A 142,752-nucleotide genomic window follows, 5' to 3' on the forward strand; every position below is an offset into this window, starting at 1 on the left:
CGTTACTTATTTCACCGGCCAGAGCTAACTAGATATGACACGTGTAGCTAGAGCAAACTTGATCAGAGATTTTCGACAGAGTTGATGCGAGTAATTTACGGAAGTGATAAAACGGACAAGTATAGTAAATGGTGATAGATACTCATCGTTGACTGGTTCTATTAAAACAAAGAGAGGAAAGTATTTATATATTTTTTGAAAGCCCTTTTTCAAAAAAAAAAAAAGTATTTATATATTTGTATTTGATACCAAAACATACGACAATATTCGGTAGATAAAGCAGTTTACCAACTAAACTAGGTGATGATCCGCGCCCTGCGCGGAGCGAATAAACAAAAGCGATTTTTATTTTTTAATTTATTGATATTAAAAAATTTAAAGTTATAGGCACAAATATTAGATTTAATGATATATATCAAACGAAATTCTGCATGTATATATAATGTAAGCTTAATTGCTTTTTTTTTTTAGAAAAGTTTGTGTAATTGGTTATGTGTAAATTAAATATATTGTATATAAAGGTGTATAATAATATGCAATAACTTATATTAATTTATTATATATTTAAGACAACACAAAACATAGAAAATAGAATTACTGCTTTCATAATAAAATTATAATTATAAAATTAAAAGAAATATATGTAATAGAAAAATAAAATACGAAAGAAACAAATTATAAGGAAACAAATAAAAAACTGATAAAACCAAAATGCCGTGAAAAAGGTCTTTAGAACTCCTGGTTTGCAATCCTATAGAGAGAAATAAATAATAATTAATTTACCAAACTAAACATACCTACTTACCAAATTCACTAAACGAATTGATATACCTCTTTCTGAAAGCATCGATTTCTAGAACGTCATTGAGTTCAAAAATAATTTTGGAAAACCAATCAATGTTAATCATGTTGATGTTTGCTTGAGAGAATGTTTAGATAAATAGGGAGTAGAAAATAAGGATGTGGTGAGTTTATGAATTGTGGATAACATATATTTATATTAAGAAGTCAAACCAGTGTAGGTTTAATGAAACAAAATCGATTCGCCGTAATTAATACTGATATTACCTATTTAATTTTGCATAACTTGCGCTCCAATTATAAACTAAACTTACCTTAATTTTGTAGACACTATAATCAAACTTCTATATATATGACAAAATTGAGAAAAAGTTTGCAAGGCGCACAATTATTAATTAATTCAAATAATTTTAATTCATATTCTAACTTCCTTATATACAACAGTCAATTATCTGAAAACAATTGTAACCATAATTGACTCCTTATTATATTAAAAAATTTATCAAATTGAATGTGTAACAGATTATTGACTCATTATTAACGTTACCAAAATAATTAAATGGTACCAAAATCGTAAATTAAAAATATATCAAAGTTATTAGAAGTTTCGTTTTTAACAATCGTGTGCCCGGTTTTCCTTTCAAATCACGTTTCTTTAATATCACCAAGATTTGAATTTGTATTTTAATATTGATTACAATAAGTTTAAATTTTATAGGCTCCAGAATTTCTATATATGTCCTTTAACGGATTTATATGGGTTTTCTATGGTGATGACATTATATTTAGACATTGAATTTGTATACACTATAGTTATACATTATACTTAGATTGCGTTTATATATATAATGTCTAACTATATATAAAATGATGTATGATAAATAATATTTGTAAAAAACAAAACAATATTTTTGTGAAGATACTACATAGGACCAGGCCTGTCTAGAACAAATATTTTTGATCTAGGGTTTAGTGTATAAATCGTTACAGTCCTCTTCATGTGTATAGCCACTCACAAAATCGTAATCTCATATATAATTACCTTTGTAAATATAGGAAAATAATAATGACAGCATTAAAACGTAGACGTGTTATTTTTTTTGTTAGTCAATAATGAAGAAGCTTATATTATATTAGTCAAATTATAATTTAATGATTAATGGTAATTTTTGTAATTACTCTAGTTAACAAAGGATTTTTAAATATAGGATGTGAGAGAGCTTGTGGTGCTGCCACGTAGGAAATTACAATATTGAAAATAACACATGAACTAAAGGTTAGTTCTCTATAATGCTCCTCAAATAATATAAAAGGGATATGAAAACGTGTGTTTGGTATGTCGATATATACGGGTACGACGTATTTAATTACTTTCCTTTTTTAATATAAACAAACCGGCCCGAACCGGAAATCTAGTGTCGATTACAAAGTTTGAGTGTGACAAAATTTCTTGTTTGTTTACTACTAGTTTCCCTTCCTTACACATACCTAGCCCGCATGGTCCGCTAACAAGCTGGTAAGGACATCTCCGGAATCGTTTCCCATTCTCACCCTGAATAGAGATAGCTCGAAAAGATGAAATTAATACGGAATTAGCTAGCTTGCAGGACCTTTAAGAGATTTCTCGATCTTAGTTCCCTTCCAATTAGAGTAGCTAGTCCCTGATGACTTCATCTAGCCTATAACCTATCCGTTCTATGAAGCTTCAATTAATTTCCTAATCATTTGAAATGATGGTTTATTTGTTATGTACAACATCTTTTACAATTCTTAAAAGGAACACCTTTAAAGTATAAGGATAGATGGGTTATGTAATTTAAACGTTTTGTCGGTGGTGCTGGTCTTGCATTTCTAATCCTTGAGCTGAAATCTCATTCATCTTCAGTTATCATATTATGCATTATAATGCATGATGCCATTATATTATGTAATACCTCTTTTTCCAATAACGTGAGGATCCTGAAACATAGCAAATTTGGATTGTAAAACTCAGAGAGCTCGTTCAACATCTTTCCGACATGATTCTTGTCTTGATGTAAGCAATTTTGGACCTTGGGAATCACATATTCTCTGGACAATTGTTGACTATTTAGGATATATACAATTAGCTAAATAATAATTTATGCAATACTCTTGTCCTTGAATTGTGTAATTAGCTGCAGGAGCGGTACCTTGAAAAATGAAAATACATTAAAAAAATTAAAACATTAATATCATTGTTGATGCGTGGCATTCATAAATAAACATATCATATTATGTAACCGCTTCGAGAATGATAGTGGGTGAACCGCTATGACCTGAAAATTCCCCTACACACGCAGGTAGACAATTTTTCACTTTCACTGCATACAATCAATATTTTCTAACATTCCAAGAATCATTTCTGGCCAATATTGAGAAATTTGGAAACGTCCTATGTTGTTGCTAACCTGACATACCACTCTGAAAACACATATATTATTGAACGACAAAACCATTTTATGCATTCAATTGCTGTAGACTCCCCAATTTGGATGTATTCATCTGTCGCATCATCAGACATGCCATATGCCAAGATCCGAACATATAGCAGTTGTTACCTTTTATAAAGTTGATTATTCAAGTCTACCAGATGCATCATCATTGGTCGAAGAGTTGGGTGATCCAAATGCAAAATATGCATACAAGTGGTGCATCCATACAAGACGTTGTAAGTATAAATCAATTAATGTGTGTTATTTAGTTATTTTATTATTTATATATTAATATCAATATTTTTGTTCCAAAAATATAATAGATGGTGTAAGTAAAAAACAATATTGGTGCAAGATCTAAAATTAAAAAGGTTTAAAATTTGATCATGTGTGGATATTGAAATTTTTTACAACGTTTTCAGACAATGTGAATATCGGTATTTTGGATACTGAGAGCGGCATCGACGATTTTCCAACATCACAATCTCCTGGATTTTCTTTATTTTATATCAATTTATGCAGTGATGATGGTAGTTTAAATTCATCACAACATCCTATTGGATAAAAGAAAGCAAAACTCAAAAGAAAACTTGCTGAAGGTAATAACTCATCTACGGATAATTTGGTTTAATCAAATGAACAAGTCAAATAGGAAAAAAACTATGAGATAGTTAAGTTACACATGCAAAATCAAGCTAAAATATTATGTCTAAAATAAATAAAGAAAAAAAATCTTGTTGGCAAATTTAAACTTCATTGATGATGGTATCACTTGCCAGTTTATCCGATCTTATTAAGCAAGAATCATAAAAAAAAAACTCAACAACAACAATCTGAGACTGATCCAATTGTATGGATATTATTTTGGTGATCACGGAAATTCGAGATCAAATTTACCTGAATATTGGTATTGTAATATATATTAATCTGTGTCATATTTCCAGCTTATTATGTAATTTTTATTTTGATGCAAAATATTATGATTGTATTGTGAGTTTTAATTTGTGTAAAATTTCCTAAATATAATATTATTGTTGTGTGAAATAATATGTTTATATAAATAGGACAAAGGTAAAAAAAGGTAAATAGTATTTTAAGGGAAGTGAATAGTATCTCCTCAGATTTGAGGGTGTACAATTTACCCAATTAAAATTTGAAGAGGTAAGAAGAGAATGTCCAAAAATTGCTTTTTCATAAGATTTTCAAAAAATCAATACTATTAAAAGGGAATGATTTTTAAAAAATCTACCTATGAAAGGTTGTTGGACCCTTTTATTAGTATTTTGTAGACCAACTAAATAATCTCCCTAAATATCTCCTAATAATTATCATATGTATAATTCTGAATTCAAATATCATTAATATCCTTTTTTGTGCAACCATCATAAACATCCTTAGAATATCATAATATACATCTACGACAGCTACATAAATATTCGTTGATAGTATTACTTTTATTTTTCTACGTAATAGTTGCCATATGTCAACAACAAGATGTTACCATATATAATACATTAGTATTTCATGAGAATTATAGTGTCTTCATTCTAATTTTAATCGACAGCTAAATACATCACCAAAACCGAAATTATATCAAGACATAATCATAAAACTTTATGTACATATATCTATACTAATAAAAAATGAATCATTCTTAAAATCTACTATAAAAAGATTGTTGAACCAATGTATAACTATTTTATTATATTGATCCTACCACTAATTATTCTAACCATACATATTTTTGAATACTTCAAATGGCTCCTATTATTACTCCTTAGTTCATGTGATACACTTCTTTTCTAAAATATTTTAACACCTCTACAATTATGGTTGTTATGAAATATTGTTATAGAGTGACAGATCTTGGAAACTTTTTAATTGGGAGCACAACTAAAAACTTATAAATTTGATGGGGCATTATCATAGAATTTGAGCTCATTACTTCAAAAAAACTCAAGATTTGAGCTAAATACTTAAATAAAAAAAATAGACCTACATCCGGCTCTGTTGTTATACACCATATTTTATGCTTAATATAAACCTACAGAATTTACACATTATTACCAAAAATATAATATTACCAAAAATATAATTTAACAATTTTGAAAGTTTACCGAAACCCAAAACTATAACCAAAAATCACATTAGAAACTTAAAAAAAATATTTGTAATACTGAAAACATATATGAAATACCAAAATATACATAATATACATAAAATATTTTAGGTACTTTGGGTACCCGAACTTGAATAGAGATCCACAGGTCCAAAAATAATACCTAATAGATTTTTGCTCCATTCAGAACCTAAACCTGTATTTTTGTATTAGTTTTAGTTCAGTTTTTGGGTCTGGGTATATATAAGATACAAGAGTGTACATACAAAAATCTTAAATAAACTAATTCATAATTTATGTAATTTTTTTTAAAAAATTCCTTACTCGATATTACGACTTAAAATAGTAATAACAACAATAATAACAATAATAATAATAATTATACGATTTTATAACATAATAATATGCAAAATTCCAAAATATCGGATTTATATCAAAAAAATTTTATAACCTAAATAAACCCGCGCTTCAAAAGCGCAGGTCAGAATCTAGTTAAATATTAAAATAATAACATTTGGAGAGAGAGTATCATGTAAAGTTCTCTGCACAAGATTTCTAAAACTGTTTTAAAACTTGTGTTGCCATATGTTATGATATAAATGGCTTCTCATTTACAAATAAAATAAATTTTAATGAGACAATTCTATTATTTTATTAATATTATTATTTAATGGTTTATATGCTGAGATTTAGAACTTCAACTTTTTTTTTTGGTAAAAATGTTAATATATTAGTACCAAGGTTTTTCGTTTTTGACAGAATTACAGCAGCGACAAAAAACGGAGAAAGAAAATAAGAACCTAAACACGGCCACAATCTTAACTATAACGAGGCAGACATAACAACCACAATTGAAACTCCGAAGCTCAACCAAGTCCGCACCAACAGCTTGCCGCAAAAGGATGAGCCAAGTTCAACCGAGAGTCGAGATCCCGGTAATTTTGGCCTCTCCGGTGATCCGCTCTTAAACGTAATGGGCCAACCGAGAATAGCTCGCGGAGGGCTTCAAAGCACCTGCCTGCAAGAATATAAAACCACATCGATTAAATCAAGAAAGTGCAAGTTCAAGCACTGTCTCGAATTTGGATCGTGAAGATCTTGGGGATGTTACTGCATTTCAGATGAATGCTGGCGAAGATCTCGACTAGGATGATCTCACTTAAAGATTCTCCTCTTTGTACAGATTAAGACTCCTACAGTTTTCTTATGTTCAAGCCAGAGTACTTAAAGAAAGTTATCATTTTGGTCAGATCCTTGGTTATGTGAATGATTTGATTATAAAGGCTCTGAATTCAGTTTTGTGCTTTTTTCTATACTAAAACCCACTTGAGCACTCTTTCAAGCCTTTGTTTTAATTTGTTAAATCTTCTGGTCATACATGTTTAACATATGCTGGTAATTTCTTCTGGTCATACAGTGTAATTAGTAGAATTAGGCATTGGGAATTTGATGGAGGATGACCCAACCTCCTTGGTGTTAGCCTCGGATTCTTCTTTAACGTCTCCTATGGTAATTGATATTCTGCGGTTGTCTTCTCACATACTCGATTTGATATCTCTCGTGTTTGCTCTGATACCAAATATATAATCTCGATCTCAAGAACACAAAATAATAACTCAAACTCAAACTCTTTATTGCTTTAGAAAACTCACTCAAAAACTAAAGCTCTCAACTCTCACAACTTATAAGTTTTGCTACAGCCTAGCATCTCCTTATATAACCACATATCTTTTCTAAACTCATTAGGTAAACACATATTGAAAATTTCTTAATCTATAACTCAATAGTATTAGGTTGCTTGCTTCTCAAGCTACTTCAAGCTTATCTCAACATGCTTCAATTATTTCATGATAATCTGATCTAGCGACGACCTCTTGTACTTGTAAGTCCAGAACAGTTCTCATTGCCCATCTGTTACCCTCAGTTCAGCTATCATTCGATTAGGTGATTGAGTGATATCATCTCTTGCATGGTGCGTAACTTGCCATCATGATTTCGTGTTATCCACGCTCTATGTAAGTGAGCATTTCTCCAGTTCGCATTGATATTCCACTTTACGACTCCACTGAGTGGAGGAGTCCATTTATCATGGTTTCCAAATCCACAGCCAGCCTATTGTTGGGCAGTCATAGTAAACCATTGCCCAACTTCATCCTTCATGTTTTTTTTATCACTCTTTCCACCAACTCCTGGGTTGAAGCATAGAGAATATAGTCCCAAGTAACCATGGAATGGAACCAAGCGTATCACCTTGTGTGGCTTATTTCGGTCTTCCAACAGGTTGAACACAAAAGTGCAGTTCAATTCAAACGATTAATGCATAACTGTACTGCAAAGGGTAATACCTGCAGTCAGATGACCATTTGAAATTCTTTTCATTTTTGTCTGTAGGATTCATGCTTTTCTGAAAATGATCAGAACATAACTGCTATCAGGTTGCTCGCAGCCTATAATGAAAGCTACATCGATCAAATCAAGAAAGTGCAAGTTCAAGGGCTGTCTCGAATTTGGTGAAGATCTCGACTAGGATGATCTCACTTAAAGATTCTCCTCTTTGTAAAGATTAAGACTCCTACACTTTGCTTATGTTCAAGCCAGAGTACTTAAAGACTGCTATCATTTTGGTCCGATCCTTGGTTATGTGAATGATTTGATATGAAGGCTCTGAATTAAGTTTTGTGCTTGTTTCTATACTAAAACCCACTTGAGAACTCTTTCAAGCCTTTTTTAATTTGTTAAAGTCTTCTGGTCATACATGTTTAATATATGCTGGTAATTTCTTCATTTGCGGTAATGTTAGCGAAACCATCGTAAATCTGCGTATCAATATCATCTTCGTAACTAGTTTTGTTGTTCACTGCTATAGTTTCACTCTTATTTCTTTTATGAACACCAAATAACCATTTGGATTTTCCAGACACAGTAAAACCTCTATAAATTAATACTCGATAAATTAATAATTTCTATAAATTAATAAATTTTGTCGGTCCTAACTTGGGCCGGTTCAAAATTGACATAAATCGATAAAATAATAAGATAATTTTTTTTTAGAAAATTATATGTAAATATATGGTCCCATTAAAATTATGAATTAATAATTTATATGTATACATAATAAATTATATTGTTTGTTTTATATTCACAATGAAATTATTTTTATATTTTCTTAACAGTTAATATGTTTTTGATGAGATTTAGTGTTATTATATCGAAAACTAGTTGATTATCCGCACCTTGTGCGGACTAATAATATATATATACTTAACAACATTTGTTTCATAGTTGTATTTATGGGATGTAGATGTTGGAAAAATCTTATAGTAATAATCTAATTAGGAAATTTCGATTTGAAGTTAAAACTTTATATATATATAAACATTATTCAACTTTGATATTCATGTTGGTAATCAATGTATATAAACTATATATATATATAATTAATGTATTTGTTGACTGAAAAGAAAAGAATTATAAACAATCACAACATAATATTGGTCATTAAAATTGGTAGATATTATTGGTGGATATTATTAATATCAATTGTCAATATTTATTTATTAATTAAATGTTCTAAATATCTTGATGAGTTTATATATTAAAATATATATATTTAACCAACAGTATATATATCAGTTGAATAAGTTAATATTTATTCATTATCTTAAATATCATTATATTTATTAATTAAAATTGTAAATAATTATATTAATTAAATTAATGATTTATACTAAAATCAGGATTATATTAACTAAATTAATGATTTTTCCTAAAATCATGGAGAAGATGACAAGTAAGCAAATTTACTTCTCAAATAATAATAATAATAATAATATAGGTGGATATTTATTTATTAATTAAATGATCTTAATATCTTGATATGTATATATATTAAAATATATATTTTAAATAATAGTATATATATATATATCAGTTGAATAATTTAATGTTTATTGAATATCTTAAATATCATTATATTTATAAAATAAAATTTTAAATAATTATATTAATTAAATTAGTGATTTATCCTAAAATATATTTATTTATTTATTCAATGTTCTAAATATCTTGATAAGTATAGATATTTAAATATATATATATATATATATTTAAATAACAGTATATATATATATATATCAGTTGAATAAATTAATGTTTATTGATTATCATAAATATCATTATATTAACTAAATTAAAATTAAAATAATTATATTAAATAAATTAATGATTTATCTTAAAATTATGGAGAAGATGACAACTACGCAAATTCACTTTTTAAATAATAATATATATATGTTGTCAAAAAAACAATATATATATATATATATCACATTTAAGTTCTATGCAATATATATTATATACACCAAATAATATAGTAAAATTAATATAAATTTCATATTTCAAAAAAGAATAATTAATTCTATATACTAAAATCAAATATTTTCTTATCTTAGAATAAATATATCTTAAAATAAGAATTTTAATTAAGAAATTTTTTGAAAATTAATATTTCTATAAATTAATAAAATTTCAAAGTCCAAACATTATTAATTTATAGAGGTTCTACTAGTTTTTTTTTCAAATTTTGTTTTTCCAGATATCTATTTACCACGAACAACTTTGTACGTGAGACATGAATGAAAAGGAAGGAAATTTAGACATAAATCATAATTCCATTGAAGACAAACATGTATAGTACTTTTGTTGATTAGTTTTTTTTCTTGGTTTAAATTATAGTTTGATTTACTTAATTTAATTTGTTGGTCAGAATGATTTTGGTTTAATTCAATTGAAACTATTGTTCTACTAAAAAAAATCATAATTTAATGGTTAAATTAATCAGGTTTTCAATAACCAGTGTGGTTACCTGTGGCCAAAGAATTAACAAATATGTAGCCAATGTAATTTTTTTTGTCAAATTGCATTAAATATGTGGTCAATGGATAAATAAATTTATCAAAATATAAAATCAGTCAAATTAAGTAAATCTGCGATCAAAAGATAATAGATGTATCAAATTCATATTAAATCTTTTAAAACCTAAATAAATCTGTCAAAAATAGGTAAATCAATGGCCGAAGAAAAAAACTTAATCTATCAAATTTTATAAAAATCTGTTAAAATTAAGTAAATTTGTCGACAAATAAACTAAGTTTAATTAAATTTGTAAAAAACATCATAAATCTGTGACCAAACGTGACAAATTTGTAGAAATCTAATTAGTTTATAGCATTTAAGATAAATCTGTCACAAAAAAATAAAAATAAGTTTGTAATTACATAAAACGTGAACAAAATAAGTCAACTAGTAATGTAATTTTCGTAGTTATTAGTTTTATATCAAATGAGCTAGGGGTAAAACATGTACGAAACTAAATTAGTAATTATAATAAAATTAGAGTCTTTCTAGTAATCAACTAATGAATTAGGGTTGAACTAAAATTTCCCCTTAATTTATTAAAAATATAATTCTAAATATTTAAACTATCTTTCTTACGTTGTATTCCGCCTAAAAATGTTTTTGCTGTCAACTCTCTTAGCGATTCCAGTGATCACTTTCGGCAATATGGACCATTTCATTTGATGAAAAAAAGATATGAAGAAGAAAAAAAAGGAAGAAGATTGTTGAACCAAAAAAGTTGAATCAATGTGATTCAATGTCACTCAATGTCAAAAACAATATCAGTTTAGATAAAATCATAAGGTTTTCTCAGATTTAAAACATAGAATGCATATAAAAAAAAGAAGATAAAAAACGTATATGACGTTAGAGTATAAATTCTAATGTGTTTAGAACGTAGCATACATGTAAGGAGTAGTTATTTTATCAACGATATATGATAGAGTAAGAGATAGAACATAAATTAATGTTATCTATATTTTTCAACAATGAAGTAAAAAGCGTACAATATATGTTGTACTTTATAATAATAAATACGTTTGGTTAGAACTGAGGTACCCATATTCTATATTTAGATATACCATAGAGAATACTTTAAAATATGAATAGTAACCTTTATAAAAGGTTGAAGCAATTAGAACATTTATTTAATCCTTGTAAATAGTTATAATATGCAATCTAGCAAATCTAGATCAACATATCCAAATTCTTTTTGGAAATAAATTTTTGTATTCCAAAACTTGTAAAATAATATAAGGATCATATTGATTTTCCATAATTTTTTATTTATATTTAGTTTTAATATTTTTTTGGTATTATTAGGATAATTATTTTAAAACTACTATTTAATACAAAATTATAAAGAGACAAAAACATTCTCATTATGGCTTATTTTGTGGATTTCTCTTTTATAAAAAGGTTAAAAAGCAGACTAACAACTTGTTCTTCACTAAAAAAAAACTTAAATTCTCAATTCAGTGTTTCCTAATTTGTGAATATATATTGCCTAAGTGATTTATTGACTATATTACTTCCATTTACAAAAGCAAAACACAAAAACATATCCAAAGCTTCCTTTTACCATGAAATCATCTATATAAACATCATTACTACTGAAGAAATAATTTATCATTCCAAGAAAAATATTAAAAATGTCAGAGCCCAAAAATAAGAAGATCAAACACATTGACGAGCTGCCTGAAGATCTCACTGTAGAGCTGCCTGAACATCTGGTGGAGTACATCATATCAACATATTTGCCCATCCAATATGTTCTACAAAACCATGTTGTGTCCAAAACATTCAGGGAAGCAGCAATTCGATCCCGAGACCTTGATTTCGGCAGGATATACTCCAGGAGACGTAGTCAATCAGAGGTTGTACATATAATTGAAGAGATTTTTAATCAACACAAAGGATCAGAAATCAACCGATTTGTTCTGATTCTCAATCATATTGGCGTAGAGGATAAGGTACTCTCGTGGGTAAAAACATGCCTAAGTAAAAACATTCAAGAGCTGACGTTAAACTTCTCCAAATCCAAGAAAGTCATGGATCTCTCTGTTGATTTCTCGGCCATCGAGACACTAACTGTCTTGAATCTAAGGTGGTGTAAATTCGAAATACCGAATAATACCCCAAAGGGTTTAAGACTCTTGAGGACACTTGCGCTCATGAAGTCCAACGTAACACCAGAGATGATAGATGCAATATTCAGCAACTGCATTCACCTCGAGACGCTTGAACTAACCAGATGCATAACGCATGGGGTATTGAGCATCAATGCTCACAATCATAAGAAGTTCAAGGAACTGGTCCTGTATTGTATGCCTAATCGCTTGCAAATCATTTTAGATGCACCTACTCTTGAATGCTACAAGTATGAAGGATTTGTTAGGATTCTTGACTTTTCAAAAGTGGACGCACTTAAGGAGGCGAAACTCCATTATATCCAGAATTACAATTGGCGTTATTACGATTCGTCTAACATGGTGCTTGCTAACATGGTGGCCTATACAGGAGTTCATGTCCTCTCAACGACAAATATCTTTCTTGAGGTAAACTTTTTCGAATTTACTTTTCTTATATTTATAAAAGTGTTTCCTGTTTTTATTGCAATGTCTGAGGAAAATTTATATAAGGTATCATTTTTCCACAAAATGAAATATAGGATAACTTTACAGATAGAGACACTCTTGAGTGAATTTTTAGAGTTCCTTCTGCAGTTTTGCACAAATTCTTTAGGTGATCAACTGATCATGATAGAGGATGTTCATCTTAGATAGACTATGCAACATTCACATGCGTTTGTTTCCTGTGTTTATATAACTCACTTTGTTTTGTTTATAACTTTGGCAGTCTTGGTTTACGTACATGAATTTTTATGTTTCCTTTGACATGTATATATAGGCATTCAAGGAAAGATACATAGAGGGAGAAATGAGAAGCCCCATTTTCAAATTTTTGAACTTGAAAGAATTCAGTATTCTTTTTAAAGCTCCAAACTTGTGTACTCTTTATCACATTTCTGAATTCCTCAAAAGATCCCCTAAGGTCGAAAAGGTTTTGATCGATGTACGTATCTCTCTATCTATCTCAAAATCAATAATTCTCTAACTCTAATTAAGTTCATTAAAATTCTCGTTTGGTAAGTGCAGATTAAGGAGTTCACATTTGAACCTGGTATGCTTTGGATAATTCATCAAATGTCATATATGGAGAGCAGCAACTGCGAGTTTAACTCTATCAAGGAAGTCACGATTGATGGCTACAAAAACCATTGGCATGAGCTTGATATAGTGGAGTTCTTTTGCAGGCACGCAAAATCGCTAAAGAAGTTGAAGTTGATCATTCCAAAAAACGTTAAGAAAAGAGCTCGCGGACTCGATTATGCTAGGCTGGATTACCTAAAAAGCAGATTTACAGGTGTTATAGTGGAAGTTTAAATTCAGGATATGACCAAGCATGGCAAACTATAATAGCTCTTCTGATGTGTTTTTTCTAAAAAAAAATTTAATGTTATTTTCTGAGATTTGAACTCTTTTGTTTTTAGTTTTGGTAATGTTTAAGCTATAAACTATGTCATGATCCGCGTAACCTCGCAGATTTCTTTTCTAGCGAATGGAATAAAACATATAAAAATATAAATAATATGATGTGTGGTGTTATATAATTTTGTTCTATAATATTTATTTATCTAAATTAATTAACATTATTTTAATTTATACAAAACTAATAGTGAATCAGTTATTTTATAAATCTGTCGAAATATTAGGAAAGTAAAACTAATGAATTTGTTAGTTTATAAACAGACAAAATGGATATATTAAATTGAAAAACATACAAAACAATAATTAAGTTCAAATGAATGTTTATGTTTAAATAGTATAAGATTTATTGGAATCATTGATATCAAAGTGGTTTTGGTCTAATTTGCTCATAAACTACTCATACAAAAAAGTTTAGAGTCATATAAAATTGGAAAAACAATAATAGATGCTAAATTTTATTACAATCAATAATTATTTCTTATTGTGAAATTACTATAAATTACTGTTAGTAATTTGTTTAGCATCCATTAAGTAAGAAATCAACGTTGGTCAGTATTACTTCATTCATGCTTCAGTTGGTAAAAATTAGAAGAAGAACAAATAAGAGGGAACACAATGCTCCTTAAAAATTTACACCATTGGGAGAAAAATAATTTGAACATCCAAACTTGTTTTTCTTCTTGTTCACGAGAAAAGCAGTGATATAAACAATGAGAAAAAGTGATGAAATCAAAGAGAATAGACTTGGAACTGCGAAGATAACAACATCCTTTTGACTTCGGAAAACCCAGATAAAGAAGAAGCTTTCTGATCAAGAGAGAACCTCTGATTGCATACTGACATTTCTTCACGTCTCCGTTGAGCGACTCGTAGTCTACTAGTTTGAGATACATTTTCAGAATTGACTTTTCACACAAATAGCAAACACGCTTAGCTCGATTATGGAGTGAAGGCGGAGATGATTAAAGTGGTGACGATGGCGATGGTGATGAGCGGCGCCAGAGATGATGACGAACGAGATAATCGCCGAGACGACGCCGGAGATAATGATGACCGAGATGATCGACGCCGGGGATGACGCAATCTGTCATCGTCGATTTCGTGATTTCAATTTTATTTCAATTTTTAGAAAAATGTAAGTAGAGAAAGAAAGGGATAAAACGGTAAATGCCATATTAAATGAAACATTTTTGTGATTTTGAGCCTTCATGTCTAGAATGAGAAGAAAAAGTGGATATAAGGCTATCTAAGGCCATTTCTTGTTTTTTTTTAATGTAAATCTTAATTATAGATATATTTGAAAAGTTGTTTGTTGTTTAAAATTATGCCATTATATTACTTTTTACAATACTTTTAGGTTGTATAATTTTGTGAAGTAGTTTTTTGAACTATTTTATTAACTAGTTTAACCAATTAACGTTGATATTAACCTACCAACTATGATTTGATGCCACATTAAATATAATTTTATCTAAAGTGTTAAGAAGACTAAACGCCATTAACAAATATTTTAAAATAAGCTTCAGATTTAATGGCAAACTAGAGTTGGAACCGCGCGCCCGCGTGAATGTTTAGTTTTACCATTTACAAATAGTCTTAGGCATTCGCTTCTCGGTTCGGTTCAAGATCGTTTCTTTTGTTTTTTTTGGCTTTAGAAATTTAAGATCCATTAGGGTATTTAAAAAGTTTGGTTTAGTTCCTGTTCAGTTTAACTTTCGGTTAATTTGGGTTGAAAAAAAAAATCAGCTTTTCGGATTAAATATCAGATTTTTGGGGTTTTCAGATACTAATTTGGATAATTCAAATAATTTTAAATACTTTTGATAAATAAATATTATAGTAATTCGATTTTTTGGGTATTTTGACAATCAAATAATCATAAAACAATAATATTTTATAAACATATAAATTATAATATAGAAATTTGGATATCCACTTGTTTCTCGGTTTGGTTTGGTTTTGATCCAGTTCCTGTTTTTAGCTCTAGAGATATAGAATCCAAAAATAATAATTAACAGGATTTAAATCTGAACCAAACCTTTTTTTCGGTTTGGCTCGGTTCTGTTCTTCGATTATGGGTAAAAGTACCCAAGCCTAATTACAAAGATCAATAGTTTATATACTATATGTTTGTTTATATATTTTTATATATGATTGTACATTATAAAAATAGAATCTATAAATACTGAATAAACAAATAATAGAAAATAGAATGGCCGTTCGATGTCAAAAAAAAAAATAATAATAATAGAAATAATTATCACTTTATATATATAGTGATATAAATAATCACTTTTATATATATATTTACTCTTGAGCTACATTCACTTTATATATATATATATAAAGTGTTGTTTTTATTTGTAAATATATAAAAATAGGAATACATATAGTGAATGAACCAATTAAAACAGAAATTATGTTTATTAATTATTTAATATACATTCCTTTTATTGTTAAATAATTAATAAACATAATATTATTTTTTATATAAGCCAAACGTGATTTGCAAATTTTAAAAAGAGAATATACAGATTGTGTTAGTAAGATTAATATCCTTTTAGTTATGATGATTGCCTTAAAATAGGATTTCTTTTTCTGTAAACTAAAATAGCAAAAGTTTTTAGATTTTAATGGTAAAACCCCTCAACTATGTTTATTTAATGTAGAAACCCATAAACTAAATATTTACCGGTAGCTAGGGTTTAATTCATTAAGTAAAATTAGTTTGAGAGTTTTACGTTAAATACTTAGAGGGTTTTACCCAAAACAAACTTAGTTAAGGGGTTTTAACATTAAAAATCCAATTTTAAATATATTTTGCATTTTATACAAACCTATTTAATGTAGAATCTTATATTTACGTCTCTTCTCTTGGTATTGTTTTTGTATGAGAAGAAAAGTGCTTTTGAAGGTCAAGCTTTCACTCAATAATGTTTCGTACATGTTTTAAAGAAACCTGGAAAAATACACAATTGTAACAAAAACATGAACCATACGTAATTGATTTTGTGGTATACGTGAAAATTTTCTTAGATGAGAAACAGTTCCTCGATAATTACACTCTTGATTAATCATGATATATATTGGATCAAATTTATGTGGTAGGTCTTACACAACTGATGTATAATATAGCCTATTGAATTTTGTATAAATTGGATTTGATTCTGCACTAACATAAACTGATGTATTTTTGGAATTGAATCTATATTAAAGACCAATGGCATAGGATTGTAATTTTTTTGGAAAAATCAGGGTTATTTCTTTCTTATACTCTTATTTTAATAGATTAGATTATGTTGTTTTTTTTTTTGAACAAAATCTAGTCTATACTATTAAAAGGGAAACATTCTTAAAAAATCTATTTATGCAAGGTTATTTGGACCTATTAGTTAGACTACCTATTAGTTAGACTAACACCACATAATTCAGCATATTTTTAAGCCAAAGTAATATTTCATACATCAACTCATAATTTCTTTAATGTACAAAAAGAGATATTGTAACTAACAACGATATTTTACGTAAAGATTTTATTATTTTTTTTAATACAGAAAATAACTTAAGGAAATAGTCATAACAAACGGATCAATATTAATGTACTTATTTTTGGACCCTACATATAGATTATCGAACATATGATGCATACCTTTGTATTACAAACTTAACAATATTCATTCCACTTTTTAAGTGATGTGTTATTCATGTATATCTTGACTCTTTTAATGAAATGTTATCACAAATTTAATATCTGAAATTGAAAACTATATCAATACTAAAAATAATTGGTTTTATAGTAATGTAAATTCATAGTTGTAACTATGATATAAATATATGCGAGGAAAATTCATTTTTAATTTAAAATTGATAGCTTGTGTGTTAATGACAATATTTTGAAAACCGAACGGGGCACTGATTCAACATTGCACTTGGATCAATGGTCGGACAGATTTAACCGCTAAATTTTAATTTAATTTTAAATTAAGTAACTATATATGTAAGTATAACTATAAGTTAATTTTGATATAAGTTTATATCAATGTTATATTTTAAAACTGATATTGAAAAATAAAATGAAAAATTCAAAAACTAAAACTAATTTATTTATATATGTAGTAGAAAACAATATTAAATTTTGATGAAATCTTATTAAAATTTACAATTTTTTTTTAACTTGAATTTGCCAAAACTGGGTTTTAATATTGAACTAGGTCCGATTTAACTCAAATTCGGTTTTTAGCACAACTCAGAACCAATTAGAAGAGCGAGTCAGAATCCGACTGGTTCGATCGTACGGTCCGATCAGATTTTCAAAACATTGGTTAATACAGTTCAAGAATTAAAATATATATTTTTAATAATGAATATCTTTACTACTAAAAACATACATATCATCTTTAAATCTATTTCAAACAAATCTCACACTATAAAAAATAATGAATAATAAAAACATTAAAAATCAATAGTTATAATGTGAAACAAAAACAAATATACTAGATTTAAAATTTATTAAAGATTATAAACCTCAAACCCGCGCTTTTTAAGCGCGGATCAAAATCTAGTCTATACTATTAAAAGGGAAGCATTCTTAAAAAATCTACTTATGCAAGGTTATTTGGACCTATTAGTTAGACTACCTATTAGTTAGACTAACACCACATAATTCAGTCTATTTTTAAGCCAAAATAATATTCCATACATCAACTCATAATTTCTTTAATGTACAAAAAGAGATATTGTAACTAACAACGATATTTTACGTAAAGATTTTATTATTATTATTTTAATACAGAAAATAACTTAAGGAAATAGTCATAACAAACGGATCAATATTAATGTACTTATTTTTGGACCCTACATATAGATTATCGAACATATGATGCATACCTTTGTATTACAAACTTAACAATATTCATTCCACTTTTTAAGTGATGTGTTATTCATGTATATCTTGACTCTTTTAATGAAATGTTATCACAAATTTAATATCTGAAATTGAAAACTATATCAATACTAAAAATAATTGGTTTAATAATAATGTAAATTGATAGTTGTAACTATGATATAAATATATGCGAGGAAAATTCATTTTTAACTTAAAATTGATAGCTTGTGTGTTAATGACAATATTTTGAAAACCGAACGGGGCACTGATTCAACATTGCAGTTGGATCAATGGTCGGACAGGTTTAACCGCTAAATTTTAATTTAATTTTAAATTAAGTAACTATATATGTAAGTATAACTATAAATTAATTTTGATATAAGTTTATATCAATGTTATATTTTAAAACCGATATGAAAAATAAAATGAAAAATTCAAAAACTAAAACTAATTTATTTATATATGTAGTAGAAAACAATATTAAATTTTGATGAAATCTTAGTAAAATTTACAATTTTTTTTAACTTGAATTTGCCAAAACTGGGTTTTAATATTGAACTAGGTCCGATTTAACTCAAATTCGGTTTTTAGCACAACTCAGAACCAATTAGAAGAGCGAGTCAGAATCCGACTGGTTCGATCGTACGGTCCGATCAGATTTTTAAAACATTGGTTAATACAGTTCAAGAATTAAAATATATATTTTTAATAATGAATTTCTTTACTACTAAAAACATACATATCATCTTTAAATCTATTTCAAACAAATCTCACACTATAAAAAATAATGAATAATAAAAACATTAAAAATCAATAGTTATAATGTGAAACAAAAAAAATTATACTAGATTTAAAATTTATTAAAGATTAAAAACCTCAAACCCGCGCTTTTTAAGCGCGGATCAAAATCTAGTATTCTATTAAAAGGGAAGCAGTCTTGAAAAATCTACTTAAAAATGTTGTTTGGACCCTTTCATTAACTAACAATATTTTTGGTCTTACCATAATAATTGACTAATAATATATTACCTTATATTTCTCTAACAATAATTTAGTCACTGCTATATATCTTTGTTTTTTTTTTGAACTGAGCTATATATCTTTGTTATACTTATTAAAATCAAATATCATACAATAAGCATAACACCAACTTATTTGATTTTAATAAGTCCAACAAAGATTTATGGAAAATAGAAGTTGGAGCCCTGATACTTTTTGATAAAACCAAATATCTTACCATACGTATAACACCAACTTATTTTGATTTTAATATGTCCATTCACCAACCAATAAGTTTAAAACCAAACATATTGTTAATTTTGGAGTAAACAAACCGATTTACTATACGTACTGATATATATATATATTTAATATTGTATTCTAATGTTTGTGGAATATTTATACAAACAAGTTAAAAAGTAATGATATAATATTTATATAAACAAGTGAAAAAAATGATCTAATATACATTAAAATACGAGTCGTTTAAATCCATAACTTAAATACCCGTAAAATTCTTAAAATTTTCAGGTATGTAACTGATTCGATTAGGTTTGGGTATCTAAAACCCAAAGTACCAGTAAGCCTGAAAAATACCTGAGACTCCAAATAAATACCCAAATAAATATGCGAAAAGCCCGTATTTTAACCTAAATCATGAATCGAAAAACTAAAAATACTTAAAATTTAATTTGAATACCCAAAATATATTTTAAAATTGGAATTTTACCCAAAACCTGAAACAATAACCAAAAACCCAAACTTAAAATTTAAAAGAATATCCAAATTTAAAACATATACGAAATACCCATACATACCTAATATACTAAAAAGATCCGATTAATTTGGGTACCTGATCAGGTCTCGGGTATGATCCGGACCAGATTAAAACCTGTGGGTCTTAAAAAATAACCAATAGATACTTTGTCCTGGACTCGAACCGAACCTATATTTTCAAGTCGGTCTTGGTTTGTGTTTTTGGATCCAGATAAAATAGACAGACCAAAAGAGTTAAATAAAAATGTACACACAAAATCTTAAATAAACTTATTTATGAATTATATAATTTTACAAAAATTATCTGCCTCAATATAATAATATTTTGTAACATAATAATGTACAACAATCTACAAATATTAATTCATATCATATTGTTATACTTTTAAAAAAAAACCGCGCTTTCTAAGCGCGGGTCAAAATCTAGAAAGCGCGGGTCAAAAACTAGTTATGTGGTTAAAGACCCCTTTAACCATTCTTTTTAATGAACGTTCATGTTTCTTTATTGTTCTCATAAAAGCAAAAACAGGGGTTTCTCATCCTTCATCGTTGTCGGTTTCTTCTGAGGGTGTAGAGAGTTGAGGCTCGATTTCGTCATTCCTCGGACGATCCCCCATTTAACCGGCGGCGTGGGAAGCCTCAGTTCCACCGTTGAGGAGCATAGATTCTGCCTCCGACAAGCTAAGGGTTACTGATGCTCTTGGAAAGGCTGCTCGTTAAATTTCCTGTTGACGTCTTTTATAATCAAGAAATTTGATTTCATCTTTTCCATTATGTATATGATTTGAATCTGAGGTCTTTGATGTGTTTTGAGCGTGACGTCTCAAACTTCTCCTTTTTGTTTGTTTGCTTGATCTCTAATAATTTTGTTCTTCAGTGCTTCGGAAGATGTCAAACCTGATGGTACCATCCAACTATACGCCTATGCATGTGAAATTCTTGAAGAAGATGGGATAGAGCAAATAGCCTTTGATCTCGAGAAGTAAGTTCTTGCTTACCTTCCCAAGTTCAAGTTCAAGTTCCATTGCACATGGATATGTTATTAATAATTTGTGAAAGAATAAGCTTTTCTATGCTTCAGATACCTACAGCAACAAGAAACATGAACAGTTTAGTATAATTTGAAAATGTGATACCAGTTCCTGTATCTGATCTTTTCATTTTTGTCGGTAGGATTGATGCTTTTCTGAAAATGATCAGAACGGAACTGCTAGCAGGTTGTTCACAGTCTATAATGAAACCTACATCGATCAAATCAAGAAAGTGCAAGTTCAGATGAATGCTGGTGAAGATCTCGACTAGGATGATCTCACTTAAAGATTCTCCTCTTTGTAAAGTTAAGACTCCTACACTTGGCTTATGTTCAAGCCAGAGTACTTAAAGAAAGTTATCATTTTGGTCCGATCCTGGTTACGTGAATGATTTGATTATAAAGGCTCTGAATAAAGTTTTGTGCTTGTTTCTATACTAAAACCCACTTGAGCACTCTTTCAAGCCTTTGTTTTAATTTGTTTTAATATGTTTAACATATTCTGGTAATTTCTTCATTTGTGGTAATGTTAGCGAAACCTTCGTATATCTGCGTATCAATATCATTTTCGTAACTAGTTTTGTCGTTCACTGCTATAGTTTCACTCTTCTTTCCTTTATGAACACCAAATAACCATTTGGAGTTTCCAGATATCAATTTACTACAAACAACTTTTACGTGAGACATGAATGAAAAGGAACGAAATTTATGACATAAATCGTAATTCCATTAAAGAAAAACATGTCTGGTAACTTTTGTAGATTAGGTTTATTTTTCTTGGTTTAAATTATAGTTTTGGTTATAGTTTGATTTACTTTAAAAAAAAAGTTTGATTTACTTAATTTAATTTGTTGGTTAGAAAGATTTTGGTTTAATTCAATTGAAACTATCAGTATACAAAAAAAAAATCAGAATTTAATGGTTAAATCAAGTTTTCAATAACTTGTGGCCAAAAAATTAACAAATCTGTTGCCAATGTAATTTTTTTTGTCAAATTGCATTAAATATGTGGTCAAGGAATAAATAAATTTATCAAATTAACATTAAAGCAGTCAAAATTAAGTATATCTGCGATAAAAATATAATAAATATATCAAACCCATATTAAATTCTTCAATATTACGTAAATATGTGATCAAAAGATAATAAATCTGTTAAAACCTAAATAAATCTATTAAAAATATGTAAACCAGTGGCCAAAGAAAAAAAAAATTAATCTACCGAATCTTATAAAAATCTGTTAAAGTTAATTAAATTTGTCGGCAAATAAACTAAATTTATTTAAATTTTTTTTAAAAACATAAATATGTTGACCAAACGTGAAAAATTCGTAGAAATATAATTAGTTTATAGAAATTAAGATAAATCTGCCACAAAAAAAAGTTAAAAATAAGTTTGTAATTACATTAAAACGTGAACAAAATAAGTCTACTAATAATGAGGTTTTCGTATTTATTAGTTTTATATCAAAGGAGGTAGGGGCAAAACAGGACTAAATAAAATTAGTAATTATAATAAAATTAGAGTATTTCTAGTAATCAACTAATGAATTAGGGTTAAACGAAAAATTTCCCATTAATTTATTAATAAAATAATTATAAATATTTAAACTTTCTTTTTTTACGTTGAACATCTTGTACTCCGCCTAAAAATGCTTTTGCTGTCAACTCTCTTGGCGATTCTGGTGATCACTTTCGGCAATAAAAACCTTTCATTTGATGAAAAACAGATGCGAAGAAGAAAAAAGAAAAAAGATCGTTGAATCAAAAAAGTTGAATCAATATGATTCAATGTAACTCAATGTCAAAAACAAGATAAGTTTAGATAAAATCATAAGGTTTTCTCAGATTTAAAACATAGAATACATATTTAAAAGAAAAAGATAAAACACATATATAACCGTAGAGTATAAATTCTAATGTGTTTAGAACATAGCATACATGTAAGGAGTAGTTGTTTTATCTACGATATATGATAGAGTAAGCGATAGAACATAAATGAACATTGTCTATATTTTTTAACAATGAAGTAAAAAGTCTACAATATATGTTGTACTTTATAATAGTAAAGAGGTTTGGTTAGAACTGAGATACACATATTCTATATTTAGATATATCATAGAGAATACTTTAAAATATGAATTATAATATTTAAAAAATGTAGAAGCTAGATCAATTAGAACATTTATTTAGTCTTTGTAAAAAGTTATAATATGCAATCTAGCAAATCTAGATCAACATATCCAAAAAAATTTTGGAATTAAATTTTTGTATTTTAAAACTTGTAAAATATTTTAATGATCATATTGATTTTCCATATTTTTATTTATATTTAGTTTTAATAATTTTTGGTATTATGAAGATAATTATTTTAAAACTGTCTAGTTAATACAAAAGTGTAAAGAGACAAAAACATTCTCATTATGGCCTATTTTGTGGATTTCTCATTTATAAAAAGGTTAAAAAGCAGATTAAAACTTGTTCTTCACTAAAAAAACTTAAATTCTCAATAATGGTAACTTTATATTTTATACAAAAAGACAAACAGAAAAGAGACTACAATTCAGTGTGTCCTAATTTGTGAATATATATTGCCTAAGTGATTCATTGACTATATTACTTCCATTTACAAATGCAAAACACAAAAACATATCCAAAGCTTCCTTTTACCATGAAATCATCTATATAAAGATCATTACTACTGAAGAAATAATTTATCATTCCAAGAAAAATATTAAAAATGTCAGAGCCCAAAAATAAGAAGATCAAACGCATTGACGAGCTGCCTGAAGATCTCACTGTAGAGCTGCCTGAACATCTGGTGGAGTACATCATATCAACGTATTTCCCCATCCAATATGTTCTACAAAACCGTGTTGTGTCCAAAACATTCAGGGAAGCAGCGATTCGATCCCGAGACCTTGATTTCGGCAGGATATACTCCAGGAGACGTAGTCAATCAGAGGTTGTACATATAATTGAAGAGATTTTTAATCAACACAAAGGATCAGAAATCAACCGATTTGTTCTGATTCTCAATCATATTGGCGTAGAGGATAAGGTACTCTCGTGGGTAAAAACATGCCTAAGTAAAAACATTCAAGAGCTGACGTTAAACTTCTCCAAATCCAAGAAAGTCATGGATCTCTCTGTTGATTTCTCGGCCATCGAGACACTAACTGTCTTGAATCTAAGATGGTGTAAATTCGAAATACCGAATAATACCCCAAAGGGTTTAAGACTCTTGAGGACACTTGGGCTCATGAAGTCCAACGTAACACCAGAGATGATAGATGCAATATTCAGCAACTGCATTCACCTCGAGACGCTTGAACTAACCAGATGCATAACGCATGGGGTATTGAGCATCAATGCTCACAATCATAAGAAGTTCAAGGAACTGGTCCTGTATTGTATGCCTAATCGCTTGCAAATCATTTTAGATGCACCTACTCTTGAATGCTACAAGTATGAAGGATTTGTTAGGATTCTTGACTTTTCAAAAGTGGACGCACTTAAGGAGGCGAAACTCCATTATATCCAGAATTACAATTGGCGTTATTACGATTCGTCTAACATGGTGCTTGCTAACATGGTGGCCTATACAGGAGTTCATGTCCTCTCAACGACAAATATCTTTCTTGAGGTAAACTTTTTCGAATTTACTTTTCTTCTATTTATAAAAGTGTTTCCTGTTTTTATTGCAATGTCTGAGGAAAATTTATATAAGATATCATTTTTCCACAAAATGAAATATAGGATAACTTTACAGATAGAGACACTCTTGAGTGAATTTTTAGAGTTCCTTCTGCAGTTTTGCACAAATTCTTTAGGTGATCAACTGATCATGATAGAGGATGTTCATCTTAGATAGACTATGCAACATTCACATGCGTTTGTTTCCTGTGTTTATATAACTCACTTCGTTTTGTTTATAACTTTGGCAGTCTTGGTTTACGTACATGAATTTTTATGTTTCCTTTGACATGTATATATAGGTATTCAAGGAAAGATACATAGAGGGAGAAATGAGAAGCCCCATTTTCAAATTTTTGAACTTGAAAGAATTCAGTATTCTTTTAAAAGCTCCAAACTTGTGTACTCTTTATCACATTTCTGAATTCCTCAAAAGATCCCCTAAGGTCGAAAAGGTTTTGATCGATGTACGTATCTCTCTATCTATCTCAAAATCAATAATTCTCTAACTCTAATTAAGTTCATTAAAATTCTCGTTTGGTAAGTGCAGATTAAGGAGTTCACATTTGAACCTGGTATGCTTTGGATAATTCATCAAATGTCATATATGGAGAGCAGCAACTGCGAGTTTAACTCTATCAAGGAAGTCACGATTGATGGCTACAAAAACCATTGGCATGAGCTTGATATAGTGGAGTTCTTTTGCGGGCACGCAAAATCGCTAAAGAAGTTGAAGTTGTTCATGCCAAAAAACATTAAGAAAAGAGCTCGCGGACTCGATTATGCTAGGTTGGATTACATAAGAAGCAGATTTCCAGGTGTTAAAGTGGAAGTTTAAATTCAGGATATGACCAAGCATGGCAAACTATAATAGCTCTTTTGATGTGTTTTCAGAAAAAAATATTTAATGCTATTCTCTGAGATTTGAACTCTTTTGTTTTTAGTTTTGGTAATGTTTAAGCTATAAACTATGTCATGATCCGCGTAACCTCGCAGATTTCTTTTCTAGCTAATGGAATAAAACATATAAATAAATAAATAATATGATGTGTGGTGTTATATAATTTTGTTCTATAATATTTATTTTATTAAATTAATTAACATTATTATAATTTATGCAAATTAATAGTGAATCAGGTATTTATAAATCTGTCGAAATATTAGGAAAGTAAAACTAATGAATTTGTTAGGTTATAAACATACAAAATGAGATGTATTAAATTTAAAAACATACAAAACATTAATTAAGTTCAAATGAATGTTTCTGTTTAAATAGTATAAGATTTATTGGGATCATTGATATCAAAGTGGTCTTGGTCTAATTTGCTCATACACTACCCATAAAAAGAAGTAGAGTCATATAAAATTGGAAAAACAATAATAGATGCTAAATTTTATTATAATCAATAATTATTGCTAATTGTGAAATTAGCATAAATTACTGTTAGTAATTTGTTTAACATCCATTAAGTAAGAAATCAACGTTGATCAGTATCAGAAGAAGAACAAATAAGAGGAAACACAATGCTCCTTAAAAATTTATACCATTAGGAGAAAAATAATTTTAATATCCAAACTTATTTTTCTTCTTGTTCTTCCAAAAAAATTATCAAAAAATTGTTTCTTAAATATTGTTTTCTAAAAAAAATATTTACCAAAAAGGAAGAAAAACACACATCTCGTCCCCTATTATACCTTCCAATCTTCTACACCCATTTTTGTCCAAATAGTATTTAGATTAATGATAATCCTATTTTACCCTTATTTATAAACCAAATTAATAATGATTAATATTAAAATGTAAAATAATAATGAAAAATATAAAGAGAATAAAGGTCAAAGCTAGCGGGTGATCGAACAAGTTTCTATCAACAGAAGAAAAAGATAGCCATGCTCCAAATCTCTCCCATCCCGTCATATGTGATGACATGCTTCAAGCTCCTGGTCTCGCCATGCAAAAGGATTCAATCGGCAATCACTAGATTTTGATAGGATGCAAGAAGTGGAAACAAAAAGATGGCTTGGATCTCATGGACGACGACGATGACAAAACCGAAGGTGCATGGAGGACTTGGATTTCAGGACGCTTAGCTTGCTAAGTTTAGCTTGAGAGTTATCAACAATCCGTCATGTCTGCTCAGCAAGGTCTTCAAAAGAAAATATTGCCGGGATTCATTGTCCTCCAAGCAATCCACAAGTCCGTGGAACCTCATGGATGGAAAGGCTGCTAATCGGACGTGACCTCATTCTCAGGAACACCGGATGGGCTGTGGGGAATGGAGAAACAATCAGAAACAATCCACGGCTAAGCTACAATGAGCAGATTTGACTTATTGGTCCGGCTCAAGCAAATCAACAATCATTGACAGTTGTAATTCTACTCAAACTGGACTGATCAAACTGGGACAGAGAGGCTATCCAGTGTTTTATCCCTCATGAAGAGGAAAGGATTTTGATAATAAAACCGATAATAACCTAATTTGTTTGGGTACCGAGTCAGGGGAGTACACCACAAAATCAGGGTATAGAACAACTTTGGCCTACACAGAACCAACCCATAATGAAGACCTAGTGGACTCTTTTAATTGGAATGACGACATTTAGAAACTGCATACAGTTCCGTAAATTAAGCTTTTCCTATGGAAAGTGTTTAGTGAAGCCCTCCCGGTGGGAGATTGCAGCAAGAAACATCACCTCATTTACTACCTGCAAAAGATGCAATAAAACTGAATCTATCAATCATCTATTCCTCTATTTCTATCTAGCACAAAAGGTATGGAAGCTTGCTCCCTTTGCTATTGATGTTGATGCTAGAATATTTCTAGATTTATCTACTTGTTGGAGTATGCTCTGTGATATAGTATGTTTCCCGCCTTCGGATATTGTCACAGGCCAGTGATATGCCATGGAGAGTATATACTACGAGAAGGAAGAGGTCATTGGAAGAGGAAGCTAGGAAGAGATCTTTGGAGGAGGAAGCTTTACGTAATTGAAGAAGAAGCGTATTAAGTCAAACAAAGAATAAAGTCAACAGAGTTTGTTACAGATATTTGTACGTGGACCTTATACTATAAAAGGACTCCATTAGCTTAGGATTTGGTTATTGATGATTTGTACTTGGCTTAACTCTCCGGCTTGTGGAGATTAAGAGTGGGCAGTTGGGAGGATACTAATCAATATACATCACAGTTCATAACAAATTGGTGCGAGTGAAGTGTTCTGGATCGAACGATCGTGGCGGAAACGATGACGAGACCGACGCAATCATCAGGAAATCTTGAATCGCTTTCGATGCAAGTCGCAGAGCAGAGAGAGACGAGCGTACAGTTGCGAGAAAGTATTGACGAAGTTAGGTTGACGATGACGGAGCTGGAGCAGCGGCTCGATGTCAAGTTCGAAGCGATTCTGCGGAAGCTCGATAAAAGACCGATGGAGGAGACGAGTCTTCCTTCGAATCCGATCACTCTATCGCAAGATCCTCAGGTACATTTCTCAAACACGGAACCTGGCCGAAGTTTTAGGGAGAGTCGCGATAGTTTGATTAAGAAGGTTGAACTTCTGACTTTCTCGGGAGAGGATGTTTACGGTTGGATTGCCTTGGCTGAGCGTTTCTTCAGAATTGGAGGTTATGGTGAGCTGATGAAGATTGAATTGGTTTCTGTCAGTCTCGGGGGAGACATGTTGAGCTGGTTTAACAGTGAGATTTTGCGACATCAATTCAGCAGCTGGTGTGACTTTAAGAACAAATTGATTGAACGATTTAGCAGAGTGAAACTTTGTGATCCGAGTCAGCCCTTCTTTGCCGTTCAACAGACGGGAACAATTGCCGAGTATATTCATAAGCTCGAAGATCTGTCGACACAAGTGGTGGGGTTAACTGATACACAAAAGGAGGGGATTTTCATAAATGGTCTGACACCAGAAATGAGAGAAGTTGTTACAATGTGCAAGCCTGTGAACTTGCCAGACATGATTTCAACTGCTTATCAAATGGAAGATAGCTCCTTGTTCAGTGTGATTCAAAAAGAAATGAAGAGCAGAAACATAGCGATGTTGAGACCCCCGGAGAATAAAAGCAAGTCTTATTCGAATTTCAACACAAATACAGGATGGAAGCAAGCTGCACAACCTTTGCAGCCAGTCACAACTCAAAAACAATGGAGACAACCAACGAAGCCACTTCCGCAGCTTAGATTGTCTTAAGCACAGATTGCGGATAAGAGTAGACTTGGTTTATGTTACACGTGCGACGCGAAATGGTCTAGGCAGCATGTGTGTCCAAATGCATCTTTACAAGTCCTGACTGTGATCGATGGATGTGATGTGGCATTATTGGATCAGGAGGTGAGTGAGATGGACGAAGATGAAATTGTGTGGGAACCGCAGTTAAAGACATTATCTCTAAGATCATTTCTTGGGCGTTCTTCACCAACTACAACTAAAATGACAGGATTTTTGAAGAAGTTGGCGATGATAGTGATGTTAGACAGCGCAGCAACGCACAACTTTATCACTCCGGCGTTAGCTTGTCAAGCTAAACTGAGAGTAGAAACGCTGAGAGGATTGGACATATTATTGGGAATTGGAGTGGCAGTTCAAGGAGGCGGGGTGTGCAGAAATGTAGTTTTTGATCTACAAGACGTGAAGTTTGTAGCAGACTTTATTGTCTTGGAGCTGGGGCAGATCGATATGATTTTGGGCATGCAGTGGCTGAGAACACTTGGTAGATGCCAAATTGACTGGGAGAGACATGAATATGTGTTTTGGTATCAAGGACAGAAGGTTAAGCTAGTGGGAGATCCTACTTTACACTTGATGCTAAAAGGAGGCAAGCCTGGTGTTGCTCAACTGGAGATTCATGAGACGATTCTGGAAGTGCTGAAGTCTTTTGAACATATTTTCAGGGAGCCGACTGAGTTACCGCCGATACGGGGCAGAGAACACGGTATCACTTTGCAACCAGGAACGGGACCAGTGAGTGTAAGACCGTATAGGTACCCTCAGATACACAAAGACGTTATGGAGAAGAGCGTTCAGGAGATGTTAGCTAGTGGTTCAATAAGACCAAGTCACAGTCCCTATTCTAGTCCCGTATTGTTGGTTAAAAAGAAGGATAAATCTTAGAGATTCTGCATGGATTATAGGGCGGTGAACAGAGTAACAATCCCTGATAAATACCCTATTCCGATCATTGATCAGTTGCTGGATGAGTTACATGGAGCTAAATACTTCTCTAAGCTTGATTTGAGGTCGGGTTATCACCAAATTCGAATGAAAGAGGCAGATGTGGAGAAGACTGCGTTCCGTACTCATGAAGGTCATTATGAGTTCTTGGTCATGCCTTTCGGCTTGACCAATGCACCAGCCACTTTTCAAGCATTGATGAATGAGGTGTTTCAGCCGTTCCTGCGAAAATTCGTTTTAGTCTTCTTCGATGACATACTTGTATATAGCTCAACATTGGAGGAGCATGTGCAACATCTAGCAGCGGTTCTAAAGGTGTTTGAAGAGCAGTCGTTATTTGCTAATAGAAAGAAGTGTGAGTTTGGCCAGAGGAAGGTGGAGTATCTAGGACATGTGATCTCTGCTTTGGGAGTTTCAACAGATCCTAAAAAGATTGAAGCAGTTACAAACTGGCCAAATCCGAGAACGGTTAAGGATTTGAGAGGGTTTTTGGAGCTCACTGGATACTATAGAAAATTTGTTCAAGCTTATGGGATGTTAGCTAAGCCAATTACCAAGTTGTTAAAGAAGGAGCAGTTTTTGTGGGCAACAGAGGCGCAATTAGCATTTGATAAGCTTAAGGTGGCGATGACAACAATTCCGGTAATAGCGCTACCAGACTTCACTAAGATGTTTGTCATCGAGTCAGACACTTCAGGGTTTGGATTAGGAGCGGTTCTAATGCAAGATAGGCATCCAATTTCCTACTTCAGTCATGCCTTGACCTCAAAAGAGCAACTAAAACCCATTTATGAACGGGAACTGATGGCTATCGTGATATCTATACAAAAGTGGCGTCATTATCTTTTGGGAAGAAAATTTTTGCTGCGAACTGATCAACAAAGCTTGAAATATTTGCTTGAGCAAAGGGAGGTGACGTTGGATTATCAACGATGGCTGAAACGTATATTGGGGTATGATTTTGACATTGAGTACAAGGTGGGAACGGAGAATAAGGTAGCATATGGACTCTCTAGAATTGTTCAGTATTCAGCTGCTGAATTACAAACGAGGTTGTGTTCGTTGACAATTCCGGCAACACTACATATGAAGGACATTTTAGCGGAGATTTAGACTGATCAGGGTATTCAGGAGATGATTGCTAAATTGCAAAATGGTGAGGCAGTGAAAAGTGGCTATACGTTGATTCTTTTTGATTTGTTCAGCATAATCTTCTCTTCCGAAGGATTGCATCTCTAAAGCAATAGGCCATTTTCCCGTTTTGAGGCCAACCCAAAAAGATCAAGAATTGTACGTGTAGAATGATGTTAGGAGTTTTCAAGGCTCCTAAGACAAATGTTGTAGTATAAAAGATTGTCGAACCAGTTCTGAGGGATATCAAAGCACTGAGAATGCAAGTACTCACTTAATCTAAGTGCAACCAATGATTTAGATGAGTTTTAAGCTATGACTAAAACTAGAAAGCAATAACAGAATGATACTTTCTTGACTAAGGAAAAAGAAAACTCATGGGCATAGGGATTAGACCTTGGGTGATCAAGTATCGAACTAAGGATGGCAAACGATCAATCAAACTATCAACCTTAAGCCTAGACACAATTCTAAGCAAGCTCTATGTCTAGATGAATGCTCATTTGCTAACATATCTCAAACATCAAATGTCTTTGGTTGAATAATATGAAAGCAATCATTACTAACAAGTCTATTAGCTATCTTAGCATCTTTAACAACAAATGTCTTTGGCAAAGTATACTAAAAGCCTAGGAGAGTTGTCTCAGGCATTTCATCAAACACCTTTTGGGTGGGAAATGTCTATTGATCAACTTTTGAGTGGCCAACTCAGAAGATGCATTATGAATACTCTACTAGTAAGGAACAAGAATGATCTACACTAAAACATCCTAGAACTAACCTAATCACCTTTAATCTCCCTAACCCATGAATTCAAAAGGTGATTACTCACTAATCTCCATGATTCCTCTTAAACCCATATTGGATTTTAGATTAACCATGTAGAGAAATAGATAAGAAATCAACAAGAACACAAGATGAAAGCAATGAAATCTGAATCAAAAGAGGTTTTTTTACTAGTTCTTCTCTAGAAAAGAGATTCACTTGCCTCCCATGGCTTACAAAGTACTTAACTTAGGTTTAGAAAGTGTAAAACATCAAAACAAATGACCAAAAGGCCCCTGAAATAACATAAAAATCGTCCAAGCAAAACACGCGGAGCGACCTAGCATAGTCGCTCCAGGAGGTCGCTCCCGACGCGTTTTTTTTGTGTCTCGACGCGTCAAAACGCGAGTGACTTGAGCTGGTCGCTCTGGCTGGTCGCTCTGGCTGGGAGTGACTTGAGGTAGTCGCTCTGGACTGGTCGCTCTGGCTGGGAGCGACCTCGGTAGGTCGCTCTGAGAGGTCACTCTGCGATGCTCGACCAGGATGGATATGCCTCTAGTAAATTGATCATAACTCCTTCATTACATCTCCAAATGACTTGAAACCACTTCCATTAGAAATCTAACTCAATTTTCTGTGTCTCCACAAAACCTTAGCAACAGAAGATTTCTCTAAAGGCTCCATCCATGCTCATCTTTCACCCCCTTTTGGATCACAATGCTCCCAAACATCTCAAATCACTCCATGGCACACTCCAGCACCTAATAAGGACAATGAATGCAAAATGCAACCTAGACATGGCTAAATCCTAATCTATATGATGAAAATGCTCATGGATGAATGGATAAAACAATGTAAATATGCAAGATATCAACTCTCCCAAACTTGTTCTTTTACTTGTCCACAAGTGAACTTTCTAGAACTCATAGGGAGAGAGGTTTGAAGTTGGGAGCTCATAGCCAAAAGAAACACAACTAGCAAACACAATTAGCACACTCTCTTATTACACTCTAGCTTCTCTAGGCCTATCTCAACTCTTTTTGCCCTTACACTCATCATCAAGCATCCACACATTCAAATCAACCAACTCTCACATTCATTAAGCACAAAACATCAGGTGAATTCTTGCAAATGGTCAGTTGGTCCAAGTCATTTGGTTGGGTAAGGGAAGGCTTTTATTCAAGTGATTCAAGAGGTTCAAAACATATGATCTTTAAGGTGGTTTACTCTCGAAACAAGTAGCCTTGACATTGCACATAATATATCTAAGAAAGGGATCAACTCATGCATACAATGCTCAATCTCCATTGTTCTACCCTTTTTCTAAACATACAATTACACAATCATTCCCAAATGTCAAACCCAACTCACATCTCTCACCAAAAGATCCTAAGAACTTTAACTCCTTCTCTTTGAAATCTACAAGGGATTTTTTCAGAACCTCAAAATATTTCTTAGCTCCTAACAACTTTGCTAGCCTCTTTTTCTTTTTTCTTTTTTCTTTTTCTTTTCTCTTTTTTTTTTTTTTTTAGGTTGGGGGCCAATACTTTCAAAACTTGAGCTAGAGGCTTCTCTACTTATCCCAATAAAACAATTCACTTAAGCACAAAGAGTCTATTCTTTTTCTTTTTCATTTCTCCCAAATCATAATCACAACACTCACCCCCCCCCCACCTATAGCTAGACAATAGAATGCCCAATCTAGCATGAATGAAGATCAAGCATTGTCGTTCCCGATACTCTCAACATTATGCACATGTAAGACTTTCCGAAAAAGGCCTCACTCATCAAACAATGAAAGCTTAAAAGGAGGGAAAGGTTTTGGGAGTGGTCTACCACTAGAGTTTGTCAAAAAAGATTGGCATAAAAGATGTGACAACTCAAGTGTGTATAGCCATGACTTAGTACACAAGGGACCATGAGCAAGAAGCATTAAGTTCGTTCAGTTCAAATAAGGTTGTAGTTGGCTTCAAAGACTGAGTTTCAGCAATCAACAAGTTTCAGGAAGAGTTTTCAAGGCTCGAAACATACAAGTCTTTTTGAGAGGTGCAAAAGCTACTCAGGTGCAACGTAGTGTTCTTTACAAGGCATTTAAAATCATTGCTCCTAATGCAAGTGAATGCAACCTATATGCTCTAGACTCTCCTAGAAATGCAAATGATGCAAACTAAATGATTGTTTTTTTTTATATGCAAATAGGTATGCAATGCATGACTCAATGAAACAACATCAAAGCAAACATGATCAAATACTTGGTACCTCCCCCAAACTTGAGTTACACAGTCTCTGTGTTGTCAAGTAGAGAGAGCTGCCCAAAAGAAGACTAATATGCAAAAATGAAATGGTATATACAAGGGAGTGTGGTGGTTTACCTTCTATGGGGAATGAGTAGAGGGAGATGCTCCCTCCTCGTCGTCCTCAGGTGGTAACTCTTCAAGATGCTCGTCAGCAGGAGTGGCCATCTCTTCAATGTAGAAGGCTTGCCCGAACACAGTTGGTTTCCTCATTTTCTCCTTGATGTCAAAGTGTAGGATGTTCTCTTTACCCAAATGGAGATCAATCGTGCCTTCCTTCACATTAACAATAGCTCCTGCTGTAGCTAAGAATGGCCTTCCTAGAATCAATGGGTCTTGAGCCTCCTCACCCATCTCAAGCACCACAAAATCTGTAGGTATCTCATACCTTCCAATCTTCACACGGAGGTCCTCTAAGATGCCCACAGGATACTTCACTGAACGATCAGCTAATACCAGAGAGAGTCTACACTTCTTGTACTGAGTGAATCCAAGCTTCTTTGCAACAGACAAAGGCATCAAGCTGACACTAGCTCCCAAATCGCAGAGACATTTCTCAAATACCATAGGTCCAAGAGCACAAGGTAGTGTGAAGCTTCCTGGATCCTCTAACTTCTCTGGAACATCAAGCCTCTGGATGATGGCACTGCACTCATGGGTAAGAATCATCATGCCTTCCATCTCCTTCTTCTTTGCAGCTACAACATCTTTCAAGAACTTGCTGTATTGAGGAATCAACATAAAGCATCGATGATGGGCATTGCAACCTGAGCTTCACTCATTTGCTTCTCAAACAGAGCCTTGTATTTCTCTAGCAGCTGCTTCTTGAATCTACCAGGGAATGGAAGTTTGGGTTCATAGGGAGGAGGAACAAAATAACTTTCACTTGCTGGAGTAACAACTTCACCATCCTTTAATGTCTTCTTCTCTTCCCCAACCTTTCCTTTACCTTTGGCTTCCACTATCTTCTCCAAGATCTCGTCATTGATCTTCTCATCAACAATCACCACTTCATCATCTATGTTGATGGCAACCCCCTCACTTAGTTTCTCAGCATCCTTGGTGAGGGTTCTATGAGGTAACTGCTTACCACTCCTAAGGGTGATAGCCTTGGCCTCCTTGGGGTTTTGGTCAGACTTTCCAGGTAGAGATCCTTGCTGGCGATTCTGGTGAGTGTTCATGGAAGCAAACTGATTCTCTAAATTCCTGACTGTAGAAGCAAGGTGTGAGAATTTGTTGTTGAGCTCATTGTAACTCCCATCAATCTTGGTATGAAGGTTCTTCAACTCATAACCAACATGCTTCTCACTTCTAGTCTGAGACTCCAAGATTTGTTTCAGTAAGGTATCAGTGCTGCTCTCTTTAGGAGCAGAGGAACCAGACGAGGGGTTTTGCTGAGGCTGATAGCTGCCTTGCTGGTTGTTTCTAGGCGGATAACCACTCTGGTTGTTGGTTGGATAGGATTTCTGTTGGTAGTTGCTGTACTGAAAGTTGGGCTCTTTTTTGTACCAGCTACCATTGTTGTTAATGAAACACAACTCCTCTTGACCTTCCAAACCATCAACCTCATTGACAGCAAGTGGATCTTCCTGCTTGGAGTTACCAACAAACTTCAGCTGCTCTTGGGTGGCTTTTTCAGCAATGAGTAGGTCGATCTTGTCTTCCAAAGCTTTGATCTCTTTCCTCGTCTGCTTATCATCTGTTCTACTGCCTCTGTCATGGTCTCCACTGTAGACTGCATCACTCTTTACCATGTTGTCAACCAGCTCTTCTGCATCCTCTTCAGTTCTCCCCAAGAAGAATCCATTGCTAGCTGTATCCAGTCTGGCTCTGTACTTAGGAAGAGCACCACGGTAGAATGTGCTCAGCAAGCTCTCCTTAGAGAAGCCATGGTGTGGGCATTGAGCTTGGTAGCCCTTGAATCTCTCCCAGGCTTCACTGAAACCTTCCAAGTTCTTCTGTTGAAAGCTGGAAATCTCGTTTCTCAGCTTAGCAGTTCTTGAAGTAGAGAAGAACTTCTCCAAGAATGCTTTCTTGCAGTCATCCCAAGTGGTGATGGAGTCGCTGGGTAGAGACTTCTCCCACTGACGTGCCTTATCCCCCAAAGAGAAAGGGAATAGCTTGAGCTTTAAGGCATCTTCGGACACACCATTTGTTTTTGACAACCCACAGTAGCTGTCGAACCTGTCCAAGTGATCAAATGGATCCTCTAGAGCCAATCCATGATACTTGTTGTTCTCTATCACGTTGAGGAGTCCTGATTTGATCTCAAAGTTGTTGGCTGCCACAGCTGGTGCTCGGATTCCCAATCTATGACCATGAATGTTGGGGCGGTCGTAAGTGCCAATGGGTCGAGCTGCTCGCTGTTGGTTTTGTGGAACGTTGTTAGCTTCATTGACACCCGCATCATTTTGAGGTATGTCTTCCATATCAGTGTCCAATCTCTGCAAGTGATCCTGTTGCTCTTCTTCTCTTCTCTTTCTAGCACACTCTCTCTCTCTAAAGCTCGGATGTCTGCAGCTCTTGGAACTTGGTTTGATGGACCCCTGCTCCTCAAGTTCATGCACCTGTAGATTAAAGGGAGGTGAAGAAGAATCAGTAACAAAATAAAATAAAAATGACTTAGTCTCAAGCAAGTGACTAAATCTCAATGTTGAAATCTACTCAGAATTTGGCAACGGCGCCAATTTGATGTTAGGAGTTTTCAAGGCTCCTAAGACAAATGTTGTAGTATAAAAGATTGTCGAACCAGTTCTGAGGGATATCAAAGCACTGAGAATGCAAGTACTCACTTAATCTAAGTGCAACCAATGATTTAGATGGGTTTTAAGCTATGACTAAAACTAGAAAGCAATAACAGAATGATACTTTCTTGACTAAGGGAAAAGAGAACTCATGGGCATAGGGATTAGACCTTGGGTGATCAAGTATCGAACTAAGGATGGCAAACGATCAATCAAACTATCAACCTTAAGCCTAGACACAATTTTAAGCAAGCTCTATGTCTAGATGAATGCTCATTTGCTAACATATCTCAAACATCAAATGTCTTTGGTTGAATAATATGAAAGCAATCATTACTAACAAGTCTATTAGCTATCTTAGCATCTTTAACAACAAATGTCCTTGGCAAAGTATACTAAAAGCCTAGGAGAGTTGTCTCAGGCATTTCATCAAACACCTTTTGGGTGAGAAATGCCTATTGATCAACTTTTGAGTGGCCAACTCAGAAGATGCATTATGAATACTCTACTAGCAAGGAACAAGAATGATCTACACTAAAACATCCTAGCTCTAACCTAATCACCCTTAATCTCCCTAACCCATGAATTCAAAAGGTGATTACTCACTAATCTCCATGATTCCTCTTAAACCCATATTGGATTTTAGATTAACCATGTAGAGAAATAGATAAGAAATCAACAAGAACACAAGATGAAAGCAATGAAATCTGAATCAAAAGAGGTTTTTTTACTAGTTCTTCTCTAGAAAAGAGATTCTCTTGCCTCCCATGGCTTACAAAGTACTTAACTTAGGTTTAGAAAGTGTAAAACATCAAAACAAATGACCAAAAGGCCCCTGAAATAACATAAAAATCGTCCAAGCAAAACACGCGGAGCGACCTAACATAGTCGCTCCAGGAGGTCGCTCCCGACGCGTTTTTTTGTGTCTCGACGCGTCAAAACGCGAGTGACTTGAGCTGGTCGCTCTGGCTGGTGGCTCTGGCTGGGAGTGACTTGAGGTAGTCGCTCTGGACTGGTCGCTCTGGCTGGGAGCGACCTCGGTAGGTCGCTCTGAGAGGTCACTCTGCGATGCTCGACCAGGATGGATATGCCTCTAGTAAATTGATCATAACTCCTTCATTACACCTCCAAATGACTTGAAACCACTTCCATTAGAAAGCTAACTCAATTTTCTGTGTCTCCACAAAATCTTAGCAACAGAAGATTTCTCTAAAGGCTCCATCTATACTCATCTTTCACCCCCTTTTGGATCACAATGCTCCCAAACATCTCAAATCACTCCATGGCACACTCCAGCACCTAATAAGGACAATGAATGCAAAATGCAACCTAGACATGGCTAAATCCTAATCTATATGATGAAAATGCTCATGGATGAATGGATAAAACAATGTAAATATGCAAGATATCATAGAATCAGCATTAGGTTTTTCAGAAATATAGGTTAATTTGTATCATTTTCTTTCTTGCCACTCTCACATGTTAAAAGAGTGCTGAATAATTTGTAGGTCTCATTGTCAAAAACCTTAAAGTATTGAAACTGAATTAGCTTCCGGCTCTTCTTGATCATGTGACTGGAGGTTGAGATTAACTGAATGATAGACGGCGGAAGCGGAGCGGTAAGAATGCTGAGGAACTGCTGAAGAATGTTGAAATACAAATATCTGAACTCAATGTCTTCACCCATTAAAGGTGCCGAGTTTGTAAAGAGAAATCCAACGTGTTGAAAGAGTAAGAAACAAATATATGGTGGTAAAAGATGAAGTTGAGTTGGCAAAAAGAGAATAAAATATATATAAGAATTTGGGATATAAAGAATGTATGTTCCAATCTGGATGGAAAGAGAAAACAAAAAAAGCACATAAAGCAAAGAAAGAAGAAATGTGGATAGGGTTTTATAGAAGACTATATAAAACTTAATTGAAAACCAAAATGTCTCGAAGTTGAAAGTGTGTTAGATTAATATCACTGAGTCTGAAAACATGTTACCAAAATAATATTTTTTTTCTTTTTAGCATAAATAATACATTATTTATTTCATTTCCTTTAAAAATACTTTGACCAAAATATAATTTTTATATAAACAAAAATCAGGAAAATGTATAATTATCTATGTTTGAATTTGGAATTTCATTGTAATAGAAGAAGAAAAATATCATAGAAAAGCAATACCAAGTTTTTATTACAAAATAGCTCATAAAGATCAAAGTTACTAAAATATTTTTTATTAAAATGGTAAAAAAACACTTATATTTCCACGGTTACTAATCTAAACTAAATATTTAGATTTGACGGTGGAGTTTGAGAAATCTGGTTTAAGATTTAAAATTTAAGATCTCAAATTATATTTACCTAAAATTTCTTTTGGTTTTATTCTTTTAGTCAAAATAACATTTCTTAGATATTTTTTTGAAGAATTTCCCATAAAAAAACATTTCAATTAATTAAAGAGATAGACTTAAAACTAGTTGAGTTTATAGTAAGATTCTGAACTAATGTATGTTTTCAATAAATTAGAGGGGGAAAAGAAAGAGTATGATAGAAATGATGTTAATATATGCATATCTTTGGATATTGATTATCAATGAGTGGCACAAAATCATACTTAGTTTTGTTATAGGAGAATTTTCTATTATTTATTAATAGTTAATGTCTTATTCAGAAGAAAACATTGCCCAATTTGTTTTAGCAAATCCTTAAACTGTTCATTAGTTATATGCTACTTAAGAACTTCCAGTAGTAAAACACACAGTTTTCCTTTGATTGAAGAGATGCAACAAAAGATAGTTAACATGTTATTCTCAATTAATGGCATGCATATTTGTTACTCAAGAAGATGATTGTTAAATAAAAAAGGAAGAGATATATAATAATATGATGTATGCATATTTTTTTTTCTCTTTTATCTTTGTGAACTTCATAATGTTATAAATGACATAACAAAATCAGTTCCATATAATATTTTTGTTAGAACTTAAGTTCGAATAAACTGCACAAAAATTCAATAATAAACATTATTTGGATGAAAGAGAGGAGTAATTTATTGAATCATTTGGTCGGTGATAACTGATAAAGTGTTTAGATTAGGCATTAAAGAAAGAGGACTGTGTCAGAGACCAGAAAGATTTCCTCTGCTGCTGGTGGAATCCTAAGAACGAAGCCGTGTGAGACCAAACCGACAAACGAACAACTTGTCGCCACGTCAGCACGTTGATTCCTACTCTGACTCAGGGTTCACCACGTGTTTTCCCAACGGCTAGTTTTTGGGCCGTCTTTTGCTTACCACAAGAAAGGAGGGAGAACGAAGGGTAAATAAATTTAAAATTAAAAATGAAAGATATTTTGGCCAAGGAAGTTTCGGGCGTTTTCTCGTTCTAGAAAATAAATTAATTTGACTTAAAAAGTAAAAAATAAAAAATAAAAAAAGATAATATCTTTACCATATAAGTACAGACAGGTGAGAGGTAATCTCTTGTCACAACTCGAAAAAGAAAAATCACTCATTTTTCTCAGCTCTTAGTTCATCAAACATACTTGGAGACATTTTGAGTATATATAGGTTCGCTTCTTTTATTTAAATCCCCTGTTTTTCGAGTTTATTAAATTCAAAAACAAATATCTGAGTTTTTTCAATTGTTTTCTGGTGCAGATACTGTGAAGTAAGAATCGATTTAGCAAAAGAAATGGCATTGGGGAAGAAGAGAATAGTTGCCCAGAAGTCGAACTTGAAGCAACGTCGTGGTGTGGAAGAAGGAGGATTAGGAATAGAGTTAGAGTTGGTTCAGTACAAGAGAGGTTTCGGGAGGAAGAGGGTTCTCATTTCAGAGACAAGAGATTCGGTTTTCACTTCACCTGTTGGAACAATCTCATCGAAGAAGCTCTGTGATAAAACTTTGGGTACAGGTGGTCAAAGCCGAGAGCTTGAAGATCTTCCTCTAGATATTCTGGTTAGTTTCATCTCTAAAGCTTTCTTTTAGACTGAGCTTAAAGATTAACACCCTTTTTGTTGTTCTGAGATTCAAAATCGTATTGAAAATGAGAAAGTTTTGTTAATTTGATCACATTTTGTTTCATGGGTTTTACTTAGTTTGTTGAGATTTCATCTAGATTTACTGAGTATTTATTTGATTGAGCTGAAAGTTAAAACCTTTTTATTGTTTTAAGATTCAAAATCGTAGTTCACCAAAAAAAAAAAAAAAGGATCCAAAATCGTATTGGCCATGATTCTGTTTAATCTCATCAATTTTTTGGGTGATTTCTTGTTTCTGTTAGTTTGTTGAGATTTTACCTCATTTAATCTGATTGAGCTAAAAATCAAACTATCGTTTGTGGATGAAGTGTTTAACTTCATTAATAACTGGTTGTTATCCCTTTATGATCTGTGGGTTCTATTAATTTTTTTTGGTTAGTTGGTTGGGATTTTATTTTTTGTTACGTAAAAGTTATAGATTAAGCTGAGAGTCAAAGCTATCTCGTTCTTTGAAGGTTAAATTTATACTTTCCATATCTGGAAAACTTTTATTACTATGTATATTTGGTTTGAAGTCAAACTTTGACCATTTCATGGTATAAGACTTACCGACAGATTTTTGGATACTATTACAGGTGAAGATTATCTGTGGGGTCGAGCATGAAGACTTGAAACAACTGTTTCATGTGTCAAAGACTATAAGAGAAGCAGTAAGTAAAACTGGGACCATTAGTAGAATTCATGATATTCCATTCTGTTGATCTGACTGGTTTTGTTATCACAGACATTAATAGCGAAGCAGTCACATTTCGCGTATAGTACACCTAGGAAAACTTTGATTTTCCAACTTGGCAGATACGGTTTAGACAAACCGTTTGATTTAGGCGAGGATAAGATCGAAGCTCCAGCAGCCCCATTGCAGAAAAGGTATAGGCGGATAAACCGCAACGAGGACAACTCTGGAGTCTCAGTGGCTCTATTCAACTGAATCAAACAACTTGGTTAGAGGCTATCGACTTTGTTTCTTCATGATCCTTGATTGAAGAAAAATGAGTTTTAAGTTATGTTCTTATGTTTTGATTTGGATAAATCTCTGTAAATTCTTGTTAGATAAAAAAAGAGAGATAAGAGTCTTGGAAAGGCAAGCTTGTTTAGAAGGTGGTAGATAATGGGATTAAAACTTTTGTGTTATGTAATGTAAATATAGTTTATTTGGATTTATTTATTACATGAACTAATAATAGATGAAATATTTTATGTCATCATTTGTTTGTGTTCTTTAATTTCATTTGATTATCCGTTTTTGTTTATCTTGATTTTCTTTTGGAATCGATGACTGTAATTTGACTGACATCTAATAACCAATGGCTTACATATGACCTGATCTTAACCCCTCCTCTTTTATCAAACAAGGCTTCAAATAAACGATGGTATTGAAAAATGACAAATAAATCAACGAGGAATGTTCACTAAAAAGGAATGAAAAATGCTTATTTGTTTTGAAACGACAGTGAAACTTGTCCGAATTCGGGTATTTACATAACTACCAATGTTAGTATAGTTAATGAGATATTTGTGTCAAAGCTTATGTCTAGTATGTTCGATCCAGATTTCGGTCCAGTTTCATTTTTTTTTTCATTTTTTTCATTTTTTCATTTTGGTTCATTTTTAAAACCATAACTAATTTGGTTTGATTCAGTTTTTATATTATCGATTTTTGGTTTATTCAATTTTATACAAAAGCACATTATTATTTGGTTTGGTTTCATATTATATAAAATTTAAAGAGTCATGTCAAAAGCTAACGTTTTATTAAAAATTCCCAGAAGTCATACATAAAAGAATGTTAAAGAATTATAAAAAAAGAATCGAAACGCTTCCACCATCAAATAAAATAATTAATCTAAAACTAAAATCAAAGTTCAAAACTGTGATAGTAAAATAATGAAAAACAAAACACAAGTATGAAAGAAAAAAATTCCACTCTCCGATAGTTAGCGACATTGTTCATCTGAGTCATGCCTCCTCCGGCGAAACGCAAAATTCTGTTCAATTATATACCCTGTTCGAAAACGCGCCGCCTAGGTCCGTAAAGTCGCCGGAAAAACGTTATACGGCCATCAAACGTGGTGATTTTGAGTAATTCGGTGAAAAAAATCGGATCTTCGAAAAACCTTAAATTTTTGCTTGTTTCGGCCTAGAAATCGACTAATATACATAAGATTTATTGAATTGGCATAAAAACAGCAATAAAAACGAGTTTACTTGCTCTAAAATTCGTCAAAGTTGCTCAGCCGTCGAGCTTCAAAACGCAGAAACCCTAATAATGCAATGAGGAAGACGACGCGGAAATGACAAAAGTGCCCTTCATTTAAGTTAAAGATAAAAAAAAAGCAAAAACGCCTCTAACAGCCTTCGAACCCGAGTTATTCGATAACAAAGGGAAGCCTTAACCGCTACGCAAAGCTATCTTTCTTGTATCTTTATACAAATATATAGTATATAAGGAAAATAAATCGCCGATTAATCCCCGCAAAATCTCCGATTTTTTCGTTCGGCGCTAGACGTTGGCCGAGCGTACGAGGAACGCCTAGCGAGTTTCCGAACAGGGATTATATATAAGAAAAAATTGTAAATAAGTCCAATGCTTGTAAATATAATAAATCAATGCTTACAAACTAAAAATGATTACCTCCTACTAGAGAGTCCATGAATTCGTATTCATGCAAACATATGTTCGTATATTTATGCATCATATGTTCGACGCTCTTTTGTTTATCAGGCAAAACTGCAGTTTGGATCCAATTTTGTTGAAATTTTAGAAACACTTACATATTAGAAATATTTTAGAAAATATCTTTATACAAATATTTTTGGTTGATTAATATTTAATTGTAAAAAAAATATCTTAATTTTTATAACTTAATAGTTAAAAACTATTAATATATTTTTTAATTATATAATAAATTATATATATATAAATATATTAAGGATAGCATAGACTTTGGTGAGTCCAACTTTTAACGTGAGAGCTCGATTGCGAAAAAACATTTAAAATTTTATATCTTAATTTTTAATAATAGTAAAATGTTATTTCAATATAATAACACAATATATAAGAATTATCTTATTTTAAAAATCTAATATTATTAATATAAAAATTATTTTTTAATTATATAATAAATTATATATATATATATTTATTAAAGGTAATATAGACTTTAGCCAGTTTAACTTTTAAAGTGAGAGCTCAAATGCAAAAAATCACTTGTCAATAATATATACTTTAGCCAGTTCAACTTTTAACGTGAGAATTCGAATGCGAAATTTTTTTGCAAATATAGACTTTAGCCAGTTCAACTTTTAATGCGAAAAATCACTTGTCAAATAAGTATAAATGGATATAATAGTTTTTTATCAGTTACATACTATTTTCATCTGATGTTCAGCTTTATTAATTCATGAATGTAAATGGTGAATAATCTATTCTATAAATTATAATAAGGTTTATAATTCCATACTATGTCTTGTACATGAAACAATGTTATCAGTGGCTCATCCATCATTGTTCCTTCGCCTCAGTAAACTGCATTTGCATCTTATCTTTCATCGTCCGATCTTAGATATAAATCAGGAGGCATTACATTTGCCACAGTGTCGAAGACATCAGCATCATTGTTGTTTTTTACAGAAGAGTTCACACGACAAGATAAGTCTGCTCTTCTCATACAACCACCAGTCCAGTTCCTTCTACTCCACTCCTCATCTGATTTTGGTATAAAGCCTATCAAGCATGCACACTTCGGAGGATTACATCTCACACACAGCCCATAAAGTCCACACATGTATTATAAACATCACATGAGCTTACTGGAGCCTCAAAATCAGTAACCCAACCAGAGCTATTATTCCAAATCATCTTCAACGATTCCTCTAATGTTAGCGTAGTGTACGCGACAGGTTAGAGTTTCTTTGTAACTCAGAGACCACTTTGACCTCTAAAAATCAGAATCTTTCCATCCACACCAAATAACCAAAATAATGTTTATATTTTCGTCCATGTCCCGTCAGCAGATAACTTTGAATATTATTCATAAAAGAAATCAAAAGCTTTTCATCTAACCAATCACATCACAAACAAGGCATTCACATTCCACATCTTCTAGGAATGTAACCAAAAGACAAAAACAAAACAGAGCTAAATTTCATTTGGAGGGAGAGAAAGGATAGGAAGCATCACAGCCCAGCTAAGCCGGTGGAGCAGCTGGCTCGCTTGATTGACAAAATAGTGAGGAACGGTATCATGTACTATATGAAACTAAAGTTGCATCTCCTAGTTCGTTGGTTTGAAACTCACCAGTCTTAAAATAGCTCTGGAGTAGTCATTCTTTGGTCACTGGTTTTGAAAACCCACACTTTCTACATATATTTTTTCAAAGTTGATCAATAAATTAAATATTTCATCAAAAAACAGAGCTAGATTTATGCAACATCCTACTTGCAATATTCAAGGATACAACAACATCTTGTAGATTCATCGGCTCTGACAGATAAACCCAAAAAAACTTAGCGAACTTCATCAGCTCTGACACATAACCCAAAAACTCTTACCTGTTCGCTGACAGTGGAGGTATAACTTTGATGGGCGGCTCAACCATTGTTCCTACTGCTGGACTTTTAAGCTTGACATCTCATTCACCCATTTCATGGAACCCTTTCAGTGCATAACTCAAAAGGTCTTTACAGAAAGAGTCAGCTCTTACCCAGAAGCATGGCGGTTAAATCCAACTCCGACCATCTGGGCATCAACTATTGTAACCAAAGTCGCAGAATTTCACTGCCGAGAATGCAAGAGAAGATGACATCAACAGTAAAAATGCCCACTATATCATTGTGATGCACAATTAATAACAGTATTCACCAAACATTGTGTATAACAATAACAAAACGTGAGATCTCAAAATCTTAGGCTCATGAATCTATAGACTGAAGTGTATATATATATAATAAGAGCTTATCGCCCTTGGATCACAGAGTGTGTCAAGTCATTGACAGAGAAAAGATCTTTAGACATTGACCCATCGTTCGAAGTTTCCACATTTTGAGTTTGCACAGCAAATATTGGCTGCTTCGGAATGGGAAGATCTGTTGTTGAAGTAATCATAGACATTACTTGAAGAGTGTTTGGTCTGTCTGCAGCTTCGTGTTGTACACAGAGAAGACCAAGCTGAACACATCTGGCAACTTCAAATGCTTTGCACGAATGATTAAGATCTCTATCCAGAAAAGTAAATCCCCCGGACTCGCACCAAGATTCCCAAGCCTGAATACACGAAAAAGTAATTTGTAGTGGTGACTAGAAATGCCTGCACTTGAAGAGAGTCAAAAATCATTCACTTACATATGCAACAAGACCTTTGCGCTCATCACCAAAGGTGAACCTTGAAATCTTCTCTCCGCTGATGATTTCCAACATCAGAACTCCAAAGCTATAGATGTCAGACTTCTCAGAGAACAACCCTGCCCATGCATACTCAGGAGACATGTATCCTCTGTTCAAATATCAAAACAGTTTTCACCAGATTGTTAATAATAGGATGATAAAAGAATGAATCATTTCGTTGAAGACAATGTTCTTACAAAGTTCCTGCAACTCTTTGAGTGCTGTACTGAAATTGGGTTCCCTGAAACATCCGAGCCAATCCAAAATCCGATATTTTCGGGTTCATCTCCTCATCCAGAAGAATATTGCTAACCTTCAGATCTCGGTGAATGACCCTAAGGCGTGAGTCACGGTGGAGATAGAGAAGTCCACGCGCAATACCTTGAATGATGTTGAATCTCTTTGGCCAGTCGATCTCAAGCTTCAGAGTTGGATCTAGCAAATAACATAGCATATGTTAATGACAGAAGCACACCAACTAGTATTTATATGATAGAAGGAAAACTGTAAATGGAATAAAGGACAGACCAAATAGAAAGATATCGAGGCTTTTGTTCACCATAAACTCATAAATCAATAGCTTCTCTTCTCTTTCTATGCAGTATCCCAAAAGCCGAACCAAGTTTCTATGTTGTAGTTTTGAGATTAATGTTATTTCATTCATAAACTCCTCTGTACCCTGACCAGAGCTACTAGAAAGGCGTTTAACGGCTATTTCCTTCCCATCTAGCAGGATTCCCTGGAAGCATAGTTTCAGATTAAATCTGGAGAACAAGTAGGAGAAGCAAATAGAAGAGAATGTCACAAACCTTGTACACTGGTCCAAATCCACCTTGACCAAGTTTGTTTGAGGAACTGAAGTTATCGGTGGCGGTTCGTATAGTATGCATCTGAAAGAAATTTACGCCTGATATATCTTGTGGCTCAAACTCATCCTTCCATGCATCTTGCACCAGTTAGTGTAAAACTCATTAAGAACAAAATACTGGGACAAGGAAAACAAAAATGCTAAGTTTTTCTGTGTCTCACCATTTTGTTTCCCTCTGTATCTCCAGAACATAAATGCGGTAAAGATCAAGATTGCGACAATGGAAAGGCTGGTGATAGCACCTACTATAATCTTGGTTCGACTGCTTCCAGCTGAGATATTCACCAGAAAACAGAATGTTATAATTATATTAGGCAGAGTTCCTAATCCAAACTGTTGTAGTCCCGGCACTAAAGATCAATAAAACAATACTTACCCAATTCTGAACGTGCGAGACGGAGGGAGAGAGTTTCTCCATTAGACAAAAACTGAACAGTGTCTACTAGCTTTCCATTCCATACTAAGCATCCAATTCCACTTATATAGGCAAATGCTGTGCAAGAACAGTTGCCTAGACAACCTTGGTAGCACATTTCCGCATCGAGAAAGCTTACAAATTGGTGCATATCCGGAGTCTTTACATTGTTCATATGATAGAAGACGTCTGTATCTTTTCCTTGAGAGTTCGCCTGGCAAGATAGCTCTTTACGTCTCACACACCCACTTGTCCAGTTCCTTTTTCTCCACTCCTCATCTGACTTTGGTACAAACCCTTTCACGCATATACACTTCGGGGTGCTGGATCTCACACACAGACCAAAAGGCCCACAAGCACCGTATAAATCACATGAGTGTTCTGGCTCCGTAACGTGATGCATCCATCTTTTGCCTTGATCCCAGTAAATCTTCATTTCCCCCTCTGGTGTTAGGTTAATATACGATAGGTTGAAGTTTCTTAACGTGGAGTAAGAGAAAGATCCTGCACCAGCTGCTAAATCCTGGACAACGGAGAATGGACTCACATATGATTCATCAAACTGTGGAAAGCCAGTGAATCTTGTTTTCGCCCATGGACCAGTTCTCCAGTAAGGCGCTGAGCCTCTTCTTATAAGGCCTTGCAAGGGGACTTGTGGTGTGATCTCCAGTGAGAAGCCCCCAGGAGATGGATCGCTGTTACTTTTCCATGAGGTCAATACACGCTTCTTGCCGAGGGAGAGATCATACATCAATGATGACTGAGGCACCATAGTATCACCAAGATTCTCGAAGCTTTGCCACAGAGTTTTTCTTGAAACATCATCGATAACAACAAGGTTTCCGGTGTCTTGAAGCTCGGCATGACACTTGGTAGATGAGAAAGCCTCTCCTGTTGACCAAATAACATCTTGTTTCCCATCAAGCAAGATCAGGCTCCCGTTGCTGCTGCTGATGGTGAGATTTGCCGCAGAGTTTGTAACTGGTTTGTCTCTGTTAGCCACCCACACAACCACCCGAGGAACGATTTCCTTGAACCAGATCCCAACATACAGATTCCGGGTATTATTAGGACTGAAGAAGCCTAACTCATAGAACCCACCAGGGGAGCTCAGAGTTTGTCCTATTGACAAGGGGCTTGATGTGTTTATAGCTGCGTAACCACAGGAAGGGAAGACGATTAGTAAGAGAGAGCAAGCAAATAAAACCATAGTCATCTTTCTCATATGTTATTCCTATTTCTGTACAAGATATAATTCTATATGAGCAAATGAAAATCCATGTTGACGGTTAAGTCAATGAAAATTAATATTCAACCAAAATGAAACAACAAAAAATCGAAAAAAAAAAAAGTTGCTCTCATCTTACTGTCCACAAAGAATAGCGTGTAGTAGTCAACTTTCTACATTCTACAAAGAAAACAAGTTTGGAGCTTTTGAAATCTCCAAGAAGGACAATGCAGAGCTTAAAATTAATTCAATTTTGATGCAAGTTGCAAAGCTAAGTTCCAAAAAGAACTTACAAAAAGCTCAGTTAAACCATTTTTTTACATTAACTCCTCTGTTCAGACATTTCACCAAACACTTTCAGTGCAGACTTTAGAAAACATGGCTATTAAAATTAATCACCACACCTAATGTCCCAATCAAGACAGAGATTTCAAGGGAAGTGTGGACGATTTAGAAAACTCCCACCATAAGTGTTTCTGGCCGACATCGGCCGATTTAAACGATAATCCAGTAACTACAACGTGGCGAGGACTTTGGAAAAGACGGAAAGCGACTTATCAATAGTAATGTGTTCAGAAACATATGGGCTTGTAGCCAAAAGTTGAAGACTTTGAGCATAAAAATGCCAAAAACGCAAGAGAAAACGACACCATTGACTCACAAGTCACAACGCGTCAACATTTTTTGATCTTTTTTTTTCATTATATATTAAGAGCTTGATTGGTTTCCCCGCTACCACCCGCAAACGCAGCTTTTGCGGTTGGTAGCGGTTGACAGCGTTTCGAAACAATCATCCAAACCGTTACAAATCGCTTCAAACCGCTCCGAACCTCTTAAAATCAAAAGCTGGTTTCAGCTAGCGTTTGCGGTTGCGGACGGTTGCGGAAAGATAATTTTTTTTTTCTTTAAAAACCATATAAATACAAAAATAAAAATATTCAATAAATTTTTTAAAATGAAATTATAAAAATACTAAAATATATCTATTATATTTTAATTAATATTATAAAATTTTAAAATAAAAATATTTTCTATAATTTTAAAAATTTAAAACTATAACTTTGAAATATAATTTACATATTTATTATAATATTATGATTTTTGATATTTTTATAATTATATAAAATGTAAATATTGTTAATTTATTATTTAACCGCTGCTGTATTTGGTAGTTAACCAGTCATAATTATCCCGCAAACGCACCAACTTTTAACCGCAGAACCAGTCGTACAAATCTCTTAAAACCGTTAAAAACCGCAACCACCCGCATCCGCAAACGCCCGCAGCCGCAACCGCTGCGTTTGAACCAGTCAGACCCTAAGTAGGCCTCTGCTTTCGGGGTATGGATACATCTCTTTAGATATTTTTTTTCTGAAAAAATGATCTCATTCAGGTATTACAAAAAAAAAAAAAACTAGGTCGGGTTTGAGTTGATCTTCCCGAATTCAGGTGGTTTCAGGTTTTAACCGAAATAACCAAACTAATTGATTCGATTCAGATATTTTATATTTAAGCTACTTAAACTTATCAAAAAATAATTCAAAACAAGAAAATATTCAATATATAGTTCAAATTGGCTGTTTTTTTTGTTTGAAAGTATTTTATTTTATCTATTTTCTTATTAAATTTGTAACAAATATTATTATTTATAATTTTAATACAATTCATATTAAAATTTATGCATTTAAAAGCTACCAATCGATAATTTACAAAACTGAAAAAGAAAAAAATTATAAAATTGTAATATGACCACGATTTTTGTAAACCCCTGATCCGCCAAACGTTCATGAGTGACCCGCCAATGTTTGTGAGTCTGCAAGTTAATTTTTGATCCATGAGCCTCACTCTCATTTGAAGTCAATTGTGTTTTGAAAGACCCGATAGACTTAATATACCAAACACGACGTAGCCGTTCCTCGTGCTTTGTCCTTATTCACATAGTATATGGATTGACAAACTTGCACTAGATTCTCGATAGGTCACATATTCTTTGTTGCTTCAGCTTAAGCACGTTTAATTCTTGAGTTCTCTCCGGTTAACCAAAAAAGTAAGTGCACTTTGTGTCATAGGTAGCCAAATCAATTCTTATAAGCCATTTCAGCCTAATTAACTACCACAAACCCAACCCAGGAGTACTACATTTACCCCCACTAACAGAGTGCAACATTCTCGTTGCACATCTGTATTGTCTCCCTCTAATGGTGAAAATTCACTCGACTACCCACTCTTATTAGGTTTTGGTTCTGATACCAATTGTAAACCCTCGGCCCATTAATGTTTGTGAGCTTCTACATCCACTTTTGGCTCATAAGCCTCACCCTACTGATTCTGCAAACATGACGTGACTATTCTCTGTGCTTTGTTTTCATTCACACAGTATCTGGATTGACTAGCTTACCCCAGTTTTCCAATAAGTCACATATCTAACGATTGTTCCATTTGGTTAATTCTAGAATTCTTTTCGGATGGTTAATCGGAAAAGTAAGCGCACTTAGGATATTTATTTATTTGCCACTGAGAATTTCAACTTTTACTCTATCAAAGGCTGAAACACGCAACATTTTAGTTCACATATCAGCACTGTTATTTTCGTATCAACCTATCAAACACTGGAACACAAAACATTGTTTTATCCTGAGATAAATAGACATGAATCAAAAGATGAGATGTCAGTCTTACCTAGTTAAAGGAATCCAGCATGTAACCTAATTAATTGACTTCAGCATGTAAACTGATTGAACCTGTGGAAAGATAACGATCAAACATATCTTTCTTAATCAAAAAGAACTCTCTCGAACTAAAAGTAAGAGCTGTAAATGATTCCTTGTGGTAAAGCAATATGAGAGAAATTGATCAACTACATACCATTTCAATACTCTTACAGATTATGGTAATTAGAGCACAGTCTTGAAACCTTGCATTTAACCTAACAATTACGACGCATATTCAACATTTGTGTCACCAGTGAGAGCATAAATTGCAAGACGCTTGGGAAGAAATACACCAGGAACCGTTTCAGTCTTCTGCGGCATTCACACAACAAGAAATGTGTGGAGCTCTTGGAATATTGGTTTGGCACAAGGTTGTAAAGGAATCTATAACTAAAATTACATTCAGCTTTTAGTTGCAATATTTGATGTACAAACTGTTTTTTTGATAAATATTATTTAACACTCATTCAAAAAAAAACACCAATAAAGTTCCTTTAGTTTTTAGGCTTAAAACAGAGACAAATCACCAATAAAAATAAAGACAAGTTCTCTCAAATGACTTTAAAATATTTTCTTTCCATCAAAACATCTCACAAAGAGGAAAAATGATCAAATGTAGTTTTATTAAAGAACCAAAAACCCTTATACACTTACTTTATAAATATAAATAATTATTTAAATTAAAAAATAGATTTTTTGTAGTTTTCAAATTATGTGTGTTTTGAATTATAAGTGTCTATTTTGCTATTTAATGAAACATTTTGGTCATTTTAACCTTGAGAACTATATTTATGTTAAAAAGATATTTTTTGGTCATCCTAGTGAATTTTTCAAAAATAAAATAAACACTAACTTAAGAACCATTTTATTCCAAAATGTATTAAAAATGAAAGAGCGTGATGTTGTTGAAGTTATCAACATTGAAAAAAAAAATCAATTTAACTCAACAACTTCCATTACACATCGTTTCTTAACGCCCAAGGATAGCAGATTGTGTTATCTCATTGACAGTGCTCAAACCCTTACACAAGTATCTGTCATCTCTCTTGTGCAGTGAAAATGTGGGTTGTTCTGGTGATTGAAGGTCTGATGTAGTGGTGAGCAGAGACAGCAACTCAAGTGTATTGGGTCTGTCTGCAGGTTGATGCTGAACACAGAGCAGACCAATCTGAACACATCTCTTAACTTCTAATGGCTGACATGAGTTAGCAACATCTTTATCCAAAAGATCAATTCCTCCATTTTCATACCAAGATTCCCATGCCTGTTTTTAAGTTTCAGTTCTTAAGAATATGAGATCACGAAACTTCTTTTTAAACCTTGGCAAGTGTGTGAAAGCTTAGACTTACTTACATATGCAAGAAGGGTTTTTCCTTCTTCGCCATAGCTAAATCTGGAGATTTTCTCTCCGCTGATGATTTCTAACAATAGAACTCCGAAGCTGTAGATGTCTGACTTCTCTGAGAACGTACCAGTCCATGCATACTCAGGAGCCATACATCCTCTGGTAAATATAAAAAAAGTTCATCCTAGTTTTAGTATATGACTATGGATCTTGTTAAGCGTGTTTATGATGTCAGAGTCTTACAAAGTTCCTACAACCCTGCGAGTGTTGTCTTGATATTCGGTTCCTTGATACATCCGAGCCAATCCAAAATCTGATATTTTTGGGTTCATCTTCTCATCCAAAAGAATATTGCTCACCTTCAGGTCTCGGTGAATGACCTTGAGGCGTGAGTCACGGTGGAGATAGAGAAGTCCACGCGCAATACCTTGGATGATACTGAATCTCTTAGGCCACTCAATCTCAAGCCTTTTTCTTGAATCTAAGCAATAATAGAGTGTAAAAAGCATCAGTTCTATACATGGTGGAAAACTACTAATTGGGAAAGGAATGAGGCAAAAAGGAATCAACCAAAGAGAAAAGTGTCAAGGCTTCTGTTCAACATGAACTCATAAATCAATAGCCTCTCTTCTCCTTCAATGCAACATCCCAAAATACGAACTAAGTTTTTGTGTTGTAGCTTTGAGATGAGCACTATTTCATTCATAAACTCCTCTTTTCCCTGCCCCGAGCTGCTAGAAAGCCGTTTGACAGCAATTTCTTTCCCATCCTGCAGCTTTCCCTGGAACAGATTGGATAAAGTCATCCTGAGAGCATAAACAAAGATAAGAAAATAGCAAAGAACACAGAAATTATTATCTTACCTTGTAAACTGAACCGAAACCACCTTGTCCGAGTTTATTTGACAGGCTGAAATTATTGGTAGCAGTTTCAATGGTATTCATCTCAAAGAAATTTAAACCCGGGACATCTTGTGGTTTCAGACCTTTCCTCCATGAATCTTCTGAGGCATCCGTTGTTATAATAGCTGGATTAGAGTACAAGAATAGAAAGATACATGGTAAACTCATCAGTGTGTAATTGTTAGAAAGCAAATGTATAGGCAAACAAGTAGAGTTTGACTGTTTGAGAGAGTTACCATTATGTTTCACTTTGTATCTATAGAAACCATACGCAGCAGAACCCAATATCACAAAGAGAGAAATGCTAACAGCAATGGCCAAAATAGTTTTCTTGTGCTTATTTCCACCTGAGAAATTGAAAAAAAACAAAATAAATAAATATTAAGCAATGCAAGAAGTAGCAATCACGTGTTACTTTTTTATCCATACCTAGTTCAGAGCGTGCAAGACGAATGGAAAGAAGCTCCCCTCCCGCATAAAACTGCATTACGTCTATAAGCTCTTGATTCCATATCAAGCACCCAATTCCACGAATATGAGCAAAGGCTAAGCAAGAGCAGTTGTGGAGGCAAATTTGGTAGCAGTCTTTGGCATCCACAGAACTTACAAACGTGTAAAAGTCTGGAGGCTTTATGTTGGCAACAGGATGGAAGACATTTACATCTTCACCGGTAGAGTTCCCTTGACAATCTAGTTCAGTACGCCTTACGCACCCATTGGTCCAGTTTCCTCTATTCCATTCCTCAGGGAATTTTGGTACAAACCCTTTGAAGCATTTACACTTTGGAGAATCTGACATTATGCACAGTCCAAAAGGTCCACATACACCGTAAACATCGCACGGATTGGCTGGAGCCTGATAGCTTACTTCCCATTCTGTCCCAATATGCCGGAACCTCATCAGAGTGCCCTCGGATGTTATAAGTAGACGTGAAAGCTTTGAGCTTCTATCTACATAAGAGAAAGACCCTGACCCATTTGCATCCTGCTGGAAACTAAATGGACTTGCTAATGTTTCATCCATTAGTGGTATCCCGGAGAACCTTGTTTTAGCCCATGGACCTGTTCTATAGTAAGGCGTCGAGCCTCTCATAGTAAACAGCTGCGATGGCACCTGCGGTGTAATATGAGCCACAACGTCACCAAGAGATGGGTCGGTGTAACTTTTCCAAGAGGTCAATACACGCTTCTCACCGGTAGCTAGATTATACGTCAAGGGTGAGAAAGGTAGCAGAGTATCACCAAGATTCTCAAAGCTTTCCCATAGCCTTCTTCCTGAAACATTGTCTGTGACAATAAGATTTCCTTCGTCTGAAAGTTCGGCACGAGACCTGTTAGATGCAGAAGATTCTCTGGTGGACCACACAACCCCATGTTTTCCATCCAATAATAGAAGGCTCCCATTTATGTTGATAGCTAGATGTGCTGTGGAGTCTGTAACAGGCTTTTCTCTATTGGCCACCCACACAACCACCCGGGGAATGATACCCTTGAACCAGATTCCGACATACTGATTTTGTGAGTTATCAGGAGGACTGAAGAATCCCAATTCATAAATCTCATTAGAGGAGCTGAGTGTTTGTCCTATTGACAACGGACTCTCTGTCGTTATCCCTGCGAAGCTAATACCTGAAAACATGGTAAACAAGAGCAAAGAAGTAAATAACTTCTTCTCCATCTGCTTTCCAAAAACTAACTTCTTCGGATTAGTTGAAGAAGCGACCATATAACAAGAGCATATATATAAACAATGTTGACCATAAGTATAAAACTTATTTTTAATAAATCAAAAACTAGTAGATCAATACTCACGTAACTGCCAAGAAGAAGTTCAGACTTTTACCAAACCAATCAAGCAATATTGTCATGTGCATGTCTTTACTAGCTTGTTGGGACACGAACCAATGAAAGATAGGCACCCATACCCTTGCATCAATCGAAAGATGAGAATTTTCAGTTTGAAATACAGAGAGTCCAATATTTGACCTTTTCAACCACGCATTGATTGGCCTCAGATTGAAATATTTGTTTCCATGTTCACACTGAAAAATAAGCATCTACACTGCATCAATTGAAAACAGTTGAGAATATTAATCAGTCAGACCTTTGTTATTGTTAGTGGTTTCACCCCTTACAAGTTACAATACACTTCAAAATAACAAAGCAGAGTATAAAAGGAAACGTGAAGACCTAAGTGTTGTTCTTATCTTCTTGCCTCGAATAGTACCCCTAAAACTCATCTCAAATTCTCACCCAAATGAAGGTGAGGCTTGATGATGCATCTAGTTCAATCCAAAATCATAAATAACAAAAATGACCTTTTAAAGTAAAAATATTATTTTCAAACCGTAAATTTTATTTTTTTGCAAATACATTTTTCCGCCAGAACCGAAAAATATATTTTTCCGCAAAAATTAAAAAGCACACTTTCCCGCCAAAACCGCAAAATGCGTTTTTCCTCAAAAAAACGTAAAATGCATATTTCCATAAAACACACTTTTCGGTCAAACCAGTAAAACCGTACTTTTCGGCCAAAACCGGAAAAACGCATATTCCCTCCAAAACCGAAATAATGCATTTTCCCGCTAAAACCCACAAACAAATTCCCGCCCCCCCCCCCCCCCCAAAGTATTTTCCAGGCAAAACCACAAAAATAAATTTCCCGCCAAAACCGGAAAACACACATTTTCCCACCAAAACCGAAAAATGTATTTTTCCGCCAAAGCCGAAAAAACGTATTTTCCGCCAAAACCGAAAAAAAACTTTTTCCGCCAAAACCGGAAAAACGTATTTTCCCACCAAAACCGAAAAGAGTATTTTCCCGCCAAAATCGAAAAATGTAGTTTCCCGCCAAAACCAAAAAACGTATTTTTCCGCCAAAACCGGAGAAACGCATTTTCCGCCGAAACCGGAAAAACACATTTTCCCGTCAAAAACGCAAAAAGGCACTTCTCCCGCCAAAATCTCTAAAAAAACTTTTCCCGTCAAACCCACAAAACGCACTTTTTCGTCAAAAACACATTTTCTGCCAAAACCGCAAAACGTACGTTTACCACCAAATCGCAAAAACGTATTTTCCGCCAAACCCATAAAAACGTATTTTCCGCCAAAACCATAAAAATGCTATTTTCCCGTCGACACATAAAAATATATATTTTAGTAATTTTATTAACAAATCCACCTGGATGTACATACAAATTAAAAAACAGTCATATATAGCTGTATTCGAATGATTCATCTAGATGCATTGACGAAATGAAGAAACGAACAACATCCAGATGAAGCATCTGGATAAAACATCTAGATAGACCATCTGAATGCATCTTCCAAATGTACAAATGAACATGGCCTTAATCTTGGTAAAAGTCTCTGTGTAGAGAGATTCGTGATTTCAAGATAAGTGATTCAACAGAAACGATGATGAAAAAAACACGGAAATTTAAAAAGCCAGATTTATTTCGCAATGTATTAAAGTAACTAGGTTGATGTAATCCTTTATACAAGGGGTTCCTTTTTAAATGCAAATAAAATAATACTCCATATGTTCCTTAATGTTACATATTCTAGAAAAAAAAATGGTTTTTTAAAGATCTATTTTTTACATTTTTAATACATATTTTATTAATTAATTGTAAACTTCAAAAAACTTAATTGCACTTATTGAATTTTTATTGACTTAAACTTATGGAACAAAAATAAACACAAAAAAATTATGTAAATTTAAAGTGTTTTATTAAAATGTGCGAAAAAACTAGAATATGTATTATTAAGGAACAGAGAGAGTATTAAGTAAACTTAATGAATCTCATTGGTTACCATTAGTGCTAACTGTATTGTTATCTTCTAAGTCTTCTGGTTCTTCTAGATCTTCTGGTAACGTGCAAGTTACGACCCATCTTAGATTCCTATTACCAGATTCGAGACCAGTAGACCAACTTCCAAATAAATAGATATGTTCCGTTTTAATTTGCTGGTCAGTACTGGGAAATGAATTCTGATGGAGGTGGAGTACTTAGCTCTGTTTACAGCTAAAATAACTGCTGTTTATAGGTGAAAGATTACCAAAGAAGTTTAGGATATTTTCTTGTGAAAAGTGACATAGCTTCTAGTTGTAGTTGTTGCATATATTCTCCCACAAGAAGGACGAAGTCTTATTTTTAGTCTTTTTTTCTCCAAACAGATTCTTTTTTACTTCTCTTTTGACTGTGCATGTGCTTTTCCTTCTCTATTTTTTTGTTTAATCTTATATAATAATACTGCATCCCACCAAATTATAGACTTCTTATACTTATTATCTAGTATTCATTTTGACGTCATATATGCAAATCACTGTAATATTCCAACTTGATACATGAGTTCAAAGAGTCATTTAAATCATAGTGTAGCTATAGATGTAAGTAATGTAGTTTTTATCGTTCGTCATGTTGAAATGCGGACATCTATAACTAACAATGTATATACACACGATGTATTAATTAATTTGATTCCATATACCAATAAAATAATTTGCAATATACGAGATACAAATGTCTGAAAAAATTTGCTCATAACTATCATATATGATATACCACACAAAGGTTTTGGAAAGCTCAATGAAAATAACAAACTAGTGAACTACGAGTAATTCAGTCCAAACAATTGATTTGGTTGAGGATATATAATTTTTACTTGGAAGATTTTGATTCTTTTGTGAAATGTGGACTGTGGTAAACACAGTTCAGTAGTGTTTGGAGAAATATCTTTCAAACGTTTGGGTTCAAAAATAGAAGATGATCTTCCGATCATAACGTGTATTCCATTCTAAAGTAGTACTGACCGCTCATAATTCTTCGGTCAAAAAAGTACTTAGGCCTAGTTTAGGATTTAGCTAGTAAAATGAAAAATGTTTTGGAAAAATGAATGTGGTCTTAGTTAGGCAAGAGTTGCTAAGATTGACGAGGAACGAAAAGAAGAAGAAAGTAAGGGGTATGTTTAATTTTTATAATAGTGAAAGAAATTTCCATTTAAATAAAAACAAATAATAAAATGATTTCTTAAAAAAGATTGGTCCAAAAAGAAATATTTCAAAGAATAAATTTACTGTTATATTATTGGTGCAGTCTTTAATGTATGAGCCATATTCCTTATAAATACATGCGTAAACCCACATCTCAACTTAAATCACCAACACATTAAACACGACCTCTAATTTAAAACCTCTCTCGTCTCTTTCGTGTCTCTTTTCGTTCTATTCCAAAACCAACAAAAATCAAGAACAACTACTAATGGGAGGAAACAGATCACACAGTAGCAAGAGGTTCTCTCTCTTCAGTTTCTTTAAGCCACGAAGATCTCACAGAGTGGAAGCAGACGCCTCTTGGGATGACTCCGTTTACACTCGAAAAGCATTGGCTAGTGACGAAGACAAACCTTATTGTGTGGCTGAACCAGGTATCAACCGTAAGGCTTCTGCCTTTATCGCCAAGTTCCATGCAACTCGTGTCTCTGAGTCTGAGCGACAAACTCTCTCTCCTTACCAATCCGAGAAGGCATGATGAATGATGAATAACTTGATTATATGTAAATTGTTTTTGTTTATTTATTTGATGTGTCTTTATGAGAGTTTATTGATTGTGTATTAATTGTTGTTAATAATCAATTTTCTTTACCTTTGTCTTAATTGTTGTTAATAATCGATGTTGCTAATTACCGTTAAGAGTTTGTTGACGGGAATAAAGACTATCAAATTCACGTCAACAACAAAGTTTGTTAAACTTTTAAGAGTATATAAAACTTAGCACCAGCATATGTACATTCATCATTACCAAGAATGATATGGAATGACAGGATTTAATGAGGCTCTAAAACACCCAAATTCAGAATGTAGCTTGTTATGAATCTCATTGACTAAGTCAGAAAATAATCCAATCAATAAGTAGTTTACACCTAGTCATTCATTCAATTTGGAAGGCCATGGATTATGACGTTTACATATATAAGGTTTTCAAATAAACCAATTTAACCAAGTAAACATCGCTTTGGTTTATAAGTATGAGTATTTGCTTTTATAGAAATAGAAGATCGATCATATACTATCCATTAAGATTAAGAGAAATTGGCGTCACTACCCCTCTTTTAGACATTAATAAGCAAAACTACTCTCATCAATTAACCAACTTTTTCGTTACAATTTTGCCCTTCGCAGAACAGAGTTTAGGCGCGGGACCCAACTAGTACTGCTCTTCTGCCCACTGTCAGACTGCTCTCCTAGACTGCTCTCCTACTACTAGTGGTATTGAATTAAAGCATATGTCCTAAATATATTTTTTATTAATTGAATAAAAAATCGTAAATAACTAGTGAATGATTTTTTTTTAGTTTTTCTATTCCCTCATCTCTCTGAACCAAACTCTCGTTCTCTCCTCTAAAGATAAAAATTCACTAGCTGGTGGGTTTTATCTCGCCGTCAGTATTCCTCTGCCCTTTTTCTGTTTGGTTTGATTGCCTCAATCCATAGCTGTTTCATCCCATCCCCTTCTCTTTGTCCGCGCATCTGGATTTTTGTTGGGGCTATACGGCGAATCTATAAAAAAACCATGGCGAGGTCAGCTTGGTCTAAGAGTACGTCGGTGAGGTGTTGCGTTACTGCCTCCGATTATTCGGTATGTATCTCACTATATGATCCATTAAAATATCATTATATATATGCGTGTTTTTTTCTAACAATTCTAATCTACAACGAAACATTTTATGTGCAATCAATAAATAGTGATAAGCAAAAGGAGCGTGGAAGACAATGTAAATCTCAAAGCATTGGTGAAAATGTTACTTTTACAATTGCATTTAGCTGCTCATTTCATTATTTAGCGCCATCATAATTTAGTTACTTGTTAAATATCGTGTTATCAGATAATAATGGTAGTAACAGTGTAGCTAGTATATTAACCAATAATATTAATATTATTTGTTAAATTATTATTAAAATTAATCCTACCAAGTATATTTTGGATGCTCTCATAGATGGATGTGGAGTCTATTTTTGATGACACATAAGACGGCTAGTGCAGGTGGTACAAACTCTCGGTGGTTAGATGAAGAGGAAGATGGCTTGGTGGATAACATGGTTCCCTTCATCGGCGAAGGATATGTTTTCCGGAAAAAACATATTTAAAGATGGATTCGAAAGCAGACATTTAATTCTTAATGAGGATTAAGCAAAGGCAAAAAGAAAAACGAGCTAACAATGGCAATGGTATATTGAGGGAGGTCCGTAAATTGATCGAGCGGCTGCTTGGAGAAGGCAGTTAACCACTACAGTTATGTTTGTTTGTGGCACATAACTAATCATGTTAACCATTAAAACGAAGTGATGAACCTATCTGACTGTTGTTGCACTCTCATGTTAACCATCAAAAGAAGTGACAAACTACGACCATATATTTTACTAGACTATTAGCTGTTAAATGTGTTCTCCTCCGCTAAAACATTATATTTGCGTATTTATTTTTAATCTTCTTAGTCATATATGTGTGTTAACAACTGGGGATGGCAGTTAATTGTATGTTTGTTCCGCTAAGACATACACTAACTTCTAGATTCCCACCACAATATTTAGAACATTACATACATATTTCAGTTACTATATTTATCAACCTATACACTAAAAATATATGTTAACTTTAGTATTGGTTGGTAAGTTCATACTTACATGCTAAGACGTACATTAGATAAAAAAATTTATTAACCGTAAACTTATATTTTATCGATCCATTAGATCAATGCTTTTCTTATAAAATGTACTGATTTAATCTTTCATTTTCTCGAGAACAATTAAATCACCGATAACATTATCAATGGCCGTTACCATTTGATGTATCCCGCTAACACAAAAATTAGTCATTGTATTGTTAACGACTAACCAACTATGTAGCAAAGATACATAGTTGGTTAGTCGTTAATAGCACAAAATAGTCCTTAAGACTTTAAACACTATGATTATGAAGCATAATGTTTTAAACATAGGCACATATACATCTATGTTTATGCTTTTATATGTAAACACGATTTGATACTACGCTAAGCATAACGGATGCGGTTGACTCGGGTATAGTGTCGAATAGATTAATGATCAACTAATCATAGATTAATCCACGAATAGATTAATGATCAACTAATCGGAGATTAATCCACAATATTTTAAGAATTTTTAAAATATCTTAATTATACTTTCCTTCCGGGTTACAGTACATATGAGTTTGTCTGTCTTAGCGGTAAAGAAATGTTGTATTAAAATCCTGGGTGGTGAGTTCAAGCTACATCAATGTAATCTTTCTTTTTTCGATTTTCAAATAATAATGGGAAATCTACATGTTTTGTCCTCATCTTCAAACTCGTGATAAAACTCTAATCTATGGCCGCCATGCGTTTTCTACATGATTATGTACTTTATATTCATGATTTTTATTTGGGTTTAACAAATAATTGATAAATTTAACTTTAGTCATCACATTTCAAACAAAAATTAAGATAATTTGACGTTCTCTTAATTTTCTAATTTTAGCTCTCGCCACGGTGTTCCACGCCTTATAATCAGTGATTATTTGGTTTTACGGGCGAGTTTAGCCATGTTCGTTTGTACATCTGAAAGATGCATCCAGATGGTCCATCTAGATGTCTTATCCAGATGCTTCATCTGGGTGTTGTTCGTTTCTTCATTTTGTCCATGCATCCAGATGAATCATCTGAATGCAACTATGTTCGTTTGCTTTTTATTTTTTAACTACCATCTGCATCCAGGTGGACTTGTTAATAAAATGACTAAAATATAATTTTTCACGTTTCGGCGGAAAAATAGCATTTTTACGGTTTTGCCTGAAAATATTTTTGCGGTTTTTGAGAAATATGTGTTTTTCGCGAAAAAAATGCATTTTTATGGTTTTGGCAGAAAAATACATTTTATGGATTTGGCAGAAAATACGTTTTTGCGGTTTGGACGGAAAAAGTGTGTTTTGAAGTTTTGGCGGGAAAAGTGTTTTTGACGGGAAAATATTTTTTCCATGATTTTGGCGGGAAAAGTTTTTTTACGCGATTTTGGCGGGAAAAGTTTTTTTTGTGATTTTGGCGGGAAAAGCAATTTTGTGATTTTGGCGGAAAAATATATTTTTCCGGTTTTGGCGGAAAAATACATTTTTTCCGGGTTTGGCGAGAAAATGTGTTTTCTGGTTTTGGCGGGAAAATGTGTTTTCCAGTTTTAGCAGGAAATGCGTTTTTCCGGTTTTGGCGAGAAATATGTTTTCCCGGTTTTGGCGGAAAAATACATTTTTTCGGTTTTGGCGGGAAAATGCATTTTTTCAGTTTTGCCGGAAAAATGCGTTTTTCTTGTTTTAACGGGAAAATCGTACAATAGAGAGGTCTAGACATTTACATACTAGGGGTTTTTGCCAAAACTAACCCACAACTTGATTTTAATTCCAAACATATACCCAAACTTGAATCAAATGCAAAACTAACCTAAAAGCCTAGTGAAATTACAGTTCAGCCCCTTGTGACCAAACAAAAAAACAGAAGCCATTTTTACGAATATAGCCCCAGTAAATCGTCTGAGTCGTCTGAGATGTTCGAAGTCGTCTGGACGACTGAAGTGTAAGTCGTCTGGTACCAGTTTATTTTAAAAATAATTTATAAATCTTGTAAAAAAATATTTTGATGCGTAAAAAATAAAAATCAAGTAATTATAAACAGTTTTAACTGATATAAATTAAGATATGATAAAATTGATTTGTTTTGAAGATAGATGAGTGGAAGTAGTGAATCATGAAATACTTTGGTTTAGGAGTTTGGCAAACATATGTTGTAGTATTGTATGTATTGTTAGGGTTAGATTTTGGAAAACTAAAATGTTTTTTTCAAAAATTAGTTTTCACCTATATGTGTTTATTTATGTGTATAGTAAACACTTTTCAAGTTTGATTTGGTTTTATGAAGTGTTTAATTAGATAATTAAGTTTATAGGTTATGTTTAGGGTGTGGACGACTTATATTTCAGTCGTCTGTTGAATAATTTACCCTGACGACGTATAATTCAGTCGTCCAGACGACTTACTTGTAAGTCGTCTGGAAAGTCTTCTATTTTAGTTTCCCGCTAAAAATATTTAATTTCCCGCTAAAAATATTAAACTCTTCTGGACGACTTACATGTAAGTCGTCTGTTTTAATTTCTTCACCAGACGACTGAAATGTAAGTCGTCCAGGAAGTCGTCTGAGTCAAAAATATTTAATCTAATTGGATTTTTTGTCTCCCTATATAAAGAAAAATTTACACATTCTCTCTCCTCCTCTCAAATGGCTGCAACAAAAATGTAATGTTCATCATTCTAAAACTCTCCAACCTCTCTCTAATCTCTTTGACTTGAAAACACCAAACTTTATATGAATTTTTCAGTTTTGTCTCATGTATTTCTTACTAATCTATCTCTTTTGCAGGTTTTTAATCAAATGGTACTCATCTTCTACTAATTTAGAGGTAGATCTATTAATTTTAGATATGTATTTTTGTGTGTTCTATAAATGTAGATTTATCTAATCTTCCACTCATTTTCTCTATTTTTAAGTCATTTGAACGTTTTTGAATATGCAGGTTTTTCAGATCTGGATTTGATGTGCAGGTTTTTCAGATCTGGAAGACTTCTGGGACGACTTACCTGTTAGTCGTCTGGAAGTCGTCTGGACTTCTTGGAAGTCTTCTGACAAAGTCGTCTGGACTTCCAGGAAGTCGTCTGGATTCGTCTGGACTTCCAGGAAGTCGTCTGGACTTCTAGGAAGTCGTCTGGACTTCTAGGAAGTCGTCTGGACTTCTAGGAAGTCGTCTGGATTTTTCTGAGCGTTTTGGTAAGTTCTTATGTCTGATTTTCCTTCATTTGGTAACTTCTTGTTGTATAAAGTTCTTACTTTTTTCCCAAACTAAAACTCTCCAAACCCACTCTAATCTCTTTGACTTGAAAACACCAAACTTTATATGAATTTTTCAATTTTGTCTCATGTCTTTGTTACTAATCTATTTTTTTTTTTGCAGGTTTTTAATTATTTGGTACTCATCTTCCACTAATTTAAAGGTAGATCTATTATTTTTAGATATGTATTTTTGTGTGTTCTGTAAAGGTAGATTTATCTAATCTTCCACTCATTTTTTCTGTTTTTAAGCCATTTGAACGTTTTTGAATATGCAGGTTTTTCAGATCTGGATTTAATATGCAGGTTTTTCAGATCTGGAAGACTTCTGGGACGACTTACTTGTTAGTCGTCTGGAAGTCGTCTGGACTTCCTGTAAAGTCATCTGGAAATCGTCTGAACTTCCTAAAAGTCTTCTGGCAAAGTCGTCTGAACTTCCTGGAAGTCGTCTGGACTTCTTAAAAGTTGTCTGGTCTTGTCTACTCAAGTGGAATCCAAGCTTGTCTTTGTAGATGAATGATCTATAATAGTTTTGTTTGTGGTCTGTTTTATGAATTGCATGTATACTCTTTTAGTTGTGAATTTTTTGTAAAATCAGTAATAATGTTTTCCAAGATGTATTAAATGTGCTAACAATGTGTTTACACATTTACAAATCAATGAAATAATAGACTTCAGTAGCCTTTTTCTTATCTTTGGATCTCTCATATGCAATAATAAACTCCAATGGCCTTTTTCTCATCTTAATAAACAAGAATGTTGGTAAGAGATGGAAACAAACAATAGTAACTAGTCAAAGCATATCATATTTTTTATAAGTTTGCATTGAAAAGCTTAGTCAAATTTAGTAAAACTAAGGGAGAGAACATATTTTGTAAATATGAGTTTTACATATCTTGAAGTTACTTATCACTCTTAAAAATACAAGTTATTCCAAAACTAACGTAGAAGACTTAAAAACTAGTGGAGAAGACGCGGACGACTTCAATCTAAGTTGTCTAGACGACTAAACTATATGTCGTCTGGTCAACGCAGAGGTTATTTTTGCAATTGACTTTGAAATCTGTTATTTCGGACGACTGAAAGTTAAGTCGTCTACTATTGTTTGGTTAAAAAAAAACTCCAAAAAAGCTAGACGACTTACATTTCAGTCGTCAGAGGTTAGTTTTGCATTTGACTGGATTATTTCAGAAGTTTGACTTTTTGGACGACTTACATTTCAGTCGTCTAGTGAAAATTAAAATATTAATATTTTTTTAAAAGTAGACGACTTACAGTTAAGTCGTCATAGGTTAGTTTTGCAATTGAAAAAAAAACTTCAAGATTTAATTATATACAGACGACTTATAATTCAGTCGTCCACGAGACGACTGAAATGTAAGTCGTCCAGGATTTACGAGGTTTGACCAGAATCTCGGAAAAAAATCCTGGACGACTTACAATTAAGTCGTCTGGTGGACGACTGAATTATAAGTCGTCTGTGTATAATTAAATCTTGAAGTTTTTTTTTTCAATTGCAAAACTAACCTATGACTACTTAATTGTAAGTCGTTTACTTTAAAAAAAATATTATTATTTTAATTTTCGCCAGACGACTGAAATGTAAGTCGTCTGGGGAAGTCAAACTTCTGAAATTATCCAGTCAAATACAAAACTAACCTATGACGACTGAAATGTAAGTCGTCTAGGTTCTTTGGAATTTTTTTTGAAACCAAACAATAGTAGACGACTTAACTTTCAGTCGTCTCAGGTTACAGATTTCAAAGTCAATTGCAAAAATAACCTCTGCGTTGACCAGACGACTTCCAGGTAAGTCGTCTACAGCCAGACGACTGAAAAGTAAGTCGTCTACAGCCAGACGACTTCCCAAGTAAGTCGTCTGACGAACAGATCTGGAAAAAAACTCAATGTCATACCTTAAATTGGTGAGATAAGTTCCTTAGCATACATAAGGCTTCTCCAAGCACACAGAATCACAAACGGAAGTCACCCACCCATAATCGTTAGCTTCTATGACTCTATGAACCATAAAAATTTTAGAATCAAAATCTTGGGTTTTTTTAGCTCATTGTGGAGAGAAAGTGAGAGATATGTTGTGTTTAGTTCACAAGAATAGAAAAAGAAGAAGGGTAAATCGATTTTGGGAGCATTAAGAGCTTCAAATTGGTTGTTCATGGTGGTTGTGGTATTGATGACAATGGCAATCTTGTAATTACTTGAAGATGATGAGGGTGAGAGAGTAAAAATGTCATTTTCGAAAAAAAAAAAATAAAAAAAATTGATGGCATTTTCGTAAATTATATGAACTTGTGGGGTGAATAGGGCAAAACCAATTTTCAAAAAAAAAAGAGGTTAGTTTTGTGTTTGACTTTAAGTTGTAGGTCAATTTTGCAAAAATCCCTACATACTATCATCAAATTCAACACGCATTAGAAATAGTTTAATTAAGTAGATAAAATTTGTTGACAGAAAAAGTAGATAAAATTTAACTAATATATACTATTGTAAAATTAATTTTTTGGACGACAGAAATAACTATTCTAAACAAGCAAAATATATTTTATCACTTATAATCCCTCCTCAGCTAAAACTTTCAAAAAGACAACAATCATTATTATACACATGTTTGCAAATGCAAACCTATAAGATAAACCACAAATCATACAAAAATAATAATAATCTAGATCAAGTTAATTTTAATTACACAGCGAAGAAGATTCAAGCCCAAAGGCAAACCAAAATGAAATAATGAAATCAAACTGATCAAACCGTAAACCAAATTCAAACTGGCGTCTAATAACTAGTGAATCTGTATTGAGTTTCGATTAACGAGTTCTCTCTCTCTAGTATTGCTCTGACTCTTCTTGGGCACTATGGTTCTCCCGGCAGATGCATTCAAGATTGCCGCGTGTAAAATAATCGAGGGAAGCGATGCTAGAGCTGACTACGTGGAGGCTATGAATCATCTCAGGGATTTTCGATCAATTCTTTGAACTTGTCGTTGTTTTTGGTTTAGTATTCTTCTTTAATTGTAATTGGAACTAATCTTTTCTTGTGTTAGACGTACGAGCTTCATTATATCGATCGCTGGCTCCGGGAAGTTAACAATAAGACATTGGATCCCTTAGACAGTACTGAGCTCATACCTAACAAAGCAGTCTCGCGTCTGATTCTAGGATGGTGCAAAGAAAACAATGTTATTCTGACAAGGCGCTTGTCCATAACAAGATAGGATCTTCATCAGTTTCTTCTCAGAGGGAGGCGGCTAAAGAACTCCATCGCCAAGCAAGACTCTTCCCCATTTTCTGCTTCTCTTTGGTCACTCGGAGGAGCTGACATTGATCATGAGCTTCAAAGGGAGCTCGTTAAGACAGTCTTTCACGTGTCAGTTCAGGAGGAGAACAGAGTCTTCATAGCTGAAAACGCTCATGTCTTCTCTGAAGCAGGGTTCTAAGGAGACACAAGAAGACGCTGCTGCTACATTATCTCTGCTGTCTTCTTGTGACTCTAACATGCAGCCTATAGGTCGTGCTGGTGCCTTAAAGCCCCTAATTGATGTACTCGATGATGATGACGCATCCGCTTTCAACACAGTGTCAAACCGAAAACAGAACCAGGGTTTTACAAGAAGGGGTTGTTTCCATACTTACCAGAAAGGCCAAAGCTGTAGCCTGGGTTGACCGCATTCTACCTCTTCTGGCTCTACTCTCTGCACACCAACAGGCTGCCAAAGAAATGAATGATCCAGATTTTCAAGAAAGAAGCTGTGGAAAAGGCTGTGGTAATAATCTGCAATGTCTGCAAGCAAGATGAAGCCAGTCTGCAACTTCTACAGGAAGAGGAAAATCTGATTGCCACAGTTTCTAGACTACGGGACAGAACGGGTTCAGAATATACTATCTGCGTTTCTAAAAGACTATTGAGAATAAAATAGGTCTTAGATCTTCCTTTGAATACCTACTCTTCCATATAGATACTGGTCAATATTGATCTTTAGAATACTTGCAGAAATATTGGATCCATGTTGATCTTATAAATGTTGTGGAGACAATACTTAATCCATCTTTGATCTTTTGAATACTTGTACAGATAACATTTCATTCTTATGATATAAGCAAACTTTTACTCGTCCCTCTTTCCACTACTGGGTTGATTTATCTTTGTGTGGCATCAATAGTCACTCCTAAAATAGTCCTATAAAGTCATGAGCACGATACCTGTCACAAGGCAGGGGATAAACAATATGTTGTGTATAGACTTGTGGGACCTTCAAGCCAATGACAGGTAAACATCATCTTCTTCTAAAATGCATAGATGTAGAAATGTGTATCTTAGATATGTACAGTCCATTATTATCTAATCTAGAAAAAAACTCAGTGCTCACAGCAATTAGATCTCCAAATTGTCTTGTGAACTTTGTTCCGATGGGCTGTAGACTAAACATAGTACTGTTGCACCTGCAATATCCACCTTCTTGTACCAGTAAACAAAACAGAAAAGCCAGGGTTTGGGACACAAAGGCCTCTTCACCTAAAGTTAAAACAAGGTACAACCGGGCTTAACGGTCATTGACATCAACTAGTCGTGAAATTTTGTCACGAACCTACTCAGAGGCAGGCATGCAGACAAGATTTAAAGTGCATATCGAGAACACTAACAGCTATTGTCCCATTACCGACTTGTTCTTCCTGTGTATGGCTAAGCTTAATCATCCTACAAAAAGAACATTTCAGGCTCATATAATAATGACTTGACAGAAAATAATGGTGTGTAGTATACCTGAAGAATTTTTGCCACTTGGTTGAGGAGAATCTTTACTTTGTCTTCTTAAGAGTACGGTACATGCTTTGGGTTTTTCATAATTACAGCTCCACAGGCATTCGCAAGTCTGTTGTTGTCCATCTTTCTCAGCCTTGCGATTGCACTAACCTCAGCTTTACTGAGGTAGTGACAGGCCAAGTCATCTTCCAGTTTGACCAGAACTTGTCAGTGCTCTTCTCTAACCAAGTCGGCATTGGTTTGGTTTTCACCTTTCTTGTACTAAAGAAGGCAACCAAGAAGAATAATCCATGCGCTGACAATCTTTCTCTTCATTTTACCAGGAGCAATTACGTTTTTGTTAAATATAATTCCTCTCAGAACCACGAGAGGAACCTCTCCACCTCCACACTGTTACACATACATAAGGACAAGGCCATAGCCCATTATACCTAAAGCCTGAAGATGGTACAAAGCTTCTAGAAGAATGAAGGGGATCTTATCTAGGAGCAAAGATTCCAATTATGCAGAATAAGCACCACATGAAGATAAGACACTTGCTCTCAACGGTTTCAAAAAAAAAAGTGTGACAAGGCTGACTTCATTATTTAAGCATGGTGAGAGAATGAGATTTATTCAGAGACTAGATCAATCAAGTGTAGTGAGGTGAGAGAAAAATAATCACGGCAGTGCCTAATACACTCTTCAAAGCAAAACTAGTGGCAGACAACAAAAGAATGAGTAGATGTAATGTACATACCAAGTAAAATATATCAGATGTAGCCCCATCAGTGACTTCCGAGAAAAAATAAGTCAGGGACAAAAAAAAACAAATAAGAAGACAGCAATGGACAAAAGAGACAGGGAAGTCAAACCTTAGGTGCAGGGTGAGCAACATTAAGTTCACGCAACTAGGCAAATTTGGGTTTTAGAGAAATCAAAAAAGCGTTTAACAATGCACTCCTCGCAAAACTGAGCTCGCCACATCCGGACAGCCTCCTTACTGGTAGAGTATTTGTCCCCATTGGAGAATCAGAAATCCTCGGTCAGTCAACACACACTTCGATAGTCCCAGACTCTTTTGTTGTTGGATTTTTACTTTAAAATTAAAAAAAAAAATTAAAAGTCGTAGGCCCACCGTATGTGTTGCTGGCCCTTTAACTCACGTGACCCTTTAAAAAGTGACCCCATATTATTATTTACCTTGTCCGTTTAGAAACCCTAAATTTTACTTTGTTTAGTTAGCATCATTCTGAAAATTCAGTCTAAATGGGTAAACGAGCCGATGAGGCGACGGTCAAGTATGCGCACTCCCTAAGAGACGAACTCAGGAAGGTCTCGACGGTGATTTTGGATGAAAAAAACCATGGTAGAGCCGTCGAAATTGAAGCTATTGAGGAAGCTATTCGGATCTTGAATTGTCTGGAAAAGATCCGATCGAGTCTGTGTTCTTCAGCTCCGGAAGAGTTTCTCTGTCCACTCTCCAAGGAGATAATGCGTGATCCTGTCGTTTTGACTTGTGGACAGGTTATTTTAGTTTCCCTTTAATTAATAAGCAGATAGGTCGGAATTCTAGAATGCCTTCTGATTTTCCTCTGTGTGTTTTCCTTCTTATACATATGAAAGAAAAAATATCGAAAGGTGGCTGGAGGAGATTAGTGACCAGACTTGTCTCCAGAACCAACAAGTCGTTTCTGATATTGATCTTACCCCAAACAAAGCGCTTGGCCGATTAATTTCACAATGGTGCGACGATAACAAAGTTATATTGCATGAATCAGTTTCTGAGTAACACGTTCCTTATTGCCTTATTGGTGGTGGTGGAACAAGTTTGATCTTCTTTTCCCTTTGATCTCCGATTTCTTTTCCTTTTTTTTCCAAAAGTTTATACGGCTTCTTAGTGAAATATTATATAGCATCAGATATGTGATCACAAAATATTTGATGGTGCTACAAAAGAAGCTTATAAAATTGTTAAACATCCCTAAATATATTAACCCATATCATCTAATCTATATTATAGACTTAACTGTGCAAATTCTTATGTTAACCGTAAATTATTAGTATTTAAGAATCTTCTCCATCAAAATGCACCCTGATCACCAAATTGGAAACACCACTTGCAACAAATGCCAACTTGTCACAAACACTTTTATCTCTGGGGATAGGCGTGATGCTATTCTTTTGTAAAGTAACCAAAGTTAACTAATATTCTCCTGTTTTTAATTACTCTTGTGAACACCCGTTTAAAAAATACTCAATTTGTATATTTTCTAAGCAAAGTTTCTGTATAACCAAATGAAAAACGAAATGCAGAATCTGAAGAATTATACACAATAAAAATTAATAATTTATTTATTAAAAATGAAAATGTCACCTAATTTTTTTCAAAAAAAAATTCTCTAAAGTATTATTAAAAACGGAAAGAAAATAATGATGATATATTCTCTTTTTCTTTTTGTAACTTGTGATTATGAATTACGTGGGGAGAAGTTGAAAACAAATTTACCAATTAAAAAATAGCCTTAAAACTATTTATTATTGTCGATTCGATTATAGATTATCTAGTGGATTATTACATTTTAATCTTTTAATACTTCAATACACAAAAAAAAAAAAAATCATAACTTTTCAATCTATACTATGTTGGTGTAGTTTGAAGTAGTTTTTCATTTAAAATATAAAGTAAAATAAAAAGACGGTCGGTATAAGTGAGTAGGAGTTGATTTCTTTCGAAGCCGGCCGAGAAATCAAAAACTCACTTCCGTCTCTTTTGATCACAAACGTATTCCCATTCTAGATTCTAGGGTTTCTTTCTCTACCTTGGACTTTTGGCGAACTTCCGATAGATAAGGGAAGTTTCGCAATGGGGGCGAGATTCAAGAACTTGCAACAAGAACTGACAAAGGTGCTGAAGGACGGAGATGTGATTACGGGGATTCTAGATGGAGATGGCGAGAGGAAACCCATTTTAGATGAAGCTGCCAAGATGCTGGAAGGTCTGCTCAAAGCGAGGAAGGCTTCAGCTGAACGTGCCCGATGAATTCCTCTGTCATCTGTCCAAGAAGATGATGCGTGATCCTGTATGAATCCTTTTCTTGTTTCTAATAAAATCGTTTATCATGGAATCTTTAAGCCTTTCATGGTGGCGAGTTTGATGTACATATAATCCAGTAGATTTGTTAAGGCTGTGACTGTGAATGTGTCGAGTTTGAAAAAATTGTTTAGCTTTCTTTCATGGAATCATTAAGACTTAGCAAACACAACGAGTCCATATTTGACTCAGTGTAACTGTGTTATATATGAATTGTAAAGATGACTCAGTATACGTTTATACTTGCTCATTGTTTCTGTGTGTTTATCACTTTATCAGAGCTACGAGCGATACTACATTGATCGATGGCTGAGGGAAGTCAACCACAGCGTTTGTCCCAAGCCCTTATCTCACACAAAACTAATACCAAACAAAGCACTCTCCAGCCATATCCGTCAGTGGTGCAAGGAGAACTTAGTCGACCTTCCTGAGACTGTAGCAGCTTGTTCTGATATGTCGATTGTCAAAACACTGATTGACAAGATATCCTCTTCATCAGTCTCATCTCAGAGGCCCACTGCCATGCTAGGCTATATCCAACATTTTCCATCTTCTACGCTAACCAAGTTGCTTGATCCACTCTTAAAGCCTGATGTCGACATTGATCCTGAGCTACAAAGTGATCTCGTTAAGACCGTCTTCTACCTCTCTTCCCACGAGGAGAACAAAACCTTCATAGGTCAAAACCCTTCCATCATCAACACTCTAATGTCTTGTTTGAAACAAGGGTCGAAGGAAACACGACGAGATGCAGCTGCTACTTTCGCGTTGCTGTCTTCCACAGGAAGTTCATTGCGTGTGTTGGCGCTCCTAGTAGATCTTCTTGCACAAGGCGATGACTCAGCATTCGATGCTGTCTCAAGTTTATGTGTCTTGGAAGAAAACAGGGATAGGGCTGTGCTGGCGGGTGCGGTACGTGTACTAACCAAAAAGCTCCAAGCTGATGCAATGGTCGACCATTCACTTTCTCTCCTTGCTTTGCTCTCTACAAGCCAAAATGCGGTTGAGCAAATGACGGAGCTCGCGTTGGTGTTCACTCTCCTAAAGTTCTTGCGGCGTTCAACCTACCAACCAAATGTGGAGAACGCTTTAGTGACCATCTTCAATGTAAGTGAAAGAGATGGATCCGGTTTAGAGTTCGTCAGTAAAGAGGAGAAACAGAAACGGACACTGACGAGCGTTGTTGTCAACGGGTCTGAACATGCACAAACAATGGCCCTAAGAATTCTCCAGGTTGCAGCAGGAAGCCGACGCTGAAACAGAATCCCCATACATATAGAGATGAAGGAAACAGCTCCATCTTAGATACCTACAAATGCCATTCTCTGATTTTTTTTTCTTTTTGGAGTCAATGTATAGATATGATACTAGTTGCCTACAGCCATGATTGTGTTTACAGGTTTTACCTTTTCTTGTTTGCAGTTTTTACTCTAAATGGACTCCAATATTCAAAGTGTAATCTAGTTTTACGCATTTTACGTGGATAAATCTAATGTTTTTAGTATAAAGCTTTCTGCCTTATATATTTCTGTAAATAATAAATGATATACAGTAACAATATAATAACATATTGATGCGTGTGAATCTGTAGTTAAAACGATATTATTTCGTTTGAAGAAAACGATATTATTTCGTTTGAAGAAAATGATATTTGTGATAAGAGAATCTCTCCACCGTCAATCCTTGTCTAAGATTAACACTAACCAACACACTAGATGGCGTCAAATCAAATAGCCACGTAAAGTCGTGTAAGTATTTGAGCACAACAGTAATTTCTCTAATAAACAAACCAACTCCACTAGGGTCTAGTAGCCATCTGCTTATTCTCTCGACTCTGCTTTTTTCATCCACTGAGAATTTTTGAATTTCATTAGCCTGTATAATAGAATTGGGGTTTCCATGATCTGTTGAATTCAAGAGGTGGGTTCCGTTAGACAAAAGTGGTCTGATTCTGATTTTTTTTTTTTGTGAAGCAAACTTTCAATTAAAACTTAGGAGGAAACAATCAGGTTTGGTACAGAGGAGAGAGCCCGTTTGGCAACAGAGTGATACATAGAAATGTGAAACCAATGAACATTACATACATACTATGGCCTTTTAACTTGTGATGTTTATCCATCAATTTGAGGGATAATAAAAACAGAGTTCATAATATGGTTCTTTCTTAATAGTTCAGTAGATGAATGATTCTTCCACATCAAATCTTGGTGAAAGATTAGGGTAACAAAAATTAAGAAGGAAGAAGACTTGATATCATCAGAGACACGAAGTTTACAAAAGAAATATCGACTCCAAAAAAATTGGTTATGAATATATAGTCTACTGTTAAAACTGAAAACTGGTCTCAGTATAGCCAAAAAAAATTAAAAGAGTATCTACAACATTCAAAAAATAATATTTACAAGCACTTTTTTCTTTTGGTTAGTAGTCATTTTTTTTGTTTCATTATTCATTGATGCATTAATGGGGATGGTCTGAAACCTAAATTTATTTCTTGATTGGGAACTTACCCTTAACCTTTTGGATCTCCTGTGGTTCTAAATAGAAGGCCTTGGCAAGCAAGTCATCAGGAATCGGGGGGTTAGCACCAAACAGAGACAGTCCAACACCTTGAGCCCCGGGGTTCTGACTGTCAAAAGCAGAGAGCACGGAAGCAGGAGCATTGTTAGGGTTTTGCTGGAAATGGAGAAGAGCTCTTGGGAATACAAAGACCTCCCCTTGTTGACATGTTTGTAGATGAGTTTTCCAGTGGTGGTCAAGAATCCAACGAAGAGACGTCCTTCAAGGACGAATATGGCTTCAGAGGCTCTGGGATGAAGATGCGGCGGGTTGAGTCCGCCTGGTGCGTAGTCGACCCGAGACATGGAGACACCCAAAGTGTTGAGGCCAGGGATTTTTTCAACGTTGGCACTTGTAACAGCTGAGCCCAGTGTGGTGTTGGTGGTGGATGCAGCATTGGCTAAGCCTATGTAGTAGATATTAGTCTATCTTCCTCAAAGACTCCAGCTCGCACAGAAGGTTTCGCAATGGCATCTGGGCCGATTGAGAAACGTGTTGACAAGCCCATTAAGCCCACTGAAGTCTCAATACTAGCTGTTGATACAGTTCTGAGTAAAAGGAAGAACTTGAGCTCTTGTCGTCTTCTGTGTACGGAGAACCCAGCTCAGAGGAGATCAGAGCATCCTATCCTTACCGTGAACAGATTCCAGCTACTTGATGCTGGCGTGTGCTAACTTAAGCTTTAGGTTAAGATGTACCCTTGTGTCTCCTCATGTATATAAGAGGCCTAGCGATGTATTAGGGTTTTCTCAAGTTGAATGAAGTATTAAAGTTATTCACAGTAGAAGTCTTCTGGTGTTACTTGTGCTGGGTCTTTGCATCGGTATCCGTTGACTTTCTCACCTATTAAGAACATGGTTAAAGTCAACGACAACCAAATTATAGTGTTGTAAGAAAATTAGTGATTCAAGTTCATACATAACTTTACAAATAAAAAAAAAGTTCTAAGAAGAGACGTATCCTCTTCATTATTCAGAAATGTGGCATGAGTCTACTTTTTTTCCAGAATATAAATGTTAGAAGAACAGATAAAGAGAGAGGTGATACCTTTGAGATCAGCAACACAAAAATCTTGGAGCATGTTTGATTCGGCAAAAGCCGTGTCAGCGGCCACAAGCAAGATGGTAACAATAAGATAAATCATGGAAGTCGCCATTTCTAGAAATGTTATTGATGAGTTTGAGAAAACCCTTTGACCTTATTTTCTCAATTTATATTTCTATCTCAAGAAGATCTAACCAATGGAGATAGGGGCTCGTTAATTTTAACTTTTGCTATAATTAGGTTTAAGTGTGATCGTTGGTTTATATTTGGTGATTAAAATGGCTCTTGAATGTTTGAGACATCAATGAGAGCCTATAGTTTTTTTTTTTTTTTGCTAAAATATTTTCTAGTGAGCCTATAGTTATAGGTTGACATTCACCATAAATCAATACTATTAAAACTGAAGGGCCTTTTTTGAGATTCCCTTGGAATTTTGAAATATTTACAGATCTCTGCCACTGAAATATTTTTAGTCTATGATTTTTTTTTTACATATATTCACTACGCCTTTTAATTCAACAAGAACTATTTTTGATATTTTTCCTTTTATTTTACTCAATTAACATATCTATTTATCTACACCAAAACTATACGACGTTAACAAATTCAACAACTATAGAATACATATCAAATGTCTTTCCTTCGATCGTAGCCATAAAAAAAGATTAAATACACTTTTTTTGTTAACTTTATATGTTCAAAAAATTGTATATTGAAATTTAATTCATCATGTTCCATCAGCACTGACACTTGAACATTTAAATTCATGTGTTCTCCTCACGAACTTTGGATTCTGCAGGTTTCAAAATTAAAACTTACAACTTTGGATTCTGCAGGTTTCAAAATTAAAACTTACATTATTCGATACAAATGTTTTATCTATTAATATGTAATTCAATGTTTTAATTACAATCATTAACTTCAACCATACATTTGTATTGCAATCGATAATAAACTTCAAGTATATATAACATTCGTGTTCATAGATTTGGAAGCTTCAATTTTTAGATGTACAGTATGAAGCTACAAACGAACCCCTAAACCCCAAATAATTATTTGTTTATTTTATTAATTAAATTATTAATTTTTACAAAATGTCAGTCATATGTAGGGATAACTATTGGGTTTAAATGCCGGTATATTAAAAAAATGAATAACAAATCCCCAAATTTTGAGAATTAAACGGGATTAACAACTGTGCAATATATTGTAGTTGCAAATATTTTTTCCAGATCAATAACCAAAAAAGGCGCAACATTTTAAACCAAACCTATATCGAAAAATAGATACCCAACCAATTGTTATAGTTCCATATCTTGAACATATCAATATTGTAGTTGCTAATCTTTTTTCAGATCTTTAATTTTCCAACTAAAATATAATTTTTCATAACTTGAAAAAACTAGATTCTCAAGCTATGATATTTTCCTAAACTAACGGCCTATATTTTCTAACTAAATTTAATAGGAATATCCTAAACCCTCAGCCTCCCTTTGCGTTTCCTATATATATTGGCCATCTAGCCTCAAAGCAAACACGCTGTTTTCTATTCTTTTTCATATAATGTCTTCCAAGCAAAAAACTGTTTACCTTGATGATATTAAACCATAGAAAACGGTGTGGCTTATCCAAGCGCCAAAGTGGTGCATACCTGGAAACCATCCAATCTCAGGTTTGGTGAGACTTAAGAAATAATATTTGTAGACAAAAAGGTAAATACTTAGACATGTTAACATGTTTTTTAATTTTTTCGTGAGATCATGGACTAACATCTGTGGTAAAATAAATATGTTTTTCCAGGGATAAAGATTCAAGCTACATGTAGGAAGAACTATTTGAAGTCTTTGGGTGATGAATGCAATGTTGGCTAATGGAAGACTCTATTTATTTTATGGCATAGATTAATTTATTTTATTAATATATAAATATTAAATTAACTTTTTTGATTTATATCAACTATTTAACTATTATACAAAGTAACTGTTAAATAATAAAATCTTGGGATAATTAAGATAAGAAATACTTTTTATCTAGAAAATAAGAATATTTTTTTAAAAAAAATTATTATATTTTACATATTTAAAATAATTATATATTGTTTAAGTTTCTACAATTTTAACAAACGTTAATTGTATAGATTGTATACCATTTGAGTAGTTGTGACCATATTTGTTTGTACGGCTTAAACTTTCAATAAAAAAGGCATTGTAACATGTTTCCAGCTCATCGGAATAACCAAGAAAGTCATCAGATCCAACATGCAAAAGAGATTAAAAAAGGTTAGATCTGATTTATGTTTGTTCTTCGTAAAACACTTTCAAAGGGGACAAGATATATATGACAGATTAATAAGAGAAACTAATGTAACTGAGGATTTACCATTAAAGATCGGATGATCAGGATCCTGTTGGAGATCGCCATCTTCTTCTCTTTGGGAAGAAGGAACGGACAGGTGAGAGATAAATTATTTTGCTTTTTTGTCGAAACTATCCTGAAAAAAAAACAAATATATTTCTGTCGGTTAATTTAACGGGCTTGAAACCTTGAACCCATATTTTTAAATTAAAAATTAAAGAGCCCCAAACAAATGAATATGGATGTAACATTTAACTAGATTTTGATCCGCGCAACCGCGCGGATGTTTATTTTTACTTTTTTATACATAAATTATTATTTTTAAACATTAGTGATATTTTTTTTAACATTAATCATATACTTAAATGTTTATATAACTATTTTAAATATAATAATTTTATAATTTAGATGTTATAATTAATCATTTGGTTAAAACCGTATGTATTTTCACTTCTTATTATATATTTATCTTATTGTATTTGCATTTAGTTATCAAGCAAATTATTATATTCATGAGAAAACATATTTGAAAATTATTTTATATTTAATTTATGCTAAATTCTGACCCGTGTTTCAAAGCTGTATTTCTTTTTACTAATATTTTTTATACTTATTCATTTTAGATAATATATTATTGTATATACAAAAGTATAAGATATGTTAATTTTTAGACATGTATTATAAGGTTTGTTAATTTTAAGTCGTTCTATCATCATATTATATTTTTAAAATAAATAATTTATATTTATGAAAATAAAATTTATAAATTTATCAATTGAATATACTTTTATCATATTTATTTAAGTATAATAATTGTATTTTAACATGATCATGACTATAAAGTGGGTAAAATAGGATATAATTTATTTATTTTTTATTTTGTAAACGATAACTTAAAATATATTAAATTTTTGTTAAAATACTTTTACACAGATTTATTAGAATTTTTAAATATAATATATAAATATATATTATATTTAAAATGAAAATATATTATGATTAAAGTAGTTACAAAGATTTTATATTATAAGCTTTAAAGAAATACATGTTAATTTTTATACATGTATTATATATTTTGCTTAATCCATCTTACCAACATATTAGATTTTATTTTTGAACATAAATATTTTATACTTATGAAAATAAAATTTATAAAATTTATAAATTTAATACAATTTTATTATACTTAGCTCAATATAATAATTTTCTTTTAATATGATTGATTATGATTATATAATATATAAAATATTACAGAATTTTTTATTTTTTATTTTATAAATAATTACTGAATTTATTAATGTATAATAATATTTCAAACTAATTTCAAAATTAATGAAAAATATTTAAATATAATTTCGAAAATAAAGATCTTGTAAAAATCTTTTAAAACAGATTTGTTAGATTTTTCAAATAAATATATTTATATTTTAAATAAAAAGATATCAAAATATATTATGATTAAAGTATTTTAAAGATTCTATGTATTATTATTCTTAATAAAATGCATTTAATAAGATTTCTAAGTAATGGTCCAAATAAAAAAAATCACACATGAAAAAAGTCCTGACTTATCTTTTAATATATAAGATAGTATAGATTAGGATTAATTTATTTTATTAATTACTAAATTTTAAGTTATCTAAAATATTTATATTAGCTATTTAAATATTATACAAACTAACTGTTAATAATAATTAATATTTTGGGATAATAGGTTTCTAAAATAAATGATTAAAATAATAGAAAAGCCAATTGACCGGAAAATAAAACTAGATTTAAAGAAAAAAAAATATTTTAACAGAAAATTCTTATTTTTAAAATTAAGACACATAATATTATCTTCATAGATCCTTGCAAGAGAAAAAAAAGATTAAAAAAAATGGAATGAAATGATTTACTGGCAATCTGAACCCACACCTTTGGAGATTTTTCTTAGTTGAATACTAAATCGAACGACCTCACCAATATGTTCTGTGAATGCCTCAGATCGGCTTCAATTTCAACGGATCCATTCCTTTTAAGCCATCGGACATGACTCGCAAAAGAAATTAGAAAAGGAAGAAATTGGTTAAGTAGAATCTAGGATGCCAACTATCTATCAACGACGGAGAAAATACAGGAAATGAGCAAACCTTGGAGCCAACTATCTATCAATTGCGTCTTCTGCTTCAATCGCCATTTGAGTTTACTTTTTTGGGTGATACCGAAAAGTTTTTTGAAACATGAAAACAGAAAAAGGAGCTCTATTGAAAACTGAACCAAACAATCGACTGGGTTTGGTCCAATTTAGAAAATACGGGCTTTGATAAACAATCTGTATTCAAAATACAGCTCATTTTGATAGTTTTATCCAAAATTAAAATAAATATTTAGTTTGCCCATTAACAAGTCCAGTCTAAATTTTATAACAAATTAAATTAATTGAATTGAAAATTATAAACATTGTAAAGTATTTCTATTAAAACATTACAACTTATTATTTTTAAATTTAATGGTTAAGATAAAAAAAACCATGTTATTCTATTTCTAGCAAAAGAATAATAATCATATTGTGTTTCTAAGTTACACTTTAAAACATAAATATTATATGTGTAAGATTATATTTATGCATAGTTTAAAATTCAAAAGGTATAGAAATCATAATTTATTTTGTGTTTTAGTTACCGATATAAAATCTATACTGTTAAACTAGAGATTTATGTTGTCATTAAGAGCATGACTGATTTCCCTGCTACCATCCGCAAACACAACTTTTACGGTTGTTAGCGGTTGTTGGTATTTTGCAATAATCATTCAAACCGCTCTTAACAGCTTCAAACCGTTCTAAACTTCTTAAATTCAAAAGTTGGTTTCAGCTATCGTTTGCAGGCGGTTGCGAGAAGTTAAATTTTTTTTCTTCTTTTCAAAAAATATAAATACAACAATTAAAATAAAAATTTAAAATTGAAATAATAGAAATACTAAAAAATATATCTATTATATTTTAATTTATATTATAAATTATTAAAATAAAAATATTTTCTATAATTTTTTAAAAAATAAAAAAATAATTTTTATATTTATTATAATATTATGATGTTTAATATTTTTATAATTATATAAAATGTAAATATTGTTAAAAGCACCAAGTTCTAACCGTAGTACCAATCGTATAAAGTTCCTGAAAATCGCGTAAAACCTCCGTCCAACCGCAACCATAACCCGTTGCGGTTACACCAGGCCTTAAGTCAAATATATGAACAGTTTTGTCAACTATGAATCTCGAAACATAATTACACATCTTACAATTTTATTTCCTAATACAATGGAAATATACATGTTTTGATATGTTCACTTAACAGAAAACAAATCCCGCGCTTTCAAAGCGCGGGTCAAAATCTAGTACACCTTTAAAACCTAATAGTCAACAAACTCGAAATGATAAAGAAGGGAGGGTGATTTTGGTTGCTTATTGATTATAGAACTCAAGAGGTTTCTTTGGTTCAGTGAAATCCTAACCGATCCTTCTGTTTTGACTAGGTAAGGAAACCCGTGCGATGTCGCACGGAAACTCATTTTATAAAAATAAATAAATTATATTTTTATCAAAAAACTTTCAAAAAACTTGTTTACAATTGTTTTCAAAGAAATACATGTATTACAAAAATATCTTGCATGTAGTTATATTTATTGATAAATACCATGAAAAAATATTTTCATATGTACATATAAATTTATGAACAAATTACAATGAAAATTTATTGGTATGGACTATTTAAAAAAATTCAAAGTTCTATACGTAAAGTCACAACTTTTAGATTTGAGATAATTGTTTTAAAATAGCACATTTACAATGTATTATGAAAAGACATATCGTTATAAAAAGACACCATATTGCATATGAAAAAACACATAATTATAGAAAAGACACTTATTAAAATATTTTAACAGTTTTAAGTTTTTTTTTGTCTTTTATAATGAGAAGATACAACTCTTAAAACAAATAGTTATAAAAAAACATTTATTGATTAGGGTATTTTTAAGGGTTATTAGTGATTTAAACCTCCAACTATTTTCAAATCGGATAAAAAACCTACAACTAAAATTTTATGTTTTTAAACCTCCAACTATTAAACCGTTAATACCGTTAACAAAATCATTTTTTCTTAACAGAGACCCGTTAAATCGAAACGCAGCGTTTCATGTAATCACAAAAACGACACGAGGTTCTTATAATCCGTGGATACTTTAGTGATTTAAACCTCCAACTATTTTTAAATCGGATGGAAAACCCACAACTAAAACTTTATGTTTTTAAACCTTCAACTATTAAACATTTAATGCTTTTAACCCTCTGTAAACAAAGTCAAACCCGCCCCGCTGACCCGCCAACCCGCGGGTAAACTGATTTTTTTTACTCAAAAAATTTGACCCGCTTGACCCGCAAGAAGAAAATATGAAATCCGCACCCGCCCCGCTAAAACCCGCGGGTGATCCGCTAGACCCGCGGATAATATTAATAATATTAAAAATTATTAATTTAAATATTTTTTATTAAAATAACAATAAAATTTAATATTTAAATATTTTTATTAAAAATAACAATAAAATTTAATATTTTAAATATTTTTTATTAAAAATAATAAATATTAATCTATTTATAATTAAAAATTAAATTATTTTTAAAAAATTTTCTATTTAAAAATAATATTTTAAAAAAAAATCTTTTTTTTTTTAGTTTTTGCGGGTTGGCTGGTACCCGCACTGAATTTTGGCTGACCCGCACCCGCCCCGCATAAAAATCACTCAACCCACACCCGCATCCGCGAACCAAATTTTTCAAATCACTCGATCCGCACCCGCCCCGCAGCGGGTCAAATGGAGCGGGACCCGCAGATAATGATTCATATTCCCAGCACTAGGCGGAGTGAACATTCTCCAAGAGGAAGGATAAGGTTTCCATTAAAACATACACGATCTCCAGCGAGCGTTAGAAATTTTTTTGTATATTATATATTGTTTTTGGTCGTAGTCAATTTTAAGATATATGGGCTATTTGTACTTGAAAATTAAGCTTTATATTATGTATGAATTGGAACACTTATATGGATAGCTTTTATTAGTAACTAGGTGTTTTGCCCGCGACGCGGGCTTAAACATTTTCATAATTTTTGAAAAGTTCTTTGTACACTATATTCATAATTTTAGTAAAAATTTAATTTGATTAATATTTAATTATATAATTTATGTTTTTAACTTTTTACTAAAATACTCTTTGAGATTACAATACAATATATATATATATATATTATCTTTTTTTAATTATATTTTTTTGATTATATTTTTTAATTATTTTTTTAATTATATAATAGTATAGATAAAAATATTACCTCTAGATAACAACATATTATATATTTAAGAGTTATCTTATTTTCGCATAAATTTTTTTTTGATAATTTATTATATTAATTCATAATCAGTTATCTAATATAACATATAAATCTAATATTAATACTACAAAATTCGTTTTTGATTATAAATAACTTATATATAAAAATTCATTAAGGGTAGTATAGATATTAACCACTCTAACTTTTAACGTGAGAGCTCGATTCCAAAAATTTACTTCGCAAATAATAGTATAGATAGACATAAATATGCTCTGTTTTGTTTTATTTTGAATTGATAAAATTATACCAGTCAATAAATTAGCCTAAATTAGCATTTAATATGAAGTTTTGATTAAAAGGCTAATAGTCAGACACTAGGTTAAGATCCGCGCCTTGCGCGGGATGAACATTATATATAAATTATTTTTAAGTATTATATATTTTTTACATATTATTAAATAATAAATATACATTGTATAATTAAAAGTTTAGTAACTATTACGTATATAATTAAATTGGTACAAATACTTAAATAAAATTTATTAATCATGGTATAAAATTAAGTTTAAATGATATTAACATAGTTATATAGTACATTTTTAATATTGACATCTGTTAAAAAATATTTTATACTCATATTTTTTTTGATCATTTGTATTTATTTATAACAATTTTTTTAAATCAATGATAACAATAAAAAATTTGTGGGATATTTAATAGTTTTAGTAATTTATAATTTTAAAAACATTCAATGCAAAGTTTAAAATCTAAATATTAAGTTGTTAATAATTGCTCAAAATGTTTATCAAAAAAATTCAAAGCAAATTCAAAATACTTATGTAGTTTATATGGTATATAATTTATTTTAAAAAAATATTAATATACATATATATATAATATTTATTAAATGAGATTTCCTACTTATGTAATTTCTTAATCATTTGTATCTTGTTATAACATAAATTTTAAACCATGGATCAAAAAAATTTCAATGTGAGTTTTTTTAACAACTTTAGTCATTTATATTCGTTTTTAAAAATTCAAAATATAACATATAGGAAAAAATCTAAATTTTTATTATATAGTTAATGTGGTTGTTTAATTTATTTTAATAAGTTAAAATTTTAAAAAATGATAGAGAATAGACTAATTTTTATCAAATCTTTATTATTCAAAATCATTAATTGTCATATATACTTTAGCCACATTAGATAATTCTGTGATTTTTATTTAAGGAAACAATGAAAAATATTTATGATTAATTTATGGTTAGTTTAATAAAAAGCTTATTATATATTTATATGGACCAACATATTTTTCTAAGGATTCTAAGAATGATTGTGGTGATGACATGTGGCTACAAAAATATGTTGTAATGCTTCTCTTTTAATATATAGAGGATAATTATGTGACAAGCAAGTTATTAATGAAATCAATGCAAGTTCAATCCCAAATGATCTTTTTTATTTCATCTAGTATAAAAAAAATCGAGACTAATGGTTTCATTATTTACGTTTTGGATTTTTAGCTATCCAAACATGTAAAACTCTTCCTATTGTTTTTTGTTTATAACGTTTCATTTGAATATCTTCGAAAAATTTATATTCAAGTAACTGCTTAGAACTTTTTTTTTCCACCATTTTATTATAATTTTGTTATAAGATCGTTTAGTGAAAATTATATTTTGAGAAATGCATGGCAGATGCTATTTATAGATTAAAAAATCTATTTGAAATGATACAACTCTTTAATTTGAATAGTCGCATTTTTTTCAACTGAAATGTAGTTATTTTGAAAAGATACTTACAAGAATAGTCACAACTTTTCACTTATTAATAGTTACAATTATGAATAGTCACAAGTTATCCAATTATAATTTTTCAAAATAAAAAAATGACATTAAATAACCCATTACACAAAAATATACACCTCACATAAAAAATGTTTTACAGACATTTATGAATATTTACAACATAACAAATAACAGTAATTTTTAGACAATTTTTTTTAAAAAATACAACCTTTCAACATTGAACTTTTAGAAAAGACACAACCTTATATACATCTCTTAAAAGACACAACTTTATCTACATCTTTTAGAAAAGACACAACCATTTAACATAAGTGTAATTCACAAACTTTAGATTTAATTGGGATTTCTATTAAAAAATACAACTTTTCAACATTGAACTTTTAAAAAAGACACAACCTTATCTACATCTTTTAAAAAAGATACAACCTTTTAATATAAGTGGAATTCACAACCTTTGCATTTAATTGGGATTCCTATTATTAGTAGTATTAAAAAATATAACTTTTCAACATTGAACTTTTAGAAAAGACACAACCTTATCTACATCTTTTAGAAAAGATACAACCTTTTAACATAAGTGGAATTCACAATATTTGCATTTAATTGAGATTCCTATTATTAGTAGATTAAGAATGAGTAAATGTTGAAGACAGATCCTTTCAGACGAATCTAACACACTTATCGTTGGTAGCGATCAAAGCATTAGCCTGTGATCCGTCAACTGCCGTATGCTGTTTTGGTGATGGAAGATCTGATTTCGTGGTGAGCATAGACAGTAACTCAAGTGTGTTGGTGTGAGGCTTCCACATTGGAAGTTAAACTGGAACATGAATAATATAAAGGTTTAGTCTAATCTACGTATCATCAAGTTGGAAGCCTGAACACACTCTGCCAGATCTATCCTGAACCTACATGTGACTCGATAGGTCCGTCGGAGTTGGATCTATTTGTCTAGCACCTGAACTGAAATCAAGGACTTGTGAGAACTATTTTCAGCCACCTATGTTGATTGTTGACCCACAACATACTTTCCTTCCGTTTATATTCAACGTACTACTTCACATCACGATCAATTTAAACCTAATTTGTCAAAAAAAAAGAAAAAAAAAAAGGCTATGAATACTTACATAATTCCCACGAAGAAGTCCAACTTTTCTATCAAATCAGTAACGCAACTTTTCACTAGTTTCGCCAGGAACCAATAGTGACATATAGGAACAAGGAGAAAGAGCCACCATTAGAGCGAAACTTGTAAACCTTGGAGATAATGAATTGTGAGCTAAGTATTTCGGAAATTAATCTGAAAACTCGTAAAAATTTTGTTAACCTTGGTGATTACAAGATTATTTTCTTCACCAGAAAGGAAGTTGAAACTTTCAATGTACTAAGTAAACTGTACCCTTTTTCTCTGTGCTTTGGCCAAATGCCAATGTTTTACTTCTTTATGTTCACTACATGTTCTGCTTTGGCTTCATTTCATAATATCCTGAATACATTTTGATAATACATATAGTAAAATCAATTCTTTTCAAAAATTTCATTACACCAAAAATCAGGATATTTCATATACAATATTTATTATAATAAACCCAATCCCACTTTCGGTTATATTGGGGATACGTAGCCTAAGTAAGGCGTAGTCTTGTTGGCACATGTTTTTGTGAACACGTTTCTAGGTAGTTGATAGGAGTTATCTGGTCTAGAGAGCACATGACCGGATCAGATGGTAGGCTAGTTGATATGCTTCATTAAGCATGGTGGGTTTCTGCTAACAGGCCGAAATCATGGCCTGAGCCGTCATGATACAGTGAGCATATATCTTGGTATGGATGATAATAATTGTAGAAATTCACCTATTATAAGCATGTCGACGAAGATAAGTCTTCTAGATCAATTCCTGTCCAGTGGCAGAGCCAGCATGTAATTAGGGTGGTCAAATGATCCATGTAAAAAAAAATTATTTGTATTTTCCTTCTAAAATTTGATGAAATATTAGAAAACTAACCTATTGATCCTTGTAAATTGTAGTTGTTATCAAACTGACCCTAGTGGAAAGCTATCCTGCCTCTGGCACTGTTCCTGTCATGGCAGCTGTCAAATTGATATGTTCTGTAAATAGACGAATTCTCTCCCTTTTTAAGGATTAGGAACCCTATCCTACTATATAAAAGAAGCTAATTTGAAAGATTTCTAGACATGACACATCAGCAAAAATATTCAGAACCAATCAAAATTACACATCAGCACACTAACGTGAGTTTCATGAAAAATATTTCGCCGTCTGCGTCGAACCCTTGAAATTCTTCTCACCTGCTATGAAAACTGGCACAGTTACGAAACTCAACATCATTCATTTTTTTCATTAACATTCTATTTAACATCATCTCCCCCATTCTTTCCACGATTTCTCATTCAATATATCATCTCCCTTCTTCCAGACGGTGAATCTAGAGTTATAAATATGTAATTTTCTTCCTGTAAAAATCAGCATTTTCTTTTTCTCAGTCATTAGTGATTAGTTTGTACATGTTCTTAAAGAGAGGCTTCGATGGTTGATGAGAGCAGAACAGGTCTGTGTCTTTTGTTTTGATTTTTGTATCAGATATTAAAGATCGTAACTTTTGAGCTCACCTTACTTCAACTTTGCATTTACGTTGATGTTGGTTAAAAAAAACTTAATTCACGGTTCTGGGTCGTTCTTTCTTTAATTATATGAAGAGGATTTTAATCTACTTTTCACTTTATTTGAGTTTAGATTGTGGATGGAATCACTTTGTTGTAAACTATATGGTACAAGTTGAATCGATGTGGGTTGTAGAGCTACGATATTCTTAGTGTTCTGTCATGATTAAATCTTCTGTCATTCTCTGATTGTTATCGGTGAAAGTTACATGATCTTTTGGCTTTAAAGATTCTGATTCATGTGTAAGAAAGTTTCTTAGTACATTAAAAAACGTTTACACTTTTCTTATCATGAAAAAACAAAAACTTTATTACTTGGATTGTTTTTTGTTTGCTTCTATAATAATTGTACTTGCTTTGTGAGCTCAAGGTGGTTATACAATTACAGGTATTTGATCTTAAGAAGTGAAACCCATTGTACGGTACAGTTTGGCGTTTTGCAGCGAAACGAGATGAATGTGCAAGAGAGTGCAGAGAAAGGATGCAGTTTATGATGAGTAATATATATGCATCTTTAACTTTTAGCCTATGGGAATTAGATTTTTCAAGTTAGTGGCAATGATGATGATGATAGATGGCAGGTGGTGATGATTCAGTTGGTTGGGTTCCTGGTTATCTCGATACAACTTGGCTCTAAAAATTCTTCAATCCAAATTGTATCAAGAAACATCAAGATTCTACCAGAGACGAGCCAGGTTTTGATTTGTCTACACTTGATTGATATGTAGAAAACTTCCTGCACAATAATTTGTAGCTTTTGTTTTTCTGATTGAAGTGGTTTTTAATATATCCATTTGTTTAAAGTGCAGTAAGATTTTTTTCGTTGGTAGCTTCGTTCTTTGCTGCAATGTATGTAACAAAAGCGAAAGCATATTTTCCCCAAAAAAAAAATTAGAATTCAGCTCAAAGTTGTAATGTCTGCATCAGCAGAGGTGCTTCAAATGTATCTCGCATGGAGACAACAGGTCTGTGAGACATTCTGACCTCAGGTGATGGTGATAATAGGTGGCAGGTTGTTTTAGTGGCAATGATGATGATGAGGATAGGTGGCAGGTTGTGATGGTCAAGTTGGTTTGGTTCGTGGTTGTCTCGATGAGATACACAAAGGATGGCATGATGCTTTTGACATACACAACTTTGCTATGTAACTCTAAAATTCTTCAATCCAAATTATGATAAAAATATATGTTTTATACATGGATAATAACTTGATCGTAAAATAAGAAAACATGATGTTCAAAAAAAAAGCAAACATAAAAAAAATATAGCAGTAACAAACAACACTAACTTTTATATTGTGAATCTAATTAAGATACTAACTCTATTACATTGAGTCAATTATTTCTTCTTTCGCAATATCTAAATCAAATTTAAGAAAAAAAAAGTATAACAAAAAATCAAAGTAAATGTACAAGAGTAAAAAATAAATCATGATTTGTGTAGATTCAAAGTATATACGTAACTGTTTGCAGTTTTGGTGATATATTCTTTGATTGTTTTGGTCTGGAATATAAACCTAACATATTGTTTTGTTCCATTTAATTATGTAAGTATACATGCTTTATGATGTTATGTTACTATGTGGAAACTGAGAATGAGATATTTAATTACATAGAAACATTCAATACATCACCACTGAAAAGATTAAATGATTTAGTTACTTCTTTAGGTTTTAGTCTTTGAAAAGAAAAACAAATTTCAGAAAACATTTGTACGCTGTTTGGTTTCTCTTAATGTCCATATTATTAATGATTACACTACAAAGTTATTTGATTAAATTATGTTTGGTTTACTCTAGCTTATTCAAAGTAAATTATTTGTTATGATAGGGTGTGAAATTCAAGTAAAATTCTATTAGAAATGTAATATCTTATTAATTTATAACACTATTTATAAAAATACTTTTAAATAGCATGAGTGACATTTCAATAAAAAAAATTTAAAAACATTCAGAAAATGCTAAAATAATTTACAAAACATAATTAGTAAAACACTAAAAATTAAGGAAAACTTCATTATAACTTGAATATCTAATATAAACTGAAAACATATATTTGAAAACATAATTTTTGTTACATAAAATATTCTAATTATCATTTATGAAATTATCGAAACTTTTTACATTTACTTTAAAAATATAAATATTTATAATTTTATCACATTACATTTGATTTTCGATTGATTTAGCTTGGAGGTGGATGTATTATTATCGCGAAAAAATAAATTATTGTAATACTATTAAAATCTGGTACTAGAAATAAAAAAAATATTTGTTATTCTTGCTTTAGATTTTCTTAAATTTATCAAATTGCAATGGAAATAAAATAGAAAAATATTAATCAATGCATTTTTCTTAGTTTTTATTTAATAATTTTGTATCTAATGGTCTTTTCAACTCAAACCAGCAAAATTTAATAAAATTTACAATATATATGATCTTAGAATAAAAAAAGTTTAAAGTAAATTTTCAAATGTTTTATAAAATTAAAACATATTTTAGTATAAATAAGTTTTAATGTATACTCACCCGCCCGTAGGGCGGGCCAACCCCTAGTAATAGTAAAGATTGTTTATCTCTTACAATTAGAAAACATTCACTGTATCATTAGATAATAGAATATTTCTAGTTTTCTTGAAAATAGCTATAGATATTATAATACTTCTATATTCAGGTAAATTTAGGAAGATTAATGCTATTTAAGATGTTTACCTTAGCTAAAAAAAATTTGTATTTATCTTTTGGCAGAAAGAACATGGGCGAATCTAAAGATTTTTTTCAGTGGGTGCATAAATGCTAGAATATGTGTAAACTTACATTTGATTATAGGTGTAGACATCAATTTTGTTAAGAAATATACTAAAATTTTAAATTATTATGGGGGCAAGTGCACCTATTATTCTCTACATGCCAGTGAAAGAATCATTTGACCCGGAACCTGGAAGTAGAAACCCTAAAACCGAAATTTGGAACCAAACGATTGGCGATCTGCTCTAATCCGAAAGTTCTTGTTCTTGAATTAATTTTTCCCAACATACCCAATTTTGGGGTTGTTGAAAATTAATGAAATATATTATTTAAAAAAAAATGTTGACCACACTGCACTTATGTTCCATTAGTCTCTTGAACAACACTAAATATTAAAACCAATTTGAAAGTTGGGCCCGTTGCAGAATATATCACGATTCAGTTAAAAAGAATCACACAGGAGTATAGAAGAAAATGTGAAGGAGAAAAACAACCGTTAGAGCGAAGCTTATAAGCTTTTGAGAGATAGTGGTTACAAGTGATTGGTATCAAAGCATTCAGACGCCAGAAGGCATCAAACGATATTTTTATTTATCTGGAAATGTTTTCAAGAAGGATGAGTACCTGCAGAACTTGTCATCGTTTCTTAACGCCCAAGGATTACAGAATCTGTCATCTTACTGACGGTGGTCAAACCCATAGCCATGAATTCTTCATTTCTCGTCTGCGCTACAAATGTGGGTTGTTTTGGTGATGGAAGATCTGATGTTGTAGTGAGCATAGACAGTAACTCAAGTGTATTGGGTCTGTCGGCAGGTTGGTGTTGAACGCAGAGCAAACCAATATGAACACATCTCTCAACTTCTAACGGGCGACATGAATACGCAACGCCTTGGTCCAAGAGATCAGTTCCTCCATTTTCACCCCAAGTTTCCCACGCCTGTTGTTTAGTTTCAAATCTTAAGAACATAAATATGAAAACGTAAATTCTTACTTAAGTATACTTACATATGTAAGAAGGTTTTTTCCTTCTTCGCCATAACCGAATCTTGAGATCTTTTCCCCACTGATGATTTCTAACAACAGAACTCCGAAGCTGTAGATATCGGATTTTTCAGAGAACATTCCTGTCCATGCATACTCAGGTGCCATATATCCTCTGTGGAAACATCAAACAGTTTCCCTTTAAATTTTCGCATATGATTATGAATCACGTTAAGCATGTTTTTGAAAATAGATTCTTACAAAGTTCCTGCAACCCTGTGAGTATTTTCCTCATGTTCGGTTCCCTGATACATCCTAGCCAATCCAAAATCTGATATTTTTGGGTTCATCTTCTCATCCATAAGAATATTACTCACCTTCAGATCTCGGTGAATGACCTTGAGGCGTGACTCACGGTGGAGATAGAGAAGTCCACGTGCAATACCTTGGATGATACTGAATCTCTTAGGCCACTCAATCTCAAGCTTTCTTCTTGAATCTAAGCAATAATACAGTGTACACACTATCAAACAAAGTGTTGGACGTGAAGAGAAAACTGCTGCTATGAAAAGAATGAGGCAAGAAGAGACCTACCGAAGATAAAAGTATCAAGGCTTTTGTTCAACATGAACTCATAAATCAATAGCCTCTCTTCTCCTTCAATGCAACATCCTAATATCCGAACTAAGTTTGTGTGTTGTAGTTTAGAGATGAGTACTATTTCATTCATGAATTCCTCTTTGCCCTGTCCTGAGCTGCTGGAAAGCCGTTTTACAGCAATTTCTTTTCCATCTTGCAGTTTTCCCTAAAGCAGAAATGCACAAGGTCATCTCGAGAAAGAATATATAAAAAGAGCAAAGAGGATTAAAAGTTTCTGACCTTGTATACAGAACCAAATCCACCTTGTCCGAGTTTGTTTGACAGACTGAAGTTATTGGTGGCAGTTTGTATGGTATTCATCTCAAAAAAATCTAAACCTGGGACATCTTGTGGTTTCAACTCGTTCCTCCATGCATCTTTTAATATATGAGCTGAAATTTGAGTTAGAAATTGTGTGTTAATATGTCATCTCTAGTAGTAAAAATACTCAATGATTTTATTTTAGATTAGTTTGCTGACAACAAATGAATAGATGAAAGCGATAGATAGTAAGTCAATGTGTTACCATTATCTTCCAGTCTGCATCGCCAGAAACCAAACGAAGCCAAGCCCAAAATCACAAAAAGGGTAAGGCTCACAGTACTAGCAACTATTGTCTTCTTGCGCTTATTTCCATCTGAGAAATATATGGCAACAAATTAAACAATAAGCCATATACACCTAACAAAAGAGAAACAAATTTGTTCTATATAATTGAAATAGAAGATAAAATAGCAAAAGACAAAGTTCTTTTATTTTGTCTTCTAAGCCATACCTAGCTCAGAACGTGCAAGACGAATGGAAAGAAGCTCTCCTCCTGCAGAAAACTGCACTGCGTCCATTAAGTCATGGTTCCATACTAAGCACCCAATTCCACTAATATAAGAAAAGGCCAAGCATGAACAATTGTGGAAGCAACTTTGGTAGCATTCTTCAGCATTCAGAGAATTTGCAAATTCGTAACTATCTGGAGGCTTTATGTTGGCAACAGGATGGAAGACATTTACATCTTCACCGGTAGAGTTTCCTTGACAAAGTAGCTCGGTTCGCCTCACACAACCACTCGTCCAGTTTCCTCTTTTCCACTCATCAATGGATTTAGGTACAAACCCTTTGAAGCATTTACATTTTGGAGGAACTGAACTAACACACAACCCAAAAGGTCCACATACACCGTATATGTGGCATGAATTGGCTAATGGAGCCTCATAGTACAGTTCCCAGTTCGTTCCATTGTAACGAAAAATCTTCATTGATCCCTCTGGTGTTAAAATTATGCGTGAAATTTTGTATCTTCTTTGAAAAAAAGACAAGTATCCTGACCCATTTACATCCTGGTGAAGACTGAATGTACTTGTGTATGACTCATCCATTAGAGGTACCCCAGTGAACCTCGTTTTAGCCCATGGACCACTTCTCCAGTAAGGCCTCAAGCCTCTCATAATAAACCCTTGTGATGGCACTTGTGGTGTAATCTCACCCACAAAGTCGCCAGGTGATGGATCAGTGTAACTTTTCCAAGAAGTCACAACCCGCTTCTCACCGGTGACGAGGTTATACATAAGAAATGAGGAATGTAGAAGAGTATCACCAAGATGGTCAAAGCTTTGCCATAGAATTCTTCCTGAAACTTTGTCTACGACAATAAGACTTCCACTGTCTGAAAGCTCTGCATGAGACCCGTTAGATGCAAAAGTCTCTCCACTGGACCAGACAATGCCATCTTTGCCACTAAATAAGAGAAGATTTCCCTTGCTGGTGATAGCTAGATTTGCGGTGGAGTCAGTAACAGGCTTTTCTCTATTAGCCACCCACACAACCACCCGAGGAATGATGCCCTTGAACCAGATTCCAACATACTGATTCTGGGTGTTATTAGGACTGAAGAACCCCAGCTGATAAACACCATCAGAGGAGTTGAGAGTTTGTCCTATTGACAAAGGACTTGTTGGCGTTATAGCTGCATATGTAAAACTTAAGAGCATGACAAACAAAAGCAAGCAAACAAACCTTGTCATCCCCACGAGCGTTCTTGTGTCTCTGATTAAGAACAATCTCTTTAAGATTAATGTAAGAAACGAACAAGTATCCAAGAGAAAAGTAAGCCAAGAAAACAAAACTCAATACTTAGTTAAGTAAAATTCTCTAAACTATGTTGACCAAGTGCCGATCTTTCAAGATTCTACATTACTTTATTCACGATCAACTTAAACATTGTTCTATAATACAATTTAAATAGTAATACTAATGCTTACCAGTTAGCCAAATGCATTGAATCTTTGAATTCTATTATTTAACTTAAATTAAGGAATTAAGCGTGCAATGGTTGACCTCATATTTAAAACTGTGTCATTTGCACGTACTCCCTCCTTTTCACAAAAGTAGATGTTTTAGAAAGAAAAAAATATTTCACAAAGATAGATTTTTTGTGTTTTTTATAAAAAAAAATGTAAATTTCAATAAAATTAATTGATTTTATTGAATTATTATTAGTTAAAAATTATTAAAAATTGAAGATATGATACATTTATTATAGTGATTTAGTGCATTTTTTTAATGTGTGAAAACACTAAAAAATCTATTTTTACGAAATGAAAGGAGTATTTTTCTTTTGTAAACTCATGAAAGGAGTATTTGTTAACTAGATAAACGTAATTTTGTTTTAGCTCGTCACCCAGAACCAGATATATAAATATATATATATATATATATATATAAACATTTATGCTCTGAAACAATTAAAATAGAGACAATGTGTGAAATATCTTCAATTAAGGTCTAAATTAGCTGAATGCACATAATTATGGATAACCCAAAAAGAAGTAATTTTTTGACACTGTGCAGACGAAAATGTCCTCATGCTTTGTCGAAAACAAGTAACTGTAGATTTATCAACTAAATATTTACATAGCAGGTAACAATCTACATACCAACTAACATATCAGCTAATAATTTCAGTATCATCTAACAATCTAAATGTATCGACTAACAAATCATATATCAGTTAATGAAACTATTAACAATTAATTAGTTATCTATTAAATATCTCCAAATCTATTTGTAACAGTTAAAACTCCATGTATCGATTAAGAATCCATTAAAATCTAAATAATAGCAGGTAAGTAATAAAATACCTATCAACGTATATATTATCTAAAAGTTGATTGTGATTCGAAATTGGAAATATTGGAATTGGGGTGAGATAATAAGATTAGCATTATGGTTGTCAAAAAAATCAGAATAAAAAAATAAAGATTTGTGTTGAATTAGAAGATGATTTGAAGAATTTGTACGAGAGATAAAAATATTAGAACACATAAAAAGGATAAGAGGGAAAGATAGAGATAAAGGTATTATAATCATAAAAATATTAAAAAAAAATAAGGATATATGGCAAATTATATGGGCTTCTAGATATATCCACGCCACTTTCTCAATAAAATATGCGACTGGGATCCGTCGTCTCTTTGCGCACGACCAACATAAATCGACAGACCAATTAAAATATAATTAAAAGAAGGAAAACAAAACCGAAGGGGCTATTGGACTGTATACAAATCTGTTTTTGGAACACACCTCAATTTCATTAAAACTCAAATATCTATGTTACAAACAATAGAGGGATATGCATCATTTAAACAAGCACAAACTACAATAGCAGTAGATAGAACCTTCAAGAAACAGTCAGATAGCTAAGAAATAGTCACAACAAAGTGCAGCGTAGATAACCAGTTCTCACCAGGTCAAGTTTGAACTAAATTCTTGCTTAAAAAGTTTATTAAAAGCTTTTTTTAATTTTTAAAGGTGTTAAGTCTTTTTTTTTGGACAGCAAAGGTGTTAAGTATAAGTTTAATTTTTAAATAGGACTTCTAAAATTTGGGAACCGGCTCTGGCCCTCACCTACAAGAAACTTTGGAATACTCTTGATTGCATTTTCTGCTCCCGTACAAATCACTACACAATAACAAAAAAAAAAACGGTGAACAAACTTAAGTAAATGCTCGGAAATTAATGACGATAACACATCTGATCCCTTCCATAGAAAGGATGGTAGTGAAATACAATACTACAGAACACGATCATTTAATACTATTAAAACAAAAGCACAAAGTTGGATCCAATTTACTTCTAAATGAAACGCTTTTTTTATAAACTATATACTATAATTAATACAATTACAAAACTATTCTTAAGTCAAGAGATAAAAAGAATTTTTTTTTTTGTTTCAAACCGATGGCATGAGGCTTCTATATCTCTGACATCGACTTGTTTAATTCGTTTTGCTTTTCTTTTTTGAATTGATTTATTTCTGATTATTTAGTTTGTTGGATTGCCAACTTATTTTAAATCTAACAAAGTTTTTGATTGTTCTTTTGTATGCTTCTTCCAATGGATTTGGAAAGACAAAAATTTCGGTTCAGTTAAACAGTTTAGAAAAGGTAATTGACAGATCTATTGCGGATGGTGGCAAAAGGTCTTACCGGCTTCATTCGTTGATTGTTCTTCATGTGATGGTGATGGAGCTGCAAACTATAGTTACTTCAAAATGCTGCATCAAATTCTATGGAACGGTAATATTTTGATTCTGTTATTATTATCAATAGAGAAATATAAAGAGTTATCTTGTCTCGGTGGCTTCTGCTAGAGTATTAAAAAGAGAGTGACAATCATTCTCAATTCAGTCTGAAGTGTGGTATTTTTGAATATATATGATGATTATCTCTTTTGAGCTTCAATTATTCCAGAAGCAAATATGGAGCTTTGTATGAAAAATATTTAGTCATCTATAAGCAAAATAGTTGTGTGTTAGTTTATTTTGGACACTAGTGTATCTTTTTTCTACAGTTGTTTTGCTGGTTCTCATTATTTAGAACTTTTTATCTAGAAGATTTAATAATACAATCCATCATTAAAAAAAAGGAAAAATTGGTAAAAAAGGACACTCTCAACTCCAATTTGTCTCAATAAGATTTTGTCTAAGATTTTTGTTGTTTTAAGATTTTAATTACTATTAATACGATTATACCCTTAGATTAATCAATTTCAACTTAATTAAAATATATAATGTAAAATAGAAAAAAAGAGAACACAGTTAACCTAAATCTATTATTCTCTTCTAGCGTCTTCTCCGCCAAGAGCTTCTTCCTCTCTTCAATGGCGATTTGTTCTTCTTCGAACGGTTAAATCCGTCTGTCTCTCTTCTATATTTATGCTTAGTTGTTCATATGCAGTAAACTGTCTAGCAAATCTGAACAGAATTTGCCATGTTTGCATCCGCTACAAAGTTTCTACAGAAGCTCTAGAGCAATATATTATGCTCGGTATGGTTTAAGTGTTTCAGTATCAATGATTTGTACATTAGTGATACACTTTTTGTTGAGTTTGTCAATTTGATTCTGATATTTCTCAATGAATCAAGTTGTATTCTTTTCTTTGCTTGTCAGTGTTTTGGTTCAAGTCTTGGTTAAAACATTTCGGCGGAAAATCTCCTCAAGGTATTGAAGTTTATCAGAAACTAGTGGGATCGGTTTATGGATGGTGTATGTTTCTTTTCAAGAATTTCAAAGATACAGAACCATGAGCGCGAGAGACTGTGTGGTCCTCCATGGTTAAAAATATGATACGCATTAATGATCCAACGTCTGACATCACTGTTTCTGATATTAAATAAGACAGTGCAGGGGATCTTCTTAGTTGTTCATATGCGGTACTTGACAAGGTTAGTAGCATTCCAAACAATCTTTTTTCTTCTCTTTACAGACAAAAATTAGTATAACATTTTTCTCTCTTGTTTACTGCAGACAAACTCTATTGACGGAACAGTTCGAGAAGAAGTTATGTTTCAGAGTGAGGTGAAGAAGCTACAACAGGAGCAGTTCAGGCCAGCAGAGCAAGTTTCAATTTCATCACAAGAGATGCTGCAGTACATCGTCTTGGAGTGAAACATGATCGTACATGAGCGATCTATTGTACCAGCAAGACCTCTAAAACAGCTTTGCCTTCCATTTTTTTCTTCTGGGCACCAACAGCTTTGCCTTCCAAATGCACGTTTCTTCACTCTTTTTTTTGTCCTGATCCATATTATCATCATTACTTCCCGAACAAACAAAATGTTACCAAGTAATCAATTAGTTGTATCTTGTAAGCTTTTGTTTCCTTGTTCATGATCCAACTTTTGTAACCGTCACAAAAATGAGCAAGTAATTCTCAATGTACATGAAATGGTTTTGTTCAACTGAAACTTCAAGTTTTTTCAGCTTTTTTTTGTAATTCTATGAACGCTTTTATATGTCAACCACGAAGCTCCACTAGCCACAACAACTACATCACGAATGAACCACACCTTTCTTTCTTGGTCAACCATGAAACTCCACTTGTCATGAAACTCCACTTGTCACTGCAACGAGATATCCATATACCGAATTTGAGAGAAACACAAACGTTGAGAAAAAGATCGTGGAAGGAGGAGGAGGAGAATAACGAGGAAAAAATATTCTCAAATATATTTTGAGAGATTTAGGTTAGATTTAGTTTAGATTTAGAAAACTTCTTTAACCGAATATGGAAGTTTACATATTTTCACGATTTGTCTAGAATATGTACACTATCTAAACAGAACACCGTATAGTTGGTGAGAGTTGTATTCTTCCTGTAGGCGTCATATAAGGTAAAAGGCATAACAAGTTATGTCACGTAATATAACCGACCTATATCATTAAATTGTGCCTATATATCGTTATCAAGCTGTAGGTATACCTAAGACATCTTTTTTGATTATAACGTAACCGATTCTATCTTTGCTAGAATATATAAAAAAGGGTAGTTTACGGTATATACCCATGATATATCTATGTTTAATACTTAGAATCAGACATATAAACTACACAGATTACCAGAATGAGTATTCTAACTATAGGTATAAGATAAAATAAAATATGTTTCTAATTTTTTTTTAAAAAGTTTAAACATATATATTATCATACTTATGTTTTCAACACTTTTCATATTTTTTTACATTTTTAAAATTTAATTAACTATTTTTCCTATTAGAAAAGGGTAAAACATGTCTAAAATTGCCAAAAGTATGAGAAGTCTTATTGTGACAAACAAAAGTTTAAAGTGTCTCATTTTTCCAATTCTCCCTAAAAAAAAACTATTGTTAAGTCTACGAAACTAATATTTATGGTAAGACACTAATGGAGTGATTATTAGTAATTGATTTTATAGGGTAACAATTTTTATAGTAAGACTTTAAAATATCCTAATTTTATACCACATATATTTATATTTTTTTTAACGCTGATTTATTATGATATGAAAAAAATTACATAAACGATTCGACAACTGACAATACTACCTGCCTTATGAGGACCTACGCCTAACTGCATCACCTGAGCCGTCCTATGAAGATCCACGCCTGACCAGATTTACTTGCAGTGACCAGATTTACTTGCACCATGTTGAAGATCCCTTGTAAGCCTTTCTTCCGTAGTATGCATAATTGTTTTAATAAATCGCTCTCTCCGGAACTTGAAACCTGAATTTTCTGTAATCTACAAAAATTGTATAGTCTGGAATTCGAACCCAAACTTGGATGTAGAAGCCTTTAAACCTTAACCACTAGGCTATGGTGCTTCCACACCACATATATTTATATAGAAAAATGTTAATACAACTTTCCTATGTTATTTATAAATTTCATATTGGTCAATTAAGGTGTTTGTTTATAACATAATATTTTATATACCGCAAGTCAAAAATACTATTAATAAATTATAAACATTTAAAATAATTTTTTGACCAATGTGAAATAAGTTAAAAAAATATGGAATATTTTATTTCATATTCCTTTTAAAATAAAATATTTACTTTTATTTTTCATATAAATAAAATTATGCATATATTTTTATATAAAAAATATGAAATACTATATATTAACATGGTATATATATTAAATGATTATTTAAAAAAAAGGTAAATGATGATCTCATGTTATAATACGTGCTATAACCTAACACAACAACAAATATATTTTGTATATAATGGGTAAAAATTCTCTACAAAATTTTAAAAAATAATAATTTATTTAAAACTTATTAAATATAACATGTACAGAAATTGAAATATAAATTGCATATTTAAAATTTGGTAGTTAATAAATCTTAATTAAACAACTCATATATTTAAATAACTGTTTGAAATAGTAATAAACAAATACTTTTGAATATTCTTTATGTCCTCTAATATTCGGTTTCTTTATACCTAATACTCAATCATTATAAATATAAGCATAAGCATTTTCATAACCATTAAAGTCTCTTTAATTTTTTTAAACTTAGTTATGGGTTCCATAACCAAAATTTCTAACCTAACCAATGTAAAATATAAAATCAAAAGTTTAAAATAATATGTGCGTTAAACTCACGGATCAAAATAATAAAATATAAAATCAAAGAAAATCCGCTCTTCGAAAATGCGGATCAAAACAATTAAGATCTTATAAGTATATTAGAAATGAAGAAGGAAAAGTCGTTTTAAAAAAAAAATAGTGTTTTCGTATACAGGTCTAAGGAACCCCGTATAAATTTTAAAGTTTACCGGGTAATACCCAGATTGACATATACAGAACAAATAATACTTGTTTTGATAAATAAAATATATAGTTTCAAATTTTCTTCGTATTCTTTTATCCTTAGAAAAATATGTTTTAACTTTTTTTTTAAATATGTTTAACTTAGGGTCTATTTTTTTGTAATAACAGATCTATATTACAAAACAAAGACCCCATATATTTAACTTAGAGTCTATGTTTTGTAATATAGATCTGTTATTATATATTTGATAAATAATGTTAAAACAAAATTTTGAATCATAAATAAGTTGGTATTTCAATATACTCGTCGAAGGCACAAACTTTTCAAACGTATGTCGATAGGATTATATAAAAGCTAAGTGAAAATGACTACAATATAAATAAATAAATATATATATATATAGCTTTTATTTAAATGTGAATCAATGATGAACTACTTCATTGCTTTTATACAAAAAGCTTTTATGCAAATGTGTTTTATAATAAGAGTGAATTCATTAGATGCGTAGGAAGTCAATGTAATGTGCTGAATAATAAGTAATGCTCGTCGAAGGCACAAACTTTTCAAACGTATGTCGATAGGATTATATAAAAGCTAAGTGAAAATGACTACAATATAAATAAATATATATATATATATAGCTTTTATTTAAATGTGAATCAATGATGAACTACTTCATTGCTTTTATACAAAAAGCTTTTATGCAAATGTGTTTTATAATAAGAGTGAATTCATTAGATGCGTAGGAAGTCAATGTAATGTGCTGAATAATAAGTAATGCTTGGGTTCCCTATGTATTTAAAGATCTTTTTTTTTTTTTTGTAATTTATTTGTCAAATGGTTGCCAAAATATGGGGTAAGTTGATTGAGATATAAACGTTTGGTAAACATTGATATTTATTAGATTTAGTTTTACCTTAGTTAGACTTTTTGTGTAATTTTTTTGTTAAATAGTTGCTAAAATATGGGTAAGTTGATTGAGATATAAACGTTTAGTAAACATTGATATTTATTAGATTTTGTATTACCTTAGTTAGACTATATTTAAGGAACATTATTTAGTAATAAAACACAATTTTACCTAGAACTAAGTTGAATACAACTTTGTGCTTTTGTTTTAATTATATTGATAATTAAATGTGTATATAGTTTACCTACAGTAGAACCTTTATAAATTAATACTCGATAAATTAATAATCTTTATAAATTAATAAATTTCACCGATTCCAACTCGGACCGGTTCAAAATTTGACACAATCGATAAAATAATAAAGATAATAATTTTTTTTAGAAAATGCTATGTAAATATATGGTCCCATTAAAATTATAAATTAATAATTTATATGTATATATATTTTATATGACTAAGAACCTATTATAATATTCTTTGTTTTATATTCACAATAAATTTATCTTTATATTTTCTTAACACTTAATATATTTTTGATGAGTTTTAGAAATATTATATCCAAAACATATTTAAGTTCTATGAAATATATATTATATACACCAAATAATAAAATTTAATTAATATAAATGTCAAATTTCAAAAATAAAATAAAAATTAATGTCTATACACTAAAATCAAATATTTTTCTTATCTAAAACTAACAAATCTAAATAAGAAAACTTTTATAAATTAATATCTCTATAAATTAATGAAATTTCAAAGTCCCAATATTATTAATTTATAGAGATTTTACTGTATTTAGTTTATTATTAAAATAATTTTAAATAATTTGTGTATTTTTTTCTCACGATCAACTTCACGCTTTTCGCTTAAAAAAATCCTCTTAACCTTTCTTCGCGATTCCGGTGAACTCTCTCTGGAAATGTTGGCCAACTATCGCAGACTTAACTCCATCCTCTTCTTGCTCTGTCGGAGCCTCTTCTATTTCCGGCGATTCAAGACGATGTTCAGATCAAACCTCATCAAAAGGCCTTGATTCCTCTGAAGAAAGAAAGACAAAACGTTGGATAAAAAAAAAATGAATTCAACGTGATTTAGTGTAACTCAACGTCAAGAACACGGTAAATTTGAATAAAATAAGTTAGACTTCCTTAATTTTCTCAGATTTAAAACACAAAATATATGAAATATAGAATGTAAACAAATATTAGACTACATATTATAAAAATGATAGAACATAGAGAAAATGATAGAATTTAAATTCTACCATATTTAGAACATTTCATACAAGTAAGAACATAGAGAAAATGATAGAATTTAAATTCTACCATATTTAGAACATTTCATACAAGTAAGAACTCATTGTTTTATGTACGATATATAAAAGAGTAAAAGATAGAACACAACTTAACGATCTCTAAAAAATTTTACAATAAAGTAAAAAAAACTTACAATACATATTATATTTTATAAATAACAAAGACATTTGATTAGCTCTCATGAAGACATATTATATATTTAGATAGATCACAGAGAAGACGTTATAATACGAATTATAACTTTTATAAAACGTGTAAGATAAGTTAGAATCTCTATTTTATCCTTTTAAAAAAGTTATAATATACGTTATGACAAATTTAGATCAACATATCCAAAAAAATTAGATTTAATTTTTGTATATAAAAATGTGAAATATTCTCATGATGGTAAAGTTTTTTTTTCTTATTTTTATTGATATATAATTTATAATTATTCTTTTTGTTATTATTAGGGAAATTATGTATAAAATTGACTAATTAATGCAAAAAGGTAAAAAGGAAAAAAAAAACATTCTCATTATGGCCTATTTTACCAATTTTCCGAAAAATAAAATCAAGTTGTTCTTTTAACTGCAGAGGTACATATGCATTCAAATTTTCCAATCAATTAAACATTTGATAAATTTTCTATCCAATTGGCCTCAACGTAAAGATTTTTTTTGCTCGTGTGTGGCAGATAAGAAAAACACAAACAAAATCTCTTATCTAACTCATGTTGCCACGTGGACAGATATAGTTGGTGAAGCAGATACTAATCTAATCTGACCAAAACCAGTTGGGCTATTTCAAAGCCACAAGTAGTTCTAATGGACCTTGTTCCTTCTACTCTTTAACACTAGGTTCCCTGCAGACCATTATTCAATAATCATCGTCTCTTGGTGACAGAAGAAAAGAGTTTAAGCAAAAAAAATGGCAGCACAAGCGCTTGTATCTTCTTCATTTACCTCCTCTGTTCAGACCGCTAGACAGATATTCGGCGTAAAACCAGCTGTGTCCGTATCACAGAGGAAGGTTTCCTTGGTTGTTAAGGCTGCATCAACTCCACCTGCCAAGGTACATGATACTACTCTCTAATTATTTAACAAACAGTGTGAAATGAACAATTGTCCGATCTTGGATTTGTGTGTTTGGTTTCAGCAAGGAGCAAACAGGCAATTGTGGTTTGCATCATCACAGAGTCTCTCTTACTTGGATGGCAGGTAATTCCAAATATTTGATTTTTTTAAAGCTTCAAGACGTGTAGAGTTTATAGAGAACGATTCTTAACTGGAGAGTTGTTGTGATTCTGAAGCTTACCTGGCGACTTCGGATTCGATCCGCTTGGTCTTTCAGACCCAGAGGGTACTGGAGGCTTCATCGAGCCGAGATGGCTAGCCTACGGAGAGATCATCAACGGGAGGTTTGCTATGTTGGGTGCAGCTGGAGCTATTGCACCTGAGATTCTAGGAAAGGCCGGTCTGATTCCTGCAGACACTGCTCTTCCCTGGTTCCAAACCGGTGTGATTCCACCTGCAGGGACATACAGCTACTGGGCAGACCCTTACACACTCTTTGTTCTCGAGATGGCTTTGATGGGATTTGCCGAGCACAGGAGGTTGCAGGACTGGTACAACCCAGGATCTATGGGTAAACAATACTTCTTGGGTCTAGAGAAAGGTTTCGCGGGTTCAGGTGACCCGGCTTACCCCGGTGGACCATTCTTCAACCCTCTTGGGTTTGGAAAAGACGAGAAGTCGATGAAGGAGTTGAAACTCAAGGAGGTCAAGAACGGTAGACTGGCAATGCTCGCCATCCTAGGCTACTTTGTGCAGGGATTAGTGACCGGTGTGGGGCCTTACCAGAACCTTCTTGATCATTTGGCGGATCCCGTCAACAACAATGTCTTGACCAGCCTCAAGTTCCACTGAGATGATCATATCGTATTCATCTCATGGTGTTTTATGTTGGTTTCCCATTCTCTTGTATCCTACAATCTTGTTTGTTTCTCTTGGTACCATCAGTTTCTTTGTGTTGTAACACCCTGTGTAAACATATTCGTCTTTTGTAAGAAATAATGGCCATAAAGAACAACTTCTAGGATTAATGGTTGGTATTTAGAAATAACCAAGAAACTCAGTTAACATATTTAAAAGAATGTTATGGAATTATTTACAAGTAATGCTTAAAAAGAACTCATCTCAAAGAATATCAAACCTGAGACCTATTTTGGTTTCAGATAATTCCATGCATCCTTTTGATGATATGTGTGCCAACTTCATAGTGAACATATTTTTTAGCTAGCTCAAAGCTTTTTTTCCCGGCCCATAGATTTCTTCCTGAAACATTGTCTATGACAATAAGATAAACACTTTGGTAGCTGAAAAGTGTGAAGTGACAGATAAAAACGAGAAATAATTAATGTATAAATAAGGTCAAATTTACACAATAACACTGTTTCCATATCTTTATATATAAAGAAGGGTTTGTATCCCTCCCAGGCTATCCACATCAGCTGACAGGTCACATATTCAAATGCTATACGCGCGACACCTGTCCCAGACGACTGAAACTCACCGTTTCATTTATTCCTCTTCTGATGGGCTTTTTAATTCACGTTTTATGGCACGTTTTCTATATGCTTAAAGGGCCTGAATAGAAAATGTATTGGGCCTTGCATCTCTAAACCTAAAGTTGTCTCTCTTATGGTCTCGAAGTCAAGGTTCTCACCGTCGTCCTAATCATGGTCATGCTACCGCCATGGATTCACAGTCGTGTTCTGTTAGTCGATTGAGTACCAGCGTACCCTAATTGAACGCAAACCGGTATTTTATTGAATTCTCTCTACTGCCGTCAGAAAAATTTGGATACGTTACAGCAAGTCGGTTGAATTCACGCCATCATTAACAACAACTTTCCACTTCTCAACACGATCAAAGTCGGTTGAATTCACGCCATCATTAACAACAACTTTCCACTTCTCAACACGATCTGTCATTGAATGCATCCCCATTACTTCTATTGCGTGAATCTTCAAGTATAAATAGGTAACTCTTTCATCAGTTCAATCCAATCCTCTCAGAAGCATGCTATCTAGATCCGCTCTATATCCACAAAGAAGCCGCACAGCTTACTTCGTAGTCACCAACTCGCACCTACTCAGCCTCCCACAGGTTAACTTTCTTTCTTCTACTTTTTGGTTCTTGAGTAGGCTTTTTTTTTCTGGGAAAGCAAAGTGAAACTTCGACATTTTATCTATTTCTTCTTCACCTACATTCTCTTTTTGTTAATTTTCATGAAAATGATAAACCCCAAGTTTGATTCCAAAATAAAAAAAAAAATCTGAGAAATGATCAATAAGTTTCAACATTTTTACAGTTTTTGTTTTCTTTTCTTGATTTCAGTTTGATTTCTCTTCAGCTCTGCGGTTAAATTTAGCAAATGTCATATGACAAGCGGATAGCACGGTTTCTCAGCTTAAAGCTATTTCAGAGCAACTTGCTTCAGCAAAGCATTTGGAGGTTCTTCAGGTGTCTCTACCTGCAAATGTCCAAACTGAAATCGAGCAGATTGGAGAGATACTGAATTCTTCTATAGCTCCAATGACATAAGAGACGTTCTCAATTCCGTGTAAGAACAACCCATCTGTTACGAATCCTTATGTTAAATCTTGAAAACAGTGTAACAGGTCATCTTCTTTATTGCAGAAGGGTGGCGCTTATCACAGTTTCAATCCTTATGCTTACCTCTTTACAATTCTTGGTCTCGGTAAGTCACAAATCTGCATCTTTTGTAATGTTTTAAGGTTTTGAAAGATGAGCTTCTGTATATCTCCTGCAATCTTCCACTACATGTTTCTCAACTGTATGTATAACTCATGATCTTATCTAATCATCTACTCTTGCAGTTTCTTCAATTTTTGGGATACATCTCATTGTCTACACGAACAATAACCCTGGAATGTTCTTTTTGTACTTTTTATAAGTAAGAACTATTTGAATCTTTTCCTCTTCCGCAGCCGTATGATTCTTGGATGGTGTTGGTGACTGATGATTCTGGTACATTCATCTTGAGCAGAGCATTCCTTCTGTTACAAAAATATGTCTCATGATTCTTCATGAATTTCTTCTTTATCGTTCAAATTTGTTAATGTGTTTGGTTGAGCATTAGTGAAACTGCAGGCAGATGTATAGCTGAGCAAATAACTGAAGTGCTTATAAATTTGGAAACATGACCATGCATCCTCTGCACACGTGACCTGCAAGCCTTTTAAAATATGTTAACAGATCACTTCTTCTCTAATTCAAATTGTGCTTACAAAAAAATTCACCAGTATTATATACAGTAAATCAGTTTAGTGGGATACAAAAAAAATTCCACCAGTTTCAGATTTTCTATTTTGAAATAATTTTAGTTAAAATGAATAAGTTATTTCTTTTGCATCGTCTAAATCATTAATTTTAAGAAAAACTGTATAAAGAAAAAGAAAAAAAAAACAGTTTATTTCATGAACAAATCTAAGAGACAGAAGTAAGTTCATTTTACTTAATATTTATAACGTGATTAGACCGTAGTGTTTTAAAAATATTATTTTACTTATTTTTATTAAAGTGAAATAAACATTGAGAGTATCTAAAAAATATATTATAATATTATAATAACTAGACATCATATAATTTCAAAAATAAATTGTTGAAATTGTTGTGAAAATTTTATGAAAGTAAATTGTTGTGAATACGTTGTTACAATTAATAAGAAAACGGAGTCGTACAAATATTTTTTCAGGACTGTTTCTATCTCTCAAAACATATTTAAAAAAAATGTGATTCATTAAAATATATATTTCATTAAGTAAATTATATCACACTCATATTAATTAATTAATTAATATATCTGCCAACCATGATAAATCAATGCTTATTGAATTAGAAATAAAAAATACCAAAAAGTTAAGACAATTAGCAAAATCTAAGAGTTAATTTACCATATAAACAATGGTATCTAAAATCAAAGATTCACGATAAAATAAAAATATAACTAATATTCCGCCCGTAGGGCGGGCCGACCCTAGTAAACTTATAAACATACGTATTAACAAATCATCACTAAGAAATATAAACAATCACTTAAACGAAAAATCCCTCAAGCTAATACTACTAATCTCATGCTGGTGAGTTCTTGCTTGTCCAGTTCCAGGAGGAAGCTCCACAGCTGAAGAAGATGCTGGCTTCTTCTTCTCTGAGTTTTCTTCCCTAAACCTAGAATGATACTTCACGGAAGAAGAAGAAGGTTCTTGTTGAGACTCAACATCCCACGTATCGAAGTCAGAGTTTCTCCTCGGAGACATTGAGTTAGCGAAACTTTCATCAGCGCTTCTGCTTCGTTTGTGGACATTGTGGAGGAGATGGATCGGAGAAGAACCGTGTGTTGGTGTAGCTGGACGACTAGAGAAAGGCGTAGTCGACTCTGAGGTTCTTCCATGTTTCATTTGCTTCTTAGCTGTGTGGTGCCAACTCTTTAAAGCTACTGCTACTCTCTCGTTGAACACTGTAGGTTTCATCTTGGAACCCATCTAAACAAATATTCACCAAAATCAAAACGTTTAGAATTTGAAACTGAAAAATTTCCACTCTTTGCTTAGTTTATGTCTTTGTACCTGAGTAACTAGAGCGTATAGAGGAAGAGTAACGTAGCTGCAAAGAACCTGTACAATAACTCTGCAAGAAGAAAGAAATGGTTGTGACTTTGTTAATATTTAAAGGAATGGTTTGATTTCTCAGTTTCTATGATTGGTTAAATCTTAAAAGCTTTTTACTTACCCAACTGAAATTCTGATGACCACATCTACTGTGTTCTTGTGGAAACAGTTCTTGAGCTTGAACTCATACTGTAGAAACAACAAGTGTGTATTTCAGTAAAGGGTGCTTGAGAAACTGGTAATGGAGACCGTGGAATTATTTTGTTTGCTTACCGTAGTCCAGGCAAAGAAAGCTAGTTGAAACGCATTCTGCAAATTGGCAAACATGTTTGTTTATTAAATTTGTTTTCAAGCATTTTTCTGTTGTTGTAAGGATGAAGGATAAAGAGTGCGAAAGTATGTACTATACCGTGAAAAGGACTAAGTGAACGAGGAAGAGAATGAAACGTGGACGACCGAACCAGAAGAGATGATCACCGGGCTGAACAAGCGGCATGCCTTTCACTATGTCCCCTTTCTCTTGGATTAGAAGTCCTAGTTTTGTTATTATCACTTGAAGTTTTGTTCCAACTATAAGTATCACCTGCAGTTTGTTTTATACCATTCATTCTTGTTAAAGAGACCAAACTGTAACCAAAAGAAAATGTTTCTTTGTATAAAGTTTTGTTGCTTACTACTAAGGGAATGAATGGTTGCCAGACGTAAGAATTCAATCCTGTTCATAACAAAGGCAGAGCAAGTATATCAGTTTTTTTTTGGGATTGTTTTTAAGTGTTTAAGAATGTAGCAACGTTTTGAAGATGAGTTGTACCGTTTGTGTTGGTCAGGAGGAATAGCACGGCTACAAACCATATCACAGGACTGGAGAAAGGCAATTGGTAACATCAGATTATGAAGTAATTAGTGAATTTTTTTTCTTTAAACAAAAAATATTAGTAGCCATACCTGATTTCAACGATTGTTTTGAAATCTTCCTCTAATGATCTCTGAATGTACTTTCGGAAATCGAACCTCGCATCGCTCCCTGGAGCCAAATGGGCCTGAAGAAGAAGAAGAAAAAATCGTTTTGCTATGCCGTTAAGACCTTAGCTTTTCCAAACAATGTGAAAGGTTAAACAGAAATAAAAAAGATTTGAGTTGTTTTACCATAATGAAACCATGTCTCAGCGTTAAGTAATCAACTTTGGTTACAGATCCAAAAAACTGTCTAAAGAAACATGCAATCCACAGTGTAATAGTCGATTTGCTCCAGAAGTTCAGATGTCTACGCCCGAAAGATGTATCCCTCGCAAACCTAAACCTCTCAGGATCTGCATTACATATGAAAAGATGCCTCATTAAAGCTTCACACTCAGTTTCATCCATTCAAAGTTCGTAAGCTATATGTATATACCGTGTGAATACTGATATTCAATTGTCTTTGTCTCCTCTTCCCACCTCTTCCATCTTCTCATCTGATGTTGCAGAAAGAAACAAAATGCAAATCCATTCTTTAGCAAAAAAATAATCAAGATCTCAACCGGTTTTGACCATAATGTGGATGTAATGTAAGAGAATGTACCTTGGTCTTTCCCAAAGCATAAGTAAGAATGCAGTAGATCACATGACAAACAGCAAGAACGAAGATGAATATATGAAGCTGATGCATCCCGTAGGACGATACAAAAGCCACTTGTCCCTGGAAACAAACATCAAACGAATCATATGTCAAATTTTGAAAAAGGGTTTACATAAAGATAAGATTTCGGAAGAGTGAAGTGTTACCTTTTCTGCACACTTGTCATAGCCTTTGGTAGCCAAACTCCTTCGAGGAATGAAAGATTCGACTAACTCGAGAAGCTTTCGACCAGAGTTTTCTTCATCTCCTAGGTCCTTCCCGGTATCTTTTTTTGTATTGGGATACTTCTTCTCTTCTTCGGATCTACTGCAAGGGCGCATTGATGCTGCGACGCTCTCGGAGACGCAAATTTGTGAGATATAGTTTTGTCCAATTGTTAGCAGTAGTGATATGAATCCCATCAGCATAAGCTCTGCATGTTTTACATTTAATTAATATCTAAATACGATTAATTAATATAGTTGGTTACATGAATATTTTGGAGGGAAATTATATGTCTTATATTAATACTATTTTTTTACCTGCTTTCACTTTTTCAAGAGCTTCATACAGTGCTTTTTTGTTCTTCCTTTTAAACCACTATCATAAGAAGATGATAAAGAACATAGATTGTTAGTCATGATTAGTATCAGAAAAAGAGGACGCATGTAACCAACACAGAAACTGTAAACCCTTTTGGGTTTTGGCGGTTAAAATCAGTGAGATCAATTTTGACTTAATAAAGAAGAACTAACAAACAGAAACAGATCAAGAAGAAGAACCAGAGAATCAATAAGAACGAAACAGACACAAAGAACATAGGAATAAGAAGAAAAAGATAATCAAGAACTAAACAGAAAAAGAAAAAGAAAATGAAGAACTAAACAGACACAGAAACAGAGAACAAAGAATCAAGACGAAGAAAAGGTATAAAAAGAACTTACGTTTCCTAATTTGTGGATCAGTTTCTCAATGACAATTGAAATTAGAAGCAAGAAGAAGCAAACAACGGCGACCGCCCACGTGGAAGTCTGCTGTAGCGTTCTTTCAGCCACCTTTTCAGCCACCTTATCAGCCACCTTATCAGCCATTAGAGCTCACAGAACAACCTCAAGCGAAAAAAGCCTTCCTTTGGAAAGTTTTCTCCCCCGTAAATAGTAGCTAATATAGTATAGTCAGAAAATTTATAAAATAAAAAACGCAGTTTGATATTATTCCTTTTGTTTGCCCTCTTTTTCTTTTTTGTTTCTTTGTTTATTTGCAATCATGAAATTCGTCTTATGTCATAATATAAGCAGAGCGGTGAAAGAAGACGACCGGTGAGTAGGCATATTTTGAAAAGTTCAAAGTTTTTGACTTTGAAACCATTAATATGACTTTTTCAGAAACATCCCCTGTGATCCGTTATGTATTGTTGAGTTGTCCATTAAATTTAATGTTTCTGTATAACCATTTTTTGGTCTAAATGTTAAAATGTTCCTGTTTCTGTATAACTTATCCTCCTGCATGTGTTTCTTTTGTAGTTTGTTTTTAAGTGTGAATTAATTATTCACATTTTGATGTAATCGAAAAGAGAGATTAGTTAAGTTGCCGACAAATCAAATGATTACTCAAAGTAATGTTTTTGTTTTTTTTAACTCTCAAAAGTAATGTTTAATCCGAAAACGGACGAAATTCATCGTCTCTTCAAGACGTTGACGTATCGAGAGTTCCCTCCAGGTTAGGGAGATTTCTCGCAAATCTGAAACTCGTTGTGCATAACTGTGACTGGGCCATGACATGAAGTTTACTTTTTGGAATTTCAAATGTAAAGAAACTTTGATAATATATCCAAGTCAATGAATTGTAAATCAAAACGAACACCAAAACCTATAATAAATAATAATTTTAAGATGACATTGATTGTTTGTTTGTTTTACATTTAGTGTATACAAATACTTTTTCTAATGAAACACAACTTTTAGTATCTATATATAATAAGCAAACCTGTTCTTGTTTTCGTATGACATCATTTTTTATACGAAAAAAAAATCTGATCCAATGATTAGAATTCTCTCGTCCCTATCTCTCCCTTCAACCGTTCAGCTCTGCAACTCCGATGACCTGCGCGTGGTGGCTCCGTTAGCGCCACCGCCGGTCCCTTTAGCTTTATTTTGATTGTCTTTAGTAGATCTCGTGTTTAGATTATGTTAGGGTGGGTTTCTAGTTAGGTAGAGGGCTTTGGTTCGAGGAGCTTGTATCGGGTCACGATTTTCATGGAGGTCGTGTGGCTAGTTGGTTGGGTCCGCCGCCGGTTCATGGTGGTCCCTTATCGAATCGTGTCTCGGATTCCTTCGTGCTTGTTTGGGTTGGTTAATCGGATGGTCTTGTAGCGTCATGGTCTTGGCGGGGGTTTTGGAGTTGATTGCTGGTGTTGGTCTTTCCGATTGGTGTGTGTTGTATCTTTAGCAACGGGTTTGTTTTGGCGGGGCCAAATGTTCCGGCTTTAGTTTCTATAACAGATTTCTTGTTGGTTTGGCCTGGTCTTGTTCCTGTGCTCGGCTTTTTTTCTTATCCGTATCAAGGTCGCCATGCTAGGAGTTGGTTCAAGTCTGGTTCGTGGTTCGTCTTTTGTATGTGGTCTTGTTGCGGGAGCATCTACTCTCTCTTCCTAGAAGCTGTGTGTTTCTAGTGGGGTTATTAGCGTCGCAGTGGGTCCGTTCTTCAGTTCTTCTCTTGCGAGGAGGTGGCCATTCTTCAGTCGGTAGATGGCTGAGTTTGGGATGCGAGGGTCCGCGTGTAAGAATTGGAGGTCTTGGAAGGCGTTTTCCCGGTCAGAGTTAAAGGTTTTTATCTTGTGCTTGAGCTTGTTTTCGGTTTTGGCTCCTCTTGGTAATGGTCGTGGTGAAGTTTCTGCCTTTGTTCTGTGTTATGTTACAACTATCTCGGCCGTTTAGAGTCTGGTGGGGTTCTTGGTGATCACGCTTCGCTTTGTAGCTGTGTGGTTATACTCGAGCTCTTGTCTTTCAGCTCTGTTGGCGATGTGCAGATGGTTTATTTGAGTATTATGGATTTGGAGACCCTCTAGTGATTAGTCTCAAGTTGGTATGAATGTTGTTATTTTGTTTCTCTAGATAGTCTGGTTCCCATAAATCTCTTGGGTATAGGTTCCCGTAAATCATTCGGGCTTTGTTTGCCTGAATATGGCATTATGTTTGTAAGTTTCGTTTCAGAACTCTGTTTAATCAAATTCCACTTGTGACGGAAAAAAAAAAGATTAGAATTCTCTTTATTTTATGATTTAATTGACATTAAACATTTTTGTTATGAATGATGAAGTCATCAATGTTTTGGCAACTCTTCTTTCAACAGTCATTTATTTTAAACAACACAACTTTTTAAAAGACACAATCATAAAATAAATTAATATCCAATGATGGAGTTTACCCTGAAATTACAATCCAATGGATACAATTTTGTTTAAGATGAAGAGTATGACATCATCAAGTCACTTTAGCATACGACGCTCTTCAGAGGCGTCCCCTAAATAAATTGTAGGAATTTTTCACACTTAATAGTTGTATCTTTTCACACACAGATTTCCTTTATGAGTTATATGTTTCTAAAAGTTTATATATTGAAGAGATTGTACGCTTTCAAACTTGTTTCAGGTTTTCTATGATTATCTCTTCTGCTTATTATCTTTCTCCGTTTGCTCCAATTTAATTTTGCGGCAGCAGATCTTTGTTTCTATAACCCCTTCTCTCTTCTAGCGATAATTTTATATTCGGAATATTGCTATTTATCTGCAATTTGCTAATTATTAAATTTATTCTTTTTTGGAGTTTTTGCTATTACAATAAACATACTTTACTTTTGCTTAGATGTCCTCTGGTAACTCTTCTTATTCATTGTTTGATTAGGATCCACAATTCAGAACAACTATATCATTTGCTGATGATCCATAATTTAAACTCAGATTAAGGTATTTCTATTTCTCTGCTGTTTGCTAATTATTAAAATTTATTGTCCTTTGGAGTTTCTGCAATTACAGTAAGTATGTTTTTTCTTTGATGTCATCTGGTTCATTATTTGATTAGGTTATGTTGGATCCACGAATCAGAACCACTCAACCATTCGCTCTTCTTATCGTGAAGGTATGTCTTCTGATATCTTCTCAAAATCTTATATAGGATGGAGTGTGTTTGTGGTATTTTTAAACGTTTTCTGACACGTGAGGAGGTATATCTTCAAGGAGTTAGAGCAGGTATATGTCTTCAAGATAACAATTCTGATACGTGAAGGTATGTCTTTTGGTATTTTATGATTGTTAGTATCTCCACATAATCATTATTCATTTTTAAATATTGATTAGGTGGAAATACTAACAATCAGATAATATATCAGCCGCATCCCCAGAGTGGGCTCCTTCTCCGGCGTGTTCCCGACCACGGCTCCTCTCTCTGATAGAGTGATAGGTGGCATCTCATCTTCACAGCTTCTGCTTAGAAGTCCCACATGATCAGTAATTTTTCTTAGATGTCTTTTGGTTATTTGTTACTTTATCTTTTTTCTTCATCATTAGTTTTACTCCCATCCAGTTTTATTGTCCGATAGCTTTTCTGTGTCACTTACTGTGGTTTTTTTTCTGTGTGGAAACAATTGACTCTTTCTCTAAATTTTTTCCTTGTCTGTTTTCACCACCACCAACTGTCACACTCTCTTAACTTTTCCCTTAGGAAAATATTTTTCTCATAAACTTATTGATCTCTTCTGGTACCATTTCTCCAAATCAAAAAGGTACTTTCTATACTGAATCACCGTTGAAACACAACTAAAAGGAAGATTTACAACTCTTAAAATTGTTTCATATAGCAAAAGATTCGAAGTGAAGAGTTATGATTTTCTGTTTTTATGAAGTTGATTGTAGTCATTTATCCATTTTAGTTCCATGAATAAGTTCAAAATGGTATTTTACCAAGTTTTTTTGGTCTTCCACGTTAGACAGAAGAGAATGGATCTAACTTATTGCATATAGTGTAGATATGTTTCGCTAACGAGAGTATAATATTATAGATTTGGATGTCTGTTTCTTAGGAGTTGTACATATCACATTGGCTCAAAAAGTTTTTTCGTTTCCAGTTTGCAGCCGAGCAAGAGGAGGGAGATACATGAATCAATATGTTTTCTTCTCACCGAACATTTGGGTTTGAACTTGCGCTTTGGGACCAGATTCTGTCGGGAAAGTGGCTCTTTCCTTTTGTATCGTCTGTACATGCGAGAAAATCGTTCGTAGTGGTAATAATTATGTAATGTTCACTAAGACTCAAGATTTCCATGGAAAATTATACAAGGCGCTCTTCCCCTAGGCTATAATCTCCCAAAACAAGGGATTTTCCTTGACACGCAGATGCAACGAACACTGGACAACTCTCCAATTCCTCTTTCATTGTGAAATGGCTAAAAAAGGTTTCTAGTACTTTGCTGATGAGACAATGCCCTAACGTACATAATCTAGCCTCTTTTGAACAAGCCTTTGATGCTTTTAAAGGTGTTACCTATCTACCACCATTGGGAATCTCGGTTGACTTGTTCCCGTGGATATGCTGGAATTTTGGGATGGTAAGAAAAATAGTCTTATTCAAGATCCTATGCCTTTCCATTCGAAGTACTAGAGAATGGCATAGGCACAGCCGCACAGTCATCTTTATCACCTCCATGCAAATCCCGCCTTAAACAGAATCCTATACTTACTGCTTTTAATTGTTTAACGCGTTAAACAGATGCAGTGTGGAACCAATGTAGTAAAGCTGCAGGTTGTGGATGGCTGTTTCAGAATTCCAATGGTTTCTATATTGGACAAAGATTGTGCCTAGAGCAGCATGTCGTTTCCCCCTTCCAAGCAAAGGCTTTAGCAGTCTTCTCAGCCATGTACAACCCAAAGGACTTCCTTCGGCTGAGATCTATGAAAAATATGTATCAAATCAAATTGTCAAATGCTTATTAAAGCAATTAACTCGAAGCTTCCTTCGGCTGAGATCTTCGAAATCTTCTGGGACATCGAGTCTCTATCTTGTTTATTTTTGTATGTGCCTTTCGTTACGACTAGAAAGACACTACGTAATGCTTCCTTTGTATCTATCATCTAGTGCTGATAGCTTTGAATTAATATGTTTTATGTTAAAAATGTAACATTAATCTACTAATAATAGCAATCCCATTTAATTCCAAAGGTTGTGAATCCACTTATGTTGAAAAGTTGCGTCTTTTGTAAAAACTGTTTAAAAAGTTGTCTTTTATAAAAATGTTGGAAGGTTGTGTCTTTTCTAAAAATTGTTTAAAGATTGTGACTATTCATATAAGTATCTTTTAGAAAGTGAAAAGTTATGAGTATTCTTATAAGTATCTTTTCAAAATAACTACTTTTAAATTGGAAGAATGTGACTATTCAAATTGAAGAGTTGTGACTATTCAAATATATTTTTAAAATCTATAAATAGTCGATGTCTATGCATTTGTCAAAGTAAAATTTTCACTAATTTCACTAATTATAAAATGGTGAAAAAAATTTCTATGCAGTTATTTGGTTATAACTTTTTAGAAGGTATTTAAATGAAATGTTGTCAACAAAAAATAATAGAAAGAATTTTATGTGTTTGGATAGCCAAAATCTTAAACGAAACAACAATGTTACTAGATGAAAAGGTTTGTCTCCCACTAAACAATACACTAAAGAAAAAGAAAAAAATTTCCTTCACTTAAATCTGGAAAGCATCGTCTTCTTCATCTCTCTCACATTTTATTTGTTATTTTCTCCAAGCCTCTGCACCCTCTCGTATTTTTAAATGTATATCCTGAGACTCGTCTTCATGCTCTGTTAGTTTCTATCTTAATTTCCATTGGATTATTAGATTTTTTAGTTGCTTATTTACTTCTAAAATGTATTGTGTTAGTGGAGGATGGTTCTACGCTTTCCACCATTTAATGGGATGATATCATGATGATGACGAAGCATTATAAGAATGATTTTGTTGTTGTTGATTAATAAAAGATTGTGTCTTTTCATTAAAAATTGTGGTTAGTTTTGTTTTTCCAACATGCAACTATTGGAAATATTTTTAAAATATCACAATAAGTGTTTTTTTATTTTTTTCAACATGCAAGTATTAATTATTTTTAATTAATTATAACATCTTGAAAAGTGAATTCTCTTAAAAAAAAGAGTTATAATATGTTAATAAGAGTCTTTCTACAATTAATAATTTTAAGAGTTGTGTTTACTTATTATTAATATTCTGTCTTTTTCATAAAAAAAAAACATTGATAGTTTTGTTTTTCCAACATACAAATATTAGAAATTTTTTTAAATAGTTAAAATTCACAATAAGTGTCTTTTTGTATTTGTTCAACATGCAAATATTAATATATTTTTCAATTATTTATAACATCTTAACAATAGGATTCTGTTAAAAAGTAATTATAATATCTTAATAAGTGTTTTTCTACAATTAGTAATTTATGAGTTTTGTCTACTCTTTATAAAAATGATGTATTTTCATTAAAAACTGTGAGTATTTCTGTTTTTCCAACATGCAACTATTGAAAAAAGTTTTGGTTAAAATAGTTAAAATATCACAATATGAATTCTTTCAAAAAGTAGTTATAATATCTTAATTAGTGTCTTTTTACAATTAATAATTTGGAGAGTTGTGTGTCCTCATTATAAGAACTATGTCTTCTCATAAAAAAATTGTGATTAGTTTTATTTTTCCAACATGCAACTATTGGAAACGTTTTTATAAAATGGTTAAAATATCACAATAAATGTTTTTTTTTTGCATTTTTTCAACATGCAAGTATTGGAATTTTTCAGTTAGTTATAACATCTTAACAAATAAATTCTTAAGAAAATAGTAATACTATTTTAATGAGTGTCTTTTTACAATTATTAGTTTAAGAATTATGTCTTGTCATCATAAGATTTGTGTCTGTTCATAATAAACTGAGATTAATTTTGTTTTTCAAACATAAAACTATTGAAAAAAATATCTATTAGTAGTTAAAAATACACCAATAAATAAGTGTCTCAATCCTCATACGGCTAGTGTTCCAAGTTACTATCTATATGGTTTGGAGGGAGAGGAATGATAGGAAGCATATGAAGAATCCGAGACAGGCCGGCCAATTGGCAAAGGTCATCGACAAGACTGTGAGGAACAGGATCACATCCACAAAGTACACTCAGAAGCCACGCTTGCGAGGCCTACTTCAGCTCTGGTTCACAGCTCACATGTAGATTCATAGCTCTGATTTGATTTTCTTTTTTTTTTCTGATTCTTTCTGTACATAAACATTATTCTCATTTGATGACTAATAAATTTAAAATTTCATCAAAAAAAAAAAGATAAAAAAATTAAAAATGTTGTTAAATAATCTCAGTAAGTGTCTATTCTAAAATTATGTGTGTTTTTCATATGCAATAGAGAGTCATTTTTAATGATGTGTCTATTCATAATGTATTGTAAATGTAGTATCTTAAATTAATTAACTCAAATCTAAAGTTTGATTTTCCATATAGATCTTTGAAAATCTATAAATAGTCTATATAAAAAAGTTCCTCATTGTATTTTTTCAAAAATTTATCAAATAATGATGAAAAAACTGTTTGCATTCCCTATTTATAAATTCTTAGAAGATATTCAAAAGAAACGTTGTCAACAAAAGATATTAGGAAAGGTCATTCAAGTTTGGGTAGCAAAAATCTTAAATGAAATAATGAAATTATTAGTTTTAGTTTTCTTTTACTAAATGAAAATTAAGGTATGTTTGACAAAACATGAAAAGTACATTTTTTTTTGAAAAACTGCTTTTCTTATTATATATCTTCTACTAACACATGATTCATGTCTTATATTTTCATACTTTTAGGTTATATTAAAAAAATTGATCATGACAATGTTGTTATAAATTTATAAATATCTTAAATATTCTAATAATTCGATTTGTTGTGTAATTAAATTATTATTATTATAATATTATATTATATATTTTACAAAATTATCTATATGGTTTTCAGGTATATTGCATGGTTTGTAATATCATGCTTTGGTGTGGATATTGTTGTCTTATCCAGTTTCATTTATTTGTTTTTAAGAAAAACTTCTAGGTCCTATTTAGATAATTTTATTTATTAATATATTAATATTAAGAAACTTAAACCATGAAAAAATATTTTTATATATGTACTTTTTAATTTATGCATAATTTTTATATATGTACCATTTATTAATTGACTATCTAATTACACATAAATGGGAATGATTGTTGGAGATTTAAATCATTCTTTGAAACCAACAACAAAATCAACAATTGCAACTAACTAAAGGAAACATTACATTTGTTCTTGATTTTAACCTTTGGTGATGGACTCCTGCAATATTTGGTAATGAACCATTGTAATTGTTGGTAATTGTAGCATCTCGTGATTATAGCATTTGGTTATTGTAGTAGTCAGCGATGAGCCATTTTGAATTTTTGTGTTATCTATTGCAAGCACTAACTAGCGATTGCAATGTTTGGTTGTCAACTATTGTAATCCTTAGCCCTCTATATAAAATAATAAAAATAATAATCACAACTAAAATAAAAATTTACAACAGTCAAAAATAAATTAGAAAAAGATACATTTTTAAAAGTTCATTAAGGATCTTGGGAAAAACATATAATTTCGGAAACTTTGATTAGTTTGAAGAGAATGTCAAAATATTTAAGGATGTGTCTTCTCATTCTAAAAGTTGCATAGATTTTTAAAAAAATATTTTTTCATTTATTTTATATCTATTTATCTACATTTTAAATAATATTTAAAATTATATAAAAATAACCTGGTAATTATATTTGCTGAGTGATTTAATTCATTTGATAATATTATATATTTATAAAATTAATATATTTAATACTTGTATCTTCTGAATTTCACACTATTTTTCTTTGGTCGGTTATTCCCAAATTTTCAGTTAAGCACAAAACTACTAGTGCAAAATACATGTATTATCAATAGAGAAGTATAACTGCATGCAATATATTTATGCAAAATACATGTATTATCAATAGAGAAGTTTTTTCCGAATTTCGACCACTGGGGAATTAACATTTCGGCATCGCCAGGGACAGAGAACCGCCAGGGACAGAGAACCGACACGTGGCAACACGTGACTAGTCTGGATCACTTATGTGGGGCCAGAATACCTCTGTATAATTAAAAAAAAACAAGTTTTTAAAAAAAAAAATTAATTGATAATATAGCTTATTTGTTTTTATAAAATGAGTTCCTGTCCGATATTGCACGGGTTCTTTACCTAGTTATGAAAGTAAAATAGCTCCAAATCCCCTATATATTATTTGAGAAGCATTGCAACATTTTTTTGTAGCCACGTGTCATCACTAGAATGATTCTTAGAATCCTTAGAGAAATAGGTTGGTCCATGTAAATATATAATAAGCTTTTTATTAAACCACAATAAATACATTATTAATGTGCTTCATTATTTCCTTAAATAAGATTACGAAATTACCTAATGTTGCTAAAGTATATATGACAATTAATGATTTTGAATAATAAAGATTTGATAAAAATAAGTATGTATTATAATTATATTTGTTAAATTTTAAGCTATTAAAATAAATTAAAAAATCATAGTAACCATATAATAAAAATAAAAATAAATAAAAAAATTATTTATATATTATATTTTAAATTTATAAAAACGAGTATAAACTACTAAAACTGTTAAAAGTTTCACATTCAAATTTTGTGATCTATGATTTAAAACTTTTGTTATGACATGATACAAATAGTTAAAAAATAATATAAGTTGAAATTATAAAGTTTCATTTAATAAGTATCAAAAATAAAAAAATATATAAATATATGAATCATTTTAAATTAAACTATATGCCATAAAAAATACATAAATATCTTAATTTTGAAATTTACTTTGAACATTTTTTGATAAAAATTTTGAAAAAATATTGACAATTTAATTTTTTTAAATATTATAAATTGCTTAAACCATTAATTCCACAGTGAAAATTTTGTTATCACTAATTTAGATTTTTTGCTATAACAGATACAAATGATAAAAAAAAATAAGCAAAAAGCATCATCTAATAAATATTAATATTAACATATACCATATATATGTTACTATCATTTAAATTTAATTATATATCATATCAAATAGAAATTTTTTTTTTTTCGATTTATAAAATTTATATATATGTTCGCACAAATTTAATTATATAAGTAGTAGATAATGATTTTTTTATTCAATATATATTTATTATTTCATAATATGTTATAAACATATTATATATAAATAATTTATATATATAATGTTCATTCCGCGCAAGGCGCGGATCTTAACCTAGTTTAGTTTAAACAGGGAATTATATATTTATATTTGTTTGATCGTAACATCATCGTGTTAATTTAATACAAAACCAATAACAGACTAATTAAATAATAAAGGAAATCAATTTGATCATCTCAAATCAATACGAGGATTGCATTTCTATAAACTAACCAAGATTTGTTCTCCAAGTTAGAAGCCTGTCAATCTATTATAGTAATTAGGAAACTAATTTGATACATGAATATGCTCTTCGGTTATCATCTGTATAAATTAACGAGATTCACGGCACCGATCGGCCGACTCGCATCCTCTTTGGTAACGATTGACTTCTTGCTTCGTGCAGGTGCTAGAATTCGCCGTATCGCAAGCCAAACTGTGATCTCCACTACGAAGATCGCGATAATTTATGTATCTTGCCTCAATATTGGTTGCTGCAAGAGCCAATAACACTACAAGAACTAGAGAGACCAACACTTTGACATTTTTAGACATCCTCATTTATTACTAATGATTTGTTATTTTCCAAATAAATTAAATAAATAAATTTGTAAAAGAAACCCCGGGTAAGAGTTCAATTTATTTTATTTATATATTTAATTTATTTGGAGTTGGATCTGTGGGATTATGAGTAAGAGTTTATTGGTGTTTATATAGTGGAGAATATATGGAATTTAAAAGTTGGTTATTCTTGGATGATGATTAGTAACCACATAACTTTTAGAAAAGGGATATTTTTAGAAAAGAGAGCTGGCAAATGTGTTTTAAATTAATCTAAACATTATATCTCTTGCAACAATGCTACACATAATTAGCTTTTGCGAAAATAAGGTGAGTTTACCATTTCAACAAATTAGTCACTGGAAACATTTTTGGTTATATTTAGGTTGAAAGTGATAAGCGATCGATAACAATATTTTATTAAGCCCAACTAGATTAAGATCCATAATTTGCACGGAATGAACATTCGGTATATAAAGGTTTTTACGTACATTATTATTAACATATTATACAATAATAAATAATAAATATATACAGAATAATTAAGAAGCAAATAACTATTACATAAATAATTAAATTAGCATGTACACATAAATCAAAATAATCACTATTTTTATTTACAATCTTTTTATACTCATTATGTTTCATATTAAGTGCCAGATAGACTTTTTCGTTACAAAATAAGTGTCGTTTTTAACTTTCAATGCAAAATTTATTAATTTATTCATCAATTTTTTTTATTGGTTTAAATGTGGTTAGGTGTATAGGTAATTTTATTTTTATATAGAAAATATACAAAATTAATTGTTTCCTTAATTTGTGTGCACAAACCCAAAACAACACTTAAAATGAAACAGATGGAGTAATAAATAAATAAAAAAATCATATTTACCTATTTTCTATGGTATATAGTTAAAACTAAATGATATTAACATATATATATAGTATAATTTTTAATATGGTTATCAATTAAATAAGACTTACTACTCATAAGATTTTATGCTTATTTGTATTTTATAACAAAAAACTTAAACTCCTGAAAACAAAAATTTTAATGTGGACTTTTAATAATTTTAATAATTTATAATCGTATTTAAAATTCAGTGTAAATTAAAAAAAAATATTAAGTTCTCAATACTTGTTCAATGCAAATTTAAGAACTAAAATATTTATTTTATATAGTATATATTTAATTTAAAGAGTATTAAATTATACACATTTAATATGAACATCTAATAAATGAGAATTACTATTCATATAGTTTTATGATAATCTGTATCTTATTATAACAAAAATATTTAACCATTCGATCAAAAAAATTTTAATGTGAGACTTTTAACTTTTTTAGTAATTTAAATTAGTTTTAAAAATTCAAAATATAACATATACGAAAAAAAATTAATTTTGATTATTTGGTGAATATGATTGTTTAATTTGTTTTAATAGTATAAAATAAAACAAAAATGAAGAAAGATTTAAAAATATTGTTACCAAATCTTTATCATCAAAATAATTAATTGCAATATATACATTTAATCCTATTAGGTAATTCCATAACTAATATTTAAGGAAAGAAGGAAAATATTATTTTCTACATTAATAATTAATTTATGATTAATTGAATAAAAGAATAATATATAATTAAAGGACCAACTTAATTCTCTAGTAATTCTATGAATCGATGACACGTATCATAGGCTAAAATTTGTAACGCTTTTCTTTTAATATATACAGTAGAACCTCTATAAATTAATAAATTTTGATGGTTCCAACTTGGATCGGTTCAAAACTTGACAAAATCGATAAAATAATAAGTTAATGATTTTTTAGAAATTTCAATGTAAATTTATGGTTGCATTAAAAATTATAAATTAATAATTTATATGTATACATATTTTATATAAGTAAGAACCTATTGTTATATTATTTTATATTCACAGTATAATTATATTTTTTATTTTCTTAACACTTAATATATTTTTGATGAGATTTAGTAATATTATATCTAAAATCACATTTAAGTTCTATACAATATATATTATATACACCAAATAATATAATAAATTTAATATAAATGTCAAATTTCAAAAAAATAACAATTAATGTCTATACACTAAAATCAAATATATTTTTTATCTTGGAATAAATATATTGGATGATCTCTCTGGTAGGTTGGCAACCAAAGAAGACCAAAAATATCCCTCGGAAATTACCTTATGGATCAAGGTCTTGGGAGTTCCATTGGAGTTTTGGGAAGCCCCTACGTTTCGGAGTATTGGCGATGCAATTAGGGAAACAAAAGAAGTAGATTTGGACTATGGCCGGGTGCAAGTGGTGGTTGATGGTTACAAGGAGCTGACTTTTGAGACGACAGTGGATTTTACTGGTGGAGAGTATTATGAAGGAGAAGAGGCTCAGTTTCTTTGAGGTATGAAAAACTGTTTGGATTCTGCAAAACATACTTCAGCCTATGTCACAAGACTGAGAAGTGCCCACTGACCACAAAGAGTCCTAGCAAGACGAAGGAGATCAGAGATGGATCTAAAGGGTGACTAGATGATCAGGCTCGAAGCTACAAAGGTGTAGTAATCAACAGAAATGGAGGAACAAGATAGGGGAAGAGAGAAACGTGAGTACCACGGAAAGGGCAAAGGAAAAATGTTTGAGGAAGCGGACTCAAATTAAATGGGTCAGGGTTGCGGATAGAGATCATAAAAATTACAACAACCATCGCAGTGGCTACTGTGGGGAGGATGAAAACTCTCGTCAAAGAAGCTCCAGAAGGGAGCAGACACGAACTCACTATCAAGACGACCGAGCAAGAACCCCTGGAGGTCCGAGAAGTGATAGAGGTGCACGCAGTGAGGTTCAAATGGATGTGAGGGAAGAAGGGGAGATCAGTGAGCTGGAGCGGCCAAACCAAAAGGATGATAAGGTACACGATCAGGCACCACCTTCCCAAGCTTTCCTTGTTGAGTTAATGGAGACTCAAGGAGAGCTACCAAAGGTAACATCGAAACTTCCGGGTGGGGAACAAGAAACATAATTGGAACAAATGGGTTTAGAGGAAGGTAACAACTTAGTTTCTGATTTTGGTATGGGATTGGAAGAAAATCATAGTGGTAATACTTGAAATGGGAATAAGGAGAATTTGGAGGATGACTTTCACTCATTATCTGATGAGGAGATTGAGGAAGATGTTAGAATGCAGGATGTTGTGGCAGATGATCTCGATGAAAAGAAACATATGGAGGATGCGGAAGGGAGAGAGCAGGTCACTGGCGAGGTGGAGAAGAGGCAGGGAACTCGCAGAAAGGTTCTTAAGCCGTCACTAGCTACAGGAGCTTCCAACAAGATGAAGCTGGCCCAGTTGGTGGCTTCCAAACGTACGGTAGCCAAAGCCGGCATTCGTCATGGAGATCACTCCAAACAGGTGGAGGAAAAGGGTACATAAATCCCAAAGCACGATTCTGCAAAACACTCGAAAGATCCATGAATCAAGCTGATGGAACCCAAAGACTTAAGAAACAAGTTACGTCAATTTTCTTTTCATATCCATTCTCTTCACAAGGAGCCTTTTAAATACAAACTAAAAGTACTAGTGGATAGATCCACAATCCTATAAACTAGGAAACATAATTGCATAACTAAATAAATAAAGATATGGAGATCAAGCTCCTACACTTACGGAAACGTGAAACAACAATAAGGAAATTAGGAAACGCCTTCTATCTTCTTAACCAAGTCTGGTTTGATTTGGTTATCTTGATTGAACCATTTGGTTCGCATCAATACTCCCCCATTCAAAATGAACCTTGTCCTCAAGGTTCTTATGAAAGCTTGTTTATCTTTCCATGTTGCTTCAGTTGGTGAAAGTCCTTGCCGATACATCCATGCAAACGCTTGACTTGTAGACTTAATTTCTTGTTGTTGCTTCCTCCTCTTTGTTTGCATTGTTTTCTTCCTTTTCTTTTTTGGTGAGATCTTTATATCTTCAATGAACTCTTGATTGCATCCCATATCTTATATCACTACAATTTTTTTTTTTTTTTTTTTTGAAAAATAGAAAAACAGAGATAGAAGTTTTTGATACCACAAGGTGGTCCGGATCAAAAACAAAACATGCTTTGATGCCAATTAAGGCCCCTCCTCAAAGCTAAGAGAGTTTGCTCTGATACCAAATGATGGAACCCAAAGACTTAAGAAACAAGTTACGTCAATTTTCTTTTCATATCCATTCTCTTCACAAGGAGCCTTTTAAATACAAACTAAAAGTACTAGTGGATAGATCCACAATCCTATAAACTAGGAAACATAATTGCATAACTAAATAAATAAAGATATGGAGATCAAGCTCCTACACTTACGGAAACGTGAAACAACAATAAGGAAATTAGGAAACGCCTTCTATCTTCTTAACCAAGTCTGGTTTGATTTGGTTATCTTGATTGAACCATTTGGTTCGCATCACAAGCTGCTTCAACGGAGAAGTTACGTGGGCATTTACTGGCTCCTGTTTTTTTTTACAGTTTCTTTTTTTTTACAACAAAAGGCTAGAGAGAAACTAAGTAGATTCCTGATCCAAGAGCCACCTCGGGGGAATCGAATCAACATAAACCATAGCTGCAGGCTGATTTCTAGCACCTCGTGCTAACTTATCCGCCATTGTGTTCTGTGCCCTCGGAATATGCTGAATAGTAAAGGGATGAAAAAATTCCTTACATCGCAGAAACTCCTCCATATGTGTAGTGAACGCCGGCCATTATGTTGGTGTAGACACCATCTTCACCAGTTGAGAGCAGTCAGTTGCAAACACCACTTCTGAGATTCGTAGGGTCTTCATGCACTCCATCGCCCATATCAACGCTTCACATTCGGCATGTAAAGGTGATAGACTTTTGCGAATAGACATGGCACCCATCATAGTATCAGTTGATCCACTTGCTTTATAAACCCATCCTTGTCCTGTGCACACATCTTGTGCTCTCCATGCTCCATCTATATGAGACCTACTTATGTCACCCATACCAAGGGTATCCACATCGTATGACGATCCCACCGATGGAGAATCCTTGGTCTGTGAATCCGTCCACATGACGATTTCTATTTCCGCCGTCCGAAGGAGCTCGAAAGGATCCCTTGTCTGATTCCTATAAATTTTTCCATTCCGATTCTTCCAAATAAACCATAAAATCCAAGGAAAGCAATTCAAATCTGGTTCTTTTGGTAGCCTCCAGAATAGATAATCCATGTTTGTAAAAATAGATGAGGTCGGGAAAATCCCTGGGCAAGATGGAACATTAGATAGTGCCCAAATTTGAAGTGCGAAAGGACATTCAAAAAAGACATGATTAATAGATTCCTCCTCAGCCCCACACAACTGACACTGCGTATCACATTTAATACCACGTGAGTAAAGATTTTTATACACTGGTAAGCAACCCGAAATTATTTGCCAGACAAAATGTTGAAGTTTTGGTGAGCACCGCAGCCTCCACGAATGAGCCAATAGCGGTTTGGTATTGGGTCCCATATCAATATTTTGTTCACCCATATGAGGATAAGATTTCTCAGCACGATATCCAGATTTAACTGTATATCTACCATGATCCGTAAAATGCCAGCCATATGAATCCGGCTTAGGATTCCTACTAATGGCTAGACTCAGTATAGTACTCACATCGTCCTGATGAACATATGCATTGAGTAGATCCAGGTTCCAAGACAGATCAACTGGATTAATGAGATCCTCCACCTTAAGTAATGGATTCAGAAATTGATTTGCAAATTTTGGGGTTGCTGACCTCGGGCGAGGAGCGGGGATCCAAGGATCATTCCATACTGAAATGCTTGAACCTGTTCCCACTCTTTTGATTAGCCATTTGTTAACCAGAGATCTAGCGGATGTAATACTTCTCCACCCATACGAGGGAGAGTATGATCTGATGGGATCCAAAGGATCGGAATTCCGATAATATCGTCCTTTGAAAACTCTTGCAAAAAGCGAATCAGGTTTATCAATTAGACGCCATAGCTGTTTCGCTAATAAAGCTGTAGTAAAATTCTGAATATCTCTAAAACCGATGCCCCCTTCAGCTTTATCTTTACACCCCTTGTCCCACGAAAACCAATGCATACCTTTGGAATTACCATTACCGCCCCACCAAAAATGAGCAACTGTACTCGTAAGTTTCTTTGTCACCGTTTTTGGTAAACGAAAGCAAGACATCACATGAGTTGGCATAGGAGATGCCACTGATTTAATCAAGACCTCCTTTCCACCCTTCGTAATGAATCGAAGAGTCCAATGATTAACCTTATGATTAACCCTTTCATTAAGAAACCCAAAAATCTGTGTTTTAGAACCTCCAAGACTCTCCGGAATCCCCAAATATGTTCCCATACCACCGAGTGTCGTTATACCCAATATCTGTTGAACCTCCAGCCGTGCTACTTCAGGGACTTTATGTCCAAACTGTATGGATGATTTTGAAAAATTAATCTGTTGTCCTGATGCACATTCATAATCTTTAAGAATCTGTAGAATAACCTCACATTCTTGCCTATTAGCTTTACAGAAAAAAAGACTGTCATCCGCAAATAATAGGTGAGATATTGCCGGACTTGCACGTGCAACCTTTAGCCCAGTTAACATTTTTTCCTCTTCTTTCTTCCTAATATTTGCGATTAATGCTTCGGTACATAAAATAAATAAATAAGGCGATAAATGATCCCCTTGTCGCAAACCTCTATTCGGTATAATATGTCCTTTTGGTTGACCATTAATTAATACTTTATATTGTACCGAAGAAATGCAAGCCATTATCCGAGAAACCCATTGTTGTGCAAAACCCAGCTTTAGTAATATAGCTTCAATAAAAGGCCATTCAACTCTATCATATGCCTTACTCATATCCGTTTTTATAGCCAAAAACTTCTCTTTACATGAATTATTTGTCCTCAATCCATGAAACATCTCTTGTGCAATTAAAATGTTATCAGAGATCAATCGCCCAGAAACAAAAGCAGATTGTGTTTCCGAGATCAGGTGAGGTAAAAACCTCTTCAACCGTTGACACAACACCTTCGAAATAATTTTATAACCTACATTACATAAACTGATGGGACGCAGTTCCGTCATTCTACTCGGTCTTAAAGTCTTTGGAATAAGACAAATATTGGTCATATTTATTCTTTCATCCACAGATCCAGACCTGAAGAACTCATTAACCATGTCAATAATATCTTTTTTGATGATCGACCATGCCTGTTGAAAGAACAAAGCCGTCATCCCATCCGGTCCAGGGGCCTTCTCTGGGTGCATCATAAATAAAGCTGATCTCACTTCCTCTTCTGAGGCCCAGGAAGTTAAAATCCTATTCAAATCCTCGGTGATCAGAGTAGGTACCGCATGTAAAAATTCTTCATAACCCACTGGTGATGTCGTTGAAAACAAATCGTTAAAATAATCAACTGCAACTCCTTATATCTCCTCTTCCGATGTAACCCAGTCACCCCCACTATTATGCAACCCCACAATTTTATTCTGGATTTGCCTCTGTTTAGTAAGCGCATGATAAAATTTAGTATTTCGATCCCCTTTAGCATGCCAAGTCGTTCTACTTTTCTGTTCCCAATAAAGTTCTTCATCCCTATAAGCTTCCTTTAACTTCCTGGATACCTCTAATACCTCCTCATACGTTTTAGTATTGTCACCCTGAATTTCTTCCAAAGCCTTCTGCAACGAATTTATTTTTTCCTTACCATAGGGAGGGTTATTTTTCCTCCAAACCAAAATTCCGTGTCGACAATTTACTATTTTATCTACAACACCCGAATTATACCGTGGATTTTCCGTAGACCACCCCTGTGCAATGAAATCCATAAGCCCCTCCATACCAATCCATCGCTTATCAAACCGGAATTGTTTCCTTACTTTGATTAATTTCTCATCTAAACTTGCAACAATGGGCCTGTGATCTGATCCGATCATTCCTAAATATTCCACAAAAGCTGACGGGAACATATTATGCCATTCGACATTTCTTAAAGCCCGATCTAATCGACACCGGACCGTTTGTCCTTGTCGCTTCCCACTCCATGACAAAGTATTTCCTTTTGAAGGAAATTCCAGAAGACCACAGTTTGCAATCATATTATTAAATTGAAGAAAGGTTGATGCATGGCGAATCGCTCCCCCATCCTTTTCATGATTACCTGTTATTTCATTGAGATCCCCAATAACAAACCATGGCTCCACTCTGGTAATATCAATTCGTGTAAGGCGTTCCCAAACATAATCACGCAGACCCTGAACCGGCTCCCCATATACAAAAGAAATAAAAATAGTTTTTCCTTTATAGCTTGTTTCAATATCTATAATCCGATTACTCGAATAAAGTATTGTGACCGGAGAGTCATGACTATGATAAAGAGCCAATCCTCCACTTCTTCCATTAGGATCCACTGTGTGCAAATATTTGTACCCAAAATGAAACTGAAGATTTTGAACAAAGTTAAAACATTGTTTTGTTTCCGATAAAAAGAGAAACATCGGTCTATGTTTGTGCCAAATTTCTCTCAAATAGCTAATTGTATATTTGCTCCCTATTCCACGACAATTCCAACTTAGAATTTTCATAATAATAAATACTTATTTAATTTCTATAACCCTCCTTTATTATCGTAGTACGATAATTGAATTCCATCCAAATTATCACCCGTAGTCCAAATTGGAAAAATTCCATCATGGGAAAACCCCGTCCACAGGTTGGACCTGACTTGGTACCACCTAGCACCTTCTTGTCGGTTTTTATCAAATCTTAAATTGTTATGAGATTGTAGGCGATAAACAAATACCACATTAATCTTATCATATTCCTCATATCCTCCAAACCCACAGGAAAAATTAAACAAACTGCCGTGAAGAACTAACAAAGGCTGCAACATCCATATATACAAACCACATTTTAATATCACTCGCTTCTCGCATCCATCACCACCCCATGATACAAAAGAGATGATCCTAATACACTCAACTACACGATCATAATACCACACCTTATAGACAAAGCAAACAAATACAACCCATAACCTGAAGAACATAGCATCAATAATTGAACCATCTCGTATCACAATATAAACTGTCACCGTAAAAATCTTAATCATAAACATACATAGGTCAGCCCTAAACAGACAAAAAATCTTATCTTCCTGTTTCACTTGAACCCAAAACAAGCCGTAATGTATAGAACTCCAGTCCCAGCTCCAGAGCTCCACCAAAACAAAGGAGCCATTCCACCAAAAATTACTCCTCTTGTCATAAATCATGACTGAATCCGCTTCATACACATCAATACAAACCATACACCCATCAAAATGCTGCATAATACAGCACATATCCAAAGACCAACTTCTCTTTCTAATCACCTTCAAGAAACCAATCACATTTTCCCCCTCCTCTATACACTCCTCAAACCAACTCCACCAAATCGAACTATATCTGCTAGGATGGAAAGAATCTAAAAACACGTACAGCCGATATCCTAGTAAGCGCAACAGTAAACCAGCTACGTACACTTTCTTTGGAGCCTCAAACACACCAACCAAACCAAAATAAGAAAACCGAGAACCAACTCTTTTATTCCAAAACTCTGACATCCTCAGAGACAACATCGAACCAGGAAACAAAATAAAAGTAAACAAGAACTTTCTATCAAAAGCCATGCACTTATTCATACTTATATTAAATTAAAAAACCAGATAATCAGTCTAGGACCGGTTTCGGCTTGAGCGAGGGCTTCTTGTTAGGCACCGGACCCTTGTCCCCCGTCTTATGGCCATGTTTTGCCATTACCTTCTTCCTTGGAGAGACCAGGCTCTGAACCAGTCTCTTCTTTGCGTTCCCTCCCATTGCAGCAGCCGTTATCTTCCCACCTTTCTTCTTCGAAGTCATATTCTCTTTCTCACCTACTACATCAACCTCTTCAACTGTTGGAAAAGCTTCCTCAATCTCCATACCATTTTCATCCGCAGAGATCTCTTGATCGAGCCCTGCCACCTCCTCTTCATCCTCCATCAATTCAAACTCCAAATTGCCATCTTCCTCACCTAATCCTGCCACCATCTCCCCAATCCCCTCTTCTTCCTGAAGTACTTCCTCCAAAAGCTGCTTACCCTCAACCTCCAAAGATGAGAGCTCTACTACATTCTCTCTGTCCGCTTCCTTTGATTCATCAGTGGAGGCCATCTTAGTTGACTCCTCAATGATTTCCCGTGCCTGGATTATTGCTCCTTGATTCTCTTCCAACACCCCCGTTCCAGTCTCCTCTGCAATCTCATTCTCAAACAATAAGCTCTTTGAGCACTTTTATTTGCTTTATCTTTGGCTTCATGCTGGTTTACGTTTGGCTATTGTTATCCTGGTCTTTGAAATGGTCGTTCTACAAGTTTTCTTTATGGAATAAAATTGTTTCGTTAGATTGGTGGTGTTGGTGTAACTTAATTTTTCAAGTGTATGTCTCAGGCTTTATGGGGTTATTTATTTTCATTGTATGCTTTGCTGTCAATGGAAGGCCTTAGAGCACCATTAACTCTCGGTGCTTAAAGGGTGTTTAGCATTTTTTTAATTAAAAAAAAAAGAAGGAGAAGAAGGAGAAAAAGAAAGAGTGCTTAATTAGACATCACAAGCGGATGTTGCTTGTATTGTTCGCGGGTTTACGAACACATGGCGGCCCGCGATTGATCATTCTTTTAATTTTTTTTTTTCAGACAAAAAAATTAAAAAGTTTTTTAAGCACCCCACTTAATCAACTTTAGGATTAATGGTGCTCTTATGGTCTTCCTTCTTTAATTGGTACTTGTTTCTATACGGTAATTGGAGGCAAACGTTGGCTCACTCATCATCATCGCAACAATTAATGTGCTTGGTTTCATCACACCAAACACATGAAAGGACTGGTAGAGCAAACCAAACACATGAAAGGACTGGTAGATCAAAAGAAGATCGATATTTTTTGATTATGTGGAATTTTATCTGTTTAGGAGTTAGTATTTTATGTTTACACAAGAAAATTACAAAGGATCCGGCGGGTGTTAGTGTTTTCAGCTACAACGGCAGAATGTCTTTTTATTTTAACCGATGGGACATGCGTTGTAATAAAACTGGAATAAGGCTATATGTGATAACGGTCAATTCAGGGTCTCTTTATACCTGACTGTCCACATCATGGGTGCCAATCCTTAATTATATTTTAAATGAAAGTTTTAAGTTGGAATTATCGAGAAATGTGGAGTAAATGGACTATAAGTTATCTTAGAGAGATATGACACAAACATAAACCAGATCTTTTATTTTTATCTAAATTAAAACAGGACTTTGAGTTTGTACAAAGATTTCAATTACACTTTGGATTTGATAATCTGGTTACAGTGGTCCCAAATGGAAGGAGCGGTGGATTATCTCTTTTCTATAACAATGAGTATCAGATTAAGTTTCATATAGTTTACATAGTATTCATATAGTTTACATAATCTTATAAATTTCAATTTACATAGTATTCAGTTGTTTATTGTAAATATAAAGTTAGATTTGTACTTATTGTCTATTTTTCTTGTTAATAAAAAGAAATAAAGAACTTAGCATATGTAGAACTATTTTTAGATTCATATAGTTTAAAATATATGATTATATATGTTTATTTTTTAGAAAATAAAAAACCTAGTTCGACTAGTTGAACCAGTTCAACCAATAGCTATAGCGAGTCGATATCCGGTCCGGTTTTAAAACATTGTTTTAGTGTGCGTTTATTTTTAACCGGAGAAGATGTGATTAATTTAAAACACATTTTCGAGCTCTCTTTATTAGTTGGAGGCTGATTACGTCAACTAGTCCCCGTGTTCTTCGTTTCTAAAAATTATGTGGTTACTAATCATCATCCAAGAATAACCTAGTTTGAAATTCCATATATTCTCCACTATATAAACACCAATAAATTCTTCCTCGTAATCCCACAGAGCCAACTCCAAATAAAGTTAAATATATAAATAAAATAAATTGAACTCCTACCTGGGGTTTCTTTTATAAATTTATTTATTTAATTTATTTGGAAAATAACAAATAATTAGTAATAAATGAGGATGTCTAAAAATGTCAAAGTGTTGGTCTCTCTAGTTCTTGTAGTGTTCTTGGCTCTTGCAGCAACCAATATTGAGGCAAGATACATAGATTATCGTGATCTTAATAGTGGAGATCACAGTTTGGCTTGCGATAAAGCGAAGCCTAGCACCTGCAAGAAGCAAGAAGCCAATCATTACCACAGAGGATGCGAGACGGTCGAGCGGTGCCGTGGATCTGCTTAAATTATACAGATGATAACCGAAGATCATATTCATGCATCAAATTAGTTTCCTAATTTGGTCAATTTATAAAAATGCAATCCTCATGTTAATTTGAGATGATCAAATTAATTTCCTTGTTATTTAATTAGTCTGTTATTGGCTTTGTAATTGATTCTAACACGATGATGTTACGATCAAATAAATATGAATATTATTTGTTCTCTATTTAAACCAAATATTGTTCACTGAGCTATTATAAACAAACGATTTTAGAAACTCAATTAGCCAAAAGAAGAAATAAACCATTAATATCGAAAACATTTATTGTATATTCTTTTTCCACCTAGGAAATGCAGCTGTAAATCGTTTTACAAGAAATATTTTAATGTTTTGTTTAAGGTACATTTGTTGAAATGTCCTATTTTCAAAAATAGAAAAAAGAATGGTATCCCTCAAGGAAAAAACTGTAAAAAAGGTAAACCCTCTTCTGAAATTACCATTTAATCTTTTTTTAACCAAAATATCATTATTGGTTTTACAAAAAATTAAAAATAAAATACAAAATAACACTTTACTTTCAATTCTTCAACGGCTCTCTTCCATATCAGATACTTAGGTTCATACCTTCAAGCATCAGCATCATTTTCTCTGCTGTTAGATCTCCGTTTATATTTGATAAATTAAGTTAATTTATTGGTGGAATGCAAAAAGATTATATGCGATTTGACTGACAGAAACTTCAAAACCATATCTGAGACACTAGATATGATTTATGAACAAAGGCGTTTATATTTGATAAATTAAGTTAATTTATTGGTGGAAGGCGAACATATTTTATTTGATTTGATTGACAGAAACTTCGAAAACAGTCCATTGTTATAAGTTCTATGAACAAAGGCGAAGTCTTTTTTTTTTATGGTTGCCTTAACAATGTTGTTCTCTTACCGCTACGATTCACTATACCTTGTTGTCTTTCTAAAAAAATGTTTTGCAATGTGTCTTCGGATCTACTGACGCAATTTTTATTATGCAGATAATGTTGCACTTAATTACTGTTTTTGGACAGTGGAAGATAGATCATGGTGGCTGGGAGTTCATTCTTGATCCAAGTAAGAAGGGGATTGCTTTGTTTGTTGAAGACGATACAGAATATGATGATTTTCTCTGCATGGTTTGTGAAAATTACAAGATTAGTGAGATGGAAGCGGTCGAGTTTGCTTATATGTTGCCTAAACGTATATTTCAGCAAATGCCTAGGAACACTCCTCCGATTTTCTTGAGGAATGACATACAACTTGCAAGCTTTATCACATTGTTCAAGACAGACATAATGTGTATTTATGTCTCATTGACTGCAAACAAATGTCATCATGATGTGAACATAAATCAAGAGTGAAACCATTAAATCTGGTATCAGAGAGAATGTTGCTGCAGATTTTGGTAGTTTTGGAAATGTTCCGTACGAGACCATGAAGCCATCACATGAGACTATGAATCAGCAACCACATGAGACTATGAAGCCATCACAACTGTGGAAGAGTGAAACCATTAAGTCTGGTGACATATTCAGTGGCAAGAAGAAACTAATAATGAAATTACGCAAGCTTTCAGTGATCAAAAGGTTTGACTTCATCATCAAAAAGTCTTGGAAGCATTTATTTTACGCAAAGTTCTTCGTTCCTGGAAGATATGTGCTGCAACTATGTCGAAATCATCTCTAGAATTCCTCATTCGTAAATATATTGATCTTCATACATGCTCTACGGCCAATAGGTATTCTCGCTACCGACAGGCAAATGCAAAATGTATTGGCAAGATGTAGGTTGAGGGATTTAGTGGTGGCAATGATCTTAAAGGAATCCGGCCTAAACATATAATGGACTGTATAAAGGCTGTTTATCAAATTGTTATCGTTTATTGGAAGGCTCATAGTGCATTAGCATATGCACGAGAGATGGTTAAAGGCACTCATGCATGTGGCTATAAGGACTTGCCTTCGTATCTATACAAAATAACACATGCCAATCCATGTACAATAATAGAGCTTGAACTTGATGCTGAGAAAAGGTTTAAGTATTTGTTCATTGCTTTTGGCGCATGTATCAAAGGCTTTCCGTTCATGAGGAGGGTTATTGTTATAGATGGAGCACATCTAAGTGGTAAGTTCAGGGATGTTATGTTAGTGGCTGCATGCCAGGATGGAAATAAAGGTATATATCTTATAGCTTTTGAGATTGTAAATGCAGAGGATGCAGCTGCATGGGAATAGTTTTTTACTCAGCTGCGTGGTGTGGTACCTGACAGTAAAAATATGGCTTTCATCTCTGACCGATGCCCAGCAATAGCCAAGGCACTTATGATTTTTTTCCCTGAAGCTGATAGGGACATAAGCTTATATCACATTGGACAAAACATGACATGTTTCAAAAAGCCAATGGTATATTTGGTGAAAAAGGCTGCCCGAGTATATCGACAGGTGGAATTTGACAAAATTTTTGAAGTCATTTGACGTCAAGACAGCAAACTACTCAACTATTTGGAAACTGCAGATATTAGAATGTGGGCTCGTTCACATTTTCCAGGAGACATATATGATATCATGACAAGCAATTTTACAGAATGCATTAATGGCGTGCTTAAGGAGGACAGTGCGTTTCCTATGCATATTTTGTGGATTCCATTAGAAATATGTTATCAGGATGGTTTGCGGAAAGACGAGAGAAAGCTGCCTTGTTCAAAACAAACCTCACAGAAGAAGCTGAACTTACACTGCATATGAGACACGCCAACATGGGTACATTAACTGTACAACATATTGATTCAAACCGTAGCTATGTTACTGGTTGAGATTTTAATTGTATGGTTGATCTAGAAAAGGTATGAAAACATAGACTTTCACTTCTGCCATGTTCTCATTTGTCTCAGTTTTGATTCATACACTTCCTTTTTTTTTTGCAGAGGAGTTGTACATGTAAGCAATATGATCTCGAAAAGATACCCTGTGAACACGCAATTAAAGTGGCTAAATGTCGGAATATTGTTGAAGCTACTGGTGGATCCTCTTTACACAAAGGGCTACTTGGTTGAAGCGTACACAGATCCTATAAACCCTACAAATGAAGATTTGATCCCACCAGCCGATGTACTTAGTCAAATGTGATTGCCATCCGCAATTGGCAAACAACTTGGCAGACCGAAGATAAAGAGATACTTATCTGCAATTGAAAAATCCAAGCGATTCAAGTGTAAACTATTAAAAAAGAAGAACCAGACAATGAGTACGAGAAATCCACCTCCAGCGACAAAGGAAGGTAATCAATCTTCACGTAATACATCAACAAAGAAACTTGGTTGTAGTCAAGCCCCCAGTACTCCAATAAGACAGAAGCAAACCAATATACCACGGAGGACGCCATCAACTAATCTGTCATCAAGAAAGAAAGAAAAATACTCGGTAAAGATTACTGCTCCAACCACTCCATCCCCCATGGTGAGAAAAGGACTTTTCCTGAGTAGCCCAACATCAAAGAATCCAACTCAGGGTGCTAAGCAAACAAAATCAAAGAAGCGAACTTAGGGTACTAAAAAACCAAAATCAAAGAAGGCAACACTTTCCCAGCGAAGTCAATCAACAATGAAGGAGAAAAGGTTGTACGTGTGTACCAAATGCAGCAAAGACAGACATAATAGATCTACTTGAAAAGTTGTGACATTGTTGTTTGGATGATATAAATGGAAGACTCTGTAATCATTGAAGACATCATTAGTCAGCTAATTAGTCACCCATTCAGGGAGAGTGTAGGTCAGTTTAGCGTTTATTTGTTGTAGTATTGTTGTTTTCCGTCGGGCTTAATACGGTTATTATGGTTTTTGTTAGGTTTGTAGTCACTAATACTTTGATCTTTATATTTGATGGATTTCATATTTACGATGAATGTTCTTGTTAATCAAGATTGAAAATTCTTGTTTTCCAAGTTGAAAATGAGATGACAAATAAAGACAAAAAGGGTTCAAGACTTGGGAAACAAGATACAACTTGGGTACCATTAATGTGTTTTTGAAAGAACCTGTTTAGTAATAAATTTCGTCGGTGGGATATAGAGAAAAGAATTATATATAGAGATACAAGCCAAAATCACGTAAGGAGGCCAATAATAGTTCGTTAATCCTTAAACTATTAATAAAAGCAACAATATACTAATATATTTGGGAAATTTGGAAAAAAGGAATATCTAATCTATGCTATTGTCCTATTCGTACATTTCATTTTTGGATTTTTACTACCCTTTTTGTAACTAAAAATTCATATCATTATATTTACAATGTAAAAAAATTAAGAAAAATATAAAACATGAAGTAGTCAAACATGTGCATATATTAAAAATATTTTTGGATTCGAAAATATTTTGGAATAATAAATTTAAAAATAGGCTAAAAGTGTTAGAATATTAAATCTACCATCTACGGAGACTTAGAAAATGCAGTCTAGGGACACAATGATCTACCATTTGTAGAATGCGCAATACACCAAAGATACAATGATCTACTATACGTAGAATAAACAATACACCAAAAACAAATCCACACAGCTTGGAAGAATAACAAATCTACAATTCATTTTATGTTATGTATTTTTGATAGATCACAGAACATACTAAACATTCTCATATCTATATTGACAGACTATACATTTTAGGCGGTTTTCTTTTATACATAAATTCGATATTCCCTATCTACGACTTCATCTTATTTCTAACATTGGTAGAATGTAAGTTCTACTAGAATTTTAAACAAAATCTGAAAATTTAGGAAAAAAAAAAATTAGAAAATATTTCCTAAATCTCTTATATCTTTTTTATTTATTTTTAAATAATATTGCCTAAAATTTTGTTTACAAAATTAAAACGGTTTGTCAAACTAAACCAAAAAAATTGTTTACACTAAACAAAAAAAAATTCTAAACCTAATCTACATGGCTACCACCTCTTGCTCACAACCACCACATTCTCAACAGCGTCCAAATTCACCAACTGTTACGTATCTTCAAAGTACCTCGTGTTGAAATAAAAGCCAATCTCCTCTAACCTAGAAACAGAACCACAAAACACAAGCCTCAGCACATATATAAATGACTTAACAATAAAGAGAATAATAAAAGAAAAGAGCAACTAGCCTTCAGAGTTCAGGGGGAGTCAAAATTGGATCGAGAAGAGCAAATAAGAAAGCTGGAACGATGGTGTACCTTCTTAGTCGTCTCGACCCTTCAACCGTGAATCCGCCTCCTCACTGGATCTCAGAGATCTTCTTCATCCAACCTCAAGCTGTGTGACGTGAATCCAACGACCACCACATCGCCTTGACCACCATTCTTTTTCACTGCACCACCACTAATCTTCTTCTGCCACAACAACTCCTTTATAAAGAAGAAAGATAAATTCAGAACAAAACACACTATCATAGTAACCTCACCTGAAAACTGATAAGTGTTCCAGGTCCCCAATATTTCAAGGCAGCAGTAGCCTCCTCATCATAATAAGCTCCTGACAAGTATATAGGTAGTGGTTTTTAGTCAAAGCTAATCCAATCTGATACCAAGTGTGTTTCGATTTACATAAACACAAACAATAACTACAAAGGTTTTAACTTGCCTAGATAACAAACTGGTGCGGAAATAGGCATCAACCATTAAAACACTGAAGGAATAAAGAAAAGAGATGAGCTTTTATACTCCAAATACGAGACTAGCTACTATAACACATAGACAAGATAATAAGATAGTCAAGACCAGCGACAAGATAAATCATATACAATATAAACAAGATAGTGAAGACCAGAGACAAGATTAATCATGTACAAAAACAGAGACTCAAGACAGAAACAAATAGTCAACCAAAATCAAAACCCTACGAACAAAACATATTGTCAACCAAAATCAAAACCCTAGACACAGAAACAGATAATCAAGACAAATCGAAACCCTAAGAATGAACTAAAAAGATTGAACAACTTTGATTGTAATCGGTGGTTCTCAAAAGAGAAAGACAAAAGAAGGAGGACGACAGAGAGATGTAACGACGAGTTGAAGCTTTCCGACGAACTTAGACGGGCCAGAGAAAGAAGGTGTCTGACTGCGAAAACGAAATCGCCTCTTTGAGAAAAAAGAGTCGGAGACGACGATAGGGTTCTGTTTCTTTGATGTTTTTTCTTCTTAGTTTTTACTTTGTTTTTTATTTCATTAGGGTTCTGCAAACTTTAGCTTTTTGAGAACGGAAACAAAAATTGATTAAATATTCCAATTTTTTAAAATTTTAAACTCCGATTGGTGATCATTCTGGAAATAAAAGGAACGAATAGGAAAAAAAGGTAAAAGGAATAGAATTGCAAGAATGAAAAAAAATGGTTGTTCCATTACATATTTAACAAGGAATTAATTTGTTCTTTATTTCTCTACAAAAAAAAAGAATGGTAGAGAATGAGAAGGAAAAATTATTACTTATGAATGATGATATTTTTTAGGAACGTTAGAGAATGCATTATTCTTCACCGTTCCCTGGTCACCATTCATACCTTTAGATTTTTGAAAACCAAAACCAAATCCGATCCGAACCGAAATATTCCAGATACCCAAATGTATCTAAAATAGATTTATATACTTATATATTAATTAATATATATAAAAACATCTAGAATATATATGATACTCTTAAACTCGTTTAAATACTTGAAAATATATACAAATAATCAATATATAGTAAATATATAAAATAGTAAAAATATATTTAAAACACCAAAAATACTTAAAATAATGATTGATTTTCTATCAAAATATTTGAACTAAAATTATTTTTATGTTAAGTTTAGGTATTCTGACATATGTTATTCAAATTTATATTTAAAATATTATTTTGTTTATAGTTTTCGAGAAATTTAAAGTATATAAATATATAATAAATTTTAAAATTTTAAAAGTAATTTAAATGGGTTATCCGAACTCGAACCGAACCCATAAAAATCCGAAACGAACCTGAACTGAAATTTAGAAATATTAGAATGAGGCTGAAATCTTTGACTTGGAAACCTAAAACTCAAACAGACCTGAACCGAACCCGATTAGGTACCAGATAGATAGTTTCTCATAATATAATAGACATCCAAATTTTATTAAAAATATAAGCCCATTACTTTTTTTTTTCTTAATATACTCTTATCCATGTTTCTAAACAAACCTATTTTTTTTTTAAACTACAATCTTT

At 32.8% G+C, this 142,752-nt stretch overlaps 13 protein-coding genes, 4 long non-coding RNA genes, 1 other non-coding gene and 1 pseudogene across 29 annotated transcripts; 12 read left to right on the forward strand and 7 right to left on the reverse strand.

Moving 5' to 3' along the window:
* Nucleotides 1–10,803: 10,803 nt before the first annotated feature.
* Nucleotides 10,804–15,946, forward strand: LOC106422497 (putative FBD-associated F-box protein At1g61330). The gene is made up of 3 exons (XM_013863277.3): nt 10,804–12,827; nt 13,180–13,344; nt 13,428–15,946. The coding sequence occupies exons 1-3, from the start codon at nt 11,922–11,924 to the stop codon at nt 13,713–13,715; spliced, it is 1,359 nt and encodes a 452-aa protein (XP_013718731.1). The 5' UTR covers nt 10,804–11,921; the 3' UTR covers nt 13,716–15,946.
* A 5,146-nt stretch (nt 15,947–21,092) lies between these two features.
* Nucleotides 21,093–26,265, forward strand: LOC106378497 (putative FBD-associated F-box protein At1g61330). Its single transcript, XM_013818617.3, has 3 exons — nt 21,093–25,156; nt 25,509–25,673; nt 25,757–26,265. Exons 1-3 carry the CDS (start codon nt 24,251–24,253, stop codon nt 26,042–26,044), a joined length of 1,359 nt encoding a protein of 452 aa, XP_013674071.2. The 5' UTR covers nt 21,093–24,250; the 3' UTR covers nt 26,045–26,265.
* A 10,199-nt stretch (nt 26,266–36,464) lies between these two features.
* Nucleotides 36,465–36,571, forward strand: LOC125579465. Its single transcript, XR_007317528.1, has one exon. It is a non-coding gene; the product is annotated as a small nucleolar RNA R71 (small nucleolar RNA).
* Nucleotides 36,572–40,755: 4,184 nt separating this feature from the next.
* Nucleotides 40,756–42,556, forward strand: LOC106453121 (F-box protein At1g61340). The gene is made up of 4 exons (XM_013895374.3): nt 40,756–40,883; nt 40,974–41,271; nt 41,930–42,004; nt 42,079–42,556. Exons 2-4 carry the CDS (start codon nt 41,008–41,010, stop codon nt 42,280–42,282), a joined length of 543 nt encoding a protein of 180 aa, XP_013750828.1. The 5' UTR covers nt 40,756–40,883; nt 40,974–41,007; the 3' UTR covers nt 42,283–42,556.
* Nucleotides 42,557–46,153: 3,597 nt separating this feature from the next.
* On the reverse strand, nt 46,154–49,670 carry LOC106453129 (G-type lectin S-receptor-like serine/threonine-protein kinase SD1-29). Of its 3 annotated transcripts, none has more exons than XM_048736285.1 (8): nt 49,653–49,670; nt 47,982–49,172; nt 47,767–47,877; nt 47,547–47,683; nt 47,266–47,476; nt 46,935–47,172; nt 46,696–46,846; nt 46,154–46,617 (listed from the first exon to the last, which is right to left on the reverse strand). In XM_048736285.1, the coding sequence occupies exons 2-8, from the start codon at nt 48,790–48,792 to the stop codon at nt 46,309–46,311; spliced, it is 1,968 nt and encodes a 655-aa protein (XP_048592242.1). In that variant the 5' UTR covers nt 48,793–49,172; nt 49,653–49,670; the 3' UTR covers nt 46,154–46,308. The 3 variants fall into 3 exon arrangements, with proteins under 3 accessions (XP_048592242.1, XP_048592238.1, XP_013750838.1); XM_048736281.1 differs by lacking the exon at nt 49,653–49,670 and adding an exon at nt 49,388–49,500; XM_013895384.3 differs by lacking the exon at nt 49,653–49,670 and having other exon boundaries at nt 47,982–49,350.
* Nucleotides 49,671–52,801: 3,131 nt separating this feature from the next.
* On the reverse strand, nt 52,802–56,810 carry LOC106453152 (G-type lectin S-receptor-like serine/threonine-protein kinase At1g61490). Of its 2 annotated transcripts, XM_013895417.3 has the most exons (7): nt 54,636–56,810; nt 54,443–54,553; nt 54,168–54,331; nt 53,875–54,085; nt 53,548–53,785; nt 53,313–53,463; nt 52,802–53,223 (listed from the first exon to the last, which is right to left on the reverse strand). In XM_013895417.3, the coding sequence occupies exons 1-7, from the start codon at nt 55,930–55,932 to the stop codon at nt 52,930–52,932; spliced, it is 2,466 nt and encodes an 821-aa protein (XP_013750871.3). In that variant the 5' UTR covers nt 55,933–56,810; the 3' UTR covers nt 52,802–52,929. The 2 variants fall into 2 exon arrangements, with proteins under 2 accessions (XP_013750871.3, XP_013750865.3); XM_013895411.3 differs by having other exon boundaries at nt 54,168–54,553.
* A 372-nt stretch (nt 56,811–57,182) lies between these two features.
* BNAA01G22620D lies at nt 57,183–61,707 on the forward strand. 3 transcript variants are annotated; one of them, XM_048736290.1, is made up of 2 exons: nt 57,183–60,847; nt 60,955–61,707. In XM_048736290.1, exon 1 carries the CDS (start codon nt 59,471–59,473, stop codon nt 59,738–59,740), a length of 270 nt encoding a protein of 89 aa, XP_048592247.1. In that variant the 5' UTR covers nt 57,183–59,470; the 3' UTR covers nt 59,741–60,847; nt 60,955–61,707. The 3 variants fall into 3 exon arrangements, with proteins under 3 accessions (XP_048592247.1, XP_048592252.1, XP_048592249.1); XM_048736295.1 differs by having other exon boundaries at nt 61,206–61,707; XM_048736292.1 differs by having other exon boundaries at nt 61,253–61,707.
* A 5,716-nt stretch (nt 61,708–67,423) lies between these two features.
* LOC106453186 (putative U-box domain-containing protein 46) lies at nt 67,424–75,687 on the forward strand. Its single transcript, XM_048736296.1, has 3 exons — nt 67,424–71,417; nt 71,517–72,973; nt 73,264–75,687. Exons 2-3 carry the CDS (start codon nt 72,866–72,868, stop codon nt 74,239–74,241), a joined length of 1,086 nt encoding a protein of 361 aa, XP_048592253.1. The 5' UTR covers nt 67,424–71,417; nt 71,517–72,865; the 3' UTR covers nt 74,242–75,687.
* Nucleotides 75,268–78,896, reverse strand: LOC106453204 (annotated as a pseudogene).
* On the forward strand, nt 78,164–80,993 carry LOC111215819. Its single transcript, XR_007314746.1, has 3 exons — nt 78,164–78,299; nt 78,388–79,039; nt 80,929–80,993. It is a non-coding gene; the product is annotated as an uncharacterized LOC111215819 (long non-coding RNA).
* An 8,710-nt stretch (nt 80,994–89,703) lies between these two features.
* On the reverse strand, nt 89,704–95,193 carry LOC106453175 (G-type lectin S-receptor-like serine/threonine-protein kinase At1g61500). The gene is made up of 4 exons (XM_048736301.1): nt 93,951–95,193; nt 93,702–93,812; nt 93,416–93,567; nt 89,704–93,341 (listed from the first exon to the last, which is right to left on the reverse strand). Exons 1-4 carry the CDS (start codon nt 95,191–95,193, stop codon nt 93,099–93,101), a joined length of 1,749 nt encoding a protein of 582 aa, XP_048592258.1. The 3' UTR covers nt 89,704–93,098.
* Nucleotides 95,194–98,099: 2,906 nt separating this feature from the next.
* On the forward strand, nt 98,100–99,431 carry LOC111208606. The gene is made up of 4 exons (XM_048736306.1): nt 98,100–98,496; nt 98,620–98,670; nt 98,848–98,894; nt 98,977–99,431. Exons 1-4 carry the CDS (start codon nt 98,385–98,387, stop codon nt 99,115–99,117), a joined length of 351 nt encoding a protein of 116 aa, XP_048592263.1. The 5' UTR covers nt 98,100–98,384; the 3' UTR covers nt 99,118–99,431.
* Nucleotides 99,432–104,790: 5,359 nt separating this feature from the next.
* LOC106453236 (photosystem I chlorophyll a/b-binding protein 3-1, chloroplastic) lies at nt 104,791–106,081 on the forward strand. Its single transcript, XM_013895503.3, has 3 exons — nt 104,791–105,051; nt 105,136–105,197; nt 105,290–106,081. Exons 1-3 carry the CDS (start codon nt 104,908–104,910, stop codon nt 105,903–105,905), a joined length of 822 nt encoding a protein of 273 aa, XP_013750957.2. The 5' UTR covers nt 104,791–104,907; the 3' UTR covers nt 105,906–106,081.
* LOC106453227 (MLO-like protein 6) lies at nt 105,913–112,558 on the reverse strand. Its single transcript, XM_048736310.1, has 15 exons — nt 112,214–112,558; nt 111,812–111,869; nt 111,437–111,702; nt 111,234–111,350; nt 111,066–111,126; nt 110,819–110,982; nt 110,618–110,712; nt 110,484–110,533; nt 110,347–110,387; nt 110,082–110,255; nt 109,946–109,981; nt 109,794–109,861; nt 109,631–109,691; nt 109,047–109,546; nt 105,913–106,440 (listed from the first exon to the last, which is right to left on the reverse strand). Exons 1-14 carry the CDS (start codon nt 112,358–112,360, stop codon nt 109,097–109,099), a joined length of 1,788 nt encoding a protein of 595 aa, XP_048592267.1. The 5' UTR covers nt 112,361–112,558; the 3' UTR covers nt 105,913–106,440; nt 109,047–109,096.
* On the forward strand, nt 106,476–108,636 carry LOC125576381. 2 transcript variants are annotated; one of them, XR_007314749.1, is made up of 3 exons: nt 106,550–107,147; nt 107,379–107,604; nt 107,682–108,636. It is a non-coding gene; the product is annotated as an uncharacterized LOC125576381 (long non-coding RNA). The 2 variants fall into 2 exon arrangements; XR_007314750.1 differs by having other exon boundaries at nt 106,476–107,147; nt 107,379–108,636.
* A 230-nt stretch (nt 112,559–112,788) lies between the features above and the next one.
* LOC106378503 lies at nt 112,789–117,469 on the forward strand. Of its 6 annotated transcripts, none has more exons than XR_002664672.2 (6): nt 112,789–114,802; nt 115,172–115,233; nt 115,349–115,405; nt 115,504–115,552; nt 115,624–115,773; nt 116,391–117,469. It is a non-coding gene; the product is annotated as an uncharacterized LOC106378503 (long non-coding RNA). The 6 variants fall into 6 exon arrangements; XR_001275882.3 differs by lacking the exon at nt 112,789–114,802 and adding an exon at nt 114,806–114,919; XR_002664673.2 differs by lacking the exon at nt 112,789–114,802 and adding an exon at nt 114,844–114,896.
* A 5,209-nt stretch (nt 117,470–122,678) lies between these two features.
* LOC106378509 (protein RALF-like 9) lies at nt 122,679–123,295 on the reverse strand. The gene has a single exon (XM_022691662.2). The coding sequence runs from the start codon at nt 123,158–123,160 to the stop codon at nt 122,933–122,935; it is 228 nt and encodes a 75-aa protein (XP_022547383.2). The 5' UTR covers nt 123,161–123,295; the 3' UTR covers nt 122,679–122,932.
* Nucleotides 123,296–135,164: 11,869 nt separating this feature from the next.
* Nucleotides 135,165–135,724, forward strand: LOC106378515 (protein RALF-like 15). Its single transcript, XM_013818633.3, has one exon. The coding sequence runs from the start codon at nt 135,293–135,295 to the stop codon at nt 135,518–135,520; it is 228 nt and encodes a 75-aa protein (XP_013674087.2). The 5' UTR covers nt 135,165–135,292; the 3' UTR covers nt 135,521–135,724.
* Nucleotides 135,725–140,328: 4,604 nt separating this feature from the next.
* Nucleotides 140,329–141,730, reverse strand: LOC111215827. The gene is made up of 3 exons (XR_007314753.1): nt 140,969–141,730; nt 140,742–140,897; nt 140,329–140,584 (listed from the first exon to the last, which is right to left on the reverse strand). It is a non-coding gene; the product is annotated as an uncharacterized LOC111215827 (long non-coding RNA).
* Nucleotides 141,731–142,752: the final 1,022 nt, after the last annotated feature.

This window comes from Brassica napus, chromosome A1, assembly GCF_020379485.1.
Source record: "Brassica napus cultivar Da-Ae chromosome A1, Da-Ae, whole genome shotgun sequence".
NCBI lineage: Eukaryota > Viridiplantae > Streptophyta > Magnoliopsida > Brassicales > Brassicaceae > Brassica > Brassica napus.

What these genes read in the sequence shown, in the direction of transcription:
- LOC106422497 (XM_013863277.3), top strand. Translation starts at nt 11,922, where the DNA reads ATGTCAGAGCCCAAAAATAAGAAGATCAAACACATTGACGAGCTGCCT. An exon ending in CGACAAATATCTTTCTTGAG is followed by an intron (nt 12,828 to 13,179) that starts GTAAACTTTTTC and finishes ATGTATATATAG; the next exon opens with GCATTCAAGGAAAGATACAT. An exon ending in TCGAAAAGGTTTTGATCGAT is followed by an intron (nt 13,345 to 13,427) that starts GTACGTATCTCT and finishes TGGTAAGTGCAG; the next exon opens with ATTAAGGAGTTCACATTTGA.
- LOC106378497 (XM_013818617.3), top strand. Translation starts at nt 24,251, where the DNA reads ATGTCAGAGCCCAAAAATAAGAAGATCAAACGCATTGACGAGCTGCCT. An exon ending in CGACAAATATCTTTCTTGAG is followed by an intron (nt 25,157 to 25,508) that starts GTAAACTTTTTC and finishes ATGTATATATAG; the next exon opens with GTATTCAAGGAAAGATACAT. An exon ending in TCGAAAAGGTTTTGATCGAT is followed by an intron (nt 25,674 to 25,756) that starts GTACGTATCTCT and finishes TGGTAAGTGCAG; the next exon opens with ATTAAGGAGTTCACATTTGA.
- LOC106453121 (XM_013895374.3), top strand. Translation starts at nt 41,008, where the DNA reads ATGGCATTGGGGAAGAAGAGAATAGTTGCCCAGAAGTCGAACTTGAAG. An exon ending in ATCTTCCTCTAGATATTCTG is followed by an intron (nt 41,272 to 41,929) that starts GTTAGTTTCATC and finishes ATACTATTACAG; the next exon opens with GTGAAGATTATCTGTGGGGT. An exon ending in CAAAGACTATAAGAGAAGCA is followed by an intron (nt 42,005 to 42,078) that starts GTAAGTAAAACT and finishes TTGTTATCACAG; the next exon opens with ACATTAATAGCGAAGCAGTC.
- LOC106453129 (XM_013895384.3), bottom strand. Translation starts at nt 49,245, where the DNA reads ATGAGAAAGATGACTATGGTTTTATTTGCTTGCTCTCTCTTACTAATC. An exon ending in TCTCGCACGTTCAGAATTGG is followed by an intron (nt 47,878 to 47,981) that starts GTAAGTATTGTT and finishes TGAATATCTCAG; the next exon opens with CTGGAAGCAGTCGAACCAAG. An exon ending in CCTCGATATCTTTCTATTTG is followed by an intron (nt 47,173 to 47,265) that starts GTCTGTCCTTTA and finishes GTTATTTGCTAG; the next exon opens with ATCCAACTCTGAAGCTTGAG.
- LOC106453152 (XM_013895411.3), bottom strand. Translation starts at nt 55,932, where the DNA reads ATGGTCGCTTCTTCAACTAATCCGAAGAAGTTAGTTTTTGGAAAGCAG. An exon ending in TCTTGCACGCTCTGAACTAG is followed by an intron (nt 54,554 to 54,635) that starts GTATGGATAAAA and finishes TCAATTTCTCAG; the next exon opens with GTGGAAATAAGCACAAGAAA. An exon ending in GAAAAACCCTTCTTGCATAT is followed by an intron (nt 53,224 to 53,312) that starts GTAAGTAAGTCT and finishes ACTTAAAAACAG; the next exon opens with GCATGGGAATCTTGGTATGA.
- BNAA01G22620D (XM_048736290.1), top strand. Translation starts at nt 59,471, where the DNA reads ATGGGAGGAAACAGATCACACAGTAGCAAGAGGTTCTCTCTCTTCAGT.
- LOC106453186 (XM_048736296.1), top strand. Translation starts at nt 72,866, where the DNA reads ATGAAGCTGCCAAGATGCTGGAAGGTCTGCTCAAAGCGAGGAAGGCTT. An exon ending in AGAAGATGATGCGTGATCCT is followed by an intron (nt 72,974 to 73,263) that starts GTATGAATCCTT and finishes TCACTTTATCAG; the next exon opens with AGCTACGAGCGATACTACAT.
- LOC106453175 (XM_048736301.1), bottom strand. Translation starts at nt 95,193, where the DNA reads ATGACAAGGTTTGTTTGCTTGCTTTTGTTTGTCATGCTCTTAAGTTTT. An exon ending in TCTTGCACGTTCTGAGCTAG is followed by an intron (nt 93,813 to 93,950) that starts GTATGGCTTAGA and finishes TATATTTCTCAG; the next exon opens with ATGGAAATAAGCGCAAGAAG. An exon ending in ATGCAGACTGGAAGATAATG is followed by an intron (nt 93,568 to 93,701) that starts GTAACACATTGA and finishes CTCAAATTTCAG; the next exon opens with CTCATATATTAAAAGATGCA.
- LOC111208606 (XM_048736306.1), top strand. Translation starts at nt 98,385, where the DNA reads ATGCTTAGTTGTTCATATGCAGTAAACTGTCTAGCAAATCTGAACAGA. An exon ending in AGAGCAATATATTATGCTCG is followed by an intron (nt 98,497 to 98,619) that starts GTATGGTTTAAG and finishes TTTGCTTGTCAG; the next exon opens with TGTTTTGGTTCAAGTCTTGG. An exon ending in CGGCGGAAAATCTCCTCAAG is followed by an intron (nt 98,671 to 98,847) that starts GTATTGAAGTTT and finishes ATATTAAATAAG; the next exon opens with ACAGTGCAGGGGATCTTCTT.
- LOC106453236 (XM_013895503.3), top strand. Translation starts at nt 104,908, where the DNA reads ATGGCAGCACAAGCGCTTGTATCTTCTTCATTTACCTCCTCTGTTCAG. An exon ending in CATCAACTCCACCTGCCAAG is followed by an intron (nt 105,052 to 105,135) that starts GTACATGATACT and finishes GTTTGGTTTCAG; the next exon opens with CAAGGAGCAAACAGGCAATT. An exon ending in CTCTCTTACTTGGATGGCAG is followed by an intron (nt 105,198 to 105,289) that starts GTAATTCCAAAT and finishes GTGATTCTGAAG; the next exon opens with CTTACCTGGCGACTTCGGAT.
- LOC106453227 (XM_048736310.1), bottom strand. Translation starts at nt 112,360, where the DNA reads ATGGCTGATAAGGTGGCTGATAAGGTGGCTGAAAAGGTGGCTGAAAGA. An exon ending in TGAATATCAGTATTCACACG is followed by an intron (nt 110,983 to 111,065) that starts GTATATACATAT and finishes TATGTAATGCAG; the next exon opens with ATCCTGAGAGGTTTAGGTTT. An exon ending in TGAGACATGGTTTCATTATG is followed by an intron (nt 110,713 to 110,818) that starts GTAAAACAACTC and finishes CTTCTTCTTCAG; the next exon opens with GCCCATTTGGCTCCAGGGAG.
- LOC106378509 (XM_022691662.2), bottom strand. Translation starts at nt 123,160, where the DNA reads ATGAGGATGTCTAAAAATGTCAAAGTGTTGGTCTCTCTAGTTCTTGTA.
- LOC106378515 (XM_013818633.3), top strand. Translation starts at nt 135,293, where the DNA reads ATGAGGATGTCTAAAAATGTCAAAGTGTTGGTCTCTCTAGTTCTTGTA.